Source organism: Tursiops truncatus, chromosome 15 (assembly GCF_011762595.2).
Source record: "Tursiops truncatus isolate mTurTru1 chromosome 15, mTurTru1.mat.Y, whole genome shotgun sequence".
Lineage (NCBI taxonomy): Eukaryota > Metazoa > Chordata > Mammalia > Artiodactyla > Delphinidae > Tursiops > Tursiops truncatus.
This window is the reverse complement of record NC_047048.1, coordinates 65,817,443-65,961,621: the sequence shown is the minus strand read 5'-3', so window position 1 is coordinate 65,961,621 and position 144,179 is coordinate 65,817,443. Positions and strand designations below refer to the sequence as shown.

At 46.0% G+C, this 144,179-nt stretch overlaps 2 protein-coding genes and 1 non-coding gene across 5 annotated transcripts in view; all 3 read right to left on the bottom strand.

Annotated features, from left to right (window-relative positions):
- Nucleotides 1-43,370: 43,370 nt before the first annotated feature.
- On the bottom strand, nt 43,371-120,819 carry DHX35 (DEAH-box helicase 35). Of its 3 annotated transcripts, none has more exons than XM_073792996.1 (22): nt 120,706-120,819; nt 113,920-114,053; nt 109,121-109,213; nt 104,886-104,963; nt 99,242-99,346; nt 95,745-95,806; nt 94,854-94,923; nt 92,890-92,949; nt 85,195-85,307; nt 84,144-84,240; nt 83,100-83,258; nt 80,140-80,350; nt 74,882-75,006; nt 71,340-71,394; nt 68,247-68,342; nt 66,118-66,212; nt 64,397-64,474; nt 62,749-62,878; nt 58,574-58,655; nt 56,506-56,577; nt 55,220-55,331; nt 43,371-43,697 (listed from the first exon to the last, which is right to left on the bottom strand). In XM_073792996.1, exons 1-22 carry the CDS (start codon nt 120,743-120,745, stop codon nt 43,677-43,679), a joined length of 2,088 nt encoding a protein of 695 aa, XP_073649097.1. In that variant the 5' UTR covers nt 120,746-120,819; the 3' UTR covers nt 43,371-43,676. The 3 variants fall into 3 exon arrangements, with proteins under 3 accessions (XP_073649097.1, XP_033695297.1, XP_033695298.1); XM_033839406.2 differs by lacking the exon at nt 43,371-43,697 and adding an exon at nt 50,055-51,257; XM_033839407.2 differs by lacking the exons at nt 43,371-43,697; nt 68,247-68,342 and adding an exon at nt 50,055-51,257.
- Nucleotides 120,820-126,710: 5,891 nt separating this feature from the next.
- LOC117308382 (small nucleolar RNA U109) lies at nt 126,711-126,845 on the bottom strand. The gene has a single exon (XR_004522364.1). It is a non-coding gene; the product is annotated as a small nucleolar RNA U109 (small nucleolar RNA).
- A 2,292-nt stretch (nt 126,846-129,137) lies between these two features.
- Nucleotides 129,138-144,179, bottom strand: part of FAM83D (family with sequence similarity 83 member D) — a 22,255-nt gene continuing 7,213 nt past the window's right edge. Inside the window, exons 2-4 of the mRNA XM_004312684.4 lie at nt 137,342-137,509; nt 133,351-133,475; nt 129,138-130,522 (exon numbers count right to left, since the gene is read on the bottom strand). Of these exons, the coding sequence (XP_004312732.3) occupies nt 129,610-130,522; nt 133,351-133,475; nt 137,342-137,509 (1,206 nt within the window). The 3' untranslated portion in view covers nt 129,138-129,609. The remainder of the gene's footprint in view (nt 130,523-133,350; nt 133,476-137,341; nt 137,510-144,179) is intronic.

Here is a 144,179-nt window from a genome sequence, read left to right as displayed (position 1 = left end):
TGCTGCCTAACAAACAGCCCCAGTTGCTCAGTGCACACAGGTAGCTCACAGGTCTGTGGTCAGCAGGGCTAGTTTTGCTCCTGACCTCAGGATGCCTCCAGGTCTGCTGCACGTGGCTCACATTCTGGGACCAGTGACGAACTGAATTAGCTTCTTTTCACGGTGAATGGAAGATGCACAGATGCACAGCTGAGCAGGATAATACAATTACCACAGTCCTGAACCCCAACTCTACCTCTAACTGGTCCACTCTGCTCCTTCCTCTCGGCCACCCAATTCCTCCTATAATATGCCCAGCGTCCCAGGAAATGTGTCCTCTGCCCTCGACACAGATCATCCTTCCTTGCCCCTTCCCTTGGACCTTGCCCTTCTTCCTAAACTAAAATCCTGCCTCACAGGCCACCTCGGGAGAAAGCAAAGCCCAATAGGCTGGCTCTGCTATGTGAAACACGTGGGTCCAGGTGACAGAAATGAGAAAACACAGTTTTACTTACTCCCCTAAAACTCAATAACGTCTCAAGCGTGCCTGAGCTCTGAAGGGGAGGGGGGCCCCCACCCACAGATCCTGACCCTGGTCCCCAAGCCCCATGAACCAGTCCTTCTCAGAATTAGGGCTCCAGGACAGGGCAAGGGATGCACAGAGCTGAAAGCCACACTCAAGAAATTATCAAGCCGGGAATCTTCTTCTCGATCTGGGTACAATGCGGGGAGGGGAGGAGGAGGGAGGGCTCTGCTGGCTTCCCGGGTCCTTAATTTGAGGCTCCAAAAGAAAGAAATAATAACAACAATAACCATCCGTGCTGCAGCCACAGCACTTCCCGCCCAGGAAGGCGTCCGAGAAAGTGCTGACAGGGACGGCTGACAAGCCGTGTGCATTGTAATTCACACCATAACAGCATCTCCAGGGCTCATGGATTTCTCATTGAAAAATTATGTGATGTCTTTTTGGAAACCCAATACTGAGTTATTGATATCGTGAAGGCAGCCGGCTCACCACTTCCCGCTTATTAGCTATATACTTTCTGAAGGACTTTTTTCCCCTCTAATTTTCAACTTGTTTTTCCCTTTTCAGCTTAAATTGGATCATTGTGCTTGAGTGAGTGTCTTGAGTGTGTAACTGGGGAGTGGGTGTTCTGTACCCGTGGGAGTGGGTGCCCTTATAAGCATGTCAAGATGTGTGTGTCTAAGTGTGGTATTCCGCTAGGGTGTAAGTGAGAGTGTGTAGCTGGGTGTGTATGCATCTCTATATGTTTAGCTGTGTAAGGGGTGAGGGGTGAGGGAACTTCCAACTCTGCACATCTGTGGGCATACGCATGTGCAAATGTGTGCATGTGTGTGTACCTTCATGAGTGGTAGCCATGTGTCTGTTGTGTATCTACATGTAGAGTTGTCGGTGTACCATATAGGCGTGTGTGTAGGTGTGTGTGTAAGTACGGATGTGGTGTATGTGTAGGTATATGTATGTGGGTGTGTGTCGATATATCTTTGTATCTGAGTAGCCACGTGTATATCGGTGTATGTGTCTGTATAGCTGCAGGTGTATGGGTAGGTATGTGTCTAAGGACATATATAGGGGGTGGATGTACGTGTAGGTGTGTCTATCTACATAGCCATGTGAATGGGGGTGTGTCTGTATTCTGTCCACATGTCCAGGTGGATCTCTGTGTTTTGATATGCATGTTCATATATGTATACCTATGTGACTTCACATCTCTACGTGTCTTTGGGTCTGTACACGCACGTCTGTGAGAGGCAGAATTGCCGTGTGTTCTAGGGTCACACAGCCTGGGGACAAATACTAGTTTTGCCTCTTGCTTTGTATGATCTTGGGCAGTTTTCTTAACCTCTCAGGAACTCAGTTCCTCATCAAAGGGAGGATGATTGTAGCCTTGCCAAACAGAATTGTTGTGAGGACTAAGAGAGTTATTATATATAAAGCATCCAGCACAGAGCCCAGCAGTGCTCAAATAACAATTCATCACATCAGCATATGTGTCAGAGGGGGCAGCCCTACACTGAGAAATGGAAACTTCTCTTACCAGCTCTTACCTGCTCGAGCTCCAGGGTGTGATTGAAATCAGTTTTGTGCCTAGCAGCCCCATGCAGAGCCTTTGCAAAGAGGCCTCTGTGGAACTGACAGCCTCTGTTGACTTTGAATCACACTGCTGGGTGTTGGACACACACCTGGCCCGGCAGAGGGCTACAGAGGTGAGTCAGGTAGCGTGTGGCCGCCCAGGAGCTTAAGCTAAGAAGGGTATAGTAGGCCAGAGGTCTAGAATGAACTATACAGGGTACAGAAAGTGCTCTGAGATCCCACGGAAGAAGACTTCCACCCCAATTTTAGGAGGGGAGTAACTTCATACAAGTGCTAGCTCTCCAGCTGGGCCTTGGGAGATGAGAATGATTTCTGCAAAAATCCTGGGAGCCTAGGAAGAGGGAGGCGCTTGTATGTTTCCCCTGAAAGCTCCTCTCTTGAGTACTCAGAGGTGGGCAGGATCTGGGTACTCAAGGGCAGGCGGTCAGAATCCCAACTTTGGGAGTTTGGTGGGGCTGTATCTGAGTTTAAAGATTTATTGACTCAGAGAGGGGAAAGGATGATCCTACCTGACTGACGATGGATTTCCCATCAGCCTGGTGGGGAGCTGCTCCAATTAAATCCGGAAAAATGAAGAGGTGTGGCATTCAGCTGCTTGCACCCAAGGGCACCACGTCTCCAAAATTTGGTGTATATTTTATACCAGCAGCGCATCTCAATTCGCATTTCATGTGTTCAACAGCCACGTGTGGCTACCGGCCACCATACTGGACACAACAGTTCTAGACTTCCAAAAACACAGAGGCCTGGCAACGTCTCTACACAGCCCCCAAATGCCAAATTCCAGTGCTGGGGGTTGGTACAGCAGACGGGTGGGCACCCAAAGGGCTGAGCTGCTTTCCTGGGAGATAACTTTCCTTTCCTCTCGCCAAGGCTGCTGCAGCCGGGCACAACCCAAGTTTAGGTCTCAGTGATGAGGCCCATGGGTGAAGTAGCAGAACAGAAAGGGCTGCTGAGCAGCGGCTGCGGCCAGATGCAGGCCTGGAGGGGAGGGGGAGGGGAAGGGAGGGCAGGAGGAGAGAGCTGACGGCCTGAACCGGACAGCAGCATGGTCAAGTGCTTGAAATGGTGTTCAGAGCAGATTTGCGGGGCTGGAGGAAGGAGAAGGGAGATGGCAAAGTAAGGTGTGAAATATCTACTGTGTGCCAGGCTGTTGAAAGTTTCTTCGTATGGGTCATCTCATTTTGTCCTCCCAACATCCCTGTGAATCTGTTATTTTCCGTTGAAGGTGGGTGTTTGGGAGAGTTTGGGGATCACCATGGGCATGGAGGGTATGGAAGCATCCCTGCTGGACAAAAGAATAAAACAGATTGTCCCACTTAGGACACCAAAAATGCACCCTGTTGAGAAACACTTTGAGGGACTAACCTCATTTTGTAGGTGAGGAAACTGAGACTCAAACAGGTCAGGTGAGTTCTAGGCACACGGCAGATGTTCCATAAGTAAGTGTAGGACGAAAAAATAAAAATGACTCGAACACTTACTTGATCCCTGGGACAGCTCTGTACTCCATCCCTGGTCATCTCCACAGGAACCCTCAGGATCCAGAGGACACATGAGCCTGTGTGTCCCTTGGCCCCCTCTACACTAATCATCTCCTCCCCACCCCACGATCACAACTGAACCCCAAACTCCCTTCTCTGTCTACAGCCATCTTACTCCTGCTGAGGGTTGCTTGAGTGGAGGAAAGAGGTTCTCAATTTGGAATCAGAAAACCTGGGTTCAAAGCCCAGCTCTTTAGTCAACTGGCCTTGGGAAAAGCCATCCATCTTTCATTCATGCTTTCATTCATTCATTCACTGCAAACTTGGGTGTGGTTAAGAGCCAGTGCTCTGGACTGAGAGAGTACTGCTCTGCCACTTACTAGCTGGAGGGTGAACTTGACAAAGTTGCCCGACTTTTCTGAGCCAAATGTGTTGTCTTTCAGAAAACAGGGTAATAACATGACCTACTGCTCACTGCACTGGACCAAGGGTCAGCCTGCAGGTCAGACGTTATCCAGTGAAGGCTGCGATGTACTGTGGGCTGGGATGCAGCATGAACCCACCCTCAAGGAGCCATCACTCTAGTATGTGGCAGGGCAGTGAAACAGCCACCACAGTGCCCAACTCATGGTAGAAATGTCACTGCCCACCTGCCCCCTCCCTCCTTCCTCTCGTCCTTTCCCGTTTATCTCCCAGGAAGCCTGTGCATTACGGAGGGACCTCCATTGCCTTAACCCCTAATGGGACCAATGGCAAGTGGAAATCAGGCTCTTTGACACGAATGTGGGGGAGATGTGTTGGAGCCAGGAGGCCAACAGGACCCAGAATTCCCAAGTGCGGTCAATCCTTTAGGATGGACACCCAGACCACACTCTGCCCACAACCTGCTCAGAACCCAGGAGGGAAGGACCCCGACACAGCTCCGGGCCGTTTTCTTCTCCCCACTCGCCAGGGTCTTAGCATCAGGGCTTACTTAGCAAGCTGGGGCAGCCAACACCCCACACGTTCCAGAATCAGCAACTGATCTTATACTCAGATAACACAACACAAACACCAAGTTGAAAAAAACAGTCCTTACTTTGGGTTCCCACTGATACCCCAGATGGGAGCGCACACACACACACACACACACACACACACACACACACACACGCACACACCATTTTTCTTTTTGCATCTTACAGAGAAAGGGAAAGGCCCCAAGCATTCCATTCCAACTCCTTTCCATGGGAAAGGTGTTCCGTGCTGTGCCCCAGTGGGTCTGTGCGACTGAGTTAAAATGTGTTGTTGTTTTTTTATTATTAGATGAATTGCATCATTAAATTACATTATAAAAGCTAAAAATGCACCATTAATTTTCAAAAACAATAGTAAATACATCTCATTTCTAATACATGATTCTGCATTTAATTTTTGCCCGGGGCCTTGCCTTTTTTTTTTCCCCAGCCTCACTGTCTCCCTTTATGTAGACGATATAAATGGAGCTAAATCGCCAAAGAAATTTTTGCCAAATGTCTGTAATGTGAAAATAAATGAATTTCTAATTGGCTGTTGCAAAAAGAAAAATTACTTTTTGATCTCAGCTCAGCCAAGCAAAAATCTACCTATAGCTGGAGTAATAAGATGCGGGCACATTGCAGGCAGTGAACAGAGAGACAAAAGGCCAGCAAAGTGACTCTCAGAATGAAATTTCTTCTCTCTCCTCCCTGTCTCCCTCCAGCGTGCCAGGAAGTTTGCTCATGGCAGGGGATCCAGCCCCCCAGGAGGCCAGCTCTCTTCTGCATCAGGGACCCTGGGACTCCACTGTAGCCACTCAGTACCCTCTGCTGGCTCTGCAACCCTAAGCAAGTTACTTGACCTCTCTCAATCCCCAATTCCCCATCTGTAAATAATAGTCCTTTCTACCTTTTGTGGGCTTGTCAGGAGGTGTGATGGGTTGAATTGTGTTCCTCCCAAAATTCATATGTTGAAGTCCTAGCCCCAGTATCTTAGAATGTGACCTTGTTTGGAGTTAGGATCTTTACAGAGGTCATCCAGTTACAGTGAGGTCATTAGGGTGGGGCCCTAATCCAATATGACTGGGTCCTTATAAGAAGAGTAAATTTAGACACAGAGACGCACACAGAGGGAAGACGGTATGAAGAGACGCAGGGAGAACACAGCCATCTACACACCAAGGAGGGAGTCCCGGAACAGATCCTTCCCTCATGGCCTCTAGAAGGAACCAACCCTGCCACCACCTTGATTTTGAATTCCAGAATTGCGAGAAAATACATTTCTGTTACTTAAGCCACTAGTCTTTGGCACTTTGCTACAGCAGCCCTAGCAGATTAATCCTGTTTTCTCCACATCTGAATTTCTGCTGCAAGCTTCAAAACAACCTGTTCCTCTAGGGCCACCCCCTAATTTCTTGTCCACCGAGCACACAGTTAGTTCTTTCCCTCCTACTTTGTACAGACTGTTCTCTCTGCCTGGAATAATATCCTTCTCCTTGGCTCCATTTGAAGGACTCTTATTCTGCCATGAAGCCCCATCTCCAATGTCCTCCTTTCTGTGAATGCTTCTCTAGCTGCCCCAGGCTGAGTCAGCCACTCTCCAGACATCCCAAGGAGCTTCTAGAAGGAAGGGCTGAGTTCCAGTGACCCAGTTATCCTGCCTTTCCACTAAGGCTTTGAGGATCAGCAAGGCTCCCCACTTCTACTCCCTCACCCTTCCCTTCATCTTCCTGGGCACAGTCAGAAACTTTACCTCATTTACATTTGGAGAGGAAAGAAAAAGACAGGCAATCTGGACACTGCTGTCAGACTTATTTTACAGAGGAAAAACATCAAGGCTCAGAGCAGTGAAAGGATTTGGCCAGGATTGCACAGCCAGGAAGTGATGAGTTAGGGTTCAAACCCACGCAGTGTGGCTCCCGTTCCCAAGTTCGCAGCTGATACACTTTCACTGCCTCTCGGGAACATACCATGATCCAATCTGTGTTTGGACAGACGGCTCCACTGCTTTCCCACAAAGACCCAGCGAGGATCCCCCTGGAGCCTCATCTTGCCCAGACCAGCGAGGGGAGGGGAGGGAGGAGACTAGAGACCAGACAGGACCTAAATGGGCAGAGGCAACCAGAACAGAACTTGTTCCCAACCAAAATCCCAGGGTCCAAACTCCCCTCCCGGGAAGCTCCCACCTGGGACTATGGCTCAGATCACAAGATTTGGGGGGAACCTTGTTGGGAGCAATAATACAGGGAATGGCTTGAGTTGTAGGCTCAGAGTTCCTAGGATCTGACCGGGGCTGGGCAGGGGTCCCAGACAGTGGCTCTCCAGCTGAAAAAAGTCTGTAAGCAGAAAGCAGGTCATCTAGGCACAGAGGCAAAATGGTTAGCAGTGGCGTCAGACAGGTCCGTGCAAGATGGAAAACATTCCTGGACGTCTGCAGACCTCTTCTGGCCAGGATGGGCTTAAGGTGGGGTTTCGAAAGACAAGCCCCCCAAGAAACCTCAGGAATAACTATCACCCCCTCCACTGCTACACGGGAGCTATTGAGGGGAAAGCAAGTGGAGTCCACACATTGCTCTTCCATTTATGAGGACTTTGGCTTCTTCCGGAGAGGGATCTTAGCAGGACCAGCTCTAAAGGAGCAGACAGGAGCGGGGCTGAGAGGCAAACAGAGACAGAAAGAAATGATGATCCCGAGTCTCCATCCCAATCCCTAGAGCTGCATTCCTGCAGCATCTCCTTCAGTCCCGCCAGCTCTGTTGTCTTGTTTCTGTCACTTGCAACCAATGAGTTCTGTCCATTTCTCCTACACGTGAGTTTCATATGCGTCCTGCTCACCCTCTTGCCCTTATAACTGCCCCCACATTACTCAGGCTGCCTGGAGGGGCTCTGTTGCCTGCAACACAGAGCATCAGGTCAGACCCCAGACTGCCCACTGTCTCCAGCCCCTTCCCGACAGCTCCCACCCAGCCCGCAGACTTGAAACAGGCTGGCCGCTGACCTGAGGACGCCACAATGGCCGAATCCTGAGCCACAAGCCAGGCAGTCTGTAAAAACAACCTCTTTTCCCTTTTGTGTGTATATTAATTACCCTGAAACAGGTGCAAAACCAACCTCATTTATTATGATTTCTTTGAGTCCGTAATGGCAGTTGCTGCGAATAAATCCCGTTAACCCAGGAAAAGGATTTATGGCCCCAAATTTACACCAGCCGTTTAATCATAGCACCTTTGCCGCAGACAGACTTTCTCGAGAACAATTTGCCCCACGATTTGTCAGTGGGAAAATGGCCTCATATAAATGTTTGGAGGAAATAAATGCTAATCCCTAGCTCACTCTTTCATTCTCCTAATTGCCCGGGGAATTTTAAGGAGACAAACTTATTTACTCACAGCAGGAAGTGAGCTGTAATAAACCATCGCCATTGTGGGCTGCAATCGGTCCCGACAGGGAACGGGGAGGAGGCCTGAGGATTTTCACAGAGCGGGGTGGGTGGGCGAGGCCACTGCGCCAGGAGATGGCCTGGGGGCTCAGACTCCGGACGCGCAGGCTCAGCGGCCATGGCTCACGGGTCCAGCCGCTCCGCGGCATGTGGGATCTTCCCGGACCGGGGCACGTACCCGCGTCCCCTGCATCGGCAGGCGGACTCTCAACCACTGCGCCACCAGGGAAGCCCCTCTCCTGCATTTTAAAGAGTAAGTCCTTACGAAGTGGCAAGAGAGTGGCATGGACATATATACACTACCAAACGTAAAATAGAGAGCTAGTGGGAAGCAGCCGCATAGCACAGGGAGAAGATCAGCTCGGTGCTTTGTGACCACCTAGAGGGGTGGGGTAGGGAGGGTGGGAGGGAGACGCAAGAGGGAGGAGATATGGGGATATATGTATATGTATAGCTGATTCACTTTGTTATAAAGCAGAAACTAACACACCGTTGTAAAGCAGTTATACTCCAATAAAGATGTTAAAAAAAAAAAAAAGAGTAAGTCCTTAGAGCTGAGTCAGATAAATGGCTGGGCCGATACATCCCTCCCTCCCTCAACCCACCCCGGGCCTCCCTAAACCCCAAGTTGGCTACAGGAAGGGTTCCTGGGAAAGGGGTTCTCCCCCCAAGCTATGCTGAGGAAAGGAGGAAGGAAACCCAAAGCCAACCAGGAGAGCTTGCAGGGAGAGGGTTGGAGGCAAGGCAAGGAGGCCAAGCTCCCACTCCCATGGCTCTAAGACTGGGCATCTGGGAACCTCTGCCTCGTGCACTGGGCAGTGGAGGGTGAGACCACCAGGCGATTCCAAGCTGGCACCATGGGGAAGGAGAGACCCAGGACAGCTTGCTGGGGGAGACAGGGCTCACACCTCCACATCACTATTCCTAGGGGATTTAGTGGCCTGCTGTGGGCTGTCCCTCTCTGATCCCTCTCCTCTGCAGGGGCCCAGGGGCCCTATTCCAGGATGAGAAAGGCTCTCTCTGCCCCCATGGCATCAGAGCCAGAACTGCTGAGAAGTCTTCCTATAACATAGGCTGTGACCCACATATCCCTACATGGTGCAATTCTCACGAAGCCCAGTGTGAATGATGCCATCTAGAGTTGTACAGTGTGCAACCTGTGCAACCGCTCACAGTGGACTTGTCAGATACTGTCTAGGGACCGAAATATTCAAAAAGTTTCTTGTCAGTTCTCCTCTTCATCCCCTCCTGTCTTCTCCTGGGCATGAATGTAACTTGCCAAAGAACAGGGATGCCAGGGTCCCACCTCCAGACTTATACCCTTCCTACCCCGCCTCTCGACTTCTCTCCCTTGCTCTCACCTCATCCCCACTCTCCCCAGCTCTGATTCGATCATATTCCTGCAGATAATTCTCAGAAGGGCAGAGAGTGCCTGGGTTTGAATTCAAACACAGCCAGTAACCGGCTGTGTGGCCATGGGTGCTCTGATCAAACTTTCTCTCCCTCCTTTACCTCCTCTGTAAAAAGGGGATTATGATATCACCCAGGGTGGCTGTGAGATTAAAGGAGATGATACACAAAGTGCCCTGGCATGGCACGATGGTCCATGGATGGTTATTCTGTAGGCAAGGATGAGGGGTCCCTGCAACCTCTCTGCACCCTGGCTTAGTGAAGAAGATGAAAAATTCCTAGAGAGAATGGAGATAACGTCTCACCAAGAAAAGCAGACAGCCCAGGGCCAAGGGCAATAAAGGCTGGGATGAAGATTCGGGATCTTGGCTGCTCAGAGCAGCGGTGCTCTGACCCAGGGAGAGTGACCGTCTTCTGGGAGGTCACTCAGGACAATATAAAGGATGTCTGGGCGTTGATGGGCTAGGACCAGGGTGGTGGGCGTTAGCTCTCTACACGGGATCTAGTAGCAGTTTCACAAAGCCCAGACATGGTCAACGCAGTGGGTGATAGATTGTCGCCTCCCTACAGCACCAAGTGCTTTATTGCTTCATCTCCAAGTTCATGACAGTTATCTGCACGGTCATGTGTTTCATTTCTACCTTTCTCACTAGACAATCATCAGTATAAGACCATGGGCTTTGTCTGTCTTGCTCATCACTGTATCCCTAATACTTAGCACAGTGGCTGACCCATAGTAGGTCTCTGATAAATATTTGCTGACTGAATGAACGAACCCTCTAGGATAGGTATCATTATCACCATTGGGCAGGTATGGCTCAGAGGGGTAGCATGACTTTCCTAAAGTCACACAGCTGTGCAGGGATTCATAGCCAGGGCTGGAGTTAAGGGCTGAAAGGAGAAAATCCTTTTATAAGCACCTATACTGTGCCAGCCACTGCATGGGGTGCTTCACCTGCATGACCCCCAATGCTCTGCACAGCAGCCCTAGAAGCAAGACACTCCCGTCCCCATTTCATAAAAAGTGAGGTTTGCAGGGAGGGTTAAGTGGCTGTCCCAAGGCTACACAACTAGCCATGGAGCCTTGTGATGATCCAACCCCCATCATTCTGTTTCCCTCCCTAATGCTCTGGCTCCCCATCAAAACTCTCAGGATAAGACGATGCAGTGTTTTAGTGCTGTGAGGGCAAGAAGCTCCTGAGCAAGTGGGAGGCCTGGACCGGTGCAGACGGCATGCCAGTGATGGATGGCGGGAAGCACTGGCCCATCACAGCTTGGGAGCATCTGTGCCTCCTGTATCAGAGATGATCTTCCCACTGCAGAGTGGAAAAAGGACTTTATGGAGAGGGAAATGATAGCCAGGATGGCAAGCAGGGTGGATGATGACACCCAGGGTTATAGAAGAATCGCTCCAGGCTCAGGAGGAGCGCCTGTCTCCTAGAGGAAGTGAAGCTGTGGTTTCCACTAACCACAGGCTGGGGAGGATAGCGTCTATCTCGGGCCAGATTCTGCATTGGATTATTGGGGTTTTTTTCCCTTAGGTTTTAACTTTTTAAATTACACAAAGTATGAATATGTTCTCGCCATTAAAAACAAATACAGAGATACATCAAATAAAAAGATAAAGTTCTCTCTCACTCTACCCTCCACTGCCAATTTCTCTCCCCTCCCCAGAGTTAAACAGTTTGGTGTGTTTCTTACCAGACCTCTCTCTTTCCCTTTTGTTCAAATGATCTTATACACACATGAGTGCATTGGGTGGGCACAATCATACACACACACACACACACACACACACACACACACCCCTACCCATCTGTACATAGTCACAGGAAAATATATGATATTATTTTGTGTGCTTATATTTTAATACAAATGGTATCTTACTTCAAATTACCATTCACAAACTTGCTTCCGTAATCCAACATGTCCTGGAGATATTTCCATCTTGATAGAAATAGATCCATCCTATTGTTTTAACTGCTGTAAGGCATTCCACAATGTGGATATAACATTGTTTATTTAGCCAGTCCCCTAATGACAGCCATATGGGTTGTTTTTAACATTTCACCACACTCTAAAATTTGCCAACATCACTTCCACATTCTATTGGTCAAAACAAATCAGTTTGGATTCCCAGTCCGGGAAAATAGACTCTATTTCTTCCTGGGAGGGGCTACAAAATATTGTGGCCATAATTTTCAATTTGTTATAGTCTACTCTTCCCCACAGTTACTTCCATTCCTGCCATGTTCAAAATATGCTGAGTCTCTCCCCCAAAGAGTCTCATCCCATTATGGCTTCATGCTTCGATTTAATGTCCAGGATCTTGCCTTCTTGTTTTAATCAGCTTGAACTGCCATAACAAAATACCATAGACTGGGTGGGTGGCTTCCACAAAAGAAATGTGTTTTCCCACAGTTCTGGAGGCTGGAATTCTGAGATTAGGATGCCAGCACAGTCCGATTATGGTGAGGTCTCTCTTCCTAGCTTGCTGTGTCTTCACATGGCCTTCCCTTGGTCTGTGCACTGGGAGAGAGTGAGGATTTCTCTCTTCTTCTTATAAGGCCACCAATCCTATCATGTTAGGACTCCACCTTTGTGACCTCACAACCTTAATTACCTCCTAAAGGCCCCAACTCTAAATACAGTCATATTGAGGTTAGGACTTCAATACCTGAAGTTAGGGGAGGACACAACTCAGTTCCTAGCACTTCTGAATCAAGGCCAAATGCAGATGAGGTTCATGAGGTGCAGCTCCTACCACCCCACAAGACCCACCATATAAAGGTGAAAAAGGGATGAGATGTCCACAATAAATACTCCAAGCCAAAAAGGGGAGGAAAAGGCCCTGGTTCATAGCAATCTAAAATCTAGCCAGACACATGTTACTTCTGTTTCCACAGGCAGAGAACAGTCCCTGATTAGGGTACAGTTCTGCTCCCTAGGAGTGATTCCCCAGTCCATTGTTCTCCATGGCTCTTAGCTTTCCTATCTGGACTCTTGATTCTCTCCTCTTAATCATCCTTCTTTTTCCACAAGAAATGGCCAATATTTGCAGCTGAAGAGTTTTCTCAGCCTGCTTCCTGCTCATAAAAAGCTGGAGACTCAGAGGTCTATTTTCATTTTGAACAATGGCAGTCATTTTTAGGCCAAGTTTGCAGTGTTTTCACTGATACAACTCTCTTAAAAATTTTGTGGGTTTCCTATGCATCTGGTTGAAGTTCACTCCTGTTGAAACAGCCTTCTTTCTTCTCTCTTGCCTTCTCTCTCTCTTTTCCCCCCTTCCTCCTCCCCTCTCCTTTGGACCCTTAAGAGTCTTAAAAGCAGTTTTGTCTGGCTGGGAGGGTCTATTAGTACCCCTTAAATCTTTAAGAAGTCTTAACAAGGGATCTTACAGCCAAGTCATTGATTTGATCTTTAGCCTCAGGTCTCATCTCATTTTAAGAATTTTTAACTTGCTGGGGAGATGAGAAACGGTTTTGTTTCCTGACCCCTGCAAGTCTTGGACCTTCTCTACTTGTCTAAAATCTGTTTACAAACCAAATCTCTCCTTATTTAGCTCATATTTCGCTTCTCACATCTTATCATATGCAGCTAGGAGAAGGCAATTAACCTTCTGTGGTTTTGACATCCTGTCTAAATATCTTCTTGATAGATCCACGTTTATAAGTACACTTTCTACCTTCCAAGCTACCACAGGCCACGGATTTGCCAATTGCTCCGCCCCTACATAACACAAGTCGCTGTTTCTCTAGCCTCTAACAATCTCTCACCATTTCCACAGCTTTTGCCTACCACCCAGCCCCTAAGCCAGTGCCAAATGTTTAGGGTTTTTGTTACAACAGCATCCTATTCCCTGTACCAAGTTCTGTATGAATTATCCAATGTTGTGTAAGAAATCATCTCAAAATGGAGTGGTCTAAAATAATAATGACTTATTATTTCTCACAATGCTACAGTTTTACAGGTTCTTTTGCCAGTGCTCTTGTCTGGGATGATAGACTCTGACTCCATAATAACCCTAACGGTTTGGAGCTCTAAGCTTCATCATCAGTCTACCAGCATGGGCTGAGTACATGAGAAGCTCTGCCTTTGGGACCAAATATAACACAGCAAAAAAAGAAGATCAGTGCCGTAAGCTTCCTCTTTAATGCAGTAGGAACCACTGAAGGTAATGGAATCTGACGTTGGGAGATTCATTAACAGAGGCATTCATCAACAGAGGTGTGAAGCAAGGAGGTGACACTCTAGCTCTGCGTTACCCTTGACCCACCTTGAACATAGACTCCACACTTGAAGAGGGGCTTGGCCAGACCCAAAGAGGCTGAAGATTCAGTCATTTTGGTGAGAGAAAAGAAAAATCATCAGAAAAGATCAAATGGCAGAGATTGGTTAGAAACAGTTCAACCAGCAGAGAGAAAGAGTGAGGGGGAAAGATCTCATTGCTCTGGACCTTAGCTGCCTTTGTTTTGGGAATCTGTGAGTTAGTTATTTTGCTTTAAGCTTTGTACACAAGCCAGGCTCTGTGCTTTGTGCCCACATCTTTTCATAACAAGCTGCATTAGTCAGGGTTCTCCAGAGAAGCTACCAATGGGATATGTATATATACAGAGGTTTATTATGAGGGATTGGCTCACACAATTATGGAGGCTGAGAAGTCCCACAATCTGTTGTCCACAAACTAGAGGCAGTGGTGTCATTCAATCTGAACTGGAAGGTCTGAGAAATAGGGGAATGAATGGTGTAAATCCCAATTCAAGGTCAGGAGAAAATGAGGTAAGATGTCCCAGGTGAGACAGTGAGGCAGGAGAAAAGAGGAAATTCCTCTTTCCTCCACTTTTTGTTTCATTCAGGCTCTCAGCGGATTGAATGATGCCCACTTACATTGGAGAGGGCCAGGTACAAGTCCACCAATCCAAGTGCTAATCTCATCAAGGAACAACCTCACAGACACACCCAGAAATCATGTTTAATCTGGGTACTCCAAAGCCAGTCAAGTTGACACATAAAATTAACCATCACACAAGCCTAGGAAGTTGGAACTCTATTATCCTCATTTTAAGGGTGAGGGAGCTGCGGTATTTATCCACCAACTGTCTGCCATCAGTTGAGGGCTGCTTCCAGGAACATTAAGTCTCCAGTACTTCTGGCTCCCCCTATACCCTGAAAATGTCTCCAGGGCCAGAAATGTGCCCAGGCAATGTCAGGTGTTTGCAGAAAGTAGCCTTTGGCCTCTTGAGGTGGATCTTATTAAGAGGTTATGGGCAAGGAACCAATAACGTCCACTGCGCTCAGGGAAGTGACTTGTACATATCACTCGGCTAGGATGCAACTGAGAAGTATCGGAATACAGTTCTTCCAGACTCCAAAGTCCTCCATCCCGACCAAACTGTCAGGATGTGGAGGTTTCCAGACTGGGGGTGAGGCAATGAGAGCCACCAGGACCAAGGCCAACCCTCAGCGGAGGCTGTGATTTGAGGCATGAGGTCAGAGCATCTCCTTCGGAGCTGGTTCAGGGAGCAAAGGAGGCCAGCTTTCTGGGGGGATCTGAAGTGAGGGCAGAGACTTGGGATGGACAGACAGAGGGGATGACCTCATGATCAGAGTTCATGGAAGATGCTGGTAAAAACAGCTCCAGATTATGGGCGCTGGCCATTACCAGGCCCTACGTGGATGCAACTGCCTTGTGGAATCTTCACAGGGGCTCTGGAATAAGGACGGTCACATCTTCTCGCAGCTGAGAACCCTGAGGCTCAAGAGATGGTCCCAGCTCACAAAGTCAGCAAGTGTCAGAGCTGGAGTTTGGACCCTTCCGTTCGTACTGGCAAGAAATATTCGTGGAGCCCCTTCTGAGTGCTATTCTAAGCATCAGGAACACAGCAGCAAACAAGAGTCCAGAGTCTGGTGCAGAAGACAGACCCGAGAAGTAAACAAATAAACAGTGTGTCAGATGATGACTGGTACTACTAATAATAATAAGCCTGGGTAAGGGTGATCGTGTGTACCAGGCAGAGGCAGGGGCCTGGCACGCAGAACCACTGCTGCGTCATGAGGAGTGCCCAGGGAAGGCCTCTCTGACATCTGACCACAGGAAGTGAGAGCGCCAGGAAGATGTCTGGGGAAAGGGCATTTGGGGTGGGTGTACGGCTGGGGCAAAGGCCCAGAGGCCTTTGAGGAAGAACAAGCCTCAGTGAATTGCCCAGAGTGTGTGATGAGCTGGGGACAGCAGTAGGAGGTGAGGAAGACCGTATGGGCCCTTAAAGGAAAGTCCGTCGTGCAGGGATTTGACTTACCCTGAATGAGAGAGAGGCAAGGGCACGGTCTGGCGACCGTTTTCACAGGATTCCTCTGGATCTTCCACACTGCCTGGCAGGGTCCCCTGAGCCAAGGCTGGGCGCTCTGGTTGAAGGCAGGAAACCTTCCTCTCTGCCCCACCCCCACCTTGGGCACCCTTGCCCCCAGCTCCCCAGCCCGCTGGGCTCCCAGCTCTCTCCCCACTCACTTAGCCCATTGGCCACCCTCCCTTCCCTTCCTCCCTGGAGTCACTCACTTCCCCAAGACAAATGGCAGTTTCTTCCTGCCCATCTATCACTGCTCCCGGGCCCATCCATTAGCGGCCGCTCCCCCATCCTGCCCCCAGCCCCGCCGTCCTTGCTCGGGGACGGAATCCATTGATCAGAGGCCCATCTGCCGCTTGTCACATCCAGGCAGCCCTGACAGCGGGAGACAGAGCTGTTGCTGGCCAGGCCAGCCTGAGGCTAAGGGAGAGATGAAACTGCCCTGCCCAGGACTGGGACCAAGGCCAGGACCCCGACTGGGAGCGGGGGGCTGGAGGGGTCAGGGTAAGCCCTCCCCTGTCAGAGGCTGCACCCTGGGGTCCTCCAGGGCAAAGTGGAAAGCAAGCTTCACAGGACAGGCTTGCAAAGGCTCCCACACCCCCTCCACGTCCAGGCCTGCTCCAATCTGGATGTGCAAGGCTGGGCAGGGCACTGATCAAAATGTTGAGGGTCCTCCCCTCCTGAATCCAGCTCTCCCCAGACTTCTCCATCGGCCTCAAATCCCAGGCCAGACTGAACTTGGCCCATTCCCTCACCTTGACCCTCCTCTGGGTTTCTCACCAGTAACCCCCTGGCCTGGATGTATCCACTGACCTCCCCCACCAAGGTCCTCTCGCCAGCTTCCTCCCCGGCCAGTGACCGAGGAGGCTGCCCTCTGTCTTCTGGCTGGATTCAGACGATGGGAGGCCCTGAAGGAGATCTGGAGGACAGAGGAGAGAGGTTGGGGCATTTATTCCCTGGCTCCTGCCCTGCAGGGTCCCCGCAGGTAACAGTGGGCTGGACATGTCCTTCAACCCAAGGCCCCAGCTCTGCCAAGGAGCCCTCTCCACACAGCTCCACCTTTGGGCAATCACCCTCCGTGGCCATTTGCCTACAGGTTGTAAAGGCTGCCCACGGTGGCCATCCTGGGGCTCTGAACCATCCTGCTTACATAAGAGTAAACAGTCCTTCCATTAAACTGCTCTCAATGAGCTGGTTTGGAAGTGCATCGTTTTTTTGCTCAGACCGGGATTTGTACACCTGCCCTCCACTCCATTCCTAAATCAAAATCCCAGGCTGTGTCCTGGACACTCCCCACCCCTCACCTCGACTCCGCAGACCTGCCTAGATGCCTCCCTAATGCCCCATCATCCGCCGCTCCCTCCCCATCATCCATCGCTTCCTCCCCAAGTTTAGGCATCTCTCCGCGCGTTACACCCACAGCCTCCACCTCCAGTGGGAGGTGAAGAGGCAGTGGGAGACAGGTCTGGGTGTGAGCAGAGGCCCCAAGCCCCCAGTACACATTCAATTGTCCCATCACACTTCACTTACAAAACACAAATCCGAAAACAAAATTATGAAGAATTTCAAGAGAGCAACAACAGAGCATGGGGCCACTCTTAGCTCAGAGCCCTGTGTGAGACCATGCACAGCCAGCCCTGCCCATCACCCTTCTCTTCTGTGGGCCAATCTCTGCCCTCCTGGCCACGTCCCCTTACATCATGAAGACTTTGGCCCTGGTTCAGGCTCCTGTTCCCTCAAGCTCTGTCATCATCCCCAGAGAGTCACTTCCCACCTGGACAACCCATCCATCAATCACCCTGTCCACCAAGCCTCTCAACCACTTCATTCCCAGTGACCGACACCATCATCCCACTCCCTCCCATGGTCAAATCCCTGCACAGCTCAGCCCAGAGCTGGACAGGGAGGCTTTGCAGAAATCTCTGCTTGATGACTCGCTAATATCTGCCTCATGTAAGTTCCTCGGATTTTCTCAGCAAAGCTCTCCAGGCTCCAGGGAACAGGTTGGCTCCCTCAGACACCTGGCCCTACACAGGATGTGACTACAGAAGCAGAGGTTGGAGTGATGCTCTTTGAAGTTGGAGGAAGGAGCCACGGGTCAAGGAATGTTCTAGATGCCAAACAAGATAAGGAAACATTCTCCCCTAGAGCCTCCTGAAGAAACAAAATCCTATGGACACCTTGAGTTTAGCCCATAAGAGCCATCTCAGACTTCTGACCTCCAGAATTGTAAATAGATACATTTGTGCTGTTTGAAACCACTAACATTATGGTGATGTGTTATAGCAGCAAGAGGAAACTAATATAGGTGGCAGTCTTCAGACACCCTCTTCTCCAGACTAAACTCACTCAACTGCTATAAACCAGGGAGTGTGATCCCAGGAAAGGTGCTGGAAATACTAAGCTCTCAAAAACTGTTAGCAGATATTATTATTACTGTTGTTGTTTGCTGTTTCCAACCTGGGTTGATGCTGCCCCTAGAAAGACATTTGGCAAAGTCTGGAAACATTTTTGGTTGTCACACCTGCAGGGACACTACCTAGTGGGTAGAGGCTATGAATGCTGCTAAACATCCTACTTTTAAAAATACAACTCCCCCCCACAAAGAATGATGCTGCCCAACGTGTCAGTAGTGCAGAGATTGAAAAGCTACTGGAGTTGATACTGTTTAAGCCAATCTATTCATCTGTCCAAAAAAGCTTTCAGCTCCTACTCCTGCAACTCTCATTTCTACCACAAGGTGGCGCTTGGGCTAACGCGTCTCTTTCCTGTACCCGTGGATAATTCAGAGCCTAGGTTAACAAATTACTCTTCCGTTACGCTTTTCTATCAAAAGCCATGCACTGTAAAATAGCAAACCGTGTTCAAAGAGATATATGTAGCCTCCTCTTTTTACAGACTATCATAGAGCACATCTTCCCACAATCTCCTCCTTTGTTCCTCAAAACATTTCTAAGGCACCGGTATTGTTCTTCCCATTTTATAGAGGAGGAAACTGAGGCTCACAGAAGCAGTTCTCCTCTCAAACGAAAGGCCCTCTCATGGTGGTATCACCTGGTTGTTGTCTGGGGCCTTCCTGGACTTGGGGTTCTGGCTCACTTGATTTAAAGCCCTGATTTCACAAACTCCGAGAATCCAGAGCCCTCACTGCGTTTGGGGAATCCCCCAGAACTGACCCACACTGGCTTCTGTGTGCCCTGCATTCAACCCCCTGAGCTGCTAGCGGCTCAATACCTGAACCCAGTGGTTCCCAAACATGTCTGTGTGTTAAAATCCTGTGGTGAGCTTCAGAACCTTCTGGTGCCTGTGTCCCACCCCGATGGTGAATTAATCTGGAATGCTTTCAAGATTCCCCAAGTGATCCCACTGTGCAGATAAGCCTGGGAACCACTGCCTTCACTGGCATACTCTGAAATAAATGCCATTCTTTTCGAGCATCCCACTCCTTAGTAACTGTTCTAGAGAGCTGAGGGGAAGGAAGAGGAGGTCTTCCTCCATCTCTGGGACCCACGCGCTCACACCTGTTTCTGCCCCCCTCCTTGGGCAGGCAATGGCCCCATCTCTGCCTTTTAAGGTTTGTCACAGTCACACTTGTCAAGGAAGTTTCTGCTTCTGTAAAAATGCCATGCTTTTCCCGAAAAGAATTACGATGAATCAAATTTCTATACTTTGTCGCAATTATTTATAAGGTAAAACACCATCCAGAACAGAGGTCCTCAAACCAGGTTGTATGTGAGCATCACTTGGTTTTAAGAAAACCCCAATGCCCAGGCCACGCCCCAGACCAATTACATCAGCATCTCTAGGTATTGATAAAGCCGCCCCAGGTGGTTCAATATGCGACCAGGCTTGGGAACCAGTGGTCAAGACCCTGATACTTTGAGTGTGATCCTGGGGCCCCCAGCATCAGCATTGCCTGGGAGCTGGTTAGAAAAGCTGAATCTCAGGCCCTACCCCAGACCTACTGCGTTTTAACAAGATGATTCCTGTGCAAATTACAGTTCCAAAAGCGTCACTGTACAAACAAAAGGAAGTCGATAGACACACCTGGGTACAGCCTTCAGCCCCTGGCCATCCCTGCCGGTTGAAGTTCACCTCCAGTGGTCCCCTCCTGGAAACAGTGCTGTTTGAGGACTGCTTGTTCATGAGAGCCCAAGAGCGGGGGTGGGGGGGAGGTAGGGGGGTGCTTTTCATCAACAACTGTGTTTTCCACCCATTTTATCTCATTCATTTATTCTCGGTCAGTTTGTCGAGAAATTTGTATTCCGTGTTTTCTGCGTACCAAGCACCGTGGACGTTCCACAGGGAACAGGAGAGATGTTCCTGTCCTTGTGAACTTTACCTTCTGATGGACACAAGTAAACCACCAAATGGACTCTAAAAATTTCAAGTTGTGCTGAGTCTGAAGAGGAAACCAACAAAGACCGGCATAGAGAGTAAATAGGGGCGCTCACAGCCCCTTAGGCAGTGGCTGGGCAGCCGCTCTGACAAGGTGAAGGCAATCTGGAACCCAGGCATGGGAGGGAACCAGCCGTCCGAAGCACAGGGAATTGGGCAGTAGAAGCAGAAGTCCTGACATGGCAAGCGATGGCTGTTCTGGAAACATAAATGAGGCCAATGTGGCTGAACCAGAGTGATCCAGGGGACAAGGTGGCACAGAGAGATTGGAGAGATGGGCAAGAAGCAAAAAAGACCTGGCAAGGGGTCAGAATTTTATCACATATGCACACGGAAGCCTTTGAAGTCTTCTAAGTAGAGGGTGTGATGGGATTAGTAATGGCTTAGAAAGCTCCTTTGGGCTGAGGGTAGAGAACAGGCTGGAGGCCACCAGTGTCCAAGGGAGAAATGACAAACTTTGAAGCCAGGCGACCAGGGTTCGAATGGCAGGGCATGACCTTCCCGCGCACCCGATGCTGTGATGTGCACATCAGCCGAGGTGAGCCACAGGGGAGGGGAGGACCGGAAATATGTGTTCACACCTTCAAAGGGTTACCTGAATGTCTGCTATGGTTTTTAAATGCAAAGTTAAACAAACCAAAATGAAAAGGCTGATTCCCTGGAGCCTCTGTTTCCAACCTGAGACAGCCAGCCAGAAATTGCCTTTTGGAAGACACAGACCCATATACCTGCAAACAGTGGGACAAAAATGCCAGTTAAAAGCTAGTTGAAGGGTCTTTGTCTCAGGCCTTCTTCTCTCCTCTCTATAGAACCTCCCCCTCCCCTGCCTCTAGACAAAGGCGCCTGAAAGCTCTAATAAAGAGAGGACTGCAAGTTCCCACACGTTTCTAGCAGGGTGCCTGCCTTAAACATCAGGGCATCATTCACATGGAAGTCCATGAGGATGGCGCACCCCGGAGTTGTGTTACTCTACACAGAGATACGGGCTAGGACATGGGGTCCTAGTGGAAGAAGGGAGGCAGGGGAGCTTAAAGGGTTTGCTGATTGGATGGCAAAGAAGAGATGATGCACATCTCGAGGGCAGACTAAAGAAACTGGACTGTCAGAGGGACAAGAGAGGCTAGTGGTTTGAGAGAGAGCTGTGAGACTAGGGAGAGACTTTCGGTAAGTTGGGAGAGTCTTGGTGGGAAGGACCCAAGAGAAGCCTCAAGAAATCAGGAAGGGGCTTCCCTGGTGGCGCAGTGGTTGGGGGTCCGCCTGCCGATGCGGGGGACGCGGGTTCGTGCCCCCGTCCGGGGGGATCCCGCGTGCCGCGGAGCGGCTGTGCCCGTGGGCCATGGCCGCTGGGCCTGCGCGTCCGGAGCCTGTTGCTCCGCAGCAGGAGAGGCCGCAGCGGTGAGAGGCCCGCGTACCGCAAAAAAAAAAAAAAAAGAAATCAGGAAGCATGAGAGAAACTAGAATCTCATCAAGATTTTATAATTTGTTAATGACTATTTTATGAGTCAAGGTTCTCTAGAGAAACAGAGCCAATAGGTTCTATCTAAGAAGATACAGATATATATAAAACAAGATTTATTATAAGGAATTGGCTCACATGATTATGGGGGCTGACAAATCCCAAGATCTGCTAGTTGGAGACCCAAGAGAGCCAATTGTATAGTTCCAGCCTGAAAACCAGGCTCAAGCCTCAAGAAGAGCCAATATTTCAGTTCAAGTCCAAAAGCAGAGGGAAAAATTATGTCCCAGTTCAAAGGCAAACAGAAGGAGTTTTCCCCTACTTGCTGGAAGGGCAAACTTTTATTCCATTCAGACTTTCAACTGATTGGATGAGGCCCACCCACACTGAGGAGGGCAATCTGCTTCACTCAGTCTACCAATTCATCTATTAATCTCATCCAGAAACACCCTCACAGACACACCCAGAATAATCTTTGACCATGTCTGGACGCCCCATGGCCCAGTCAAGTTGACACATAAAATTAACCACCACAGTTACTATGGTTGGAAATGTTTTCCTGTGCTTCAGAGATATTTATATTCATTCTTTGATGAATTATAGGGTTTTAGCCTTTGGCCATTCTATTAAGCGCCAGTGATTTTCTTTATCAACTTATAGACATTAACCTTTTGCCAGGATGGATGTCAAAAAGGTTTTTTCAGTTTGACCTTCGACTTTTGCTTGGTTGATACGTCTTAAAATTCAGGCATGTAAACATTTTGCAAACTAAATCTGTCCATTGTTTTCCTTGGGGGTTCTATCCAAGGTCATGGATAAAACCCTCCTGTTCCAGAGATCAAATAACTCTCTTTTTATTCTTTCTCCTAGCCTTTTATTGTTTTATTTTTTTAACTTTCAACTGTTTCACCCATCTCTTTTTTATTTGTTGGACTCTAGAATGAGATGAAGATCTAAATTGACTGTTTTCCAAATAACCAGATTTACAGACAGCTTTACTGAATAATCCATCCCTCTTCTATTGATATGTGACCCTTCATTTCCCATGAGTTCTTATTCAGGCTATCTATTTCACTCCATCGATTTGTCCGCCCAGTCTTATGCCAGTAACATACTGGTTTTATTATTGTAGCTTTATAATGCATTTTAATACTTGGTAAGGCAAGCCTTCTCCAAATCGATTTAGGTCTTCTCGTCTTGGGTTTTTTTCTCACATGCACTTTAGAATCCATTTTTACCCTTTTTTCACTTGTCATCACAGGGATTTGACTTTGACATCCATGGGGGGTGGTGTTTGTGAGGACACCCCAACAAGCTCAGCTTCCTGAGGTCCCTAACTTAGGGGCTGTCCTCCCCAATGAGAGCAGATGGCCTGTGGCTCACAGACTCATAGGGAAATATGGGCTATTGTGGCCAAGAAAGCAGGGGTAGACCTGTGTGTTCCTTCCCCCAACTACTTTAGTGTTTCTCCTAAATAAAAGTCCATTTTTATTCTTATAGGAGCTGAGCTGGGAGATGTTTTACACCCCAGTTCTCACCCGCCATGATCTATGTCCCTTTTACAAACTTATCTCTGGGTTTTTGCTCAGTTTATAAGCAAGGGGCGATCTTTCTTCCCTAAAGCCTCCTTCCACCACAGTCTGGAGGAACCTTGAGATTTCCTGCCGATGATTTAAAGGGCTATAACACTCGCAGGCTAGATTTGTTTTAGTGTCCATAAAACTCAAAAATTTCATAAAACAATTGGTGAAAATAAAATTACCAAAAAATGATATAGTGCCAGCAGACTGTATAATAGTTACGGGAGAAATGGAGACTGTGATTCACTGGGGGATAAAAATGACAATGTATTTATTGCAGTGCACTGACAAGAAACTAATTTGTCCCTTTTACTTTTGAGACAGGGCAAGAATTCCAATTTTTCTCTTCTTGGCTCTGACTCTGACAGGGGAGCAGAAGATGGTAGCAAATGGTTCTCGGCTTCTGGGTGTGTGTGTGTGTGTGTGTGTGTGTGTGGACTAACATGAAGGGCTTCAATAAAAACAAAACTGTGTTTCTTGCCTTACCTTGGCCTATGTCTTTCTGAGCCTCAAGACTATTTCCTTGGGACTTCCCTGGTGGTGCAGTGGTTAAGAATCCTCCTGCCAATGCAGGGGACACAGGTTCAATCCCTGGTCCGGGAAGATCCCACATGTCACGGAGCAACAAAGCCCGTGCACCACAACTACTGAGCCTGCGCTCTAGAGCCTGCTAGCCACAACTACTGAGCCCACGTGCCACAACTACTGAAGCCCACACACCTAGAGCCCATGCTCCGCAACAAGAGAAGCCACTGCAATGAGAAGTCCATGCACCACAACGAAGAGTAGCCCCTGCTCGCCACAACTAGAGAAAGCCCACGCGCAGCAGCGAAGACCCAATGCAACCAAATAAATTAAATAAATAAATAAATAAATGTATTAAAAAATAAAATAAAATAAATCCTATAAGAAAAAAGTTTCCTTAACCTAAAATATATGTGTGTGTAAGTTTGTGTATTGCATGTATGTGTGTGAGTGTATTGTGTATGTGTGAATACGTGGGTGCATGTGTTTGTGTGCACATGTTGTATCGGGCCATTATCTGCAATGGTTGAAGAAGGTAGGCAGTAGAAAAATGAATATTGTTTTACCAAGGAGGTGTGTGCTCTAAAGAAAAAGGGAAAAAAGAAATGTGCCAGCAAAAATAAAATAAATGAAAACTTAGGCTGAGGGCAAAGGATAGAAATCAGACCAATGGCTGTTTAATGGTGAGGGGGTGTGTGGGAAGTTTATCACAAGGGAGCTTGAGGGAGCCTTCCAGAGTCAATGGAAATGTTCTGTGTCTTAATTGGGGTGGGGTTTCATAGGTGTATACATTTGTCAAAAGTCATTGACCCATAAACCTAAAATGTATGGATTTTTTTTTTAAGTCCTTAGACTAGAAGACAGGAGTAAAGGGAAGGAAGTTGCTTCTAACCTGATGGATAATGATCACACACAGTCTGGCACATTGTGGAGCCCAGAAGGCAGTCCCTGAGTGAAAGAGTGAATGAGTGAATGAATGAATGAAGGGCCAAACTTAATTCTCCCCAAAGACAGAGTCCCCTGTTCAGGATGAAGTAATCTATGGACCGTGGCCTCTGGGAAGGTCTTATTACACCCACTTTACAGATGAGGCAATTGAGGCTTAGGAAGGTCACCTGACTTGCCAGGTCACACAACTGAGAGGCAGCAGAGAAAGTGACCCAGCTCAGCTCGGCCCAAATTCCTCATCCCAGTGAAGAGAGGTGGGGTTAGCTTAGGGTGACCCCTGCCAGGCCGATTGAAGCCTTCTCAGATCACAAAGTGTTGCTCACACCTGCTGGTGCCTGGGGGGTGGGGGACAGTCCACCTAGACTCTCAGGACTGGGCTCCCTTCTTGCCTACCACCCCCCAGTTGGCTGTCTACAGGAAGCCCTTTCAGCACACTCCCCTGGGATTCTGAGGAGACATAATGAGAGGACTGTAGGCAGAGTTGTGGACAGGACAGAGGTGAGGGCACTGGGCGGGAGGGGGCGTTGCTGCAACTATACACCTGAGCTAACCCCAATCTCTGCACCTGAGGGGTGAGAGAAGGTAGGAACAGTGCACTGGAATGCGTCCCCCCAGGAGGGCTGCCTCCATAGAAGAGGAGCATGGCTGCAGGGAGGAGCAGGGGGCAGGAGGATGGACCCCAGCTCTCTCTCCTCCACCCCTCCAATCCTGCTGGGGCTCCTTTAACACACACACCCCATTTTGGAAGCAAGAGCACAAGTAGCCTAAGAGACACAGTTCATGGGGGCAGCCTCCCAGGGACCAGAAGAGGATGGAGCTGGATGGGTGGGGGCAGAGCCCTGACGGAGCTGGGGTCTATGCAGGGAATCTGGGAACAGGCCTTCCCTGGATCCCCCAGCTCTTCACTTAAGCCCTGATGAAAAAATAAAAGACAATCTTTTGGGGTGAGATACAGGCAGGCGAGCCACATAACCTACTCAGAGGTAGGCATAAAGGTCATTCAGGGCACAGAGAGGATGTCCAGTCAGGGTTCTGACTCAGCCCAGCATGCTCACCTGATAGAGGGTCAGAGCTGACCTGCTTGGTACCTGCAGAACTTAATTTTATGTGTCAACTTGACTGAGACCCAGAGTGCCCAGATATTTGGCCAAACATTTTTCTGGGCATTTCTGTGAAGGCTGTTTCTGGATGAGATGAACATTTAAATCACTAGACTGGGGCTTCCCTGGTGGCGCAGTGGTTGAGAGTCCGCCTGCCGATGCAGGGGACACGGGTTCGTGCCCTGGTCTGGGAAGATCCCACAGGCCACAGAGTGGCTAGGCCCGTGAGCCATGGCTGCTGGGCCTGCGCGTCTGGAGCCTGTGCTCCGCAATGGGAGAGGCTACAACAGTGAGAGGCCCACGTACCGAAAAAAAAAAAAAATCAGTAGACTGAGTAGGGCAGATTGCCCTCCCTAATGTGGTGGGCCTTGTCCAATCAGGTGAAGACTTGAATAGGACAAAAACGCTGAGCTTCCCCCAAGTAAGAGAGAATTCCTTCTGTCCGATGACCTTTGGATTGAACATGAGCTTGTTTCCTGCCTCAGACTCAAACTGAAATACTGGTTCTTCCTGGATCTTCAGACTGGAAAAACACCACTGTCTCTCCTGGGTCCCCAGTTTACAGACTCACTCTGTGGATCTTGGGACTTGTCACCTCCATAATAGTGTGAGCTGGTTCTTTTTAATAATTCTCTTCATATATTATATGCTTACAACATATGTCAATTTTACATGCACACGCACACACATCCCGTTTCTGTTTTTCTGGAGAACCCTAATACAGTGCTCCTTGGTGATGAGGATGGGAAAAGAGCTGGATAAGGTTAGGGCAAAATCTTCTACTCCAGGCCACCAAAAAAAAGGTGTCAGGGCCAAACCTGAGGCTGGATTAGTGAGCAAGCTCCCGATATTAGAAGTCAAAAAGTCAGTGAGGAGGCAGAGATGAGATGGGATCTGTGGTCCATATCTATGGGTCCTGCCCGCCCCACTTCCATTGCTCTTTACTCTGGTTCCAGCACCCGATTTTATTCTGAGCACCAGCCCTCTCTCACTGCCAGGTCATGTGGTTTGTGTGACTCAAAGCTCAGCATGAGCATGGATACATGCCAGTGAGAGACAGTCTTGGGATAGTTTCTGGAACTACCATGAAAATTTTAAAGTCTTCTTAGCTCTGGGTTGTTAAACGGTGAAGGTGTAAGTCTCGGACTGGAGTAGGCATTTTGGCTGAGCGTCAAGAACACAGAAAGGAAAGCAGCACGGAAAGGTAAAGCAGAGCAGATTCCTGACGCCACCGGATCCAGCCCTTCCTGAAGGCAGACATATTTCTAGGCGTCTCAATTATACAAGTCAATAAAGTCCTGGCAAACACAGAATTCAGAGCTCGAACAGCACAAGCAGAAACAGCACTAAAGCAAAGGGTAGAGGTGAGAAGCCAGGAGGAGGATGAGGGATGGTCCTGAGAGATGATCTTGAATGGGGAGGGATTTGGAGGGAAGGAGCAGCGGCTGTCCTCCAGAGTCCCAGGAGGTCAACATCCAACTTCCCAGAGAAAGAGAGCATGCAGGGGACGTACTCTGCCCCTTTTCCTGGAAGCTGCCTGTCTGTAGCTAAGGTTCTGCTTGTCCTTCTGGAAGATCATCAGTGTGCAGGTATCAGTAGCGCCTTGGAGCCAGCCTCCCAACCCCAGACCGGGGATTAAAGCCACTGCATTCGTTAGTCACATGCCAGGGGCGCTCATTATCTTCCGTGAACCTTGCAGAAAAGATGCAGGTCTCATTTTCCCTCATTCACTCCCCCTCTTACTTCCTCCTGCCCAGGCTCCCCATCCAGCCCCCAGATTTAATTCCTCTAACCTCTGTCAACTCAGCTTCCTAAGTGTTCCTCAAATCTACCTGCACTTCCCTCGGTCCCCACTGTCTCCCCTGAACCTAAGCCTCCATCATCTCTCCCTGGACCATGTCAAGAATGTCCTAACCCATCTCCCAACTACCACTCTTCCACCTGGCATCCTTTCTCAGCCCCAGCTCCAGGACAAGCTTTCCTAAATGAAAGTCTAAATATGGTATTCGCCTGCGTATAACCTCTTGAGACCCTCCACTGGCTCACGGGAGAAAGTTCAGCATCTTCAATACGGCTTGTCAGTCCCCATGTGGTCTGGTCCCTGCTAATGCGCCAGCTCTATCTGTCACCTTTCTCCTCTCCCTGCGTGAGCCCCGGGCATCCTGCCATCTGATTTTCTCTACTGTCTTTTCGTTCAGTTCATTTTTTTTTACTCAAGAACAGTGTACACAGGGCTTCCCCGGTGGTGCAGTGGTTGAGAATCCACCTGCCAATGCAGGAGACACAGGTTCAAGCCCTGGTCGAGGAAGATCCCACATGCTGCAGAGCAACTAAGTCCGTGCGCCACAACAACTGAGCCTGCACTTTAGAGCCCGCGAGCCACAACTACTGAGCCCGCATGCCACAACTACTGAAGCCTGTGTGCCTAGAGCCCGTGCTCTGCAACAAGAGAAGCCACCGCAATGAGAAGCCCGCGCACCGCAGCAAAGAGTAGCCCCCGCTCACCGCAACTAGAGAAAGCCCGCACGCAGCAACAAAACCCAACGCAGCCATAAATAAATAAATAAATAAATAAATAAATAAATAAATATATATATATATATATATATATATATATGATACAAACACATTTGCTAGCTATGTAGTCAATGTGCACACATGCAGACAGGCAGACACACACAGGTATTCCTCGCTTTGTTTGCAATTGTACACCCAAGGTTATCACACGAATGCACGCAAGCAGACACACCTAAGTTAGATTGCTCGGTAGAAAAGGTGCCCACACAGGCAGACATACACAGACGTGGGCTCAGGCTTTGGGATCTGTATACAGTGAGCACACAGTAACCACTCACACACACACAGGTGTCCTGGCTGGCAGAGGTCTGCTTGCTGGACACGCATTGTACACTCATTCCCACACCATGAGTCCACACGCACAGACGTTCAAGGTAGGTCACTCCCTACCAGTGTGTGAACACCCAAACAGATCCACAGGGGAACGGTGGAATCGTCTCCACTGGGCGGCTTTCTGCTTCCAGAAAGATGAATGTCATCCTCTCATAGATGAGTTGCCGACCCCACAAATCACTGCTCCTCGGCTGCGGTGCCCTCCCACCCCCCGACCCTCCCCCATTACTCATCCAAAGAGGAAATGCAAAGAGTAATAATAATGAGACAAGGATAAATCACTGGGCTGGGTCGGGGATGGCTCCACTCAATAAAGGGCCGTTTCCTTGGCAACCAGGGCAGGTCCTGGGAGGCAGGGGGCTCTGAGGGCCGCCGCAATGGGTGAGTGAGGGGAGCTGCAGGCCAGGACTCCATCCCTGCACCACGTCCAGCAGAAGTTTAGGGAGCCCTGGATCTAGGGGAGCAGGCAAGTCCAACCTCAATCCCAGGCACACTCATGAATTCAGCTTTCAAAGCACACATGCAGTGAAACGGAGATTGATGACCGTCTGTCCCATCCTGTATTCTACATTAAATGGTGCAAATCTTATCTTTTTTTTTTTTTCCAAAGCTTATGTTTTGCTTCTAAAGAGTTAACATTTCTAAGAAAAATATTTTAAGATATTATTACATGTGCTAGATGCTTGTTTTTCAAAATTTAAATAATATGAAAGTATACAAAATAAAAAGTGAAAGTCCCTCTCTTGCAAGCCCAGCTCTACTCCCCAGGTAGCACTATTACTCTAGAACTTTCTATGGGCACATACAAATATAGATACGCCCAGCAGGGTAATAATAGACCTACCCCTTTCATAGCACGGACTATGTGCCAGGCACTGTGTAAGCACTTTATGTCCATTAGCTCTTTTAAGACTCCTAATAACCCCATAAAGTAGATACTATTATATCCCATTTCCAGATAAGAGAGCTGCAGCACAGGGTCCAGTGAGTAGCAGAACCAGGATTCAAACCCAGGCTCTCTGGCCTGGAATCCAAACTCTTATCTACTGTGCTCTACCGCCTCTTGTAACCCCTAAGATGCTAATTTCCATCTGGGCTTTTTGACTTTCTGTGTAGATGCCTGGAGATGATAAAGCTGGAGGGTCTGGAGGGGGTAGGGTTCCAAGGTTTGTAGCAGAGAAGGGAGGCAGGGGAAGAGGGACGGGGAGCTACAACCTGGGAGGGAGGCCTGGAGGATGCCCAGGGATGCTGGCATTGACTGCCACAACCTCAAAACCTCACGAAGAGACCCGTGCCCCGGCCTGGCACAGAGGAAGTGGAGCTGCCCATCTCCAGATAAGTGTATGGTTCAGGAACACCAGCAGAGACCATCTGGATGGAAAAGCAGCCTTCCTTCCCATTTTGCTGGGCCACGTCAGCCTTGGGGGCTCTCATCCATTTCCAGCGGAGGAAGGACACCCCCCTGCAGTACCAGCAGGGGCTTTGAGCCAAGCGTGTCTGTGAGCTGCTGGCTGTCCGTGTGGAGCCACCCCCATCCATTCTCTGCCCGGCTCTGCCCCAGGAGCCGACGTCAATGGACAGCACCCGCGCCCACTGGTTTCTGGAGGAGAGATGTGAAAGGCATCCATCCCCAGCTCCTTCTCTGCCGACACTCAGTCTGTCTGTCCCCTCTAGTCTGTACAGTCTCAACGGGAGCGATTTTTCCCCCAAGGGGGTGACGACTGGTTCTCAAGGAGTGAAAGCCTCACGTATTACGATGGCTTGTGACCTTCCAAAGAGCCTCAGCACAAAACCAGATATCCAGGACATCCATGATATTGACATTTTATGGGGCAAGGAGGGAAAAAGTCTCCAAAGGCTACTCCCTGGGAGGGGTGTATTTGTTTCCCAGGGTTGCCGTAACAAAGTAGCACAAACTGATGGCTTGGAACCACTACATTTGTTCCCTTGCAGTTCTGGAGGCAAGAAGTCTGGAATCAAGGTGTCAGTGGGACCGTGCTTCCTCTGAAGCCTCTAGGGAAGAACCCGTTCCTGCCTCTTCCAGTTTCACGTGGTTGCTGAGATCCCTGGTGTACCTTGGCTTGTGGCCGCAACACCCCAATCTCTGCTCCCTTCTTCAGGTGGCCCCCTTCCCTGTGTCTCTGTATCCAAATTCCCCTCTTCTTATAATGACCAGTCACTGGGTGAGGCCCCACGCTAATCCAGCATGATCTTGCTGTGGACTGAATGTTTGTGTCCCCTCCACTCTCTGCCAAAATTCATATGTTGAAGCCTAACCTTCAATGTGATGGTATTAAGAGGTGGGGCCTTTGGGAGGTAATTAGGTCTAGATTAGGTCATGCAGGTAGGACCCTCATGATGGGAGTAGTGTCCTTATTGGGAGAAAACAGAGCAATCTCTCTCACTCTTCATGAGGAAAGGTCATATGAATGCACATCGAGAAGGCAGCCGTCTGCAAGCTAGGAAGAGAGTCTTCACCAGACACCAACCCTGCCAGCACCTTGATCTTGGTCTTCCCAGCCCCCAGAACTGTGAGAAATAAATGTCTGCTGTTTAAACCCCCTAGTCTATGGTATTTTGTTAGAGCAGCCTGAGCTACCTAAGATAAAACTCACCTTAACTTGATTACCCCTGCAAAGACCCTACTTCTAAATAAAGTCACATTCCTAATCATGGGGGGTTAGGACTTAGGCATATCCTGGGCGGGAAACAAATCAACCTACAATGGGACAATGATGAATAGTGGTTGAGAAGCACGGTTCTGTGCCTACAGCTCCTTTGAGGAGCCCCACTTCCTGTCCTCTCTGCTCACCTCTCCCTGCTGTTGCTAGTGCCTGGATGCCGCCACAGCCCTTCCGGGCTCCTTTAATCCTGCCCACCCTCTCTAAATAGTCTCTCCTTTATATTCTCTTAAATTAAACCCTAGCACTGTTCTAAGCCCTTTATATACATCACTTTCTTGCCAGGACCTTGACTGATACAATTCAATTTCCAAAAATGGTGATGTGGCACTTTGGAAACTCTCAGACACGGCAAGTGGGGCTGTTCATTGGTGCAACCACTTTGGAAAGTAGACTGGCAGTATCTGGTCCAGCTGAAGATATACACGCACTGTGACCCAGACCTGCTTTCCTGGAAATTTGCCCTAGAGAAAAGGAGCCCATGGACTTCAGGAAACATGGAATAAAAGTGCACCTGGCAGCATTGTTTGCAACAGCCCCAAACTGGAAATAATCCAAAAGTCTGTCAAATGGAAAATGGTTCAATCATAGCCATTGTCCTGTTATTATTATAATACAGTAGAGCCATACAATGGAATAATACTCAGCCAGGAAATGAACTGCAACAACACACAAAAACACAGATGAATCCCAAAAAAACATAACGTTAAATTTTAAAAAGTAATATGCAAAAGAATATATATGATATTATTCCACTTATATAAAATTCAAAACAGGCAAAATTAAACTATATTATTCAGGGATACATACTTAGGAGAGGAAAATTATAAAGAAAAGCAAGGATAATGCAAAATTTCTCATCAGGACTCTTCAAAAGTTTCAAGGTGATGAAAAACAAGGAAAGATTTCCTTGTCGCAGACCCAAGGAAACTAAGGTGACGTGACAACTAAATGCAATGTGGGATTCTAGACTGGCTCCTGGAACAATAACAAAAAAAAGAACTTGAGTAGAAAAACTAGTAAAATCCAGATAAAGTCTGTAGTTTGGTTCACAGTATTGTACCGATATGACTTTCTTTGTTTGATAAACATACCACAGTTATGGAAGATGTTTTTATTAGAGGAAGCTGGGTGAGACATACACAGTAACCCTTGGTATTTTTTTGTAGTTATTTTATCCAACTAAAATTGTTTAAAAATGAAAAGATTTTTTAAAGCAATAATGATTCTTGTAAAATTAAGGATAATAGTTACCTCTTGGAGGGGTTGACTGGGAAGGAGAATATGGAGGCCAGGCGCTCTTCATTTCCTTGACCTGGATGGTAGGTGCACACGTGTTTGATTTAAACTAGACATTTATGTTTTATGTACTTTTCTATATATTAGTTATTTCTCACAACATTTTAATGTTAAAAAAAGACAAAAGAATGATATCACTTCTATGTGGAATCTAAAATATGACACAAATGAACTTATCTACGAAACAGAAACAGACTCACAGACATAGAGAACAGACTTGTGGTTGCCAAGGGGGAGGGAGTGGGAGAGGGAAGGATTGGGGGTTTGGGATTAGCAGATGCAAACTATTATATAGAGAATGAATAAACAACAAGGTGCTACTGCATAGCACAGGGAACTATATTCAATAGCCTGTGATAAACCATAATGGAAAAGAATATGAAAAAGAATGCATATATACGTATAACTGAATCACTTTGCTATACTGCAGAAACTAACACAACCTTGTAAATCAACTATACTTCAATAAGATATAATTTTTTAAAAAGAAAAGAAAGTTTTTAAAAACTACTATTAAAAAAAAGAGAGAGAGAGATTATCACTCACAGCAGAGATGTGGATTAGAAACCCACAGCTAGCGAAAGAGGAAAGAATGGTGATGAAGGCAAATAAAAACCTCTCTCTGGTAAAGAGACAGGGAAGGGGACTTCCCTGGTGGCGCAGTGGATTAGACTCCGCACTCCCAATGCAGGAGGCCCGGGTTCAATCCCTCGTCAGGGAACTAGATCCCACATGCATGCTGCAACTAAGAGTTCGCGTGCTCCAACTAAGGAACTCACCTGCTGCAACTAAGGAGCCCACCTGCTGCAACTAAGACTCAGTGCAACCAAATAAATAAATATTTAAAAAAAGAGAGAGAGAGGGAAGGAGGGAGAGCGGGAGGGAGGCAACATTGCCTTTACCGCAAAAGTCCAGCGAATTCACACCCACTCTATACATACAGGTGTTTTTACACGAACAGCGCAACCACGCATTATTCTGCTCCCAAGACAATACCTCATCAATATCCTCCAAGTCAGCGCATGCTCGGAACAGGGCTCATTCTTAATCCCACCCCACCCCCCATCCCCAGATGGATATTCAGGTTGTCCCTGGTGTCTCTCTGAGGCACACCAGGCTGCTATCCACCTCCGCGTACACAACCCTGTACACCTTGGCGAGGCTTTCTAGAGACTCAGTTTCCCCAGGTGGAGGGTCTGTTCACGGTCGGAAAGCTGTTGTCAAGAATTCATCACTATGGGACTCTTCTGCCCTGTTGCTTTTTTTTTTTTTTTTTTTTGCGGTACGCGGGCCTCTCACTGTCGTGGTCTCTCCCGTTGCAGAGCACAGGCTCCGGACGCGCAGACTCAGCGGCCATGGCTCACGGGCCGCGGCATGTGGGATCTTCCCGGACCGGGGCACGAACCCGTGTCCACTGCATCAGCAGGCGGACTCTCAACCACTGCGCCACCAGGGAAGCCCCTGTTGCTTTTTTTTAAACTATTTTTAATTGGGGTGAACTATATATAACATTTGCCATCTTGACCGTTTTTACGTGTACAACTCAGTGGCATTGATAACATCCACAATGTTGTGCAGCCATCGCCACTTTCCATCTCCAAAGCTTTATCCCCCCAGAACTAAACTCCCATCAGCAGTAGCTCCTCCTTTCCCCCTCTCCCCAGCCCTGCTCACCTCTAGTCCACCTTCTGTCTCTAGGAATCTGCCTGTTGTAGATATTTCCTAAGAGTGAAACACAAAGGGCAAATATTATGTGAACCCTGTTGCTTTTTATCTTCCCCTCCCCAGACACTCTCCCCATCCAGGCACCAGCCTGCCAGAGGGGACTGAGCGGAGGAAAACCAAGAGGGGAAATTCTGGCTTTTAGTTTCAAGAGGGAAGATGCAGAAGAGTGTCTATTGAAGGAGTATTTCTTCCTGCACCCAGGGAATTACAACAAGGAAAATGGTCTAAACTAGGAGGAGGGGAGGGGTCAGAGAGTGGAAGGGAAAGTTCGAAGTGGATGAAAGCCTCCAGGAAAGGACACACGTGTTGCAGACCGCTCGGGGTTAGCGCTAAGTATGGGAACGCCGGTGAGATTTGGGATCTGAAAGCAAAGGCGACCTGGGCCGCATTTCCGGTCTGCAATCCTCAGTCGCGCTAGCAGAGTTGGCAGAAGGCGACATACAGCAGCCTGTATATCACTATAAGGCCACAACTTTTCATGGCTCTGGAGTAGCGTGGAGGACAGTCCACTCCTTCTGTGCTTCTGAGAACAGAGCAGTGAGCTGTCAGACAGAGCGGGGGTCTCATTGCCGCAGACAAATCCATCACTGGCCTCAGACACCGTCACAGACACCATCCTGAGGGGAGGGGTGACGACCCAGCCGAAACAGACTACATAAGCACCCATCAACCCCAAATACAGTGCCTCCCAAGGAAGAAGGGGGTTAGAGAATAAATTTTAATTGGCTGAGGACTCCCTTGAGTAGTGAATTTATCATGAATTAACTGGAAATAATTTTCTGCCCAACTGGTTAATTTTCTGCATAATTGGGAGGGAGGGGGCGGTATTGGGACAGAAACCAGATTCAGTTACAGAATAACAAAAACTTGCATTTCTTGCCCAGCTGAGTTCTGAGGGCTAAGAAACCCAAAGCCATCGCTCAGATTTTAAATCTCAATGGCATTTCTGAATTTTTCTCCATAAGCATTGTAACGATTTGTGCTCCCCTAACGGACATGCAAGTATGACATTTCCCTACACCCACGCCAACACACCCATTGCCAATCTGAAAGGTACATATCAAAAAAAAAAAGTTCACTTCTTTCTGCCCGAACAATCAGTTACATGCACCTGTCCATGGCACGATGAATTCTGTCCACACCAGCTCTTGGTGCAGAAGTGGGAAGAGAATATCAAACCAATGTTGATGGATTTGGAGCGGCAAGTTTCTGGTTGGGAAAATACCGTGGTTCTGGGAGAGGTGTTCTTCCTTCGGGGGTTGTGAAGATCATGTCCAAGGCAACAACCACATGGAGGTGACTTTACTGGAAGGAGCTGGGATGCTCTAGGACAGAGCCCAGGAGATGCTCCACCCACCCAGCAGCCAAGCTCTCAGCATCCTCCTCTCCTGCAGACCCATTTTTCTACCAAGGATCATCACCATCGATCAGGATACCTACCTGGGCACCCACTCTAGGCCCTCTGCCATCAGTCGAGACCTTTACCTCTTTCTTTGCACCAGTGCACAGACTCTCAAGGTTGGAGGAGGCTCAAGTTCAACTATGTAGCAGATGCTTAAACTCCTCTGTGGCCGTATCAGCGATGGAATGCGCCTTCCTTCCCAACACAGCCTATCCCAGCCCTGAAGCCCTGACTGTAGAAAGTCCTCGTCACTAAGAGCTGGAGGCTGGGTGTCTGTAGGTTCCACATTCCTCCAGGGACACAGAGTGAGTGGAAGCTCCTTTCACATGTCAATTCTCATTTCTTCGAGAACGGTATTCTACCCACATATATGTTATAAGTTTCCTAGGGCTGGCATAGCAAAGTACCACACACTTGATGGTTTAAAACAACAAGAAAGTATTGTCTCACAGTTCTGGAGGCCAGTCCAAAATCAAGGTGTCAGGAGGATTGGTTCCTTCTGGAGGATCTGAGGGAGAATTTGTCCCACGCCTCTCTTTGAGCTTCTGGGGGCCACTGGCAATACTTAGCGTCCCTTGGCATGAAGATATGTCACCCCAATCTCTGCCTCTGTCTTCACATCCCCTTCTCCTCTGTGTTTCTCCTCCTTTTCTTATAAGGTCACAAGTAATTGGATTTAGGGCTCACCCAGGTAATCCAGAATGATCTCATCCTGAGATCCTTAATTACATCTGCAAAGGCCCTTTTTCCAAATAAGTTTATATATTAGTCTGTTTGGGCTGCTATAAGGAAATGCTACAGATAGGGTAGCTTATAAACAACAGAAATTTCTTTCTCACAGTTCTGGAGGGTGGAAGTCTGAGATCAGAGTGCCAGCATGGTTGTGTGTGGGTCCTCTTCCTGATTCATAGCCATCACCTTTTCCCATGTCCTCACATGGTAGAAGGGGCTAAGGAGCTCTGTGGGATCTCTTTTACAAGGGCATTAATCCCATTCATAAGGGCTCCATCCTCATGACCTAATCACCTCCCAAAGGCTCCACCTCCAAATACCATCAATATTGGGGGTTAGGATTTCAGCGTGAATTTGGGTGGGGGGACACAAACATTCAGACCATAGTAAGTCACATTCACAAGTTCCTGGTAGACATATCATTTGGGGCTCCATCATTCAACCCAGTACACACTCCAAGCTCTTTATTCTGCCAACAGAGCAGCCTCTGTCTTCCTGCTGTTCCTCAAGTTGCAAAATGTCAAGTCCATTCTAATCCCGTTGGTACTGGTATGGTCCACCTAATTGTGCCATATACCAGTAGACTTTTTCTCTTCACTTTTTCTCTCCCTCCTCCTTGCTTTCCACATCTACATTTTTTCTCTCTGTTGTACATCTGGGCTTTTAGATACAGTTTTCCGTCTCCATTTCTCTTTCCACTCCCCCCATAATAATCAGAACTGTCATTACAAATGTTGCATCTTTGGGGCTATAGGCAGAAGAAGTGGTGACATTAGTGAAAAATGCAGAAGAAAGAGTTTAACCCACAAACACACATGCTCCTCCCTCAAATGCACACAGCGTGTGCTATTGCAGGTGCACATACATGTAGCAGGTGTATGGCCACATGTGTGCACACATCAGTGCTGTAATATGCATACGTGTGCATGCATGCCACGTGGCCATGATACATGCTTGGCCCTTGCACATGCATGCACAGACATGCAGGATGCCTGTGTATGTATATGTGCAGCAACATGTCTGTGCATGCATGTTGTGTGGACGTTATACATGCTATAGTGTTGCACAAACATGCCCAGGCACATTTGTACACGTATGTGCTGTAGTGCGTGCATGTCTGTGCACACACATGCCATGTGTAGACGGTGTGGGCCATAGCCAGCACGTGCGCTCACACACACACAGGCTATGTGGGCCCCGGGGTTCCATGGTCCAGGCCCACATCAAGCCAAGAGATGTGGGTCAAACAGCAGCCAAGCCAGGCCTCCCCCCGGCCAGTCCTCCCTCCCACTGGTCTCCAGAAACAAAGACAGTTTAGCAAGAACTCCCCAGCTAAGCGGTTTTTTTAAGACCTTCAGCCAGCAGCTGCCTGGCTGAGCTGAACGTCTCACTTTATTAGTGAGTTTGGCCTTGGGTGTCTGGCTGTTTGATCAATCCTGCCGGGGGTCAGTGATATTTCCTCCGGGCCCCCCGCCCCCGCCTCCGCATCCCTGCGCACCCGATGAACAGCGGTGCCCCTGGACCGCTGATCACCTATTGATTTTCCAGCTGGAGGCTGCATCCGCCGCCAGCTGCCATCTCCAGCCCTGTCACCGGGACCCCTTGGTGACTAACGGATCCCCTGGGCCCCTCCCCAACCCCCCCTCACTTCAGACCCAGCTCCCCTCCCCGCAGGCCCACCCTGCCCAGCTCGCTTTGTCTGTGTTCAGGCTCTGCCCTGTCTCTCAGGGCTGAGTACTAGGGCCACAGACACCAAAGTCAAGGTCTTTTCCCAGTGACTCCCCCTGACCAACTCAAGCAACCTGGTTTTGAATCCCAACTGTGTGACCTTGGGAAAGTCACTTCAAGCCCTCTGTGCCTCAGTTTCCTCATCTGTAAAGCTGGGGCATATTAGGACCTACCCATCATGTGTATAAGCCAGCAGTTTCTAAAGTTTGTCCTGTGGACCTCTGGGGGTCCCCTCCCAGAATGTCCCTAATAGTTAAAACTATGTTCATAATAATACTAAGATGCTACTTATTTTTTTTTTGCTCTCAATTAAAGATTTTTTTTTTTACTCTCAGTGTAGTGTTCCAGCGACTACATGAAATGTGATATCACAAACCTTGAAGGCAGAAGCAGGTATGAAAACCCAGCTGTTTTCTATTAAGCCTGACATTATCGAGATTTGCAAAAATGTAAAACAATGCCATTGCTTCCTTCTCCCTAAAATGTTTGTGTTGGAAAATATAGTTATTTTTCATAAAATATTTATGTTAATATGAAATGTGTTTATTATGGTGATTTTAAATAAATAATGAACAGATATTATTACAACTTCTCAGTTTAACTCCTCGAACGGTAAACAGTGACAGATACAGCCCACATTAACAAAAGCTCTGAGATCCTCAATAATTTGTAAGAGTGTAAAGAGTTCTTCAGGTCAGAAAGTTTGAGAACTGCTGATACAAGATGCCAGCACAGCACCTGGTCACTGCAGTATTATTATGATTATGACTGAGTAATTATCATTGGGGATAAATATCAAGGGGTGATTTCCCCCCCCCCTGAACTGGGGGTTCTCAGGGGTATGGGATGGGGAGAGGGGTTTGCTGGAGACTCTGATTAGGGATTTAGTCTCTGTAGCCAAATGGCAAACGTGGGTGCCCTCTTCTGGCTCCGAGAGTTCTCCATCCTCACCTGGCACTCACTGTCAACTTGGGGTGCTCGGCCCTACTGCCACGGGAAGGGAACACCTGGCTGACCTGTGACCAGGCACCTGGTGCTGCCTGCACCACGTGCTGTAGCCGTGCTCAGAGGGTTGAAGTTGGTGCCAACAGGGCAGAGGAGGGTAATAATAATAGCTCCTCCTTGCTTAGCATCCAGGTGTGTCAGACACTGTCGTAAGCATTTTAGAAAATTTAAGTCATTTGATCCCTGCAACAATCTTATGCGGTTGTTTTAAAATGTGCCTGGGATTTTGTTGTAATCAGGTATGCTAGCTTGACAGACAAGGAGGCAACGTCTTAAAAGAAGAGTTTACTAATCCCAGTTTCCAAGAGGAGGGGCCATGTCCCACCATGCAGGGCCACATGGAAGCAGAGGAGGGAGGGGAAAGCATGGGCCAGAGCCTTTATTGTGGTTTGCACAGGAAGGAATGGGCGAGACAAGGTAAGCAGTTCAGGGTTGGCTGGCTTGAATAACTTAGTGGGGTCCAGGCTACAGGGGCTGTCACTAGCTGTCTGACGCCTGTACCTGGCCCTGGGGTGATGGAGGGCAGGGAGAATATCAGCTTGGTGTGTAAGATAAAGGAGATGATTGGGGTGTGGGCTCTGGATTGATGTACTTGCAGGTGAAAAGTGTGCTCCGGCTAGCTGTTTACTAGGAATTACCTAGACCTGGGAGAGGCTGTCCCTCCGTGGGCTGCAAGATGCCAAAGCATCATAAGACACACACACACAAAAGCATGAATAATACAGAGATGTACTATTATTATCTTCTTTTCAAAGCAAGGGGCTAAGTGTCCTGCCCAAGACCCACAGCTGGGAGGTGGTGACAGCAGGTCTTGAACACTTGAACTGTGGCTCAAAGGCCAGCACTGCTCACTGGCTGGTCTCCAACAGACCGGGACCTGGACTGGGCTGGAGCCAGGCCCCAAGAGCCCTTGGCTGTGGCCATGGCCTCAACCTCCTGGCCCTGGCACAGATGGGCACCGTTCTGTGGTCAAGCTGTAGATCTGAGCACCATGCCCTTGGGCAATGCCCCCTGGTGGGTGCTATTCCTCCTGTACTTGGGCTACTACACAGGCACTTTGACCAGGCTGCAGGAAGGATGGCCACAATGAACAAAAATGCAGACAAGGGGTGCCCTGGGATGCTTTGCACATCCCACTGGCCCCTCAGATTTACTACTGCCCACCTGCTCCCCATACCACGTCCCCAGGTCTGCAAGGACACTGACGGTGGGGCAGGGGGCTCTGAGGGTGGCCACCTCCCAGAGGCGGGCCTTACACCCTTCCTCTGCCTGCCCCAACTCCGACTCTGAAGGATCCTGGCAGGCCCCGTCAATAATTAGAACTCCATAAAGGTTAGCTGGTACTATTTGATTTCTGTTGTTGTTTGTAGCATCATGAACTGTAAACTGGGGAGTCATGTCTTGACTACCGGGAGGTGGTCAAGATTCAAGGACCTGCGCAGGGCAAGTCCAGCTCTGAGCAGAGTGGGCAGAACAGGGGACTCAGTCGTGGGCGGTGCCGGGGGTGCTCCTTCCTTTCCGAGGCGCTCAGGCCGGGACCAGGGCAGCGGGAAGCGGGCCCGGTGGGCAGGTGGCCAGAGTGGGCCGGGCAAGGACAGGGGTCTGCCCCGCTCTGGGCACTCCCCCGCCTCAGGACCCAGAACAGGACTGGGGAGTCCCGGCCGCGGAAACGCGGGGCGCCAGCGACCCCTGCCGGCGACAGCGTGCAGCACCGGCCCGAGCGTCCCGCCGCCTCCGCCTGCGCTGGGGGCGCGCGAGGTGCCCTAGGCTCAGCAACCGGGGCCGGGACTCGGGGCGGGCACTAGCCTCGCCCTGAGCAGGGACCGTGGCTCTGCAGGCTGGCACACCGCCGAGAGCACGGGCAAGCCCCGGGGGGTGGGGACCCAGCGCGATATGCATCCGCCTTGGCCAAGGCCCCTGGCCCTTGAGCCTCAATTCTTCCTTACAAGGAACAAAGGAGCGGGGGATTATCTTCCCCCAAGGCAGTGTCCTTGCAACCTTGTCCTTGACGGTGTCCCTGCCTTCCCTCCTGTCCAGTCCCGACCCTGCCGATCCCCTACCCCACGTGCGTGACACTTTCTGTAATTCCAAATCTCAGTATGTCATTCCTCCACTTAAGACCCTTCAGACGGAATGGTTGTCACATAAAACCTTGCTTTCCTGTTAGAATAAACACGGGTCAAACAGACCCAGTTTGGCAGAAAATGGAGCTGACCAGCTCAGGGCCACCAACCCCTTAGGAATCACGGGGGCTGGAGGCCCCCAGAGCTTCAGACTGCTTGGCCAGAAGGGGACCCATTCTCCCAAGGAAATAGCCTTACCAAGGTGGGTTCCATTTCCAGACCAGGCTTCAGAAGCCCATTTAGCCCGTCGTGGCCTGGACCTAATATGGAAGACTGTCTTGTTCTGGGGGCTGCATAAGCATCACCCCATAACTTGGTGGCACAAAACTACCACTTTATTATGCCCACAGGTTCTGTGGGTTGGGAATCCGGACAGGGCACAGTGGGGATGTCTTGTCTCTGCTATCTGGGGCCTCCTTCACAGTCCTTCACACTGCCCTGCCCCTCCATGTTTGCTCTGCCAGGGTGAGGGAAGCAAGGTACGAAAGCACATCCCTTTCCCGTCCGCCCACCGCAAGGCTGGGACCGCCAGGTCTGGGGAGCCACTGCCTCCATGTGGCCAGCAGAGGGCAGCACAGCCCCACTCTGCAGCGACAGACGCTGAGCAGATTGACAGGACCAACCGCGGGATGGAACTGAGGGCCACACTGAGGACCCTCCACATCTCTGGCTAAGGATGGGGTGCAGCCTGAATGTGCAATCATCTTCCAGCATGTGAGCTCCAGGGAGCAGAGACTTGGATGTGTGCACTGCCGTATCTCCCAGGGCCCCATCTGAAGAAGACGATCAATACCTGTTAGAATGTAGGGGTGAGTGGAGTGAGTGTGTGTGCAGGTCTGGATGGGTCTGTCCCTGATGCCACCACTCACCTGAAGGGTCCAGCAGCCCCACACAGCTCTTGCTCACACTGGCTCCCCCCTGGGAAGACCCAGGGTCCCGAGCCCCAAGGTCAGGGAGGCTCCACTCCAGGCCTCCGTGGACGCCTCACACCCACATCCCTCCCCTCTGCTCAGACTGGCCACCTCTGCCCATCTGGGCAGCCCTCATCACTGCATCCCCTCCTTTCCTGGGGTGTCTTTGCACCTCTCTTATTTAATGAAATGAGGCCTCCTTGACGAGGGTGTGGGAACCTGCAGATCATGGCAGACTGGGGAGGCTAGGATAGGTATGCAGGGAGGGGGCAGCTGAAAGCCTTCTGGGACAGAGTCTCCCTGAGAAGAGCAGAGGCCCCAGGTCGCTGAGCAGCTCCTGGCCCGGGACCTTTCTAGAGCCCCACAATGGCGCTCACCCCAGCAGCACCACACACTTGACTGACTGATGTTCTAAGTTATTATCCTCATTGGACAGATAAGGAGACTGGGATGAAGACGGAAACTGTATCTTACCAAGGGTCACAGAGTTGTCTGATTGTGAGACTGGGAGTCTTCTCCAGACACAAATGAGTATATTTTGAATTATTCCATTTGCATGAAATTCTAGAAAAGGCAAAGCTAATTGATAGTGGCAGAAAGCAGACTAGCGATGCTTGAGGCCAGGGGGGTGGGGGTGGGGAATTACCTAGAAAAGATCGGGGGAAGTCTTTGGAAAGAAGTGTTTATACTTGCTTTGGGTGGTCATCTGGGGTTTGTATATTTGTCAAAACTCATTGAACTATCCAAATAAAATGAGTGCCTTTATTATATGTAAATTATACTTCAGTAAAAGTTCTTCGCTTTTTGTTTTTTGGGTTTTTAAAAATTTTTTAACTTATTTTTTTATTGAAGTATAGTTGATTTACAATGTGTTAATTTCTGCTGTACAGCAAAGTGACTCAGTTATACAAATACATATTCTTTTTAATATGCTTTTCCATTATGGTTTATCCCAGGATATTGAATATATAGTTCCCCGTGCTATACAGTAGGACCTTGTTGTTTATCCCTTCTATATGTAATAGTTGTTTATTCTATATGTAATAGTTTGCATCTACAAACTCCCAATCCACCCCTCCCCCACCCCTCCTCCCCCTTGGCAACCACAAGTCTGTTCTCTGTGTCTGTGAGTCTGTTTCTGTTTCATAGGTAGGTTCATTTGTGCCATATTTTAGATTCCACACATAAGTGACATCACACAGTATTTGACTTTCTCTGTCTGACTTACGTCACCTAGAATGATAATCCTTAGTTGCATCCACGTCACTGCACATGGTGTTGTTTCGTTCTTTTCTGTGGCTGAGTTGTTTTCTGTTTTTAATCCAGGTCTTCTGACTCAGCTTTCAGTCCACTTGCCCCCCACCACTCAGGAGACATCCAGTCGTGCTATCACAGATGTGTCGTCGTGGCCTGCAAGAGTTATTCATGGGTGTCAGAATGCCATCTGGGCACAAACCAGGGGAGCAGTCAGCAGAGAGTCAGGATGAAAGCAGGACCCTCTCATCCTAATTCTGGCTGGAACAGACTAATCAACTGGCAAAGATCAAATGTCAACATTTTACACCATCTGTGTCCCCTCAGAACTGGGATAGGCATTGTCATAGTTCAGGATGGCTGACCTTGGTTTGTAAAGCTGGGAACAGGAAACCTGCCCTGTTTCCTTGGCAGATGGGTTTCCATGACCCGACCCTCCCCCCTCGCCCCCAATTCCCCACCCCGTGCCTCCACCCACCTTCCCCCTCCACCCACCCCTGCCCTGTCGCCACCGGGACAGGTAACTGTTCCAGAATCTCAGTAATTGGGGTGAGTAACGGTTCTTCCTTCTGAGTCTGCAGCCCAAGTCAGGAACACCCAGGATGATTGATAACATCCTTTCTCCAAGCAATGAAAAGTTTAGAGTAAGACTTACATTTAACAAGTTCCCTGGTGGCCTCTTCGAATTTGCATGTTGCCTCGTTAACCTGGCCCAGATTTCTCCCCCTACAAGGCAATTCTTAGAAAACCAGGCATTAAACTGCTCATTAAACTGGTTCTAAATGTCCAGCAAGCCAAGGAGAGAGGGAGCCCCACCTCGGGGCAGCAAACACAGCTGAAGCTCACAAGCTCCTCAGATGATCAAAGATCATCAAAGGGTTTTCAAAGCCTTGGCCTATCCTGTTACTTTGGCCTCCAGGCTAACTCGGGCAAGAAGGCTCCAGGAGCACAGTGCCAAGAGCTGAAATGGAGGATAACAGTCCCTGTGGGCTGAGGGCATCAATTCCATCTTAAGGATGCTGATCAAAAGGAAGGACTCACAAGGATATAATCTGTCCTGGAAATATGGCTAAGCTTTGCCCAGATACATCCCATGAGCTACCATCCACTCTGGCGTCTGTCTATTCATAAATTTGGGGAGGGTTTTTCCAGTGAATTCATTTGCCTCTCCTGAGAGGGACCACAGGGGCTGCATGCCTCTCCTTCCTTGGTGGTCATCCAAGGCCCACTGCTGTGGCAGGTTTTCAGATGGCCAGTGAAAACGAACTCCACAGTGGGGGTATGTAGAGTTTTCGTTAAAAGGGTGTCACAACGAGAACAACAGCTGAGCAGGAAATCGCTGTGATGGAGAATGCAAGCATTAAGGCAGGTCATGGTGGTCCCTGGAGCATCACATCCAGGATAGAAGAGGTTCCAGCACAGATCTGAGCTGGAAGGCCAGCAGCAGGCCCACTGAGGTCAACACTGGTAAGGGTGGCCAACTCTGCATACCCGCCATCTGCCTGGGCCCTTGAACAAGAAAGGATACATGTCAGGACTTCCCTGGTGGTGCAGTGGTTAAGAATCCACCTGCCAATGCAGGGGACATGGGCTCGAGCCCTGGTCTGGGAAGATCCCACATGCCACAGAGAAACTAAGCCCGTGTGCCACAACAACTGAGCCTGCGCTCTAGAGCCCTCGAGACACAACTACTGAGCCTGCATGCCGCTACTGAAGCCCACGCGCCTAGAGCCCATGCTCTGCAACAAGAAGCCACTATAATGAGAAGCCCGTGCACCGCAACAAAGAGCAGCCCCCCTCACCACAACTAGAGAAAGCCCGTGTGGAGCAACGAAGACCCAACATAGCCATAAATAAATGAAAGAAAAGAAAAGAAAAGGAAAGAAAGGAAGAAAGAAAGGAAAGAAAGAGAAAGGAAGGAAGAGACGGAGGGAGGGAGGGAGGAAGAAAGGAAGGAAGGAAGGAAGGAAGGAAGGAAGGAAGGAAGGAAGGAAGGAAGGAAGGAAGTGATGGGTACATGGCCTAAAACCCAGGTCTCTTGCAGATGAACACATGAGGTGACTTCTTCCATCCTATCCTGCTTCATTTTGCTTTTCATTTTCTTTTGTCCCCATTCCTCACTCCCATCCTCCCCTCACCCCCCCAAAGGCAACCCTTCTAATGTGCCTCTTTTTGTTTGTACAGGTTTTTGCAAACGCTGTATTGTTTGTGTGCATGTATTTTCAGCATCTGTACGTGGTACTACAGCATCTGTTTCTTACTTTTCTCACTCAGCTGCTTTGAAGGTCTGTGCTATATGCTGTCTGTGGCTTGAAACCACCCCGTATACTCCAAGACTCCATGCTGTCATCCACCGAGTTTTCCTGCACATTCTCCCGGCGATGGGCATTCCTCCACCCCACCCCACCCCTGCCATCTCCACCGCTACCACCCTCCCACCACAACTGCCCTGGGCGAGCCTGCTTACACACGTCTCCTCATGGACCCAGGCGAGGATTCTGTTGGGAACATTTACCTGGACATGGGATTTCTGGATTGGGCGACAGGCACACACTTCATCTGATGAGTTGTGCCAGATGGTTCTCCATCGGTCCTCACATCCCTGCCAACACCTGGCATTACCCACCTTTGCAAGTTTTGCTAAACTGATGGGTGCAAAGTGATACTGGATTGTTGCTTTAGTTTTGTGTTTCTCTGACGATTAATTTGAACAGCTTTTCATAGGCTTGGTAGACTTTGGGGTCTGCTTCTATAAATTGTTCATTCCCTTTTGCCCATTTTTTCCTGTTGGGCTGTCTTTTTCTTATTGTATATTCCTTGTACATTCTTGACAGTGAATCTTTTGCTGGTTTCAACCATTGCAAACATCCTCTCTCCCACTCTCACACCTACTGTTAGGCCTTTTGCCAACTACAGACACAAATTAAGCAAACTAAGATATAAAGGAAGAAAGTAACTGAAGTAAAATGAAATGGGAAGTAAATTGTTAAGGTGAGTTTAAAACTGATAAGTTAAAATGAAAATAGTTGAAGATAATATTTATAGAACAAAAACAAAAAAGTGAATGAGATTTTTTTAACCTAGAAGTACAAAATAAAACTGAGAAACAAATAAGTAGAGTGTAAAGAAGACCAAGAAGTTAAAATAAATGTGAAGGTAAAAATGCTTTTTAAAACAGTGTAAACATGAAGCAAATCACATACATCTATATTCTTTTTTAAACTTCATGGCAAAAAGGGAAATAATGAGGAAGCCAGAGAAATAAAGGTTAAAGGGACAAAGCATACACACACATGAAAACAAAAAACAAAGAGCTAAGAGTAAACAGTGTCAGGGCAGGTACTAAGAAAACCCAACTGTACTTCAGAACTGAAAACAAAGCAAGTGGAAATGGAGAGAATAAGGCTCAAAGGAACCAACTGAAGGCAGACTGGTAATTCCTTACCAGCCAAGTCCTGCCCCTGGGGGCCCAGGGCGCCAGGTGCAGTGGGCCGGAAGCAGGGTCCTGGGCTGCCTTTGGATCATGTAATGGTTCTCCCCATCAGTCTGGGGCCAGGGAAAATACTGGCCAGGACCTTTGTATTCAAAGCCATGGCCTAGACCATGGTCCATGGACAAGCCGTGGGCAGCAGCCCATGCTGGGCCTTTGCCTGGCCTTGGAGATTCCGGGGCATCCTCCCCAGCGAGCCCCTCACCACCACACCAACTGCTTCGTGAATCTCCCAGCCTCTCTGGCTTACTCCCTGCCTTCAGCTGAGCCCATAGGTGAGGCTGAGGCCACACACGCCATAGGGCCAGGGAAAATGACGCCCTGGAATCTCTTTGGCAGGCAAGAAGACAGCCTGTTTGAACAAGTTCAATACCACCCAAGAACACAGACGGCGACATCCCTGTGATTCACCAGAGGTGCCAGGACATCCCCCTGGCTCGCCAGACAGCGCAGCGGCCGTGAGGATCAGGGACAAGCCCTTCCAGGACACCTCCACCCAGACTAGCTACTCGCCCCGAAGTGGCCGGCTTGAGTGTGAAATGATTTGATTGGCTATTTCCAGTTCCAATGACAGGAAAAAAACAGATTAAACAGATAGGAAATCCAGAGTTCCATCATCCTGTTTCAGCACAAGTTGGAAGGCTGAGGAAACGTCCAGGTGATTCACTGCAGAGTGGGAAGTATCTGATCTTATGTAAAGGTGAAGTAAGGGATCTGCGGGCTGGTGCTGCTGCCTTGAATCCTTCCAATTATGTAAAGACAGGCAGTCCTCCTACTGCTCCAGAAGTTCACTTGCGATTCAGTTGCTTGGCAAGGCAGCCCATTTCCCCAGAGCTGTGATGCTTGCTGCTGATGCTGCCAGCTGGCCCACACAGTCCGCTTAGCCCACAGTCCAGCGGTTCCTGGACTTGGGGATTTCATCAACCAGTTTTTATTTGGAATTGGTTTTTAATTGGGAGACTGATGTAAGATTGTTGATGTTTTATTTTTCCAAGGAAAACATCTTTTTAAACTATCATCTAATATCACCATCATTTTCTAAAAGAAAGAACATTTTCTAAAAGAAAGAACATTTTGGCGCACACACACACAAAAACTAAAGGATGGGACGATCTTTTATATAGAAAAACTTTAAGCTTTACGAAATGCTTATTATTACATTTGTCACTTGGAGAGGGCAGTCGGGAAAACTCATCGTGGGCCGACATTGGTGCCCACCATCACAACCTGCCTGGAGTTGAATTCCAACCCCACTGATCAGAGCTTTAGGGGAACAGGCCAGTGGTCTTGGGGTGGATCCTGGTATAGGTTAGGGTACCACCTGTATAAAAACTGTCACTCAGGTCTGATGCTCCTCCTGACTGCCCAGCTGGTGGCTCACCTCCCTCCCTGGGTTGATGTCCTCATGACATCTGTCTCCTTTATCAGTGGCCCCGAATCCACCACATGACTAGAATCATCTGGACTGGAGCTTTTCCAACTGCATACTCCCAGGTCCCATAGTCAGAGATCTGGTTCAATAGCTCCAGGATGGCGTCTCTCGGTCATCCGAATTTAGGCACCTCAGACCTGTGCCGCACCACTCAACCCCATGAAATGAGTGACCAGAAGCCGTCAGCACTGCGTCCTGAAAAACAGAGCTGGGAACAGGGACAGAAGGCAAGGGAACCCAGACTGGATGGAAGCACGTGGGCCACCAAGGGAAAACAGCGCTGGTCGCAGGCTGTGCTGATGCCAGCACGTGGAGCTGGGGGACGGGGGGACTCTCCACGTTCACAGCCAAAGTGAAAGGCTCAACGGGGAGGTGACAGACGGGGCAGCAGGACGTGAGCACGATCTGTACGTTCACAAGGAAAGGGTCTTGTGGGGAAGCTTCTTTTGGATGCTGCCTGGCTTCTAACTACCGCCGTGGCCTCTGCAATCTCTCAACGCTGTCATCCTCGACCCCTGCCTCCGTGCTGGTCCCCTCACTCAGTCACTCGTCATCCCTGTGCCACGCACGCAGCCCAGGTGCTCAGCCAGCATCTGACGACTGTACTGAGCTGGGCAGGAGCACGGGCTGGACCAGGGCTTCCTGTGGCGGCTCCATCCAGCCCTCAGGGAGACCGGCTGCAAGAGAGAGCCAGCGGAGTGTGAACAAGCACAGAGCGCGCCCATCCGCGCCTCCAGGATGCCACTCCCCTCCACGCCTCACCCGAGCAGCTGGCTTCAGGAGGAGGACACTGCAGTACTGTGGAAATGTCACTAACAATATCTGAAAACCCATGTGGGGCTCGAGGGGACTCATTCTTGTCGAGTGACTTGGGGACAAGGTCTTGTGAGCTTGCTAGGCCATCGGGCCCTGCTGGCCTCTCTCAGCCAGGCGGGGTCATGGCTCTCTGATGAGGTCACGTGGTCCTGCAGATACGCGTAAAGAAGGCCGCAGGCCAAGGCCATGATTTCGTGGTTGCAAGCCTCTGACGGTGATGGTTCCTCTCCACACACAAGGCTGCGACGTGAAACAGGGTACAAAGCTCAGAGGCGTGCCCTGGTGTGGGTACAGGGGCACAGATGTGCTTGGGCTCAGGGATGCACAGGCAGAGGCGGCCAGTGACGCCGTGCTGGCTCCGGCCTGCACCCAGGACTGTCGTATTTGATCTCCTGTTTTGATCTGTGGTCTCACCCACCGGAGGATGTGGATTCTGCACCTTTCCCTCCTTCCACCCCAACAGAAGCTCTTTAGGATCAGCCCTGGTCCTAAATTCAGACTTTATAAAAGTATTTGACCTTTCTCCACAAGGATCCCAATCGGAAACTGGGAGGAATTAGCGCTTCCTTGGGACTTCATCTAAACAACATCCCATGTTTGCTCTAACAAGCTCTGGAGGGCATTTGGTCACATGATCTTGCTTTATGGGGCTTCCTGTGGCCATGTGACCCCCCAAAGCTGCTGTGTGCCAAGCATCTGGTTTCTTAGCTAATGTCAAGCCCTCACTGGGAAGAATTAATTGGACCATCTTAAAATACAGACCACGAGAACCATGCATGGGAGGGAATACATTTACTTTAAGTATAAAGGTTTACTATTATTAACGAGTTATCACTATTATTTACATGTTTATAAAACAGAAATAAAAATGACATACACATTTGAGCCAAAAGTGGCTCATCCAAACTAACATCAGTACAAAAATAAACTTTGGAGCTACGTGTTTTTAAAAGAAATGTCACTGAAACAGTAAGGGGAAAACAATCTGTATCGGTCATGGGTTGAAATGCAAACATCATCACAGCAAAGCAGCCCGGGGGACAATGACACCAGTGCCTGCTGGAAGAGCCCTTGCCCCCGTCTGGCATTCTCGCAAGAACCCAAGGAAACAAAAGGCAAACGTACAAGTTATGTTCCTGAGCTACAGAAGCTTAGAGCCTCTAAACTGTGGTGAATTTCGGCTACAGAGGATCCGGGATGGGGTTTGAGCTGATGAGCCTTCGCTGATGGCACAGGACATGGCACCGTGCATGGAGGGGAAGCTTAAGCCCGCTTGTGAAGCAGAGAAAGCCTGTGTTCACAAAGCACAGCACGCACGGGTCCTCTGTCCATCGCCGAGCCTCGCAGGTCTCCTGACCGCTGACAAACAGTGACGCGGGCAGAGGGAAAACCCCTGTGCCTACCAGACACGCCCCTGGGTGATTCTGACAGAAATCCACCACGCTTCCAGGGTCTCAGGCCTTCACAGACACACGCTTGTTCACACCTGGCCGCGGACCTCAGTGGTCAATGGAGCCGGGACCCCAGCAGGGAAAGCAAAGCCAGCCCAGCAAACCCTCTGCCCACCTCCACGTGGTGCTTCAGCCTGCGGCAGCCTGTCTTCCTCATTCCCCACAAGGCTGGGCCAGGACTGCATGCCTGGTGGCAGTGGCACGCTGGGCCAGGGAGGGTGCTGGGTGAGCAAAGAGCGCAGGCCTTCCAGCCCCCGAGAGGCAGGATGCCCTCCCAGGCACAAACTCCTCTGGGATCCCAGCGAGGAATGCAGATGCTGAGGGGTGGGAAGGGGCTGTGAACGGGCTGCAGCCCACTTAAGAGCCGATGAAGGGTCCACAGGAGCTGACACCAGCTCCCCAACCCTGGGGCGGTGTGGGGGGGGTCAGCAGAGTGGAGGAGGGGGCACCAAGCAGCCCCTGCAGCGGCAGCCCAGCTCTGCTCACTGGTCCTGGACCTTGGCCCTCTTGGCTTTTAGGGACAGGTGCTACAAGAGAAGAGAAAACGTCATTGCTGGGGTCAGTCAGACAAAGAAAGCAGACTTCAACATGGTTCCCACGGAAGTGACCAGATCAAAGCTTCCATCTGGCCCACACCCTCTCAGTAAATGGCCTGCCCCTCAGGCAATAGAGGAAAAAAGCCCAAGTGACCAACAAAGGAAACAGGCCTTCAGTAAGCCACACAGCCTGAGGTCAGGCCACCCTGGCTCAACCTGGGCCCCTGGGGCTCTGCGGGCAGCTGTCAGTGAGACGCGTCTCTCCCTCCACCCCAGGCCCCCCCCCCGGCCAGCACTGCAGCCCAATATCCGTGCTGCTCTGGGACCTGGGCTCGGGCCACAGATCACCTCGCGTTTCCTAGAATTTCTTGAGAACGGTCACGGGAAGGTCTTCTCCCCTTAGCAACAAAGAGGTCAGCCAACTAAAGTCAGGTACCTCAGCTAGAGGCCCTACTCTCATCGAGCCCTGCGCAAGAGTGGGGAAGACACACAGGAAAAGGACACTTCCTGGTGACACGTTTTTCTTTTAGAAATGTCACTCTCTACCAGTACAGATAACCCAGGAAGCATAACATTATAATCACGGGCATCAGATAATAGGACTGGGGGAGACAAGCATTCTTTACACTCTAAAGTAAAGCCAAAAGTGCTAGAAATCCTAAAATATGCATTTGAGGCAGGGAGTATAAACGGAAGATTTCAATAAAGGTCCACTGTTCACCAACTGAGGTATCCCTGATAACCCCTTAATAATCATAAACCAACAACCAGGAGATATCCCAGATGTGCTGCCCTGACGTGCAGCAGGATCATCACACGAGGAATCCCCAACCCGCCGACTGCCAGCAGAGCAGGCCCGCCAACCCCAGCACACTCGCACTCCGTGCCCAAACCCCATTTCTCAGTGCACCTACAATGGCCTCAAGACAGCCATCCCCCTCGCTGACAGAGAACTGCAGGCCCTGAAAGAATGCAGGTGCAAAAGAAGATGAAGCACCCCACCAAGCACAACAGGATGCGTGGCCAAGTGAACAGGACACAGGGGTAAAGGAGCTGCAAGAAGCCACACTTTCTAACCACTGATGCCCAAGAAAGGACCAGTATGGATTCTTGCAAAGGCCCTGGTGAAGAGGGATTTCCCTAGATTCCAAAGGTATCTCAGAATCAGGAGAAAAAATTTAAGGTCTTGAAAGGCAAATCTCTGAAAAGGTCGCCCTGTCCTTCCCCTCTCCAGCTGTGGCTCTTCCTGAATTTCTCCAAATTCCCTCCTCTGTGCACTTCACCTGACGTGACCCCTCCCACTAATGGTAGACACCCACAGCCTTAGCTTGAGAATGGGGGGTGAGGTCATCATGCCTGTGGGACCATTTCTGGTGCTCATTTCTGAGAAGAATGTTGAGTATAAACAAAGCTGACTCTGGACCATTTCAGGCCTCTTTACAGGGTGAGGGCAACACTCTGAAAAACAGTGGTAATGGAAAGTCACCGAAGATGCCAGGAACAGAGCCGGGGAGGATCTGTGGGCTGTGCCTGGTTGCGAGGTGCTACACTACACCTACGCTACAAAGGACCATCCACCATACATGGGTGGCCACTGGCGAGCAGCAGGGCTCTGGGAGAAATCAATCCATTTTGGACAAGTTAGTAACAGAAGTGCCTTTGGACTGTTTAGTTAGGGAGGGACCAAGTTTCTTGGGGTGTGGGAAGGGTTAGGGCCCTCGCCTGTGAAATGAGGTTGTCGACCTAGGTGATTTCTGAGGTCCCGGCCTCTCTAAAAATACTCTGATCACAGGCAGTCATCAGAGTGGAGCGGAGGAGCTGAAAAACGGGCATTTGGAGAAAAAAGACAAGCTTGGCATTGTCATTTTCTCCAAAATTCTGAGGCAATCTGCTCTTTAACTTTGTGTTCGAGCGAGAGAAACTGTGATTTTGACTCCGCTTCTAGGTTAATTCTGTTCTCCAAGAGTCTAACTGAGGCCACTTCAGAATCACCCTTCTCTAAGTGCCTGATTCCTGCTACTCTAACTAGCACCCTCACGGTGCACCCTTCTCCTTAGTCTCTCGTCTGCATTTCCAATGGCTGCTCTTGGACTTCTGAAGTCTGCTGCTTTCCACCTGAGTGGTTTGCAGGAAAAAGATTTTCTTTCACTTCAGGTTTCTTCTTATCAGCCCAGTACAGCAGAGACAACACACCGTGTTATTCTCAGTCCCTGCAGTTGATCTCATTTCTAGCTGAAATATCTGGATGAGGATACATGAAGAACGATGCAGGTTTTGGAAGGTTTTTCTGTCATATTGTTTAAGATTTAAATATCGTAAGATTTTAAAAGGACAATTTCCCTTAACATTGCTGGAGGGAGAGGGATGTGAAGATCCTTCCATTTATAGGATCACAACTCAAATGTTTTGAAGAGCTGAGCAAGTGAAATAAACAAGTGAGGCAGGACCTGGAGAGAGTCACTCACCCACTGCAGGCAGCCAGCCATTCCTCAGCCCCTGTTGATTGCTGCCAGGCAGTAACTCAGGCTCAGAAACTCAGCAAATTTAACATTTCCTTCAAGAGAATCTTGAAATCCATATTTAATGTGAAATCTGCCAATTTTAAAATATACCAATCAAGCCAAATTTTGGTTTGAAAACACGGTAGTCTGGTTACAGCCTTGATGAAGTAACAGGTTTTGGTTTCCCTTCTGTGGTAAACAATGGTGAAACTGGACAAAATATCTGAAGCAATCATTTTCAGGCACTGGGTAACAGCACAGGGCTGTAATCCTTGAGAGAAAGGAAACACTCGAGGTGAGCTTTATAGTCATCCCAGGTCTCTGCATGGCCCTCCAAACCTTGTCATAGGGAAGTGAACCCTAAATAGAGAACAGTGTAGCTGGGCAGAGGGAACACAGATCAGAGTTCAGAGCTGCTGAGCTAGCTGGAATCTGCAGGACAGGGCATCAGAAAGGAGGAGTTCCAGAACCCTACACAGAGCTACCACCCTTAAGTCTTTGGCTGAAAGCTAAGCTGCACATGTGAAGGCCAAGGTTCCATAAGGCTGGCAGAGACTAGTTACTGGGGAGTTGTGACCTCATATGGAGATCTGGAGGTTTGTACAGTGCTTAGACACTGGAGCTCTGACCAGCCAGAGTGCAAAGGCCTCAATGAACATCCTAGGCATTCAGTTGAGGCATCAAAAAGCCCATGTCTTAGGAGCAGGGCTACTCTAGACCTGCCTGAAAAACACTAAAATCAGGCCTTGGTGGAATTAAACTGATCTGCCAGTACTGTCTACTAGGAAAAAACTCAATATTCTATAAAAACAACAAAACCAACTTTTCACAACAAAGCACCTATAACGTCCAGCATACAACAACAAATTACTAGACAAGAGAAGCAGGAAAATGTGACCCATAACGAGGTAGAAAAACAGTCTAAAAGCAAAATAGATCAGAGATGACAAAGATGCTGAATTAATGCACATGTCTGCCGTGGAAGAAGAGCACACACTATATACACAGCGATGCCGGCACTCAGCATCTCCCACCATGTGTTTAAACCACCTTGGGTTTAAGCTTGCACATGTGTTTACCATCCTGGCGAGGCGATCCTCATCAGAAAATATTTGTGCTGCTTCCTGTGAACATGGTCCAGTGTGACAGAACTTCTTTGGAAATGGTTTAGAAGAGCAGAGGGAGAGAGCTGAAGATACATTCTCTTTTTTCATCGTGTAAGTTAGAGGGATTTATGTTTAAATGCACTTCACCACGAGCAATGGTACGGTGCTTTCACCCAGAACGGTCTGGGACCATGCATGGTAATGGCCTTTCACCCTATGTACCATTGTGGGGTGGGGGGACGGGACAGCAAGTTTAGGACATTAAACTGGAAAATAAATGTGTATTTAAAAATACAAAGAGGCAGGTAACAGGTGGTTCTGGGGGACAGGCTCAGTTCATTCCTACCGTTCCTTGTTGATAAAAGTGAGGAGCCAGCTCCAATAACCAAGCAGATTCAATGGCGGTCACATCTCTCATGTAATACTTGGAGGTCTGGATAACTTCATTGTAGATAACCCTGAAACAAGAAGAAAACATGAGCTAATTTCCTGTATCTTATGATGAGAGTCAGAAGCACAACAATTAGAGATGGCGAGTTTTCTCCCCTGACCTTTAACGCGTTTCTATCTATTCTGTGCGCCAGGCACTACATTAAACAAATGCATTCATGCTGCTCACTTAAGCCTCATGACCTGAGTGGTGGGCACCAGTGTGTCCATTTTACAGAGGAGACTCCAAGTCCTACGTGATTTCCAGGACATCTCAGTTATCAGCACAGGACCCTCTGGATCCTTATGCTTTTATTTACAGAACTCTGAACAGAGCCTGATGTATTAGAAAATGCAGAAATAGAAGCAAAGGCTCACTGATTCTGAAAGGAGCTGGGAATTAACTGTAAAGAGACACAAGGGAACTTTCTAGAGAGATGAAAGTATTCTATATCTTACTAGGAGTATGGGTTACGTGGGCAACACAATTGTCAATACTCTTCCAATCTATATAAATTATACTTCTATTAAAAAAGGTTTGCCTGAGGCTGAGGTAACAGACACCAAAGAGCCAAGAAGGTAATTTAAATCCCCAGATTTCAGGAGTGCATATATTAATACAGATATCAGTTTCCAGGGACTCCCCTGGCGGTCCAGTAGTTAAAGACTCCGCACTTCCACTGCAGGGGGCATGGGTTCAGTCCCTGGTCGGGGAACTAAGATCCTGCATGCCACACCGTATGGCCAAAAAAAAAAAGATATCAGTTTCCAGAGCAAGTTTATCTCCTCCCTGAAGCAGCCAGCCCTGACTCTCTGGCACATGAAGTACCAACCTCAGCCACCTATCGAATACACCTCTATCAAAGCCTTTCTCCCCAGGCACTGGAACCCACCTGTGTCTGTCAGGCTGTGGGCTGGGACCTGAACTGCTCTCTGCACAGCTGTGCCCAGCACAAGGACAGAGCACCTAGTCCGTGGGTGAACATGAATGTTTGCTGAGTGGATGAGTGAGCAGAGGAATAAGACCACTGGCTTAAAGGGATCCTTGATAGAGCAGAAATTCTATAGCCGATCACGGTAGAACAAAGTCAGCAAACGTGTACTGGGCGCCTGTACTCCAGGCGCTGGGGACCCAGAGACGAACCCAGAACTAGGCCTTGCCTTCAATACGCTTACGAGGCAGAGGAGCAGAAGGGGGCTTACCAGCGGGGCGGCTTCTCTGCGTAGAGGACCGATGCAGGATGGATGTGCAATTCATGATCGTCACGGATGGTCCTTGGGAAGCAGAACAATTTTGTCTCAAGTACATTTTCAACACTTACAGCAAGACCTTCCCACAGACACGTTTAACGTCATCAAAAATGCATGCAGGTTGTACTTCACACAAACAAAACTATTCTCTCCATCTTCTCTTGTGCCCTTTATGATCCCTCCCCTGCTGTCACTCTAGAAATCAAGAATAAATCACATAAAAAAGGGAAAAGAAAAGCAACACATGGGCATTATAAAAACTAACCGAGAAATACATTGCTCTGCCTATGTTTATCTTCTGTAGGTTCTCTTTCAAAAACTTCCTTGAGGACAGAAATAATATATACGATTACGTCTATAAACTTTTCTATTAAACAAGGTTAAATAGTAAAGATAAATAGTAAAGACTGTCTAATGGGGGAGACTATAATAGGAGAAAAAAAGAAAGTTCAATATTGGACTATCCACTTCTCTGAGATAATATTTCAAATTCCAACTCAGACTTGATTCAATTTAATTCAAAAACTATTTACCACGCACACAACTACTGGTAAGATGAGCTCACAGGAGAACCTTAGGATGCTGCTGCCCAAACCATAATTACAGAGCGCTTCTGTGGGTGCCAGGGACCTATGTGCCCGGCAAGTGCCTCAGGCCATGACCCAGCTCATCTCTGGCGCTGAAATAAAGCCAGCGCCTGGGGTCCTGGCTGTCCTATCAGATGACTGCCACGGAACTCTGTCTCAAAGGGACCAACCACCACGAAGCCTATTATGTAGCCTGTATTTTTGTTGAGGACACTGGCGAAAGAATTCTGTAAATGCTAGTAGAAATTGCTAATTAATACTCTTGAGGAGAGCGGGGCAATCAAATGACAACAAAATAACGGCACTCACTGCAGAAGATCACAGGCCTCTCCAGAGCTGCCTCAAACAGGGACCACTCACCATTGGGAGGGGGAGCTCATACAATGGGCAACAGAATCATGATACTGATAGGCTAGACTACTTGGCCTGGAGTAACAAACAGAACACACTAGAGACAAATGTAAAGTGCTGTACTGAGGATCAAACAGTCAGCTACTAGGATACTAGATGGAGGAGACCTGGCTGCCAAAAAAAAAAAGAAGCCCAGCGCAACACTGGGCTCATTAACAAAGCCCAGTGTCCGGGACGGGACATCATGGTGACTGCAGGATCACAGGACTGTCATATGTTCTGAGGGGAAAAAGCTAATGACAATATATGGAGGAAATCCAAAGACAAGCTGGGGAGAAAGCCTTGTGACTGCTCCCTTATTAAAGAAGAGATCGTCATGATCACTGCGCTTTAAACCGGCTACAATGAAGTTATGAGACTAAAAGGAGCTCAGAAAAGACAGACTAAAAATAACAATTCAAAGAACTGGAACGATTCAGTTAGAGAAAAGAGGCCTAAACTGTGTGTTAGCTTTTACCACATTGGAATATACTAGAGGTTATCGGAGGGCATTAATGCTCAGTGATTTTTCTATGCCTAGAAAATGGAACTGGAAGAGACAGGCTGAAGTCTGTAGCAGTGGGAGGGGTGGCCAGCACATGAAGAAACACTTGCCAACATTCAAATGTGGCCACTATCTATCTGGGTAGCTGCAGTTCTGCAGATCTCTAAAAACATCAGGAACTGCCCAAGGGCAAAAGTAACTTCTCTAGGAAAGATCATCTTCAATGGTTCCCTCTGGTCCTATTATTCTCTGATTAGAATGGAAATATTACCAGCTTGCAGACTGGTGACTGTCATGCTCCTACAACATGTAGATGGGCTGAGTATTTGAGAATCATTTCCATAAAGTTAAGACATTTCACTTAAAGCTATACAGCTAACCTCAATGCATCTTTAGAAAGAGGCATGATACAAATAAAGAAAAATGATTTCATTTCTCTACTTTCCCTGCATGTCACCTTGCTATGGGGTTTGGATTATTTTTAAGATTTCAATGCCTTAAGTGACTTCCCAAATGACTTTACAAAATATCATGTTACCTATAAGCTCCAGTAGAATGAAACCTCGCGGCATTTGCAAAGAATCCGGAAACAATGCACCTCAGAACCGGATCTGGATCACCTACACAAGGTAGCAAACAGAGCAATGGATGAGACTTCTTCTGCCCTATGCTCTGTGTGCCCAGGCCTGTGCCGTGAGGCCCATCCCAGGCTGCTTCGAGCTACCTCGCAACCATCTCCTGGACAGGTCCCAGCCCCACGCTTCCCAGTGCTGGACACCTGCCCTGGCACCATCTATGGAGGTCCCCACCCTCCCACAATGGCTGCTGAGGGAAATACGCTGGACTGTTCCCTTAACCTGGGGCCCCCAACCCCTCCCCGGGCCACAGACGACAAGACCAAGGCTGAGCACCAGAACCTACAGAGCACTCCACAGGCTGGCCAGTGACCTCGGAACTCCCTTTTAGGAGAGCATTTTGCAGGAATGATGTTCCTTCCATAAGACACAACCTGGGACACTAACACTACAATATTATTTCTGTGATTATAGCTACAGTTTGTAATTCTTCAAAATTTTCAAACATCTCATTTTAATTGGTGGCTGTGTTGCTACAGTAAACATCTTCCAAGGATAAAGCCTGCCCATTTATTAGATGATTTCCACAGGATATATCCATATTATTGTGCAAAATGATAATGTCATCTATATGGCTTATGATATATATTTCATCAATTCTAAGACCCACTCTTTTTTACACTTTAACTCACTGAAATCAGGACAGCAATTGTATTATAATTGGCAGCATTTTTTTCTTTCTTTATGATACATAAAATAATGGTGTGTCTTACAAATGATGGTGTCTTGGATCCAATAAAACATAGTACGTTGGTAAACAGGTTCCCAAAAGGTGGTATAATTTACAAAGCCATCAACAATGTATGAGAATGTCGGTTTCACTGCATTCTTACCAGCAATGTTCTAGCAAAAAGGTACCCCTTCTTTTATTGTACATTTATTTGATTACTGTCTATATTTCTTCTTTTGTGAATTTTCCATTCCATTCCTTTGCCCATTTATCAACTTGGAAACTAGTGGGTTTTGTTTTGTTTTTTTTCTTAATATGTTAAACAGGGAATTCCCTGGCGGTCCAGTGGTTAGGACTCTGTGCTTTCACTGCCAAGGGTGCGGGTTCAATCCCTGGTTGGGGAACTAAGATCCCGCAAGCCATGCAGCACAGCCAAAAAAAAAAAACTAGAACGTTATTTAAAAATATGTTAAATAGGGGCTTCCCTGGTGGCGCAGTGGTTGAGAGTCCGCCTGCTGATGCAGGGGACACGGGTTCGTGCCCCGGTCTGGGAAGATCCCACATGCCGCAGAGCGGCTGGGCCCGTGAGCCATGGCCACTGAGCCTGCACGTCTGGAGCCTGTGCTTCACAACGGGAGAGGCCACAACAGTAAGAGGCCTGCGTACCGACCGCAAAAAAAAAAAAAAAAAAAAAGTTAAATAAACTCATTCTGTCAAAAAGTTTTCAATTTTTTATCTCATATATGCTGAAAATATTTTTCACTGTTTGCTTTCTTTAACATCTAGAAGTTTTAAATTTGCATGTAATTTATTGAATTTCCATGATTTTCTCTATTGTTCTTCAGCACAGAACTGATAAATCTCAAATCTACATTTCTAACCACAATTTGATCCTAGATTCAGTCCCTTCTCTCCAATTGCCCAAAAGAAATTTCTATGTAGAACGTGCATTGTTATCAGGACGATACCACTTCCAAGGGGTGAAAATGGGCTCCTGAGGGCAGGGCAGTAGGGATCGTAGACATTACAATGACTGTGGCCCTCCAGAGCTCAACCTCACCTTACAAAATCTTATCCCTTAGTATTTAATTTCTCTCTTTAGGAAGAGTTCAAATTCAATGTAACTTTTCTCCTGGGTGAGGGGTTCGATAGGGACAGAGTAAAGGGACAAAGGAGGTGATTAAATAGTTAATCCTACTAGGGGATTGTAAGTAGAGAAAAAGTATGTAAGTTAAAGATCACTCAAGAAGGCAGGTTTGCTTAACCACAAAACCAAGCCGGCTTGCTTAGCAACAAAACCGTGCAAGAGAAGCATGAGACACGCCCCGAAACAATAAAACAATTGTGGAAGGAGACCCACATCCTGTCCAGAGAGCTCAGTACGATAGTGAGTCCTAGGACATGCTTCTCTGCGCACACTAAAAACAAAAATGTAAGCACCGGTGACATTATACTGAAACTTGAGATGATTTACCCTATTTTAGTATATGTTACCGCCTTTTTGCTCATTTCCACTGCGCCATGACAGTCCCAGTTCCACCATGTAGGGACAAAATTCCCTCACCCGACGTGGAGGAGGAGCTGGTGATGGAAGCCTGACGTCTACTCAAGAATGGTCTTCTCCCCCTCCCCACTTTTCCTTTGATTATAATACTGTAGCCCACTAAGTTCTCGGCGTGGCAGCCTCTCGCCCGCCTGCCTGTAAGCCTCACAAGAGTCCTATTCTAATAAACCACTTCTTATCATGTTGCCTCTCACTGAATTCTTTCTGCGCTGGGACATAAAGAACTGGAGCTCCTCAGAGCCCGCCAAGACACATTTCTGCTGTTTCAGGTTGACAATGAAAAACAGGTTAAGAAACAAAGATGCAGATGCACGTTGTCCTCTATCTGCTGGGTGACAGGTGCTTGACCGGCTTCTCCCCAGTTAGTTGCCCCTGTGAGCTTCCTGTTTCTATTGATGACACCAACTCTACCCAACCACCCAGGTTTCAACTCTTCCCTCTCTTGTGAGCTTGGTCATCCATCAATACTCTCTGAGCATCTTATATGCTCCCCTCTCCCAGCACTTGTCTCCACAGTCCTCCCTACCTAGCAAGCCCTTTGCCACTGGTTTCTAATTCAACCAGTAAACTCAACTGGACTTCCGCCACCACTCGTGGCCCACTGTGAGGCCTCCCAGGCCAGAGCCCCAACCTGGATTCCTTCTTCCCTGCATTCCTACTAGAGCCCCCATTGCTGTCCGCCATGATCACTCAAACGCCAACTCCTGTAGCTTCTAAGACGACTGATAATCTCATACTGAAGTAGTGGGTCTCTGTAGGAATCTCTCCCTTCACTGCACTGTTTCCTGAGAGTAAGAACCATGTCTTCCTCATCATGTAATTAGTCACTCTTAATATAAAGGCAAAATAAAGCTCTGGAATAAAACTGCCTGAGTTCTGACTCCACTGTACACTCACTGCGTGAGACCTTTGTGCAGCAAGTCGCTCGTCTCCTGAGCCCACTCTTCTCATCTGTCGAATGGGGTAACAGCAGCGCGTGTTTCACTGGAATGCTGTGAGCACTAAATGAATTCACGTATGAAAACACTCACAACACTGCCAGGCCTATTACAGGCGCTTCATAAATGTTAGTGAGCGCTAGTGGTGCTGAGAGTGCGGTTGAGGGCCTGGCGCCCAGGAGGGGCTCGAAAGACAATTGCTGAATGGCTGAGCAGACACATCACCCCCTCAGAAGTCTGAGCCACACAGACCTGGCTTCGCTGGTTACCAGCTGTGTTGTCCTGAACTTAAATTAACTTCTTCCTGGGGCCTAACAACTCCTCTATAAAATCAGGATAACATCACCCACACCTCAGAGTAGGAGATTAAGTAGAGAATATTAAGTAGAACCCCTGCCATGGTGTAACCTAGTGTGTCCTCAGTAGTCACTGTCGCAACTAGAGGCCAGAAACTGTGTCTTACACAACTTCCATCACCCCAGTGCCTGCCTAGGCTAAACGCACGGCACTTGCTTTAGTAACACCTGTAACTGAAAATAAAATGCAGTTTATGTGGAATGGCCATAAATGTTGTCCACTTACAAGTCATTTTTCTTGCAAAGCCTACATGGGATAATTAACCATGGAATGTACAATGATGTGACTGTTAATGATTCTTAAGTGTTGTCAGGGCTTGTTAAATTTTTTCCCAAGAATGGCCCTCAGAAATAAAAATGGACCTCCTTGGGGGGAAATATGCTACTTTCACATGCAGCTTTTCACCAGCACGGGCAATTCAAAACATGAACCCGGTGTGGGTCCCGAGTACACTGTGCTGCCTCACACCAGCCCAGCCTAACAACTCCAAGAATGCAGCTACACGGAGCAGAGAAAGGGGCGCCACTGGTGGTGGCAGCGTATTCTTACCTTCACTGGATATCTTGGGCACTTGAAACTTGACAAGAAGCTTTTTCAATTGCTCCCTCACTGTCACGGCTCTGACGAGACCCTTGTAATTCAGGAAATGCTCCTGACACCACTGGGAGTTCTTATTGTGCTACAGGACAACCCAGATAGAAGGAGAGTGAGAAGAGCACAGGAAAGTTCTCAACTGAGGCTACGTGGTGGAGGTCATTCATCTCTCTGCCCCCGTTTGCTTACTCAATGGGACAAGATCTTCAGATCATAACGGGCCCTTGTTTGCCCCATCTCTCTAAACAGACGTTGACCACCGTGCTCACCACCTGACTGCTCTCCGATCTCACTCTCTGTGCTAAAGGGCAAGTGAGAACTTAGTGACAAGCAGAATTGTTTTTAATCTTAAATACCCATGGGAGTGGCCAACTCTCAGACAGAACCCCTTCCCTGCAGTTCTTTGCAAATCAACGTTCCCTCTCTGGCAGGCTTGAATTTATCACTTTGACAACAGGCAAGTAATACGACACTTGCCAATTTAGAAATAATTTGCAAATTACTATTATTTAATCCCCAAAGTATGATTTTTCTATCAACAGTACTTAGTTTTGTTCTATATTCTGAAGTATGATCATTATATCCTAAATTATTGCTGTGGGAATGTACCTCTGAAATTACAAGCCAGGGAGGAAGGTGTTTTTACGTAAGAAAATATAATTCAAAGAGCTCTTTCCCAGAAGGCAACTATAGACTAATGCACTGTAGCCCTGGACCCGCTTTCTACTGGTAGAGGAAGCTGGAAATGGTGCACTGTTTTTGCACAAACGAATTTTAAGCGACTTAATCCACAATTAATAATCTCAATAAGAGATTCGGTTTTCTGAAAACTGTTCATTAACTAAATAATCTCGCTTCAAATCTCTGGGAAAACAAACACTTAGTATTTCTCCCCTTCTAAAAGAAATTATTTAAGAAGTAAAGACGAGATACTGAATATCTGAAATGTCTCATTTCCCCCTTAACATCCTCTCCTTTATATAAGAAGTTTATATATTGTTTTCTTTTCTCATTGCTTTCATCATCATTAGATCTCTCTTTTTAGCATTTTTTAGTGAGGACTTTAAGCTGTATTATTTGCTCCTAGTTTTACAGACTATTAAGAACAACAAAAATTACCATCACCATGGCTAAATCTGGGTAGGGTATGTAAGTATATGTGGATCCCCGACTAAATGTCTTCTCACAGCTTGTCTGGCAGCTGGAGGAGTGGTGGCTGTGTGAAATCTCAAATTCACGTAGACAGCTTTGAAGATTCAAAACCACAAGTTACTCTCAGCCTCATTTATTTGCAGAAAATATATCAGAACTTCCTATTCAAATGTTGGACAGTGTTGTCCAGGAACATGGGGTGGGTGTGAGACGGAGTGAGGAAAGGGTGAGCCAAGGAAGGCCGAGCCTCTGACCCACTGCTGGGGGCCAGATCGCTATGCAGGGGAAGCAAGAAGCCATCACGGATTAGAAGTTCTGGCAATAATCTAATAGGAAAATAGAGGCCTGTTGGCCATCCTTTTATAAACTACACTTCCGGAATCCTCGCCCCTAGATCACTTCCAGTGGACGGGTGCACGGAGGGGGCCTTCTGAGTGGCAGCTGTGCTTACCTTGATGAATGCTTCGTACACATTGAGCATGGTAAGATGATCACCCTCTTCCACAGCAAATTTTCGGTGCACTCGAATCTGGAGAGAATAAATGCAATGTTCAGAAGCTGACTCTTCTGAGCCTCTCTTCCTGGAGGCAACATTACACGATGAATAGCTCATGGCTTGTAGAGTCAGAAAGACCTAGTTTGCACCCATCCTGACTCTGCCGTTTCCTCAAAGACCTCAGATTGGTCACTTAACCTTTCTCAGCCTCCATTTCCTTATCTAGAAAATTGGAATATTAAACTTGTGTATCAAGACTGCTATGGGATTAAGATAATCCACCATAAAGTACCTGGCACAGGTGTTAGATAAATATTAGTGCTCTTGTCCCTCTCCTCCTCTATCCAGTCAATATTTTCTCTTTCAGAAGAACTCTTCCCAGCCCCTGAGAGAAAGTAAGCGAAGGGCAAGGGGCCGGCTGTCTGGAGCATGGAAGACACTCTATATTCCTAAGCCACCACGAGCTACGCAATCCTTTCAGACCCAGTCCCTAAGTTTTTCTTTTTGTGAGATCCTGGGCAATGCCATCTGCTCCCATGGGTTCAAGGAACAGCGTATCCAATATATATACAAGTACACAAATACACTTACTGACTTCAGAATTTGCTCCTTGTATCAAATACCACATAATTCACCTTCCTTCCATTCATTCAGTAACAGATATTTCCTGAGCACCTACTATAGGCCAGGCACTGTTCTATGCATTTGGGATACAACAGTGAATACGACAGTGGTGGGAGAAAAACAACAAACAGGATAAATAAGCAAAATATATAGTATGGTAGGTGGTAAGAACAGCTAGAGGAGAGAAATAAAGCAGGGGCAGGGGATGGAGACGGGAGGGGTATATGTTGCAATTTTAGACACAGTGCTTAGAACTTCACTTTCCTTGTCTTGAAAATGAATTTGCCTGTCCTGCGGTTGGATTGTTAAAAAGGCTAATAGAAAAGCAAACAAACAACAGAACCATCCAGGCACGAAAACTTCGTAACCTGCAGCTATGCAACTGTCAGGGAAGATGGTAACGGTCCATAAGGAAGTTTCTCTCCTCCCTGCTACATTCAGCCCTCTGCTTCTGCTTCTTGACTCTTCCAGCAGGAACTGGCGCTGAGCTCATCTTGGGCCTCCCTCCATCAGGACACCTCACTTCCCCGGTGCTCTTCAACAGTGTAATTTCTCCTTCACTGTCTTTCCAGCATTCACCCTTCCAGTTGTCACAGATGCCTGGGCCTTTGGGAGGACCCTGTCAGCAGCCTGACTTGCCCAGCCTGCTGTGCCCTGGCACTGACTCCTTATATCACTAACGTGCCCACCAAGGTTGCTCTCAGAGCAGCCTTTAAAGAAAAAAAAACTTCCCTTAGGAAGTCAGTAGGACAATGGTTAAGATTTGGGGCTTTGGACTGTGAAAGGCAACTTCCATCAATTCTGGCTGTGCAACCATGCATAAGTTACCTAAATTTTCTGTGCCTCCGTCTCTAAAACTGATGATAGTAGTACCTCCCCCCCCAGGTCCACGGTGAAGATAAAATGACATGACGCACGTAAAATGTTTGGCACAATGTCAGGCACACAGTTAACCCTCAAAACATAAGCTGCTCTGTCACCGGCAGTTCCTGGGAAGTTTTAACAAAAGAAAGCCCAAAGTGAGCAAGACTCGAATGAACAGTCGGACTTACAGCCTGAGACTTCTGGTTTGAGGGGACCACAAAGACATTCTGGATCTGCATCATGGCGGCAATGCTTAGAATTTCCTGAGAACAGCCAAAATTTCCTATAAACCAAAAAGCATGTCTGATTTCAAACATACAATATGTCAGAGAGAAGATGTTTTCTGACATTTTCTTTACACCACATTGTAAACTAAGATCATCTATTTACACGTAGCTTGATTTTTAAAGCTTGTAACATATAAACACTTCACCCTGCCAAATGGGATGTCCTGTACACGGTCCAGATGGAAGGAGGCCTGGAAGGACCCCACTCCGCGGTGGCCACACCGAGGGACTCTGCTGTGAGGCTCAATGGGGGCCAGCTTGGCCCTATCACTAGGGCGGGTCAGCTCCACACCTGCTCCCTACTCAGTGTGGACACCTAGAATCCTGGCAGAAAGCCTGAGAGGGAGAGGGGGCCGGGAATACGGGGCCTGTGTCCCTCGTGCTGTCCCTCTGCTCCTGGACCCTTTTAAGAGGTGGCCTCCCTCTCGGTAGGGCTCATTTCAGCCGGCAAGCCCGAGGCATAACTAGACCAGGGAAGCACGCTGTGGGCTGCAGCTGCTGCCACCTGGACACGGAGTCTGCGGCAATCAGCCCCCCGGGGCATCAGACAGAGAGCGCGAACGGTGCCGCATGCTCCCCACAGCTTCTGGCCTCGTGAGTGACCTACTTCCCCAGCCCCAAGCTTAGAATCCTGCTTCTCAGTGTAAGCCTGATTGCTCCAAAACACAATTACAGCTAACTTTCACCATGCTTAGTCTGACATGCAGCTTTGTCTGTTGCCAGTGAATATAAAGTTAGACAAAAGCAAGAAACAATGAGGATTTCCCTTCTCTAGGCTACTGAGGAGGGGGGAGCACAGGGGAGTGTGTGCCAAACCACAGTCTCTAGAGCAGCGGTCCCCAACCTTTTTGGCACCAGGGACAAGTTTCATGGAAGACAATTTTCCACAGACTGGGGAGGGGCATGGGACGGCTCAATGCAAGCGATGGGCTGCGGCAGATGAAGCTTCGCTCGCTCTCCCGCGCTCACCTCCTGCTGTGTGGCGCCGTTCCTAACTGGCCTCAGACGGGTACCAGTCCGTGGCCCGGAGGTTGGGGACCCCTGCTCTAGATGATTTTGACTTCTAAGTATTAGAAGATCTCCAGGTTATACACTTTTATCCCTTAACTCATATTCTCACAAAAATTTGAAGGTGTCGGAGAAGCTGGGACCCTTGTGCCTTGGTGGTGGGAATACAAAATGGTGCAGCCACTGTGGAAGACGATGCAGTGGTTCCTCAAAAAATTAAACATAGAATTATCAGATGATCCAGCAATTCCACTCTAAGTATACACCTCAAAGAAGTGAAAGCAGGGACTCAAACCCATACTTGCACACCCATGTTCATAGCAGCATTATTCACAATAGTCAAAAGGTGGCGGCTCCCTGGGTGTCCACCAACAGATGAATGGTCTATCCATACAATGGAATATTATTCAGCCTTTAAAAAGAAATTTTGACACATGCTACAACATAAATGAACCTTGAAGACATCATTATATCAAGTGAAAAAGTCAGTCACAAAAGGACAAATACTGTATGATTCTACTTCTATGAGGTTCCTAGAATAGTCAAATTTCATAGAGACAGAAGGCAGAACGGTGGCTGCTGGGGCTGGGGGACGACAGAATGGGGAGTTAGTGCTCAATGGGTACAGAGTTCCAGTTTGAAGAAAATGAAGAAGTTCCAGAGACAGACGGTGGTGGTGGCTGAACAATAACGTGAGTGTACTTAATGCTACAGAACCGCACACTCAAAAATGATTAACATGGTAAATTTTATGTTCTGTATGTTATACCACAAATTTTTTTTAAATCCCTGTTAAAAAAAAAATCAGGTGTCAGTACTAGACCCGCAGGAAACAAACAAAAGTGTTTACTGAATTAATGACGACTGACCTTGAATCACGAGTTAGCCACATGCCCCAAACCTTAGCTGAAAGCTCCTTCACTGCTCAAAATGTATTGTGCTCTCTTCCCCAGGGTGCACAGAATTTGGGAAACAACTCCCAGACAAAATAAAATCATTGAGGACTGTTGGTCTCCACCTACCTGATTCAAGCAGCATTTTTGCAAACATGGGATTCAAAGGAAACTCTGCTATCCTCATGCCAAGCGGCTCAGTTAGGCGACAGTCTTTGTCCAGCCCTGCCGTAAGAACAGCAACAAAAAGCAGAAGGCATGTACCATGGTGCTGGAAGATGCACAGTTGTTGGGAGAATAAAAGATGATGTATGCTAAACAAAGGTATCCAACCTCAACCTGACCCAGAGTGCTGTTACAATAAAAGAAGAAAAGAGTTCCTCAGCGCTCTTGAATGCTCAATTTTGAAAAACTGATCCTTCTGATGGTCTCTATGCAAGGACTTAATTATAAGGAAATGGCCTCACAGCCTCCTCCTGCCCCCACCCTCCCCTGGTCCCACTCCTCCCCAGAGACTGCTCTTTCCAAGGGACCGACAACCAGACAGTGCCAAACACAAAGGGCACTTTCCTTAGGGTCCCAGCAGCCTTTGACTCTGCTGACCACAGCTCCTTAGAAACACTCCTCCCCAGCTTCCATGATTCCCCACTCCCCTGCTTCTCTGCCACCTCTCCTGCTGTTCTCTCTGCATCACCTCTGGACCTTTTTCCATGGCCAGTTTCTGAGAGGCCACAGATGTCCCAGGCCTCTCAGAAATTTGTGAGCAATTACAAAGCTGATGACTGAGTCTAAACACACGCCCGGCTCTCTCTTTGGTGCCAACACCAGAGCTGTTTATCCAACTGCCTCCGGGGCTGTTTGCTGAACTGGGCTGCCTCCTTCAATTCCTCACATCCCTCCTTGCCTCTTTACCAATAGCCAATTTTGAGGTAGTGGATTCCCAAGATAGAGACTCTCGTTTTACTATGGTTTAGACTATTCCCAAGATGGAGCATTAAAACACCTGCTGCAGACCTCAGGGCAAGATAGAAAAGGTCATTTCTCTTCTGTTCCCATATAATCATCTCTTTGAAGGTGATAATTCAGCTTATAAATAAATTTAAGTTGGGTGTTCCCCTCTACCTTTTCCAGCTTAGTTAGATCAGTGAAGACATTTTAAATATTTTAAATTTCATTCTGTTTGGAGGAAAATCAGTCCAAATGAAAAACTTCTAAATAGTGGATATTCTCTCATACACATTTCAGATTATCCCAGGAGACTTTGCTTTCAAGTTCCTATCACATGCTTGAGAACAGAGGATGGAAACCTTTTCTGGCATATGCTCACTCAGGGCTGATGTGATATAGACCCTAAAGGCCTTTTAAATCATTGGAGATTTTTTTTTAATCAATAGTTGGCTATTCCTTCACAGGAAGGTATCATAAATATAATGAAGATGGACCCCTACCTCACCCTATACAAAATATTAACTCAAAATGGATCACAGACCTACTAAACATAAGAACTGAAACTATAAAAACTCTTCAAAGAAAACCTAGGAGAGATCTTCATGCCCAAGGATTAGGAAATGATTTCTTAGGTAAGACACCAAAAGCACAAGCAATGAAAGAAAAAATACATAAACTGAACCACATAAAAACTTAAAACTTTTGTATTACCAACAATACCATCAAGAAAGTGAAAAGCCAACCCACAGAATGGGAGGAATATTTACAATCACAGATCTGATAAGAAACGTGTATCCAGTATATATAAAGAACTCCTCCAACTCGATAATAAAAAGACAACACCCCAAGTAAAAATGAACAAAGGATTTGAATAGACATTTCTCCAAAAAAGATATACAAATAGCCAATAAGCATACGAAAAAGTACTCAGCATCATCAGTCATTAGGGAAATACAAACCAAAATGGCGAGACACCACTTCATACCCACCAGGATGGCTACAGTACATAAAACAGATAATAACAAGCATGGGCAACCCGTCATTACGTGGAGAAACTGGAACCCTCACACACTGCTGGTAGAAGGTCCACCAAAAACTTGTACGTGGATACTTACAGCAGCATTATTTATATTAGTCAAAAAGGGGAAACAATCTAAATGTTCATCAACTGATAAATGAATAAGAATAATAAGTGGTATATCGATACAATGGAATATTATTCGGCAATAAAAAGAAATGAAGTATCAATACTGCTACAACATAGATAAATCTTGAAAACATCATGCTGAATGAAAAAAGCCAATCACAAAAGACCACATACTATGTGATTCCATTTATATGAAATGTCCAGAATAGGCAAATCTATAGAGATAGGAAGTATATTAGCGGTTGCCTAGGCTGGGATGGGGGAGAGGGCTATTGGGGAGGGAATGGGGAGGGAGGGCTATTGGGTTCAGGGTTTCTTTTTTGGGTGATGAAAATGTTCTAAATGTTCTAAACTTGTAGTGATGGTTGCACAACCCTGTAAATATACTAAAAAGCACTGAACTGTACATTTTAAATGGGTAAATTTTACAGCATATGAATTATACTTCAATAAAGATGTTGAGAACAAAAAAAAAAAAGAGAGAAAGAAAGAATCTCAAAGAACAAAACCTCCACTGAAATTTAATACTGAACTGGATATTATATTCACCTGAGGCAACATTCACAGAAAAGACACAAACTTCCTGAAGAGGTAAATTCAGGCCACAGTTTTCTCTATCTTAAGGTAAATACCACATTTTCAAACAAGAGAATAGAAGTTCCTCCATAACATGGTGTTTCCTCACCCAAACAATACCACAGCCTGGTATTCTACCCAATTCTCCACAGGGAACTCCAGGAGTGGAAGGAAGGGGAGTTAGGGAGAGAACACAGGGCCAGATTTCAGAATGGGGTCGAGGGACAGAGGAAAAGGCGCAGAGAGGTAACATGTGAAATACTGGTAGAGAATCTTCCAGATGTCTCTTGGAAGTGTAGCTGTGGCGATGGTTATTAATAGCTTCTGACGTACTGACACAGGCTTTATAAATTCATTGTCACGACTGGACTTCATTAATCACCATCCCACCTTCTTATTTGGATGAGCTGACGTGTCACTAAGAGGACCATACATATAGGGAGAATCAATCCCAGCCTTGAAGATACTAAGAACCCTAGCGTGAATACAACCTAACTAATATCACATATTAATAAACAGATAAGAAAACACAGAACAAGAGACAGGCATACCTCCCAGAGCATAGAGTAACTCCAACGCCTGAACCATCGACTGTGCTGGAGGGGGCTGTAAAAAACATAAAAACCCTCCTAAGTTAACTTCATCAGGTAACAGCCATAATAATGTGACTTTCCTGCTCAATCCACTCTTCTCTCTAACATGCCCGAGACTTCCCAACCTCCACGCTTCTACTCTTGAAATGTCCTTCCTCTCCCTCTCAGCACCCTTAGTACTATTTGGTCTTTAATCTCAGCTTGGCTAAACATTTCCTTTGAAGCTTTCCCTCATGCTCCCCTCCATCAGAAGCGATGGGTTCTTACCTTGAACTACCTCTTTGCTTTCCCTAAGCTTTCATCAAACATCTCTAGTTTTTACTTCGTGTCTCAGCCTTCTAAGAAGCCCCATGATACTGCAGTAGTGGTGGATGATTCATCTTTGCATCACCCACAGCCCTGCCCCAGGCCCTGCCTATAGGGGGCAACTGACATCGGTTAAATTTGAATTCCTGAAAAGAGAATGCCAGACAATTTGGAGCTAAGCAAAGCTGATATTGTGACCTTCAGTCTGAGTCTCTGGATCCTTACTATGTTCTTTCCTTCCACGCGCCTTTACTGGCATCTACTGAGTACCAAGCATCATTACTATCGTCCTCTAAATTATTTCATCTATAAGCCACATAATGAAATTATAGTCCTTTTGCAAACTGCATAGTTTTTTTTTCTCAAATGCATTCACAACAAATGTATTTTAAGTATCACGCTGTTTTAGTTCAATTTTACAGATGAGGAAAGTGAATAACAAAAAGTAAAAGACATTTGAACAAGATCCTAGAGGCAGTTGGTGGCAAAGTCAGAGACTGAATTCAGGTCTCATTCTTTCCACTCTACCCCACCCACTGACTGCCAAGGAACAGAGCTGTACTTCTCAAAGCTGTGCTGACTGCATGCACACACAGATGAGGGTAGGAACGAGACCTGATTCACTATACACTGGGGATTCAACAAATCGCTGTTGACTAAATCATATAATTGATTCACTAGCCTTTCCTCAGTGCCCACAACATCCTACTTTACAAACAGGCAACATACACACAGCACCTCAATAGAGGAGCTGAACCCCTCTGGGATCTTTTATTACACTGAGATTACATGAATAATGGATAGCTCAAGCACTGAATGTGGTTCTGAATAATTACAGAACAAAACAGGCTCTCTTCGACTCCTTTCAATCTTTGGCCCTGTTTCCAGTCAATCACCAAGCCCAATGAATTCTGCTCTTTGAATTCATCATCAATCAAAACAACCCACACCTTTACCCACCCCCTTCTCCAATCACATCCAGAGTATTCTCACCTCAACACACATTTACTAGTATTTCTCTATGGCCTCATCTGATTCGGGACCATATGCAAACGCTGTTTTAATGTAGTTGGAAGGACTGTGTGTGTATAATTTTAACTTGTTTTTCTCACTGCCTGCTTTCCTGTTCCCTCTGTTTCTTGTACCCATGGACACTTCACAGCAAATACCCTGGGACAACTGCATACTATTCTGACAAGGTCATACACTGTGAAATAAGCAACTTTCTTACTACTGGGCAGTTGAGTTCTTTTAGTTCTTTGCTACTGTAATCATCACTGCTAAATATACAAAATTATATGTATCCTGTGATTTCAACTGTGAAAAAAACACAATTTCAGGAGGAAATAACCAGAAGGCAATATATGAAGATGAGTTTATATGTATTTTCCTCATTTTTCAGTTGTCTGAAAGTTTATGATTTCCGTTATTATATTTTTAATTTAATGTAAAATGATACTATAAACATTATCCTACATGTAAGTTCTTTGTTTCTTTTGAATTATTTTTTTCAGGAGAAAATTCCCTGAGAATAAATACCAGGCATTTCTACAGCTCATAAAATAATGTCAGAAAGTCCTCCATGAGGACTGAAACAGAATATAAAACCACTTTCCCCAAACTGTGTCAGCTTTGGATTTTACCATTTTTCCTTATGTTTGATCATTCAATTAATGTACAGTGGTACAGCTATTTCAACTTGCATTTATCTCTCCTAGAGAAGCCAAACATGTTCTAACGTTAGTTACTATTTGTGCTGTTCCCTTTCCTTTAGCTTTTTCTTTAGTGAGTATTCGATGTATTCACAAGGACGTTTGAAAACTCTATAGTTTTTGAGACACTGATCTGTCCTTTTTGCCCTTATGTTTTCCTTTAATCTGAGATGTGGAGCTTTTCATAAGCTTTTGATTTGCATATACTGTTCACTTTTCTGTATAATTTCTTGTACTATATACCAACATTCAAAGCGTATATTTTCTCCATACTTATGAGAAATAAGTATGTTTTCTTTGGGAGAGCAGATGATATTGTTATATTCTCTTCTTTCATTTGCCTAGTTTATCATGACATGGCACATTAGGGACTTTAGCACCCAGGAATCTAGCCTTGTTACACATCATATACCAACAGAGTTGGGATATAATAAGGAGTTAAAAATGCAAGCTTTCAAATCATAAAAATTCAAGAAGAAAACATGAGTGAATATTTATTAACTGACCTAGATATGGGGAAATGCTTCATAAGCACAAGAGTAACAGAAGAAATCACAGAGGTAAAGATGGAAAGATATTACTATCTTTGCTTAAATGGCTGCACATAAACAAACAATAAAATACAATACAATCAGAAGAACTTTGCAAGAAATACTATAGACAAAGGTTAATGTGTTTAATAGTTAACGGACTCTTAATCACTAATAAACACTAATTCTAACAGATAAATGGATTATCTGTTAGATAAGATTATGTAGATTTCTTCTTATATTTCAGAAGAAATATAAAGTGGCCAATAATTTTTTTTAATCTTATGAGAAATCAAAAAAGATACAGATAATATTTTTCCTCCTTCCCCCCACCAAATCAAATTAGCAAAACTCTAAAAGAAAATAACATGACATGATAGGGGTACAGTGAGTCAGGCATTCATGCACTGCTGGAGTTTATACCTGTAAAGGAATTCAGCCTTGTATCAAGGATCTATGAAATGACCATGGCCCTCTGACCCAATAATCATACTCCTGGAAACTGACCTTGGGAAATAATCAGAAATGCAATCAGCCATAGGGACTTTCCCTGCAGCTCTACCAGAGCCCTCTTGGCTCCCCCAATCACGACATTTGGGCACCTAGGCCTACACACACACTCCTGCCCTGGATAACTCCACCTCTCCCGACCTGCTGAGATCCCACTTGGGTTTCAGGTCTCACCTCAGACATGACTAACTGGGCTGCGGGCCTTTCCTTTGTCTCTCAGAGTACAGGGCCCAGGCACTGTCATTACCCACTTACTTGTCTCTCTCCCCCAACAGACAAGAACAGAATTGTGTCAGCCTTGTCTGGCTGTATTCCCTTGAACCCTGCACACAACACACGAGCTAAGTGAAAAAACCCAGAAAGGCAGCACGCTCTGTATCAATGTCCTGACACTCCCCTGGGAGCACTCTGGCCTCCCAGACAGACAGAAGGCAGGACTTACCGACATGAAGTGGAACCTGAGGACGTTGTCGATCCCCAGTGCTTTCAGCTGCAGGATGACAGGGGCCAGATTGCTCCGCTGCATCTCAGGAACGGTGGATTGAGGCAGCTGGTCAAAGGCTTCCTCTAAGGATAAGAAAAGAGAACTGTTTGAGATCAAATGTCACAATCAAATGCAATCATTATGCCAAAGGAACAGTTCTCCTTCTCTAACTTTAATGAGAGGCTCTAGGAGTCTAGGCTCAGATGCATATGATATTGTGATATAAAGTTGTTTCCTATTTAGGAAAGATCCTTCTATTTTTTTAAATACCTTAGATAAATACATTTGAACAATATATCTTTATAAAAGTTTCTCCTTTTACTTTAGAATGCTTTTTAAAATGTGCTTCTTGGACTTCCCTGGTGGCACAGTGGTTAAGAATCTGCCTGCCTATGCAGGGGACACGGGTTCGAGCTCTGGTCCGGGAAGATCCCACATGCCGCGGAGCAACTAAGCCCATGCACCACAACTACTGAGCCTGCGCTCTAGAGCCCACGAGCCACAACTACTGAGCCCGCATGCCACAACTATGGAAGCTGGCGTGCCTAGAGCCCATGCTCCGCAAAAGATAAGCCACCACAACGAGAAGCCCGTGCACCACAAAGAAGAGTAGCCCCCGCTCGCCACAACTAGAGAAAGTCTGGACGCAGCAACGAAGACCCCATGCAGCCAAAAATTAATTAATTAATTAATTAATTAAAATAAAATGTGCTTCTTGTTAGCAAAACATTAAATCAAAGCAACAAGTATTTGCTGAATCACTATGGGTGGCCAATTGCCATTCCCTCTGCTTGGGATGGAGTACGTCAAGCAGGCCAGAACTACACATAAAAGCAAAGAACTATTTCAAGATAAATCACCAAATATAACTAGAACATAACCAAAGTATCTCCAAAATATAAAAAAAATGACCAAACCTTATAAACAGCAAAATTTGTCCAAATCTAACTTTCTAAATTGAGCCAGGCACACACGTCACTCCCAGAATCTGATGCTGCCCCAAACAGATTAATGAATGCTTACATGCACCATCAGGAACAAAAGGTGTCCTCAAACACCTTTTGAGGAAAAAGCACCATCAGGTTCAGAGGTGCCAAGATGGGAGGGGCAGGAGAGGGCAGAGGAAGGAAAGAGAATCTGGGAAGCCTTTTTATAAAAGCTAGATAAAAAGGGTGGGGAGGGCTTCCCTGGCGGCGCACTGCTTGAGAGTCCGCCTGCCGATGCAGGGGACACGGGTTCGTGCCCTGGTCCGGGAAGATCCCACATGCCGTGGAGCGGCTGGGCCCGTGAGCCATGGCCACTGAGCCTGCGCGTCCGGAGCCTGTGCTCCGCAACGGGAGAGGCCCACGTACCGCAAAAAAAAAAAAAAAAAAAGCATGGGGAAAAGACAGGTAGGAAGAGATTAAATCCTTTTTGTGTATATTCAGAAAGCTTCAGGATCACATAGAGGAGGATTATATACACAGTCCTCCCACATCAGTCAACACTTTAACTGTGCACACCCTCTTTCACACAAAGGTGGCTCAACTTCCATTCAGATCATAAATCCTTAGTTAACTAGAGAAAAAAAATCAGAACAAAACAAAAGGTGTCGTGAAGAACTAGCACCACCACTGAAGGACTTCAGAAAGCTTTAATTTGAGAAAACAGACAATAAATACTCTGTGAACTGACTGATACAAATTGCCAAATGCTTGGGTCTACTTGGAAGGTTCTGGGTAACAGGCAACAGCAGGAAGTTCCAAATGGGATATTCCATTCAAGTTGCAAGAGTGTTTGGGGGATAGCCTTTTGGTAGGATAACCGCATTTTCCAAGCACACTGCTGACCAAGGCAGAAACAAAGTTACCAGATAAGAGGACGGTCCTGCTGAGAAGACGCTCACAGGAAGTAGGTGCTTCCTAAGAGTTCATTGACACTCAGTTGAACTCTACTGAGAACTCAAGTACACAAGGCATTGGGCCAAGAGCTGCAGGAGCTGTAGGCCAATGGCTCTTAAGAAGTTTCAGTGATTCAAAGGGGCCTGGGACCAAGAGGAGGAACAGGCTAGGTCCCAGTGAGGGGTCCTCCCAAAGAGAAATGGAGGCAGAGGGAAGAAGGAAGGACAGCTGGTGGGAGAAGGCATTTGAGGGCACTGACATGTGAGGGAGGATTTCAAGGATAAGGAGGATCTGTTGGGCAGAGGAAACAGCCCATGGAAAGGTACCAAAGGTTTGAGAGGTGGATGTGGGAAAACAGAAGGTATGTCCAAGAAGAGTGCAGCTCAGCAGGGATGCAGTGTAGGGTAGGTGCTGGTGTACAACAGGAGAAGACAAGCTAGAAATAGTCCCGTAAGGCCCTGGGAAACTGTTAAGGGTCTGAGCAGGTAGCACCCTGCTCAGAGCTGCGTTTTCTGGAAGCAGGCTAGCGGAGAAAGCCTAGAGGCTGGATCTAACGTAGCCCATTACGTGGCCTCTCCTCAACCTCACCTCCACTAAAACTGCTCATGCTAAGGACTCCAGTGACCTTTTAACCAAAGCCACTTGCCAATCTTTAGTCCACAGTCTACTGTTTGATTTCTTTGGAGCATGAGATGATGCTGGCCATTTCCTCTTTAAAAGTAACCTGAGTTCCTCAAGTTAAACGAAGAATTACCATATGACCCTGCAATTCCACTCCTAGGTGTATACCCAAAGGAATTAAAAACAGGTACTCAAACAAGTACACATACATGCTTGTTCACAGCAGCACTACCCACAATAGCCAAAAGGTGGAAGCAACCATCAACTAATGAATAAACAAATTGTGGTACATCCATACAACAGAATATTATTCAGCCCAAAAAGGAATGAAGTCCTAATACAATGTAAATGAACCTGGAAAACATTACACTGAATGAAAGAAACCAGACACAAAACATCACATTATATGATTTAATTTATATGAAATATCCAAAACAGACACAGTCTTCCCTTGGTATCCACAGGAGATTGGTACCAGGACATCCCTCTCCCCCACTGCAGATACCAAAATCTGGGGATGCTCAAGTCCCTTATATAAAATGGCATGGTATTTGCATATAACCTACACACATCCCCTGAATACTTTAAATCATCTCTAGATTACTTATAGGACCTAACACAATGTAAACCCCATGTAAACAGTTGCTGGTGTGCGGGCAAATTCAAGTTTTGCTTTCTGGAACTTTCTGGGATTTTCTTCCCAAATATTTTCAGTCTGTAGTTGGTTGAATCTGCAGATACGGAGGGCCAACTGTCAATCCAGAAAGAAAGAACAAAGACTGTTGGTTGGTGGTTGTCAGCGGCTGGGGGCAGGGAGAAATGGAGGAAAAACTGCTTAATGGGTTAGGAGTTTTGCTTTGGAGTGATGAAAATGTTTTGAAACTAGATAAAGGTGGTGGTTGCACACTGTGAACCATAATAAATGCCACTGAACTGTTCAAGTTAAAATGGTTAATTTCGTGTATGTAAATTTCACCTTAATAAATTTTTTGTTTGTTTGTTTTCTTAAAACTTCCTCCTCCCCTTATTTCAGTTCCTCTTTTAGCCCTGGTTCTCCTCTTTGCACTTCCGTCATTCCTTCTTAGCACCTTCAGTAGAAGACCCTCACCTCTCTGGTTTCAGGCTCTGCCTTCCCCCTCCCTCCCATGAATCCTTCTTACCCCGTTCCTCCCCTCCAAGTACTGGTACATTCCACTCCCTCTGCCTGGTGCGCTGGAATCTATTCTCCACTGCTATCCCTTCACCTGGATTAACTACTGGGCTGCCAATAAGACTGGGCTCAATTACCGACTGTGGAGCCCTCTCCAACAGGATAACTCCCTGCTCTCTGCTTCCAAGGCTCATTCCATTAAGGTGACCCTATCACACCATAATATGCTGATCTGTTCATGAGACTGTCTCCACCACCAAGCTGTCAGCCACGTGGCCACAGACCGTGTCTCACCTGGCCCTAGATTTCCAAGCCTTGTCTCCATGCATGGCACAGAGCAGGTGCTCTGTAAACATTCGCTAAAAGAATAAATGATGTCAAGGACTGAACAAGGATGACGGTAACCGGAAAGCAAAGAAGAGCTAAGTGGTAAAACCCCCCGGATCTGGTACATGACTGCAGATGGATATTGGACAGAAGAGAGAGTTAAAAACAATTTGAGGGCTTCCCTGGTGGTGCAGTGGTTGAGAGTCTGCCTGCCGATGCAGGGGACACGGGTTCGTGCCCCGGTCCGGGAGGATCCCACATGCCGCAGAGCGGCTGGGCCCATGAGCCATGGCTGCTGAGCCTGTGCGTCAGGAACCTCTGCTCTGCAGCGGGAGAGGCCACAATGGTGAGAGGCCTGCGTACCGCAAAAAAAAAAAAAAAAAAAAAAAAAAACAATTTGAAAATTAAGTCTGGACAATTGAGAGAAACCTTGATACCATTGCCCACAAAAGAGGAGTACGAAGAAGGAAAGAGCAGCTTTGGGGACATCATTTTCTGCAGGTAAGGCTGTCATCTAGCTGGAGAGAAAGCTCCTTATGAGCTGGGACAGTCTTTATTGTCATTTCATTTTGCTCCCACAGAGCCTAGCATGGTGCATGGCACAGAGCAGGAGTTGACCAACTAATTGCTTTCTATCAATGAGCCTCAGGAGAGATCCTGCCAGTTTAGCTCTGCAAAGATGCTCTGAACCAGAGGTAAAGATGGAGCCCAGCGGCAGGGGGTGGTGGTGGTGGGATGAACTGGGAGATTGGGACTGACATGTATACAGTGATGTGTATAAAATGGATGACTAATAAGAAAGTAAATAAATAAACATAAAAAAAAAAAAAAGATGGCACCCAGTGTGAGGACCCACAGGATTCCGGGATCCCAGAACAAGAAAATGGCACACGAAGCTAAGGGAGAGGTAAGAAAGACAGGACCTGAGCCGCAGGACCCAAGCTACACGTCACATGGCCACAGAGAGGCTGAGGCGCAGACATTAGGTTAGAAAGGAGATGTCAAATAACTGGTGATTCGTGGTCCAGCTTTGGCCAGCAGGGAGCAGTAGCAAAGAAGCGCCACATTTGGAGTGAGGAAGGCGGTGGAGGCCAGATCACCGAGGGCCTTGTGAGGGAAGTCTGGATCTTATGTTAAGTTTTGCCTATTATGGTAGATATCTGTAATATTCTCTGATGCCCAGGCTGAGTATTAGAAAGTCAAAACCCTTTAAAAAAAAAAAAAAAAGCCAAACTTACCCGTATAAAGGCGGTAACATTTTCCTGAGCGGCTGCGGCCACCACGTCCTGCTCGCTGGCTGGCTGATGCCTGGGACACTGGGACCACCACCAAGCACTCAATAGCTGTCCTGGGGTTGTAGGCTCGGAGTTTCACAAAGCCACAGTCAATCACATACACAATCCCGCTGATTGTGATGGACGTTTCTGCTACATTGGTGGCCACTATCACCTAGGCTCCCCACAGGAAGGAGAGTAAGGGTAAAAGTTATTTGGTTCTTTTCACTCAGAATAAACTAATCGAAATCCTAAAAGATTTTAAGATATTTCTGACAGTGCAGAACCTGTGAGAGGCAGTTTGGTATCCTGGATAGAGCATGATGAGTTTTAGGGTCAGGGTACCCTGGGTTTGAATTCTCCCTGAGTGTGGGACCTTGAACAAATTACTTCACCTCCTGAGCATGTTTCCTTGTCTCCATAATAATATTTACCCTCTCCCAGGGTCCTTAAGGGGATTAAATGTGAAATATACATGAAGTGATTACAGCCTGGTACCTGGAGTACTTGGCCCAGAGTAACATTCAACAAATGTTAGTTTCTACCTTTTGTACAACTTAAGTAAATCACATGTCTAGTCATGTACATGTCTAGTCATGTACATGTCTAGTCATTTGCTCACTCACATTCTAACTGCTTTCTGAGGGTCTGCACATTGCCAGGCACTCTCCAAGCTGCCAGGAATGTATGATGGACAAGAGTCTACATTCCAGTATGAGGGTTTGGGTAGAGAAATAATGAACATAAACAAGAGAGTGACTGGGAAGAAAATGCAACAGGGTAATACTCTAATATTATGTAGCATTCAATGTATACATCATATATTATAATAATGGAGTGCTACTTCAGGTTAGATGGCCAGGGAAAACCTCTCTAAAAGAAGACTTTGGGCTAAGACCTGAGTAATAAGCAGCAGCCAGCCCTACAGGGATCCAGGCAGAGGAAGCAGAAACAGCCTATGCAGCCAGAGACCAGAGTAAATAAATACAAGACGAACTCAGGAGGGAGGCAGGGACCAGATCATGCACAGTCCCTGGGCCACGTGAGGGGTTTGCATTTTATTCTAAGGGCACTGGGCGCTGCCCCTGGAAGGTACGAAGCAGCAGGAGACATGCACAGATAGCACTTAGAACGTTTTTCGGGCACTTTTACATCGATCGTTTTATAAAACATCTTCCTACCATTTTTTTTTTTTTTTTGCTGTACGCGGGCCTCTCACTGTTGTGGCCTCTCCCTTTGCGGAGCACAGGCTCCGGACACGCAGGCTCAGCGGCCATGGCTCACGGGCCCAGCCGCTCCGCGGCATGTGGGATCTTCCCGGACCGGGGCACGAACCCGTGTCCCCTGCATCGGCAGGCGGACTCTCAACCACTGCGCCACCAGGGAAGCCCCTTCCTACCATTTTTACATACTAGAGTCAGGATTTTATGCTATAAAACCATCTATCTAAAAGTTACTGCTATTCATGCTTTACAGCTGAGAAAACTGGGCCTCAGGGTTGAGTAACTCATCCCACGGCACACGGTAACCCAGACCTCCTGACTAGTTGGCTGCAGGTCACGTTTGACTGGACAGACTTGAGCTGCTCCATCCCAATGGCCAGGAGGCAGGGTGCCCTCTTGCAAGTGGCCTGAAGTTGGGAGGGGATCCTCAGACCTGTCATCCCTCACTTACTGTGTTCTCTGCCACCTGCTGATAAATAGCTACTCTAAGCTGACTTCGGGCCAGTTCTGTACCTTCCTCATCTGACGGAAGGGAAAACAGAGCAAGGCCCAGGGCAGCGATGAACAGGAGGCAGACTGGCTGCCTACTGGCTCCTTTAAACCCATGCTTCTCACCACACCCTTCCCCACCCCAATTTCAAGGCCAAGCATGTTTAAGCCACACCTTGAATTAACTGACTCAAACTTGGCTCTACAGGGAAACTGATGCTTCTAACAAATGGTTTAGAAACCATTCTGCAGAAACTAATCTAGTGTTCTTGACTGACCAGGATCCACCAAGACAGTCCTTTAAACCAGACGGGGAAAGACTAGGCAGGAAGAAAAGAAGCAAAGAGAAGTCACCTACTCTGATAATTACTAAACCTTCTGTGGGGCAGGTTTAGAAATCTTTGCAACATGTTATTTACTGTGCACTTTTAGATCTCCTGCACAGAAACATGGACTTTAAGTTCTTAAAGAGACCTTCCTATTTAGCAAATTTTACTTCAATTTAAAATAAATCTTTCCATATACCCGGACAAAACTGTAATTCAAAAAGACACATGCACCCCTATGTTCACAGCAGCACTGTTCACAACAGCCAAAACATGGAAACAACCTAAATGTCCATCGACAGATGTATGAATAAAGAAGATGTGGTACATATATACAATGGAATACTATTCAGCCATAAAAAAGAGTGAAATAATGCCATCTGCAGCAACATGGATGCAACTTGAGATTATCATACTAAGTGAAGTCAGTCAGAAAGACAAATACCGTATGATATCACTTATATGTGGAATCTAAAATATGGCACAAATGAACCTACCTACAAAACAGAAACAGACTCACAGACAGAGAGAACAGACTTGTGGTTGCCAAGGGGGTGGGGGGAGGGAGAGGGATGGACTGGGAGTTTGGGGTTGGTAGATACAAACTATTACATTTAGAAGGGATAAACAACAAGGTCCTAATGCATAGCACAGGGAACTGTATCCAGTCTCCTGGGATAAACCATAATGGAAAAGAATGTAAAAAAGAATGTAAGTATGTGTGTGGCTGAGTCACTTCGCTGTTACAGCAGAGACGGGCACAACATTGTAAATCAACTCTACTTCAATAAAAAAAATTTTTTTAATAAAATAAAATAAATCTTTCTAGTGGATAGCAAAGGAGCACCAACGTGATTATACTCCTTGGTCCTCAGGTTAGTCTCACCTTTCTGACAGTGCGTGACACCCTTTCAAACACTTTCATTTGCTCAAAGGAAGGCAGTCCCGCATACATGGGGAGAACCCGGAGGTGTCTCTTCATCCCAGTCCGACCCAGTGCTCGAGCCTGCTCAATCAGCATAGACACAACAGTTTCTACCTCTTCCTAAAATCGTCGAACCAGGAACCAAAGAAAATGAGATCAATTTGAAGCATGTCATTTTATCATACTGCAAGAAAATGAAAATTGGGATGAGGATTTTAAATGTGGTCAGATTCATGACTGTCAGAGCCATCAAGTTCCACGCTGGGGTGGTATTTAATCAAATGCTACCGAACAGTGGTGCCGATGGGGGTGAAAATTTGCAACTGTCAGGTTAATCACTGAGACCTACACTATCTGCAGTCAATAGAAGAATTCCTGATATACCAAAACTATGACTTTTACTGAGTTTTTTTTTTATGCTCTGTGGCAAACAGCGTGGCATACGTATGGACAGGCTGTGGCATACAAAATCACTATAAGCTTTCCCTAGAAAAGATTACTGAGCCATGGAAAACGTTTGACAGTGGAAATGATTACAACTAGAAGGTAGTTCTGAACAGAGCTACAACCTTGAGTGAGCATTTGGGCTTGTTCAGTTGTTTTTCCAGTGATGTGCCTACTTGACCCCTCCAGGATGAGCTGCAAAGGTATCACTGGGAAAAGGGGCTGCAGCAACAACAAGGATGCACAAAATGTACCGCATATAGTATTCAATTCTGGTATCAAAACGGCCCATTGAACGCTCTAATTTACTCTGGAATTAGCTAATAAATTTAAAATACATTTAACCCTCTGCAGACAGAAGAGGCAGGAAGTAATGACTCTCTGGCAATTGAGTTAATAGATAAATGACATCAAACTATACAATTATTTATGCAATCAAGTAACCACAAAATACAATAAAACACGAAATCAGGGGCTACGTAAAGTAACAGGCCTCCGTATAAATTCTGGTGCTGCCTTAACGTGTCTGTTCACCACAGAGAAAAGGTCCGATGGAATTACCTGGCCAGTGAGAAATGCTAATATGTCTCCATCTCCCTCTGTCTGGTGAATTTTCATCACAGTTTCTACAGTTGATTTGATATAATCTGGAACAGGACTGAAAAGATGTGTGAGATAAATTCATCACTAGAATATGCTCATTAATTATAGATCAATTACCCTAGTAATCTGGCAGCGAAGCCTCGTGAAAGTTAGTTTGGGCCTGCCCAGCAGGTAATCAATATATGAATAATTATTGATAAAATAAACATTCATTCTTTTTTTTTCTTTTTTTAAATGCGACATTCAAAAACAATCCGTAATTACATGTAAACTATGATTTTTGGCTTTATTTGCAGAGACATAAAAGCAATAAACCCATGCAAATAGATGTCTTATCTTTAGCATGCAAGGATGCCTGGCCAGGGAAACTGGATCTATGGTCCCAGTGCTGAATCCCACACTCTATTTCCCCTCCTGACCACTGGCAGCATGTCTGAAAGGAGCTAATGGGTGTCCTGTCCCTCTAGAATCACTCAGAAGTCAAGCCCACAACTCTCTGGATTCATCTGCCACTGGCCCAGGCTCCTGGTCTTTGACTGTCCAATGACTAGGGGCAGGAATTAGGATGACTCCTTCCTATCCAAGGAGGCTCCTCCCGAAAATGGCAACCAGGCCTTCTTGCTAAGATGTAAAGAGCTGAGAACCAAATGATTCAAATCACTAATACTGCCCAAGCTGACAGACAGTCTTGTAAAGCCCAGTTCTGACAACTATAGAACCCTCCTCCCTGAGACACTGTTACCATTTTGCTCTTTCCAGCTGAGCCCAAGGACCACAGAGTCAGAGAAACCTGCACATCAGTATGGAGAGTTTAAACTAAATCCAGCAGTGATACTGAGCAGGGTTCCAGAACACCCTATCAATGATGGGAGGTGCAAAACACGCCCGCCCCTCCTCAGCAGTCTGGCACCTCGCCCTCAGAGCCTCAAGCAGATGCAATTGCTTCTCCTCCCACAGAACAGGCCTAGTTTTCTAATCGCCCTCATTAAAAATGCAAGGATCATCAAACCTTTGTAGATAAAAGATATCCACTGGAAATGTTCGCCCTTCCACCGTAAGGATCACGCACGTATCCCTGGTTGGGTCACTGGTGTCATTTTGATTAAAGAAATCCCAAAATTTCTAAAAGAAAAAAAAAAAATCAATTCTTCACTCCTCTCAAAAAAAAAATGGTTCATAGTAACTCATGGAAAGAAAGAAAACAATATAAAACTGGCAGAGCAGGGGGTGGGGAGTAGGGATTGGATATATATAATACAGACTAGGGGTTACAAAATAATTATTAAAAATCATATTTTTATTATTGCAATTTTGGAGAATCACATTTCAATGAACAGACTCTTTACCGAAGACTTGATAGAAATGATAGAAGTTAGGTTTCCAAACTGCATTCAGCAGTGCATCTGAGTCAACATGCAGCTGTGCTATTGATCTTAACCCACCCACATCCACCCCCCCCAACCCCCATATTTTATTTAACAGAAAATTAGGTCAGAAGGTGTAACTCAAGTTAAATAAGGATTAAATCAGGTTGATGTGTAGCTCTGATCTGGAAAGCACAGCTCTGATCACACAAGTTATCAGTGTATAAAGGAAGCGTATACGTCTATGAACAGTAGATGTCTCCCTGGTAGCACAGTTACAGATCTGCATGTACTCTACATGTACAGGGACAGAGTCCTCTCCGTCTTTATACGCCCCACAGGAAGAAGCACAACACTTTGTATGGGGCAGGTTGGCAAGCATTCACTTCTCCGATGCTCCCACAGGACCCTGTTGAGAAGAGTGGCTCTTGGCAATTCCTCCTGAATAGGTGGCCACGTCCTCTTCAATGGCACTTGACCACCAGACCTGCAGTCTATAGGGAGGCCTGACGTGAGAGCACTGGCCAACGATGGGGGAGGGAGACTCCACCAAAGATGCCCTCTTGGGGCATGTGACCCAAGACACACAGAGAAGTTGAGACCGAGAAGAACCGAGTGACCAAGCCGGCAGGACACAGAGTGCTGGAGGGGGGCTGCTATCTAGCTGCAGAGGCACAGACATCCTGTAAGGTGGGGCACACCATTATCTGACTCTCAGTGACCTTCCCGATCCCCTGAGGCCTGGCCCAGCATCACTTTCTCTTCTCCTAGGAGGCCTGGCCATGTGATCACAAGGCCTGTCTTCTTTAGTTCCCAGGTATCTTCCCTAAATACACCCACGCCCGCTCCTGGAAACTGGGAGCCCAGGGGTGCCCTGAGGACCTGCATCAAGCGCAATGTGAAAGGGCTTGGAGGAGCACTTCTAGAAGAGTCCACTGGATTGAACTACATGTAGCTGGATGCTACATGTTAACCTCAAAGTCGTGTTTGCACAGGCATAAGAAAACAAGCCTCAGGCCAACAAAAGAACTGCGCTGTGCTACAAAGAACCACACGGCACCACTCTCCACGCTTCTTTCGGGTAAATTCTCTGCAAGCGACTTCAGCCTTCCTGTGTCCTGTGGTGTGCAGAGCATGGGCACACTACAAGTGATGCACAAACAAGGGAGAAGAGACTCCATCCCACTCCCCCAAAGAGTGAATAAGCCAGGGAGGAAGGCGTGCAAAGGACCAATCATAACATAAACCGAGGCCCAATGACTGGATGACCAGAAAAGAGCTGCGAGTTACAATTTGGGGAGAAAGAAAGACCAATAATGACTGGCTGTAGGGAGGGCTTCCTGGAGGCAGCAGTCTCCCCTGGAGGCAGCAGTATCCCCGGGCTAAGCCTGAGGACGATTATTACTAGCTAGGAAGGAGAAGAGGTACCCCCTTCCTAGGATGACAGCAGAGTGTAGACTAAGATGTAAAGGGGCCCCTGATGGAGGAGACAGCTCAAGGTCTAGGGCAGGCCCGTCTCATGTCTGAGTTGGTTGTCTCATTGACAAAATGGATGAACTGCTCTCTACACCCTGCAAGGCTGTTGCTCCTATAAAGTGTGTCTGACTGTACTTGGCACAGGTCTGGCCTCGAACAGTACTCAGTAAGTGATCGTAGTGATCATTCTGCAGTGGTCCAAATGTCATACTGCACAGGTACTTTATTAGATGGGCAAGACAAGGGCAGCAAAGATGGGTGTGAGGTGATCAGACCTGTTCTGCATCCCTGGCTCTGGAGGCCATTCTGGAGAAGGGCAGGGGTGATCAGAGGTTAGAGCCCAGCCGACTAGTTAAGGAAGCTATTACAACAGCTCAGAGGACAAAGAATGAAAGCATGAACGGGGGCAGTGTGAAAGCAATGCATTCCAGAAGTGTGACAGATGGGACCTGGCCATTGTGAGTGTGAGGGCACACGTGCATGCCGGGGACGATGGAATTACTTCTTACTCAATGAGGGGTAAAAACTTCCTAAAGCTAAAAAAAAAAAAAACAACACACACACACACAAAAAAAACACAGAAGAAGCAACTTCCTAAAGCAATGAATGTCCTGAGCCAAAATGACTACGACAGCGAGAAAGGGACTGCCGGAGAGCTGCTGAGAGCCACAAGTTTGTAGGAGTCGTGGGTCCATGAGTTTCATGGTCTGTGGCTAGCCTGCTGCTGGCAGCCCAGGCTGGAGCGAAGGAGCCCAGTTAAGAGGCCAGAAGTGGGAGCATCCACTGAACTAGGGGCCATGAAGATGAACAGCCTGGCGAAGGAAGAGCAGCCAGCAAAGGAGCCTGGGGAAGTCATCTAGGAGGCGGAGCGAGGGGAGAAGGTGGAGCCCCAGAGGCTGCAGGCGGAGGAGGAAGATTTTAAAAACGGCTTGGCAGACAGGCTTTCTGGGCCAAAAAGGCAAGCAGAACAGGGAAGAGGCTGAAGGCTTAACACTGGTGTGAGAGTGCAGATGGCCACACCTTCTGTTAAGGAGTCTGTGGTGCTGAGGGGTAAAGACAGGGAGCTGCTCTTTCAAGAAATCAAACTCAGCATTAAGTGAGAAGGCATGAGACTTTTATCCTTAAGATCTTTATCTTTTATCTCTATTTGGAAATATAAAATATGGATTAGAAAGCAAATAAATATAGTATCAACAGTGTACGCATCTTGAGGCAGAATGAAGGACCCGGAGGAGTGAAGTGGGTTCAACCACCTAGAAAACAAGAGTTTAAGTCAAGTTTCAAAGACACGGATCACACTGACACACACACATGGTGAGAAACATAAAATGACATAGAGGAAGAGGCTCGTCTATGAAATGGAACATAAACGGTGTGGACGTCTGGTGCACTGCCTTCCCAGCTCACCAGCTTCCTCCTGGCAGCGGCTCTGATCTGACCCACAGGACTGGACCCCAACAGCCACGCCGACATGACCTGCCCACCCCTGGCCCATGCAGAATGGTCCCAAGTGGATTCCTGACCCCAGCAGACCCCAGATTCCTTCTTCAGGAATCTGGAAAGAGAAATTATTCTCTCTTCAAGCTGGACCTGTGACAAGAAACTGTGGGAGCTGTCAGTGATCATATTTTCTGCCGTGTGAATGGAAGCCAATAAAAGAAAAACAACACCATGTGATACAATGGTCAATAAATAGTTCGTAATTATACCTGGTCATATTCTGTAATTGCTGACTTAATTAGGCTTACAAACAGCTAAACCAATCAAGGCGACTATTTGATCAGCTCCCGTCAAACTCCGCTTGCCTCCTCTGCCTCCCAGCCACCATCACTGGTGTCCTCACCTGCAGGCTGGGCCACCCCAGACCCTGAGCGAAACCAGAGCGGGTGGTATCTACCCCTCCAGGCAGTGGAGTTTGGAATGAGTCTGTCGCCCACAGATCCAGCAGCTGGGGGACCGGGGATGAGTTCTGGTCCCCCTGGGCCTCTAGGGCAAAATGTTACCTGAGCCACGCCCTACCCCACTCTCACGCCCACACACTCTTCCTCTCTCATCCACTTCAGCCCATTCCTTCCTCTTCCTCGCTCTCTCACCTGGGAACACATTCCACACCCCACGTGTACTCACACCCACCTGGGTCCCCCCTCACTCACACACAGACCTCACTCCCCTTCGCTGGCCGAGCCAGGAAGGGATGAAGAAAAGGACGGCCTAAGCCCACCCAAGGCCCCCGTGAATGCTGCTGACATCCCAGCAACCCCTGCATGCTAGCGCACTCAAGGTGTGACACAACTCCTACACTCCACTTTCCCACCTAAAAAAATCACTTCCAGGAAGTCCGTCTCTATCAACTATAGTAGGCAGAAAAGAAAGAAGCTATGTTTTTAAATCTCCATGCCACACCAAAGACAATGAAAGGCGAAAAACAAGTAAGCAAGAAATAAGTATTAACAGTAATTCTAAGAAAAGGCTTGGATGTTATAGATTTCGAGCACAATAAAAACTATTGGGGGCTTCCCTGGTGGCGCAGTGGTTGAGAGTCTGCCTGCCGATGCAGGGGACACGGGTTTGTGCCCTGGTCCGGGAAGATCCCACATGCCGTGGAGCGGCTGGGCCCGTGAGCCATGGCCACTGGGCCTGCGCATCCGGAGCCTGTGCTCCGCGACGGGAGAGGCCACAACAGTGAGAGGCCCATGTACCGCAAAAAAAAAAAAAAAAAAAAAAAAAAAACTATTGGGAATAATTTTTAAAGGGGGGTGGTGACGAACGTAAAATAGAGAAGATGTTCTGGGCAACGTGGTCATGGAGGAGATAACAGGAGATGAGGTCAGGTGCAGCCTTCAAAATAGCATTCCAGCCAGTATCATGGGTAAAGGGCGTAAGAATTATTAAAGAGGGCAACAGAGAGCTTTAACCCAAGAGTTATGGTGGGCAGACCGAAGACAACAGACTCCTACAGCCCGTGAGAAGGTCCGAGAAACCAGCCAGGGCACATGCAGGCATCTCTGTCAGCCATGCTGAGTTTCTTCTCCAAGTTGTTCTGCATCCCAGAAGCCACAGGGATACCAAGAGCCAGGCCCTTTTCATCTCAGCTGCATTACAGAACTGCCCTCCTGACTGGGATCTCCACATCTGTTCTTATCTCTTCTCCACAGCACCCAGAGTGATCTTTCTAGAACCCAAATGCGATCAAGTCACTGCTATGCCTCACACTCTGCTGGGGCTCCTGACCAGCAGGGCGAGTCCTTCCTCCTTCACGTGGCCTGTAAGGCCTCCCATCATCTGACCCCTACCAGCCTCTCCATTTGAATCTCCCATCGCTTTCCATTCAACTAAGATTCATTCAACCCCAAGTCCCTGCTCTGTTGTGCCAGACACTGTTTTAGATGAAAGGGATAACACAGAGTAAGACAGTCAGAGTCCCAGTCTTCATGGTGCTTACGTTTTAGTGATGGGAGACATACAATAAACAAACACCCAGATATGCATATGTTAGCTAGTGAGAAGCGCTAAACAGAAAAAATGAGGAGAGTAAGAGAATGGAGAGTGACAGGGACACCGTTTTAGACAGTGGTCAAGAAAGGCTCTCTGGGAGCTAATATCTGATCAAGACTGGAATGAAATGAGTGCAAAGCCATGAGAACGTCTGGGGTCAGAGTGGTCTAGAAAGAGGGCTCCCCCCCACCAAGAACAGAAGCATGCTTAGGTTTTTCTGGAACAGCAAGGGGAGGCAGGAGTATTAGGAGCACTGAAGAAGCTGGAAGGAGACAGAGAGGCCACGGGGGGCACCTCACCCCCCGCAGGGGACCACGGGCGAGGTATGGCTCCCACCTATACTTGACTCACAGCCGCTTGAACACATGCTTTCATGCCCCTGTGGTTTCTGTGCATGTTCAGGATGCACTTCCCCACTTCCCCACCCCTGCCCATCTGGTGAACTTCTGTGCATCTTTCCAACCCAGGTGGGATGTCCCTCCTCCGCGAAAGCTTCTGGACATCCCCCAGATGACTAGAGAGTGAGCACCCCCTCCTTGGCTGTCTCAGCACCTTGAACAAACTGAACTGCAAATATCTATTTATGTGTCTGCTTCCCGGAGAAGTCAGGGAGTGTATGAATCACCTGTAGCCAGAACTGTGCTTCTGTGTGTGTGTGTGTGCGTGTGTGTGTGTAGCAAGTGGTCAAAATTATGTGTTGAACTGAACTGCTGTTTGGACTAAAATATTAGTCATTAAGAGAAAAATAAGTGGGGGTGGTGGTTTGAGGAGGATGGAGTGGGAGGTTGGGGTTAGCAGATATACATTTTTATATATAGAATGGATAAACACCGCCTGCCAATGCAGGACACATGGGTTCGAGCCCTGGTCCAGGAAGATCCCACATGTTGCAGAGCAACTAAGCCTGTGCACCACAACTACTGAGCCTGTGCTCTAGAGCCTGCAAGCCACAACTACTGAGCCCATGTGCCACAACTACTGAAGTCCACGCGCCTAGAGCCCGTGCTCCACAACAAGAGAAGCCACCGCAATGAGAAGCCCGTGCATTGCAAGGAAGAGTAGCCCCTGCTTGCCGCAACTAGAGAAAGTCTGCACGCAGCAATGAAGACCCAATGCAGCCAAAAATAAATAAATATATAAATACCTTTATTAAAAAAAAAAGAATGGATAAACAACAAGGACCTACTGCATAGCACAGAGAACTATATTCAATATCCCATGATAAACCATAATGGGAAATAATATTAAAAAGAATATATATATATTTTTATGTATAACTGAATCACTTTGCTGTACAGCAGAAATTAACACAACAGGGGCTTCCCTGGTGGCGCAGTGGTTGGGAATCTGCTGGCCAATGCTGGGGACACAGGTTCGAGCCCTGGTCCAGGAGGATCCCACGTGCCGTGGAGCAACTAGGCCCGTGGACCACAATTGCTGAGCCTGTGCTCTGAAGCCCGTGAGCCGCAACTATCGAGCCCGCCTGCCACAACTACTGAAACCTGCGCGCCTGGAGCCTTTGCTCTGCAACGGAAGAGGCCACCGCGGTGAGGGGCCCACGCGCCACAGCGAGAAGTGGCCCCTGCTCACCATGGCTAGACGTGCAGCGGCGAGGACCCAATGCAGCCAAAAACAAATACATAAATAATTTATTTTTTAAAAATCCTTAAAAAAGAGAAATTAACACAACATTGTAAATCAATTATACTTCAATTAAAATTTTTTTAAAAAAAGAAAAATAATGTAAACTTAGCCATAAAAAAGTTATAGCACGGAAATTATTATATGTATAGGGAAAACTTCAACTGTACCCCCAATATAAATGCTAAAGTCATAAATTCAAGAAATATAGGGCTTCCCTGGTGGCGCAGTGGTTGAGAGTCCACCTGCCGATGCAGGGGACACGGGTTCGTGCCCCGATCCGGGAAGATCCCACATGCCGCGGAGCGGCTAGGCCTGTGAGCCATGGCCGCTGAGCCTGCGCGTCCGGAGCCTGTGCTCCGCAATGGGAGAGGCCACAACAGTGAGAGGCCCGCGTACCGCCAAAAAAAAAAAAAAAGAAAAAAAAAGAAATATAGCCTCCAACTAGAGTAATAAAAAGAAATTGCCTGTGTAGGGGAAAACATAGTATGTAGAGAAACAAGGCAAATAGGTAATTGTGAACTCAATTAACTACAGGCTAGTTTCCACCCACAAGCTGAAAAGGAGTTTCCTCTGATCACATGGAATCTAGGACATCGGATGGCCCCATAAGGAAGGTAGGCCATCCTGCCAAAGGTAAGCTCTTGCTGCAGGTAGCTTCCCAAGGACATGTCCAACAATCCCAGTGCTAACCAGGGCCAGAGGGCCAGAGGGGGAAATGCTCATACCTCTGCATCCAAGGTGGCTGAAGCCACAATCAATCGAAGATCCCCTCGCTTTTTCTGAATCTAAAAAAGAAGACATAAAAAAAGACAATGATAATAGTGTGATACTTACAGATGAGATAATCTGATATCTGAAATTTATTACAAAATAATCCAGTGTGTGTACTTTTTTGCGGGGTGGAGGGGGAAGCTTAAAGATGAAACAAGACCAACCACAAATTGATAACTGTTAAGTCATAGGTGAACAGGTGGCTCATTAGACTATCCTTTCTAACTGCGTAAGTGACAAAATTTTCCAAGATAAAAAGCTAAAAAAAAAATGGATAGAGAGTATAAAGGAACTTTAAAACCTAAATATGAATTTACCAGAAGTAAAACCATTTTTTCCTGACACCTGGATAGTCAGAATCTATGTATATACAGTTAAAGTATGAAAAAATACATCAAAAGCAAACAAACAATAAATGATAACACCAAGGTAGAAATATGGACAAAAGATACTAACAGTTATTCAAAGAAACAGATGATCAAGAGGCATAGGAGAAATGATCAAATAAATTATAGCAAAAACGTGTAACAACAATGAGATTATTTTTTCATCCATCACATTGGCAAAGATTTATTTTCAGTGTTAGCAAAGATTCAGTGAAATAGGCCCCCTTGTTATACCATTCCTCAGAAGGCAATAACCTGGTGGGATAATTCCTCATAAGTATCAAAAAGTCTAAATCTTTGGCCAAGGAATAAATTAATAATGAAAATAACAATAACAACAGCAACTAGCATATACTAAATTATGTGCTATTCCAGGGTCTCTGAGTACAGTTGTATAGTATATACACTGCACAAAGAGGCTAGGGGCCTCTGAAATCCAGCCCACCTTCCCCTCACCCAGCTGTGGACATCCTCCCAATGGGAAAGTTACCTCATAGTCTATTTATGGCCCTGTGTCAGGCACCATCCTAATAATTTTACATTTTCTAAGTTTAGCCTGACAACAAATTATGTCATAGGGCAGCTCTAAGAGAACACTCTTCAAAGACAGAGAGGTTCTGCCCAATGCAGTAGCCACTAGCTGCATGTGGCTACAGAGCCCTTGGAAGATAGCCAGTGTGACTAAAGAATTGAATTTTTTATTTTATTCTATTTCAACTGATTAAAACCTAAGGTGGCTAGTGGCTATCAGATAGGAAAGTAAACCAGCAGAGAGAGAAACTTGTATCTGTCCCATTTTAGAGATGAGTAAACTCAGCAGAGTCAGGTTTGAAGCCAGAGTCCATGCTCTATCACCTCTTTCTAGACTCCTGTGATTGGGAATTTGTCCAAAGAAAACAACCAGAAAATACAGGAAGGGAGGAGAGGATGCAGGTAAGGTTGAAACAAAATTGGCTGTGGGCTATAACTGCTGAAGCCAGATGATGGGCACATGGGGGTCATTAAATCCTTCTCTCTACCCTGGGGTATGCCTGAAATCTTTTATAATAGTGAAAGAATGAAAAGAAACAGAAATGCAACATATCTAACTACAAGGGTGCTCTTTGCAACATTATTTAAAATAACTTCAAACCTGGGAGCCATATAAATGCCTAACAGTAACGGATGAGTCAAATACTTCATGATAGAGACGTGATTATGTAGCCACTAAAAATAATGTCTTCACAGAATATTTAATCACACAGGAAAATGATCTTGATGTAACGTTAAGAAAAATATGCAAGAGACAACTTAGAACATACAATCCAATCCCCACTTTGCCAAAACAGACACATGTATACACACAAAAAGATGCACAAAGAAAAAAGAAGAGAAGGAAACATACCAACATCCTACCGGTGACTATCTCTGAATGAACAGGATGACAGATGATTTTCATTGTTTTCCTCCGTATTTTGTTGGATTTTCTAAATTGCTACAGTGACTTTCCTAATCAAACAACAAACAAAACAAAAACAAAAGCAAAGCTATACCTTTTTCAGCAGGCCAATGGCAATGTCGGTGTACAAGGTCCTCTCGTGGGCTTCATCCAGCATGATGGCACTAGAATCAGAGGGACAATCTCAGTAAGCATCAAACCAACCACTGCACAAGCCCATCCAGACCATCAAAGGGACTGCTGGGTATTTAGCCCCCATGCGATCACCTTGTAGCAAAAGTAACGCTAAGTAACTCCTCTTTGACAAGGAGGTAACTCTTAAACTCTTAAAAATGGTGACATCAACATATCTTGGTGAAGAAAATGGTGTATTTTTTGCTACTTCTAAAGAGTATTACCACCCACGCTGGATTCCAACAGGATCTAATACATGATTTTAAATTCCAATATAACATGTAACCCCACAGAGCACATAAAAATCGGGACACAGCCCACCCACCCAAAGGCTGTTAAACTGCAGAAAACAGCAGGAAGAGGCACATGGTCTCAGCTGTGCCACGTGTGTACCAGTGGGTCAAATGTGATATCCTTTCCCAGAATACCACAGAGCCTGAGTGGGACCACTTTAACCCCATGAGCAATGGACAGACACACAAGGAAAGGGAACGTATAAATAATTATTTGGACTCTGCATATTACATTCAACAAAATGCTGCCAGGTTCTGTGCTGTGCCTCTGCAGTCACCCTCCAGCAGGATCAAAACAAGTCAACAGACTGTTCAAATAACGACAGGGATTTTAATGAGCCCAGTTTTGACTGTAAATTCTGAAAAGAACATCAAAGGTGGTAACAGCCAAAATAAGGAGAAAAGCTTTGGGAAAGCTGAGCATGGTCGCGAATCCCATCTATTAACACAAATGCTTCTCAATCTACTTGTGTACTTTTGAAACTTTAGGAAACTTATCACAGGAAAAACACATTTACCTGTATTTTGTTAACAATGGATCAACCATCATTTCCCTGACCAGCATTCCATCGGTCAGAAACTAAAACACAGAAACACAAACGTTTAGAAATAATTCAAAAAGTTCAAGTACAACTAAAACACGTACAACCTCATCACCAGTGTGTGTACAAGACAATTCCCACCAAGGACTGTGAGAAAATGCCCCAACATTTTGGTTATCAAGCAATGGAATGGTTCACAAACAAGATTTCGAAGATGGGATCCTCAGCTGGGGCTTGCAAATCTTTTAGCAGAATTTCATGCTCTGAGCCTGTACCACTGGCACTGCTGCTGATGAACAGGCAGTGAAGACAAACCTGTGTCTGCCCAGGGGGATGCTGTGAGTCTGAGATCACCGTTCCTACAACATCCCCAAAGACCACAGACTTGCAGCTCTTGAGGTTATCAACCTCAACTTCATCTGATATTATTTTAGGGAGGCTGGATGGGGTTGTGGTTAGGAACACAAGCTATCATGTCAGGCTGCTGGGAGTTCCAATCTCGGCTCTACATCTTATTAGCTGTGTGAACCTTGGGCATGTTACTTACCCTCTCTGAGCCTGATTCCTCATTTGTAAAATGGAGAGAATAAAGAATCCACCTCACAGGGTTACTGTGAGAATTGAGTGAGATAGTACATGTACAGTGCTTAGCACAGGCCCTAGCACACAGAGAGAGCTCAAGAATGGCAGCTATTATCATTTAAGCTTAATGAATGTTTATAAAATGCTTCAGAAAAATGCAGTAACAACTAGATGCTGTTATTCTCACCCCAAAACAGTTCAGTACTTTAACAAAGTTAAACATTTCCCTCACACACTGTATCTTAGTATTTTTACTTTTTGTTTTGTTTTTCAAAGCAGGGTGCATTTCCATCATACTCTTCTTGGACCTGATACGAGCTGTCACATACACACATAGGAGTGAAAGAGAACTTGCCACCAATGACAGACCACCAGTCAAGAACTGGGTGCCCTGAAATTACTACCCAATGGAATACAAAACTTTTCATGAAAGACCCTCTAGAGAGAATCATTTGGTTATGCAGTCCACTGAAACTTATCTAAAAATTAGCTCGTGTAAATATATTTGATGGTATAGAAGAATAACCCCTTTACCTAGCAAAATGAATGTCAAAGGTAACAAAATACAGAAACTTAGAAAACAAGGCCCACATTTTTACAAATCACTACATTTAGATCATCTATTTTCAGCTTTCCTCTGCTGCAAGCTGAGGTAACTGAGTTTCTAACAACCAATATTCATTTCAATATTCATTTTCATTCATTGTTTACAGTACTGGGGGGACTCTGATTCGCACAGTGGTATACACAGTGGACACTGCTGAGTTGATTTACACTGATTACTACTGGTGCTAATTATTTTACTAGTAGCAACGAGGTCAAAGAACACACATATAAAATCCATTATCATGTGAAAATGGGAAAGTTCTAATTAGTGCAAATAACATGTGTGAATTCTACACTTTATCAATTTATACTATTGGGTGGGCCAAAAAGTGCCTTCGGTTTTTTAGTAAAAATAAAAGACATATTTTTCATTTTCACCAAGAACTTTATTGAACAATGTATTCACTGTTTTGTTCCACTACCTTCTGCCATTTTTCAGGCAACTTCATAATTCCATCTTCCCAAAACTTTTTATCTTTTCGAGCAAAGAACTATTCCAGGTACCTTTTACAGTCTTTCAGGGAATTAAAATGTTTTCCATTAAGAGAATTTTGTAGGGACTTCCCTAGTGGCGCAGTGGTTGAGTCCACCTGCCAATACAGGGGACACAGGTTCTAGCCCTGGTCAGGGGAGATCCCACATGCCGCGGAGCAACTAAGCCTACAAGCCACAACTACTGAAGCCTGCATGCCTAGAGCCCGTGCTCTGCAATGAGAAGCCCGCGCGTCGCAAAAGAGTAGTCCCCGCTCGCTACTAGAGAAAGCCTGCGCCTAGTAACCAAGACCCAATGCAGCCAAAAATAAAATAAATAAATAAATAAATTTATTAAAAAAGAAAGAATACTGTAAAGACCGAAATAAATGGAAATCCAAAGGTGCAATGCCTGGTGAATATGGCGGATGAATCAGAACTTCCCAGCCACGCTGTAACAGTTTTTGCCTGGTCATCAAAGAAACATGCAGTCTTGCAGTATCCTGATGGAAGATTATGTATTTTCTGTTGATTAATTCCAGATGCTTTTCATCGGGTGCCGCTTTCAGTTGGTCTAACTGGGAGCAGTACTTGTTGGAATTAATCGTTTGGTTTTCCGGAAGGAGCTCATAACAGAGGACTCCCTTCCAGTCCCACCATATACACAACATCACCTTCTTTGGATGAAGACCGGCCTTTGTTGTGGTTGGTGGTGGTTCATTTTGCTTGCCCATCATCTCTTCCGTTCCACACTGTTGTACAATATCCACTTTTCATTGTCTGTCACAATTTGTTTTAAAAATGCAACATTTTCATTACATTTAGGTAGAGAATCACATGCGGAAATATGGTCAAGAAGGTTTTTTTGCTTAACGTATGTGGAACCCAAACATCAAAGCCATTCACATAACCAAGCTGGTGCAAATGATTTTCAGCGCTTGATTTGGATATTTTGGGTATGTCGGCTGTCTCCTGCATGGTATAACGTTGATTGTTCTCAATTATTGTTTCAATTTAATCGCTATCAACTTCAACCGGTCTACCCAACTGTGGAGCATCGTCCAGCAAGAAATCTCCAGCACGAAACTTCACAAACCACTTTTGACACGTTCGATCAGTCACAGCACCTTCTCCATACACTGCACAAATCTTTTTTTTACGTTTTTACCTTTCTTGAAATAATAAAGCATAAAACGCCGAAAGTGCTGCTTTTTTTCTTCCATCTTCAATATTAAAATGGCTACACAAAAATTCACCAATTTTGATGTCTTTTTAATGCACGCTGATTATGACAGCTGTCACATACAATTTATCAAAATTGTCTCGAATGAAGTTAAAGACAACTAAGTGCTACTAGAGCCATCTTACGGGAAAAAACGAACAAACCTTTCGGTCCACCCAATATTTGTTCCTGTTTTTAAGTCTTTTATGGGTAAGTTTCTATATTTAGTGAGCTATGTGGATTGGTGGGAAAACAATAAAACAAACATGAGAAAGGTCAGTTTTGAGTTCTGGTTCCATCACCAATGCACACGTAATGTCAGGTAGGTCATTCAACCTCCCAGGTCCTCAACCTCTTCATCTGGAGAACCAAGGGCTTAGCTCTACTTCCAAGGTCCTTTCTGGGCTAAAATGCAAGGACTCGGAAAGTGCTCTGCACCTCCCAGCAGACTAACTTCCCTGAGGGCCAGGATGCTCTCATACACTTTCTGCCACAGTATCAGTGCCTCAGTCAGCACCGATGGCTGCATGTTTTTATCTCCCCGCAAAGAATCTTCCTTATTCACAATAGGAAAAGCAGCTCTGCACCTCACCTTAATTCTTGTAGCCAGTGGGTTGGTGCAGTCATCAAAGCGGATACAATAGCCCACCTCGTGGCCCAGCACCGCACCCCTTTCCTCAGCCACTCTCCCTGCAACCTTTGGGAAGAAAGATCATGCTGAAAATAGAGACACAGAAATTACTGCCCAGAGCACATACTACGGAAAATCTAAAGGTCACTTATTTTTTAAATAATATGTTGAACACAGTGGGAAATGAGAAGAGAAGGGGCAGGTTATTAGAAAACTAGTGTGATAATCTTTGCAGCTATCAACTTTATGTATCTCACCTCATTCTATAACTGACTTGAGGCAACTTATAAGAATAAAAATGGAATCATGTAAATATGTTACAGATCAGGATCAAAGAAATTACAGACAAAATTCAAAAGATCAAAGTCAATGAGAAAATTTTTAAAACACAGATATGCCTAAGTTATTTAAGTTGAGCCACAAATTCAGCTCTAGATTTCCTGGTGGGTGAAGCAAAAAGGGAAAAAGAAATTTCAAGATTCACCCTATTCCTAAAGCTTTCTTTAGCACACCAACTAGGGACAAGTTTCCATGTCTTTACGCCCTGAAATAAAACAACTTTCACTGGACCATGAAGGCAAGGGAACAAGAACGATCAAATTCAATACTTGGCCATGTTCATTTCTCTTTGGGAGCGAAAGAATAACGTTTCCAGAGCAAGATCATCTAAAACAATCTGCAACAGTGTCCCAGCTACCAAAACTATTACAAGGGGAAATAGAGACAAGAATGCAGGTTGAAAACTTTTCAAAAGGCAGATGAGAAGATTAACAAAGGATCCAAGTTAATGTAATAAAGTAAAGTAGAAAACAAAATACATAATGTATTATGAAGACCATAAACTACAGATATATTTTTCACCTACCAATAGATGACAAATAAAAGGTGAGGGTAGGAAAGAGAAAAAAGAATCCAACCGCAAGATCTCCTACTACTCCAGAAGGCCATTCAAAGGCTACTAGCTTATTAACAGAAAATATCCGAAATACTGAATAAACATAAAAGTGGAAGAACAATAATGCTTATAACTTAGTTTACCTTGAAAGAAAAGAGAGTTTAATGCTCATTATGTAAACTATCTAACTAACAAAGAACCAAAGGGAAACAAAATTACGGAAGTTTCCTGGGGTCCCCACCCACCAACCAACCCCCATGCATGTCGTCTCCTCCTTTCACAGGCAAGGCAACCTCCCACGTAGTCCCTGCATCCTGAGTTTGGAACATGAGCTGACACAGGAGGTGTCCTGAGGCAGAGCTTTCAGCTACAGCCATAGGGCCGCAGCAGCCCCAGGCTCAGGAGCCCAGAGGCTCCCTGCACGCAGCTCTGCGAGCCTAGCACACTGGGCGTTATCTGACCATTGGTGTTTAAGAAACTGAAGAGCAGATAAGGATCAGAAGTGGTTCTGCCAGATGACTTGAAATTACAGATCTAAGAGGCCAAGACAGAATCAGTCATCCAGCAGCTGATGTACACCATGTAGTCTTTCAAAACATCTTATGAAACCAGAAATTCAGCCTACACTGCTCTACCTCTGGAGGTTATAGCTCCCAATAACCAGGGTTTCACAGGGACAGTTTTGTTATTGTTTCAATTTCAACCCTACAGAACATTAAACTATAAATCTTGAAAAATGGTACAAACAGCAAATGTGTGCATAGAGATACTGGAGCTTATGGGCAAAACCAGCTCATAAGAATGAGCATAGGGTCATCCCTGGTGGCGCAGTGGTTGAGAGTCCGCCTGCCAATGCAGCGGACACAGGTTCGTGCCCCAGTCCGGGAAGATCCCACATGGCGTGGAGCGGCTAGGCCCGTGAGCCATGGCCGCTGAGCGTGCGCCTCCAGAGCCTGTGCTCTGCAACGGGAGAGGCCACAACAGTGAGAGGCCCACGTACCACAAAAAAAAAAGAAAAAAGAAAAAGAATGAGCATAAATGAACCAACCTCTCCATAAAAATATAATCATTTTATGAAGCCAAACATATTTATTCTTATTATTTCACTATTTGTGTACATTTGCTACAAAATGGATTTTAACTTCAAATTCCTTTTCAGAAATTTTATCATGTATGATCACACCACTGGACATTTGCAAGGCCATATTCTGTTGGCTCTTTAATAGATTTTTACCTCTACTGTTTAATTTCTAGTCCCAATAACCTCATCAATTAGACTGGATAAACATATCTTTTTAATAGAAACAGATATAGGAAAAGGAGGTCAAAAGGAAAACCAGTCACCAATCACTGAGCACCTCGTAGGTGCAGGTGCTGTGCTCCAAGCTTTCACAAATTTTATCTCATTAAACATGTACACAGTCCGTGAGGCGGGCAATAGACCCTCTTTTTTACAAAGAAAGAAACTGAAATAAGACAGGCTTAGAGCTTGTCCTGAATCATAGATCAAGGCAGGGCCTGGTCGTGAAGTCAAACCCAGACTATGTGAGTCCAATGAACATACTCATTAAGGAACTGCCTCTCGCAGAGATCAGGCAATGGCTTGTGTAATCTGTTTTTAGGCTCTGAGACTGTTTTCAGATTTTAGTCTGCACACAAAGTACTTTCTGAGATGCAGCATAAACTGGCCAGCTCTATTAATACTACACAGCTAATTTATATACTCTTTGTTCTTTAAGAGAAAGCATGTGGTTTCATGGAAATTATCCATGGCTACAAATTTGGAGGAAAAATGCAAATTGATTAAGAGCTGGGATTCCAAACCACAAACAGAAAGAATTGTTCAAATGTTTTAAGTAAGTGAATCATCTTTCATGACATAAAAGGTTATGTCTAACATTGCAATCTAGTTGCTGAACCGTTATCTCCATTTTTACACACACACAGAAGACTTGGGAAATGTTTATCAATAATGTCTAACTTTGAAGACAATTAAAATGAACTTTGGGGAAAAAGAATTACACAATAATTAAAACTCAATAAGGAGTAAAAATATCTCAAGGAAATAGAATTAATTTCTTGTCCAGGTAGAGATGGCAAAATAAAGGCATCTTTGCCCCCATCTCCCTCTCAGAGCTAATTTAAAACAAAAAAATAAATAAATAAAACATATTATCAACCAAAACCTGCATCTCCAATGAAAGAAGGAAACTGGCACAAGCCCAAACAATAAACTAGGAAACACAGTTGCCAAATACTGTGAGGTCTGAATCTAGAAGAGAGGCCCAGGCCTCCGCACAACCAGAGCAGGCTGCTGGCTTCCTTAATGTGTCACCTCCTTAAAAGGCAGGGCTGACAAGCCTTGTATTAGGAAGACAAGAAGCAGTAGTGTGTTCAGACCCAGGAGACACAGGAAATGTCTCAGTGGAGACCCACTCTGACAGCAAAGAATCACAAAGGAGGGGGAGTTGAAGGAGAAGGCAGGCAATCCAATAGCGAGTATCAATCCCAAATCAGAGAGCCCAAAGAATCTTATCATGAGCTGCAACAGACCTCTCAAATCACTAAGGAGTGCACATTCCCCACCAGCAAAGGACAACAAGAGATTTGGTGAGAGGCCAGACCAGAACAACCTCACAATTCTGCAGCTAGCAAATGAGCCCACTCAAAGATAAGTACTTATCATAAAAATACCAACACAGCCCACTGCATTAAAGCCAACTAAGAAAGAAGGAAAGAAGGGAACATGAGCAAAAAAGCAGTTTAAAAAGGAAATTGCAAAAGTATTACCCAAAGAAACAGAAGTAGAATTCAGCCAAAGAAATCTAGTTTCAAAGAAATCACAAGCTTAAGCTAAAACAACTTAAAGAAGAGACAAAGTCAAAGCACAGTTGAGGAGAAACAAGGTCTCAAATGTACAGGTCAGAAACCAATCTGTGGACATCCCCCAAATCTCACAGCCTGAACATGCAAGAAGTTACAGAGAGGCTTTTCCCCAATATGCGAATAGTCCCCCAAATTTACACAATGCTACAAATGCTACAAAGCCAAAGGAGGTTCTCCACAGTACCAATAATAAAGAGCAAATCTAAATCACCCATGCTAGAGAAACATTAAAATACTGCCCTACTCTCTCTGAAGGAAGATAATAGGAAATCGCTGTCAAGTGAAGAGGTGGTCGGTGGGGACAGAGCCAAAAATTGCAGGAAAAAAGATTTACAGAAATGTGTCAGCTAATTAATAAAAATACTATGTTATGTTCTGGATTTTTAAAAAATGTTTGTGGTATTATCAGCTTTTAAAATTTGTAATGTATTGTAATATCTCCACCCATTCTAAATATTCACTTCTCTAGCTAGTAAAGAAACAAAAAAGCATTCAAAGAAGTGATTATGAGACCCAGATAAAGATACAAAGGAATCAAATAGAATAAATTTGACTAAAAACAATCATGAACATTGTGGACAGGCTTGAAGAAATATCACAAAACAAACTGGAAAACAGATGATTCCAGAGAGGGTGCTAAATACTAAAAAGAGACAAAGGGGATCTAATATACACTTAATTGGTGCTCTTAGAAAAGAGGAAAAAAATAAATGGAACAGAAAAGTGTGCCAAGAAATAATGGATGAAAACCTGCCTGATATAATGAGATTGAGCCTGAAGATTAAAAGTTCTTCCACATTTAATAAAAAATGAGACAGAACAATCAGCATCAAGACATATCCTGGTACAAAAACAAGCATGTTACAAGCATTCAAGCAGAAAAAGCAGGCCAGGAAGGGAGGGAGTGGAAAAACTCCACTGGACCTCAGACTATTTCTATACAGTGATCCTCCAGGCCAAAAGACAGTGGAGCAGTGTCTGCACAGCTCCTAGAGAGGATGAATCAAGAATTTTATATCAACAAAGACCACAATCAAACATTCTCAGGCATGTAAAATTCAGCCAATCAAGAAATAAAGTGAAATGAGCAATTCAAAGTTGGCAAAACCTTGGAAAATTATTAGTGATTATTAAACTAAAGTTAAATACCTGTGGGAGTTATGATTACAGAAAAGAGTATTTATAAATCTTGAAATAAAAATTATAGCACTGCATTTATCACAAATGGAGGGAGGAACGGTAGAATCAGTGTGCTAATTTACTCTTGTGATAGGCAACTACCTATAACGTAGTTCCAAAAATAAGTAACACCCTAAAGCTTTTTGTAATCCTTTTTCTTAGTTTTCAAGCTTTAATAAATTCTCTTGTAGTGAAAAATTATTTATCCAAAGTTCAGTAATTACTCCTATTTCACTGCAGTTTCCTCTTTTGTTAAATTCAACAAAAGCAAATATATGGCTATGAACCCATTTTTATAAAATCATTTCTATCCATCCAGCCAACCATTCATTTTTATGTGAACATAAAAGAGAAACTTGAAATGATGTTCACAAATGTTCAAACTGTTTTTGCTGGGTGGTGAGATTTGGGTTTTGGTTGTTTTTTTTTAATCACTTTTTTTGTTTTGACTTCTGTACTTTATTATTACATAAAAATTCATAATGTACAGGTATCAATTTTACAAAAATAATCATAGTTCTTTTTCAAGTGAAGAATTAAATTCTTGAGGAGCTGCAAATCACATTCATTTGCAGCTTTTAGGAAACAAGGAAAAAGTCACTGAAATAGAAGACACAGAGTCTTTACAACAAAAGAGAAACTCACTGTAACAGCAGCCACTCTTCGGGGCTGGGTCACTCCCACCACTCTTCCTTCGGCTGTCCAGCCAGCTTCTGCGAGGTACTACAAATAAAATCACATTTCAGTATACACCTGACACCACTTCTCCAGAAACAATCTCCCCCAAGATGACCCTGGATTATGTTAAAATCACTGAGAAAAGAATTAACAGATGGTTCTTCTCCCAGCAGAGATTTAAAAAACTATTTTGCAAATGAGGCATCTGAGGTTTTGAAATGTTAGGTCATGTGCTTAATTAAGTTCACAACAGAAGTGATAATCAGAAGAACTAAGGCATAAATTCAACACTCTGACTCCCCAGTCGTACAAAATTTCCCCGTACTGCAGCTGTCTCAAGGAATAAAAAAAACATCCATGGGTCACTCAGAACAGTGCTAAATCTGTAGAACAAAGAATTCTAAAGTGCACACAGAGACATGCAATAAATATCAACCACACAAAATATTGTAGTCAGAGTAAATAAAAATAATTAGATTCTTTAAACAAGACCAATAAAACAACATTGGTTATTGCAAAAAAAAAAATCAGACTTTATATACATGTATATATCCCATTAGATTTTATTAGTATACATTAAATTTGATTATATTATCTGATTTATTTCTGTATTTATTTTCCACATATACTAATTTCTTATGTATTTATTTGATTATATGCTTTTTAAAATCCAAAATGGATAACAGGGGTTATCAGAGTTACCTGTTTTCATAATGTCTAAATTGTTTTACAATCAATATATATTACTTCTATAACAGAAAAAGATTTAAAATGCTGTTACATACATGTATCTGCTCATTTGTTCAAAAGAAATAAAGGAAGGACAAACTAGAAACTAAAGAGAATGGTTGACTACGGAGGATTGGTAGGAAAGGGGTGGAAAAAGGGAGGAATGAAAACATGGCAGCAGGGATGAAGAGGGAGGGGCAATGCTTTGAGTAGAGTTTTTTGTGTAGCTCTGACTCTCAGAACCACAATCATGTTGCACGTACTCTTCAAGTACCCAAATAAATACACAAAACCAACCAGGATGTGGAGGGAAACCAAAAGAAATGAAAACACTATCAAATGACCCTTTCTGTATTACAAATGAATAACTGATCACAGTGAAGGGGGTGGAGAAGAAAAGAACCAACCTAAGTAACTGAAAACAGTATCTTGACTGAAGGCCAGAGATGGAAAGAACTGTACCTAAGTGCTGTAATCTACTTAGTAAATGTTAGGGGTATGGGTTAGGAATTCTGAAGCTATTTTATGGGTCCTTTAGATGAGCCCTATGATGTGGGATTGGAATCAATGAAGTATCAGCATAAATTCATGATTTTTAATATATATACAGATTGATACAGATATATAAGTGGGATTATGTAGGGATTTAGTATTCGTATATATTTCCTAAATCTGCCCACTGAGACTTGTAGCAATGACACCTCAGTAACAATGAGCACCCTAGCACCCAAATCTTGATTTTTAAACACCATTCTCCAATAAAAGGAACCAGGGCTCCTTGGAGAAGCGGTTGATCCCAAGGCTAGTGCAGGAAAAACATAAGACAAGCCTGACACTGTCTGTGTTATTAGAAAGTAAGGAAGTGTTCAAAAAAAATGAATGGAGGCTTTTAGAAAGAACACAGGACCCAAACTGAAGGAGCTCCTAATGACCAAATCTGGACCATTCTGACCAACAAAATAATGGTAGTATTGGATTTTAACCCATAGAATAAAATAAATATCCATGAATCCATACCGATACACATAAATAATTGAATAAATAAATAAGTGAGGGAGAAAGAACAGTTCATCCTTACAGAAGATTCCATTTAATAAATGTAAAAGGAAATAGGAATAGAGAAAACCATTCATTAGAGAAACACCTGAGTAACTGCTGCAGATAAGATCTAGGGAGGGATGCTAAAATTAGTAGGTGACAGTTTGAAAAGCAGATTATTTGCAGTCTAAAAATATCTCCTCCAAGATATTTATCAACTACAAAGGGAAAGACAGTAACTTTACAGATGAAACCTGGCACCTTAACAAAGTGATCAAATTATCCTCACCAGTGGTAAGACCACCATGTCAACCCTCTTGATACAATGCACTAAGAAGGACACATCATTTCTATGGGATTCTTGCCAAAAATGCATCAGCTCATTCTAGTCATGAGAAAACGTCACACGAACCCAAACTGAGGGACATTCTATAAAATAAATGCCTGGTACTCTTCAAAAATGTCAAGGTCATAAAAGATGAAGAAAGAATGGGGAACTTTCATAGACTGGAGGAGACCAGGGAGAAGGATCCTGGATCTTCTGAGAAGGAACTTTGGTGGGGAAACTGATGAGCTTTGAATAAGATCTGTAGTCTGATTACTGGTATTGTTATTGTCCTGCTTTTGATTACTGTAGTAAGGGAAGTGGGGTAAGGGGTCTAAGGGAATTCTGTATTATTTTTGCAACTTTCCTGTTAGTCGAAAATTAGCTAAAAATAATAATTTAAAAAATGCCTGTAAGGAACAGAGTGTTTTAGATAATGTAGGTTTTTGCTATCAAATCTGTGAAATTTCTCTCTTGCACTGAATACATACACAAAATACTACCAACCACCCCAATCAACACAAATTCAGAAACAGAACTACAAGAATAATGGCTAAGATTCACCAAGTACATCACTAAGTGCCAGGAACTGTCTGGTATGCATAACCCCATTTAATCCTCACAACAAATCCAATGCGGAAGGTAATGGCATCATCAGCAATTTAGAGATAAGGAAACAAAGAGGTCATATGCTTTGTCCGAGGACACAGGTAAAAATCCAAGAGCTAGGATTCAAGCTCAGCAAACCAAAGCCATATAACCAGGACACAGTTCTACCATCCAAAATAAAACACACACACTCTCGTAGTCAATCTCTTAGTACTAGTGTTAGGGGAAAGAAAAACAATTTGCATAATAATAAATCTGTCCATGAAGCCAGTCTCTCAATACATCTGGGATTTAGACTTCTGCCTGCTTATGGTTGCTTACAGGTGAAAATTTAAAGATGCTGCAAAAGAGGTATAGTGTTGACATCAAGAGTCAGTGGATGTGGCTCCCCTGGTGGCACAGTGGTTAAGAATCTGCCTGCCAATGCCGGGGACACGGGTTCGATCCCTGGTCCGGGAAGATCCTACATGCCACGGAGCAACTAAGCCCGTGCACCACAACTACCAAGCCTGCGCTCTAGAGCCTGTGAGCCACAACTACTGAGCCTGTGCTCTAGAGCCTGCGAGCCACAACTACTGAGCCCGCGTGCTACAACTACTGCAGCCCGCGCGCGCCAAGAGCCTGTGCTCCGCAACAAGAGAAGCCACCGCAATGAGAAGCCCGCGCACCACAACGAAGAGTAGCCCCTGCTCGCCGCAACTAGAGAAAGCCCACGTGCAGCAGTGAAGACCCAACGTAGCCAAAAATAAATAAATAAAATAAATTTTTTTAAAAAAAATCTGTATTAAAAAAGGAAAGAAAAACCTACAAGGACTCTTATCCCTGACCACTTAAATATCATTCTTCACTTAAGAGCTTCAAGTTGAAGCTCTTAAGACACACTTTGACTTCACCCTATCTTTCCACTCTTGATCTTACCTGTCCACTCTGTTGAGCCCCAAGCACTTCTCCACCCCAGTATCTCTAACCACAATATTCACTGGATGAGGACATCTTCCCAGCCAACTCCCACTGATCATTCAAGTTCTATTTCTTTGTCTTTTTTTTCTTTTTAATATTTTTTCCCCAATTTCAAATGTCATTTCTTTTATGAGGCCTTTCCTGATCCTTCTTTCCACTTCTATCCACACCAGATAAAATTTTGTCCTGTAAGAGAGGTTTCTTCCATAGCACTGCGTAATTCTGTAACAGTCAATCTTTATTCACAACTACAGCAGCATCCATCCTCTTCAAATGAGTTCCCATTGTTCCTTTCAGAGTATGGCTATTCTATTATTATTTTAGAATTATAATAAATTGAAGATGATCGTTACTTCTTCTAATCAAAGAAATTAAAAGTTTAATAAAAGTTCAAAAGTTTAATAAAAAACATCTAGTTGGGTTGACTATTTCCTCTCTGAGAGGAGATCTTAAAAATGCAAAAAAATGGTAAAGAGAGTTCTCAAGTTACAAAATCCTTCCAATCAAATCTAAGTATAAAGACACATTTAAATGTACTCACTTGTGGAATCTGCGTGCTTTTCCCACATCCTGTTTCTCCAACAATCACCACTGTTTGATAGTTTTCTATCAAGTACAGTATATGATTCCTAAGCTGAAAAAATATAACCAAACATTGTAAATAGACATACATTTTCTCAAAAGACCTAAACAAAGATATTTAAACATTATGAAATGAGCTGTTTGCCAAAGGGAAGGAAATTTTAAAAAGAACTATCAAAATTTATTTCTAATATACATCAAAATACATTGCAGGTACTGTTGGTGTCAGTACAAGGTGATACAACTGCAACTGAGTGTAATAACTTATCAAAATATATAACGCACATACCCTTTGATTCAAGATTTCCACTTATAAGAAGTTAGACTACAGACATGCTAATACATGTGAACAAAGATGTATGTACAAGCATACTCACTGCGTATTGTTTATAAGAGCCAAAAATTCAAACAGCCTAAATGTTCATCAACAGGGGAGTGGTTACACAGCTGTGAAACACTTCAATAATGGAATAATACACAGTTGTTAAAAAGAACAAATGTCTATTTGTACTGATGTGGAATGGTCAATGAGGTCTGCTACGGTAAGAAAGCAAAGTGCAGGACAGTGTGAATGATACACTACTATTTGTGTTTTTAAAGAAACGGTAGGGACTTGCCTCGTGGTGCAATGGTTAAGAATCCGCCTGCTGGTTCAGGGGCCACAGGTTCAAGCCCTGGTCTGGGAAGATCCCATGCTGCGGGGCAACTGGGCCCGTGCGTCACAACTACTGAGCCTGCGCTCTAGAGCCTGCAAGCCACAACTACTGAGCCAGCATGCCACAGCTACTGAAGCCTGCCAGCCTGGAGCCCGTGCTCCGCAACAAGAGAAGCCACCACAATGAGGAGCACGCGCACTGCAATGAAGAGTAGCCCCTGCTCGCTGCAACTAGAAAAAGCCCACGCGCAGCAACTAAGACCCAATGCAGCCAAAAATAAATAAATTTTAAAAAAAAAGAAGAAGAAAGGGTAAATACATATATGCTTCTTTATGTACAAGCTACTTTGAGGAAAAACAAAACAAGAAACTGGTAACTAAACTGTCTCCAGTGAGCAGAAGAAAGTGGCCAGGGAGCAGGGATATGAAGGAGACCTTTGAATTTTGTTCAACATGCATGTATTACTTAATTTAATTTTTTTTCATTTATTAACTTGTGAAAACAAAAAGAATATGCTTTCGTCTCTACCTCTAAGGCCAAGTTCACAATAAAGCAAGCATAGGTTACATCTATATTTCTACTGGGCCTTCCTTAATCCATTCAGTAGGAGCAGAAACACTGATTTGGCCACTGAAAAGTCACAGATAATTCCAAGATCCCATGTACTTAGCTTCAGAATGTATTTCTGTACCCACATTTGATTACAGACACACCTGATGATCTGGAAAGTCATAAAGGTGTTACATAAATTCCTGGTTTGGAATGAAGTAAAAACCTGCCAAATTCTCCCACTCTGATCACTGCTCAGCTCATCTGACTCCACACCAACAATGTGTTTGGTGAAGACTGGGAGAGATAGATGCTGCCTTCCTGGCTAAATAAGGTATTGACTGTTTGGGGTTTTGAATTTAGCATTATTTAGGGTCTAAATATGTAGTTCTCAAATCTCAGTGTAAAAATTTTTTAGGATATTTGCTAAAAATGAAGATTCCTAGCCCTACCCTCAGGGTTTTTGATTCAGTAGGGCTAGGGTGAAGCCCAGGAATCTGCATTTCTACAAACACCCAAAGGAGATTCTGCTGCAGGTACTCTGGGACTCGTCTAGATGCTTTCCTGTCGATTGCTTGGACTCTGTGCTTTCTCTTGTTTTGGGCAGAGAAAGCGGAAAGGTTTGGGTTCTTCACAGATATTTTGTAAATGATATTTTGTAAATCCAACTGCTGGATGGATGGTTGAATGGATGGATGGATGGGTGGGTGTTCAAGGAAAACTTGACAGAAAATTTGCATACAGAGAGAGACACACATGGTATTCCAGGAAAGGGAAATGACATAAGTAAAGGAAAGAAGATGGAAATAGGCAAACTATATGAACTCTATTCGAGGTGTGCTAGAAAAAGCCCACGAAAGGCTCCAGGTTTCACTTGGAAATGAATTACAATAGGTGTAGTTAGGGCCGCACTGTGAAAGCCTTGAACGTAGAGCTAGCGTCTGGACTTTAGCCAGGAGGCAGCACATGCTATAAGTGTTCCGAGAAAACTGGGCAGCAATATACAAGATTGATATAAGCATGAAGAAACTGAAGGCATTAACTCATACTTCATGTGCTAAATACAAAGCATTGCAAGTGGAGAGTCCAACGTGTGACATGCAAGAGAGAGATGACAAAACTATTTCCAGTTTAGAGACTGGAAGAATGACGGTACCACCGACAGGCACAGGCAGGGAAATCAAGGAGAGCTGGTGCAGAGGACCAGACTGAGCTTCAGCGAGGTTGAGTTTAAGGAAGTAAGAGGACAACCTTGCACAGCAGTGTTCAGGGCCCAAAGAGAACGCCAGCCTACAGGAGGTAGCCAAGGGGAAGGCTGCCTTGAAATGGCACTGGGGTAAAGGGGGGCGAGCCTTTGATTTACTGCTGCTTTAGTTTCAACTTCTATTTTTAAAGCTATTTTCACTGGGACTTCCCTGGCGGTCCAGTGGTTAAGACTTCGCCTTCCGATGCAGGGGGTGCAGGTTCGATCCCTGGTCAGGGAGCTAAGATCCCACATGCCTCAAAACATAAAACAGAAGCAATATTGTAACAAATTCAATAAAGACTTTAAAAATGGTCCACATCAAATAAAATCTTTTAAAAAATTAAAAAAAGGAATTTTCACTTTTAGTTTTAATGGGGGCAGCAGTGGTGAACGGGTAACTTTTTATCCTTTTGGTCTCCTAGCTTTATCTTTAACATTTTATGAGATTGTAACTACGCTTAAGCTCTGCTTTGATTTTTATCAATAACTTACACGCATTTTCTTACCATTTTAATTTCAATATGTTATTAATACCTTCTTGCTTTCTTTTTTTTAATGTTATTTCATTTATTATAAGTACAGTTGGAGGATGAAGAAGAGTCAAGAAAATTAAATACTCAGTAAACAATAATTATCCTTGTACTTCCAACGTTTACTACATGTCAAATATCTTACTAAATGCTCTATGTGGCTTATCTCATCTGGTCCTCATAACAATCCTATGAGGAAGGTACCATTAGTCCCATATGACAGGTAAGTAAACAGAAGCTCAGGCAGTGAAGCAAGTCCACACAGCACACAAATGATGAAGCCTGGGTTTGAACTCTAAAGTCTAGCTCGAGTCCAGACACTTCATCACAGCTCAAACTGTGCCCCTCAATGGTGAACCTATAATCTTATCTCCTGAGGGTCAAACTGGTTTACACTCACACATAATGGATGAGGTTAATCACCTGCAGAAGAAACCCAGCAACTATCAGTACAGGAGTAACTAAAACATTTGGGGCCACAGAAAAGTCTGATCGAGGTGACCTGGCGAAATTCAGAAGGCGGCTGTTTCATATCCATTTGGAGAAAGAACGTATTAATAGAAGAGACATTATTAGCACAGTCTAGACAAAAAAACACCCTAAGTGCAAGGACTTGGGCAGCTTTCCCCCAACAGTGTCCGGAAGAAAGAGAGACACAGGTGCTGGTGGCCCCACTTACTCGGGTCATTCCAGAGACATCATACAAGGCAGGGAGAGTTCATCACCCTTCATCAGAGACTACAGGAAATAAATATCCTTCAACTATATCTAAACCGTCTTTGGCTCTGAGCCCACTTCCTGATTACAATTTGGCTTCCCACGTGGACTTGGCAACGGGGAGAAAAGTATCTGTACTGGAGAACCACGGCTCACTGTAAACGAATATATTCTTAATTCTAGTTTACACTTTGGTCTCTTGTGAGTATATGTCCATTTCATGAGATTAATAAAATCACGTGTCTGGATGTGCACATGGTATGTAATAACCATACCAAAATCCCATCACTATCTCAGTGGGAGTTAATCTCTTCAACAGAAACAACCTCCTATTTCTAATTAATCTTGGGTAAAGAAATATGCCTTTAAAAAGAAAGCTAAAATTGGCCACATGTTGGTAATTTGTTGAAGATGGATGCATAAGAGTTCGCTGTGCTGTTTTCTCTACTTTTCTGTATGTTTGAACTTGTCCGTAACTGAAAGCAAAGAGGGGAAAAAAGAATGTCATTTCATTTCTTCCAGTTTTTCCAATATGTAAGATCTAACCAAAAAAAACTGTAAGGACTTTCCAGACTTATAAAGTTAACTAACACACATATTTTGAACAGACGATCTCTTCAGATAAGGGTATCTCTGAGCTCGCTGTGTTCTACAGGATCATTAAGAGTAAGAGGACATTATTCACTTCAGTGCCAAGTACAAAGCTACTGCAGGGGACTTCCCTGCTGGTGCAGTGGTTGCGAATCTGCCTGCCAATGCAGGGGACATGGGTTTGATCCCTGGTCCAGGAAGATCCCACATGCCATGGGGCAACTAAGCCCGTGCGCCACAATTACTGAAGCCTGTGCGCCTAGAGCCCATGCTCCACAACGAGAGAAGCCACCACAATGAGAAGCCCACGCGCCGCAATGAAGAGTAGCCCCCGCTTGCCACAACTAGAGAAAGCCCGCGCACAGCAACGAAGACCCAACCCAGCCAAAAAAATTAATTAATTAAAAAAAAAAAAAAAGCTAATGCAGGCTGCTTCAGGCCGACAACTGAACATACTTATTTAATGTACCTTGAACACTGGCAGCTTCTGCCTCTGCTGCTCTATAGAAAGGGCAGCATAAGGATTGTAAACAACAGTCGTTGCAGAGTTTTCAGCTAGACTTTGTCTCTCTTCAGAGATGCTGACACCTGGTCCCTCTGTACCTGCAACAGAAATGTTTTTTTCAGATTCTCTGATATAAGGAACAGAAAAATTGCGTGAAAGTTACAAATTCAAAGATGAAGATATACAACAGAAGCACTGCATTTTAATCTCAAACTACCAAAAGGTATTAAACTGTAATTTCAGGAAAGCATCTAGAAAGGCACCTACGAGACTACAGAAGAGCCTCACTGCGGTGTCAAGAACAAAGGAGATGGCAGACCTATTGGGCTCCAAATTGGCCACACGCAACTGTACATTATAGAGGACAATGTATTGAGTTCTGGCCACCATGCTGCTATTATTACCAAACTCTTAATAAAAGTGGCAGAAACCTAGTGGGAATTAGCTGAGGCAAACGATGAATCCTATCACCGTAGGATGGCAGCAAGGTTCAGGGCCAACAGGCACCGACCGGGGACTCAAATGCTGCCTGGCCTTTTTCCTTCTCTCTGCCCCTCTCGACAAGCTCCTTTCAGTCCCTGGGGCTGGCTTCTCTACAGGAGCTGGAATCAAGGCTGCTTCCAGGGCCAGAGCTCAGGCTCACAGTTCCTCCACCACTCACTCACTCACTCACCAGCAAGGATGGACGTGCCAGAGATACAGCAGCGAACACTACAGATGCCGGCCTTACCCTGGTGCAGCTTACTTGCTTCTCTTGTTCATCCTCCCAAAGAAACATAACTTAGTGCATAAAGTGGTAATGGAGAAAGACCCAGTGAGGGGAACCAGGAGTCCCAGGTGTGTGTTGTCTGTTTGGGAGATGAGGAAGGCTCTTTTTCTCCCAGCTTAGGGCCGCTGCCCAACCTGATCCAATCAACTACGGCCCTGGAGTGGGGTACAATAAGTGGCAGCGCCTATCTGAATCACAGAATTGCAGTGGTTGGTTGGGAAGTGCTGGGCCAAGAAGCCACTGCTGAGCAGATTAAACACCAGATACCCACAGTGGCTTCTTGGTAAAAACGACGAAAAACTGGGCCTCAGGGTGGTGAAGATAGGGAAGCCAAATCCCCCCATGAAAAGTTGTTCAACGTACAACTTTTAGCCTGAAAAGAATTTTTAGCCTGAAAAGGAAAATGCCTTAGAAGGAACATGGCTTCAATTTTTATCATCAGCCTCTGTAACTCTTCACACCAAATTGTTCGTGCAGCCCAAGACAGAACTCAGAGTAATAAGTAAATGATACAGGGTTCAGAATTCAACTCAACATGAGGAAGTTATCTCTAAAAGTTAGACTTGTTCAGTACAGGGGTATGCCACCTTTATGAATCAATAACGACCCCTGCCAGAAGTTCACAGCCCTCTGTTAGGGGTGCTACAGGGATAATTACCCAATACTATCACCTCCCGGGTTTTCTGAACTCAGAATCTGTGATGCTATGTGAAAGTACAGAGGCTTTGTGATAAGAATATTTAGCCCAGTGATTTATTTTTACATTTTTGAGGGGTCCCAGATCCCTTCGACAATCTAATAAAGGCTGTGAACTCCATCTCCTGAAAAATACACCAGAATGTAATTTATCAGAACACAAAATGCTGGAGGTCCAGAGACGCCCTAGAGCTAAATTTAGAATCATTGCTGTAGATCTCTGATCCCTTTTCCTTTCGTTTCTAGGAACATAGCTGTGCTCCAGAGGTCCAAGGTTGCCAAAAATCAGGTAAGTGGGGCACTGCTCTATTGTTTTGCCAAAATGTTGACTTTCCTTTCAACAAGATAAAAGATAGAACAGGACCTGGAATAAAGCCTGTGCTCAAAGAGGTGAGTTTCCTTTCCTTTCTACCCTTATTATTACTACCTCTGATTAACGCCTTGTAATCTTCACCGAAGAAAACTAGAGCAAAGAAATAGCTTATCCTCATCAGCTCTGCTTTTGTCCTGAATTCCCTCCTTTTCCAAACATTTTAAACCTTTACAGCATGTCTAGAATCTTTTATTTATTTTTTTATAATTTTTTTTAAATTTATATTTATTTTTGGCTGCACTGGGTCTTGGTTGCTGCGCGCAGGCTTTCTCTAGTTGCGGCGAGCAGGGGCTACTCTTCATCACGGTGCGCGGGCTTCAGTAGTTGTGGCTCACAGGCTCTAGAGCGCAGGCTCAGTAGTTGTAGTGCGTGGGCTTAGTTGCTCCGCGGCATGTGGGATCTTCGCAGACCAGGGCTCGAACCCGTGTCCCCTGCATTGGCAGATGGATTCTTAACCACTGTGCCACCAGGGAAACCCCTACAGCATGTCTAGAATCTTTTCACATTGCTCCCGCAACGTCTCTTACTTCCTCCCACACCAAGGTTTAACCCACCCAGGTGTCTTCCTGACTACCCCATCCCTCCTGTCTCTAACCTACAGCCAAGTTCACCTCAGTACATTCAGTTATGAGGTCTTTTACGAGAACAGCTACTGTCAGTCAATGAGGAGCATGTCTCCTCCACACAAAAGACTTCATTCAACCAAACCAGGCCTGCTTCCCCACTATATATACATCCCACGGCCCATTCTGGCTGCCTATGGTTTGTTTTTTCCCTTGGGAACATTCTCAGTGCTTAAGCAAGTAACAAGTTTGTAATTCTTGTAAACCATTTCCCCATCTGTAAAACAAGGCTGATAAAAGCACCGCCCCCCCCAATCCAGCAGTCCCTCTAACCCAATTTTTCAGTTTGAGTGGTGACCCATTAATGGGTTAGGAAACTCATGTAGTGGGTCATGGCTAGCACTTTTTAAAGATGAACTAGAAATAGAATAGAAAGTATCAGAGGGCACCCCAAGAAGCAATATTGTTTTTGTACAACTCTTTTTAGTTACGTGTGTGTGCATGTGCACGCACATACACGTGCATGCGTGCTGAATCACAACACATACATTATGTGTACCCATGCTGGGTCACATTTCTCACTGTAGATCAGGCCAAAAAATCTTCAAAGCTCTTGCTATAAAGCGTTTGCCAGGCACACTGTCAAACATTGATTTTATCATTAAATATTTGTTGAATGAAGGAAGGAAAATGGCCAGGCCCTTCTGATCCACTTGTACTAGCAAATCAAGTCCAACTTTTTTCTACAAAAACCTCAGGCAGCTCATACAAAGATCTTAAGGCAGAGATCACAAACTGGTAGAGATCACAAACTAGTTACTCAAGGACCCCAAATATGTCACTGTTAAAATGTCTGAAATCATTCATTTAAAACACGTAAAAATTTCCCATTCTAACCTGGATATTTGAGCCCATATGACACCAATAGGGTGGAACCATCTACAGCTTCCTGCTTTAGATAGCATGTGTACCCTTCAGTGTAATCAATACTGTACACGTATCAGTGTACACACGCTCTAGTTTGCCACAGTTCCCACCACTCCCTATTATTTCCACCCAGCACCTTCACTTATTTCGATTGTCCCAGAGGCCCCCTGTAGCTACCTGAGCTTGTGACTCCCAGCCTATAGGACATATTCATCTAGCCTTATACCCAGTCTCACTCACTTCCCTGACCTTCACCGTGTATTTCCCACATCCTATTTTCATATTTTCAACTTCAGTTTCCTAATCTGTATAATGAGAGTAATACCTCCATCACAAGATATTGTGACCGGGACTTCCCTGGTGGCGCAGTGGTTAAGAATCTGCCTGCCAATGCAGGGGACACGGGTTCAATCCCTGGTCCGGGAAGATCCCACATGCCGTGGAGCAACTAAGCCCATGTGCCACTACTACTGAGCATGCACTCTAGGGCCCACGAGACACAGCTACTGAAGCCCACACACCTAGGGCCCGTGCTCCACAAGAGAAGCCACCACAATGAGAACCCATCCACCGCAACGAAAAGTAGCCCCCGCTCACTGCAACTAGAGAAAGCCCACACACAGCAACGAAGACCCAACGCAGCCAAAAATAAACAATAAAAAAAAAATTTTTTTTCAAGATATTGTTACCTCTTAATAAGATGACGTTAAGTAAAAGTGACTAGCACAAAGGGCCCAGTAAGTGTGCACTAAATCCATTCCCATCTCAGTGAATGACAACAGTTTACCTAGAACAGTCGTTCCCAAACTTTGATGCACACTTGAATTACCTGGGGATCTTTAAAAAATACTGACGCCTGATTCCTAGCCCCTCCGGAGTTCTGATTTATTACCATGGGGTATGACTGAACAGCAGGAGTTTTAAAAGCTTCCCAAGTGATTCAACTATACAGCAAAATTTGAGAACCACTTACCAAGATAGTCACTGAACCCAGAAATCTGAGTCATTACCGACTTTACCTTCCCCCACATCTGCCTCTCAAATCTCTCCCATAAGGTCCCTCCCTACTGCTCACATGCCAGAACTGAGGTTTTCAATATCCCTTCTCGATTTTAGTAGCACCTTCTCTTAAGGGTGTCCCTGACTCTAATTTCCTCCCCCAAGCATTCTGCTCACCAAGGCCAGAGTTACCTTCCAAAAATAAACCTCATTGTGTTACCTCCTGCTTAAGAACAGTGAAACCCAAATTCTTTAACTTGCATGGAGACTTCTCACAATGAGGCCCCTACTTACCTTTCTGGCTTCATCTCCTACTACGCCCTGCCACTAAACACCACGCTACTCAATTATTGTGGTGTGTTGGACACTGCTGAGGTTCCATCCCACTTTGCCTTTGTCCACGCTACACCCTTTAGAGCTCCATTCTCCTACCTCTCTGCAGAACAAAGCCTCATTTGTGCTTCAACGTTCACCTCAAAAATACCACTGTCTTGATGCAGTATTTCTTATCCACACATTCAAACTTTCCCCCTCTTCTATACTTCCAAGTAATTATAATAGTTAATATGTATCTAGTGCTAAGAGCTTGATGTGTATTCTCATTTAATCCTCAAAACAATCCTTTGGGTAGGTGTCATTCCCAATTTACAGATGGGGTAACCGTGATTTTCCCAAATCACCAAGTTAGTAAATGGTAGTCAATATGGTCTCTACAGTCTGACCCTAGCAGAGCTCATCTTCCTTACCACCGCCTTTTTCTGCCTCACTTTAAAATCTCTTAAAGAGGATATCCGAGCTTCCCTGGTGGCGCGGTGGTTGAGAGTCTGCCTGCTGATGCAGGGGACACGGGGTCGTGCCCCGGTCCGGGAAGATCCCACATGCCGCGGAACGCCTGGGTCCGTGAGCCATGGCCGCTGGGCCTGCGCGTCCGGAGCCTGTGCTCCACAACGGGAGAGGCCACAACAGTAAGAGGCCCATGTACCGCAAAAAAAAAAAAGAAAGAGGATATCCAATTTCATATTATAATTGAGAGAGAGAGAGTATAAATCTTGAGAGCAGAGCCCTAGTCATCCGTATTTGTATCCTAACCACAAGCCGAGGTGTTAGTAAGTATAACTTCAGTGAATGAACTAAATAATGGAATAGAACTCTTAGAATAATCCCATGTTCTTTAACCAAAAGAGTAGCTGATCTGATTTTCAACAATTTATTTAGGCCTTTATTGTACTTAACACTTTGACCTGTTATTAAAGGCTTGAATAAATAAAATAGAGGATATCTCATTATCTAATGGGATCTTAGCTTTGGCTGCAAATAAAACTCAGGATCGATAACTGGCTGATGACTTAAATGCTGAATCATAAAATTATCATTAGGGGACAAGCTACGGATTTTAAAAAAAAGAATTAACACAAACCTTGCTTAGGTTTATGTTCATCATCACTGATAGGCACGTTCAAAATTTCTGGGAACCACTCTAAATACCCTTTAAAATCTTCCCTTATATTACCTTCTCTGTCTTACTTCATTTTTGCTGCAATATACAATACTGTGCACATCCAGACCTGCGGAGGTGCAAGTGGTGGGAAAAAAACAAGCCGGTAACCCTTTAAGAAACTTTTGTTTTTCACAGGAAACTGATTGTAAGAGGAGGAAGGGTCTGGCACGTAAACATTCAATAAAATCCTGACTAATGAGTAAATTCAAACAAGACAAGCAAATCATTTTGCGGCTGAGAATGGTGTTAGCCTGCAAGAGGGGGAGTGGGTGACAGCCAATACCAAGGGGGGTGTTCAATTTCTGGCAGACACGTGGGGCGGACAGAAACCCAAAAACAGACTAAACTACTTTCCCTTTTAATGATCACATCAAACAATGCGTCGTGCTCGTTATTCCAGCCCACAGATGTCACTATTCTCCCCATCTCACAGGTAAGAAGGCTAAGGCTAAAAAGGGTTAAAAGACTTGCCCAAAGGAACTCTGCTACTCTACAGCAGAGCCGAGAATTAGAACCCAGGCAGTCTGATTTCCTAACATGAACTCCTAAACCCCGAGCAGCAGCCCCTGTCCGGCCCCAGCGTAGCCCCAGGGCGGTAACAGGACACGCGTGGGCGCTTTAGCGTTTCCCCATCGCACGGGTTGGGCAAGACAGGCATCAGGAGTGAGGAAAACGAGGCCTGTGGAGGCTGAGAGACTGGAACGAGGTCACACGGTGAACTTCTGCCCCGGCTGGGGGCGGATCCCTGAATCCCTCGGGACCACTGTGGCGCCTAAGCCGCGGAGCCCACCAGCTCGGAGGCAATGGTGGCCAGCTCGCTGAGGTCAGGCCTGCGAGCAGGGCCGCAGGCGCCAGGACGCCGGCCGCGGGGCCAAGACCGAAGTCCAGCTGCCGCATCTGCCCAGCGTTCCGCCAAGGGCCTTACCAGGTCTCCAGAACTTCACCGGTCCCACGGACGCAGCCATGCTGAGGTGAAAGGTCCCGAGGAAGGCTCCACCCCCTCCTTTGCGCACGAGGCCCCGAAGGGGCCGCGGGGCGTGGCCCGCGAGAAGCCCGGGCGCTGGAGGTTCCGCGGTGTTACCGCCACGCCCCCGTGACCACCGCCCCCTCCGAGCCACGTAACGTGCGTTTCAGATCTGCCGCGGGGCCCATGTGACTCGACCCGCCATATTGTACAAAAGGGCGCGCTTCTCCGCCTCTGTAGCGTGAGGGACCAGGGTTTTAAGTGGCCTCCCTAAGAGCATGGCCTTCCTTGGGTGGCGGCCGCACATCTCGGAAAGGGTGAGCTTTGGGAAGGGACCGCTGGCACGAGAGTTTGTCGCCGCCTGCGTCACTCTGTGGGCAAGGAGGCAGTGTATCCCAAATGAATGTTACGTTACAAGCTATCACGGCTGTACTATTTCTTTTTTTTTTTTTCCAAGAGTTGTCATATGCAATAAGTAACTAATATGCAAGAGTAACAGCACAGCCTTAAGGGGCAGAATTAGAACCAGAGGGTGGCAACATATTTCGGAGCTGTCTCCAGCAGTGAGTGTTCTAGCTCTGCAGGTGCGTGAGCGAGCATAGGCTGCAGACTACCTCTCAGGGCACTGGAGGCAGGATTCAAGCTATGTTTGCAGAGTTAGAATAAATGTTGTCATTTTCAAACTTGAGACACTTTTATACTTACTAAATTTATTTACTTTTGGCTGCGTTGGGTCTTTGTTTGCTGCGCGCGGGCTTTCTCTAGTTGTGGCGAGGGGGGGCTACTCTTCGTTGAGGTACGCGGGCTTCTCATTGTGGTGGCTTCTCGTTGCGGAGCACGGGCTCTAGGTGCGCAGGCTTCAGTAGTTGTGGGTCAGGGGCTTAGCTGCTCCGCGGCATGTGGGATCTTCCCGGACCAGGGCTCGAACCCATGTTACGTGCATTGGCAGGCGGATCCTTAAGCACTGCGCCACCAGCGAAGCCCTGTACTATTTCTTTTAGTCTCCAGATTTTCAGATTGGAGGATAATAATAGTAACTACCCTGAGGGTTTTCTAGTTCAGTAGATATTGGGCGCCTACTGTGCGCCCAGGTACTGCAGTTCCAGTCTCTTCTTTCATGGAGCTTCTGTCCAAGGCGGCGGGGTGTGGGGGGGGACGATGTCGTGGGAGTAAATGAGTAAATGCTCGATGAACAGTAGTGTTTATTATTAACAGTAAATAAAACAGTGGAAACAGTATGCAAGTCTTTAGGGACCTTGAGAGTAACGCTGAAAAGGGGAAGGGGGAATGGATTGAAATAAGAAAACTTAGAAATGGGTAGATTTGTTAGGCTAGGACACTAGCCCAATGTTTCCTCCAGTTTGACTACTCATGATTCAAATGCTTGTGAAAAATACAGATTCTAGACCCCAATCAATCCCGAATCAGAATTTCCAGGGGCATGGCCTGGGAACCTGCATTTCAAGCCACTCCACAGATGATTCCAGCAACCAGTTTGAGAAAGATTCTGCTAATCCAAATGAGAGCTAATAAGTTCAAGTAATAGGAAAGGTGTAATGGATAGGAATCTAATTGGAAGGAAGTGAGAGGCTTCAGAATCTATGCGTTTAGAGCTGTGAAGAAAATTCTGCATTCTTTTGAGAGAAATGGCATAGTCGTGGAAAGATCAAGGTCTTTGGAGACAAGTAGACATGATTTGGAATCCTAACTTTGCCATTTCCTAGCTCCAGGCTGTCATCCAATCTAAGTTGTAAAATGAGGTTTAAAAAGGTTGTATTAAATGAGAGAACATGTACAGCCTTACTGTGTAAGACACAACAGGCATTCAGTGTTAGCTCCTGATAACTCAAATAGAGCAAATCCACCAGGGGAAAAAATTAGACTTTACATACATACACCCATTTCCAAATATCCCTTTTGATTTCGTTCCATAATAATGAAAATAGGGTTCACTATTTTCAGTGATAATCACTGTGCCTAGAATTCTCCATCAATCCTTTAATATCCTTCTAAGAGTCAGCTCTAAGACTTCTCTAAATTCATGATCCAACTTAAGTATTCTCCCTCTGCAGACCTGAGTGCTCACTTTTATGATTTAACACTTATTTAGCTGAACTGTAGTTAATCTGCCTGCACTATTACACTGGGAGCTTCGTGAGAACAAGCATCATGTTATATTCTTATTAGAGCCCAATAATAAAGTGACTATTGAGTAATGTATACATGAACACCATGCTTTATACTTAATTTTAATTCTTAATGACATTGATTCTTCCTTGTTTTATTTTTGTCTGATTTTCACTAAGGACCCAAGTGTATGAAACAGGGTTTATACATAAACACAAGGGAAAATGAAATAAATGCCACTTTTTACGATTCCTGTATTTTATAAATTATGACTTATATGAAGACTTCCTGTTTACAAAGAGATAGTATAGTAGACATGCCCAAATTACTGGATCATAATCTTAAAGCTGGAGGAGACTTTGGCTAGTCTAAATTCTCTGTTTTATAGAAGAAAAAACTGAGGCCCATGGAGGTTAAAAGGACTTCATCAGAATCAATGAGCTAATTTAATATCAGAACTGAAACCAGAATTCAGGCTTTCAAATTCCCAGGCCAGTGGTTTTCAACCACGTGGACCATTTAAAACCGTTAGAGCTTAGCTCTTCTCAATGAGAATTAGTTCTCCCTCAGAAAGTTCTGAGCCCAGCGGTCTTGGATGGATTGTTTTGCTTTCAAAGACTTCTACTAGGGAAAGACACCTAAGTGATAACCTAGATGTTGATGCTGTGGTTTTATTGCCACAAACTAGGAATGGTCTCAGTGGACTATCTTACCTTTCCTAATTAAGTATTTTCGGAAAGAATGGCCTAAAATAACTACTCTAAAAATTAAAACCATTATTTCTTGAGATGGCATCCAGAATTTATTTAGCTCGTTGCCAACAATTACATGAAAGTTTGATCATTGTATTACATTTTGCAACTTCCAAATGATAGATTTTCCACAGATACCCCTCAAAATGTTCCATAGGTACATTTTAGAAATTTTTCTCCGCCTATGGTGGTTAACTGGTACTTTCTGCTTTGAAGTATTTCCCATCCAACCGTCTTGGCCATGTTTAGGAGGCATAGGATTTAGGAGTTTTCATCTTTGTACCAGTTAAGGCTTTTATGTAACAAGTAGTAAAAAACCCAATCCATTCTCTCATAGGCAAAAATAGCTCATGTAATCTAAAAAGTCCAAGTAGTTCTGATTTGAGACACAGCTGCATTGGGACACATAGGACATAATTAGGGCTTGCTTCTGATCATAACATTCTGCTGACCCAGGTGTCACATAGTAACTAGGTGGCCATGTCAACTCATGTCACATCCTCTCAGCATCGAGCCTCTTTCCAAAAATTCCCGGCAAAAGTATCTGGCTGGCCACATAGCCATCCCTGAATCAATCACTAGGGCCAGGGAATATGGCGTACTGACTAGCTTAAACCTGGGTCAGACACTCCTCCCCAAATCAGGTGTGCTCAGCTTCACCAGAACCACATGGACTCAGAGCTGGAAACAGAATGGTTCCTCAGAGGGATTTCTGAGAGTGAGATTATCAGAGGTCGAATGAATGAAGCAAAAATAATAGGTAGCCATCCATGTATTCATGTACAGTAAATCCCCTACATACGAACCTTCAAGTTGCAAACTTTCAAAGATGCGAACATGCGTTCACATATCCAATCTAAGTTAGTTCACGTGTCTGGCATACATTGTCAAGTGCATGCATCCTCTACAAGAGGTTGTGCTTTGGTGTACTTCACAGTACTGTTGCTGTGCAACCCGAGGAGCTTACTAATGAAGACCTGATGGAATTGGAGGCCCAGAGAAAAGGACGAAGAGAGACAAGAGGAAGAAGAAGTAACAAGAACCGAAGAGATTCACGACGCAGGAAATGGCAAGGGGATTTTCTTTATTTGAGAAGGCACTGTTAGTTTTTGAGGCACAGGACCCGAACATAGAACAGTACACAAAGGTTGCAGCAGCCGTTCAGAATACAATACAGTGCTACCGTGTCATCAATGACAAGAAAAAAAGAGCTACTACCGAGACATCACTGGATCGTTTTTTCAAGAGGGTAAATAGAACTGAATCCAGCAAGGAACAACCTGTGCCATCAGCGTCAGGCGTGAGTGAAATGGCAGCTCGCCCTCCGTCTCCTATTGCTGACGATCCTTCAGCTCTACCATCTCCCACCTCCTCTCCCTCCTCCAGTCAGTAACTCTTCTTGGCTGTTCACTGAATGCCAGCCCAGCGCCTATATGCCAGCTGTTGTACCATACTACCGTACTTTTCAAGGTGCTGTAATGTAAGATTAAAAATGTTTTTTTAATGTATTATTTCTGTGAAAAATATTATAAACCTATTACGGTATTGTACTATATAGCCGATTGTGTTAGTTGGGTACCTAGGCTAACTCTGTTGGACTTACAAATTGGACTTATGAACGCGCTCTAGGAATGGAACTCGTTCGTATGTAGGGGACTTACTCTTAACTCTAGAACTCTTGGCTTCCTAAGAAAAATCCTAACTGCCCTTGGGTCTCCTCCATGAAGCCAGATCAGAGAGCGCTAGCTATCCCCCAGCCTGAAAAGAGGTAGTTCTTTGCAGAATTGCCTTTCCTGAATTGTACTACACGGGGATTTTCCACCGCATCTAAGGTGTAGCCCTCAGCAACTTGTAACATATGTAAACCTGTCTGGTTTGTTCACTTGCTTACAAATGATCGGGTTCACACAAGTATTAGCATAAGCAAAAGTGTTTACTCAGCTCCAAGGATCTGGGTACAGAGGTGTGGAGAATCCACTAGAAGAGACTCAGCTAAATACCAGGGGAGTCTCTATGATGTTGCCTGAGGAATTTTGCGCATCTATGGAACTGGACAAGTTGTGGAGGGCAAGGTCAGCCAGGTGCTTCCTAGATAGGATGACTGTATGCTTGCTTTATTGTTCAAATTGGGATGCTTCAGAGAATGAAAGCAGGGAGTTCACGGGCATAAACTGGACCTCTGCCAGGCAAACTGGGGTATATTTCCAGGTCGTGTGGCACCAGGGAACCTAGAATAACAATGCCTCTGTGAGCATACTCAACATAAGGTATGTATTCCATGCTCACGGAATACACTCAACTCCTTTATAGCTTTAGACAACTGCCCTTGTGGGGTCTGGTGTTTGGGCACACCCCAGAACATGTCATTGTGTTTATTATCTGAACACTTCACAGTATCATTTTTATGAGAATCCTTGTGAGAAATTCTTACCTGATCGTAGAATTGTTCTTCCTGTACCTGGAGTTACTTTAGTCTTATGGACACTGTGGATGGTGGATCTGACCAGTTTTCTCTTTCTGCCTTGGCTACTGAGAAGCTTAAAGTGTGTGGCCTGCCCAAAGTGAGTGTGTTGGTCATGGTGGCATGCACTGATAGCCTCCTTCCTGATTCTTTTTTTCATCCCCGCCCTCTGGTTTCCTTCACCTAACTTTTCACTTATGTGATCTTGTACCTTAGTTTTTCTTGTTAGTTGCTTGAAGTCCCATAAGTAAAAAACAGATACTCCCCAACCCAAAGGCCCACAGAGGTGGGGTGGCCATCTTTTCAGTTGACTCCTTCAGTTTTTCAAGCATGTCGACCCTGCCATCTGATTGGGTTGAACTGCAAACTGTATGGCTCTCTAATTCAAACAACTCATCAGGGAGAAAATAATGAGACAGCAGAGTCTAAACACTGACTATTTGACAATACTGAGAAATTTTTATCAAAGTTGTTTAGGTGTGATGGAGGTATTGTGGTTATGTTTTTTTATCTTTCAGACGTACATACTGAAATATTTACAGCCAAGTCTGTAATGGCCAAGTCTGACATTAAACAGATATGGACATATAATTCTCTCCCAGGGAGGGGCAACAAATTTTTTTTTTTAATGTAGGAGAAATGTGTTACTACTCAACCTCTACTGTAAGATTGGCAGCCCTGAGAACTCCTTTTTTAACGTAGCATGTTATGGATGTATTCCTGCTTCCAAAGGAATGAGGAGCAGACATTTCCGCATGCAAGACAATAACATATTTTTGAACCAAACCGTCTGCATACTCACCCTCCCCTCCCCTGGAAGTAGGGCCAATAAATCAACATTTTAAACAAGGACCCCAGCTGACTGATGTAGGTGGTCCTCAGATCTCACCTTGAGAAATTCTACCCTGTAATGATATTCTTTCCACACTCAAGAGCCAGAAAAGCTTTGCTTACTCTGAGAGACCAGGCCATTTTCTTAGGATTCCATATACCTCTTTTTCTTATTTCTAATCACTGGCAACACTTTCAGAAAATAATGGCTTTGCATCCTATTCCACAAAAAGAGGGCTCTGTAGTCAAGTCAGTTTGTAATAGGCCATATACCTGCCCTCCTCTTGAGAAAGCCACGATGATAATTACCTCATTTCAAAGTCTGAGTAGTCCTGCAACAAAGAATCCTGTTTAAATTTATTTGATCCATTTCCCAAACTGAACGCAGAGACTTTTTTATGAATGCCTATTAAAAGCTCCACAGAACACACTGAGTGGAAATTTCAAACGTACCTATACTTGTTAATGAGCTTAAGTTTTAATGTTTTCAAGTCACCACTGCATTAACTGCCGTCTCTCCAGGTACACCCGCGAATCTCCTGGCGGTCCAGTGGTTACAACGCCATGCTTGCACCGCCGAGGGTGCAGGTTCAATCCCTAGTCGGGGAACTAAGATCCTACAAGCCACGTGGCATGGCCAAAAAAAGTTTTTTAATTAGAACAAAAAAAGGAACGCCCTCTAATGCCTCCATATTCCCTGTAGAGAAATAGTCACATCACAGAGCACTGAACTCAGAATCTGAAAACCTGTGGGTAAATGCTTGTGTCACCATTTACCAATCATGTGACCTTGAATATGCTACTTCATCTGAGCTTCAGTTCCTTCACCTGAAAACAGAGAATAACAGCTGTCCAATCACTGCATTGATGAGAGGGTCACCGCGATAGCACATAGGAAATTATCTAAATCTGTAAATGGTTTCAAATAACAATGTTTGTTTGAGGCTTGGGCCAGAATTGTTTACAACCAGACAGGAACCAGTTGTCCTGCCTGCTTCCCGGTCCAAATTATGGCACTAACCCAGCAAATAACCTGGTGACTGGAAGGGAATCCTGGTGCACACGTGGAAACCCGCAGGCGTGCTCAGGATCTGGATGCGTTAGCACGTGTCTGTGTGGCAGACAACACCCTCCCCTATTACAGACCTCTTCTGCTCCAGTCAAATCAGAAGGAGGAAGCCATCACCTAACTCTCTTCATTTCATCTGCACACACAAAGGAGACTAGACAAAAACAGGATTCCATAGGCATACCAATCCTGATTAGCAGGGTGTAGAAACCAGTCGCATTGCCTGCCACTGGACTAGGAATCTGGGATAACTGTCAGTGCCCTCTTTCGCCCCTACTCCAGGATATTAGATTGCTAAATCATTGTCAATACACCCATCTGATGAAATTAGGCTCATGGGGCCACTACAGTTAATATCAGGGTGAATCCAGGAATGAACACTGAGACCTCCTTCTCTGGCAGAGAAGAACAGAACTAAGGTCCTTGTCTAAATAGCTCAAGCTTTTTCTTTGAAAAAGACAAGCTAGAGCACATGAAGAAACCTGCGATTTCTGGCAATTTTCCTCATTCAAACTATAGAGCTGGTGACATCAACATTCATATCACTAAGGAAAGTATGACGCTGACGCTTGTTTTCTGTCATCTTTTTTTTTATTATTATTATTTTTAAATTTATGGCTGTGTTGGGTCTTCGTTGCTGTGCGCGGGCGTTCTTTAGTTGCGGTGAGAGGGGGCTACTCTTCGTGGCAGTGCGCAGGCTTCTCATTGTCGTGGTTTGTCTTGTTGTGGACCACGGGCTCTAGGCACTCGGGCTTCAGTAGTTGTGGCACATGGGCTCAGTAATTGTGGCTCACGGGCTCTAGAGCGCAGGCTCAGTAGTTGTAGCGCACGGGTTTAGTTGCTCTTAGATGTGGGATCTTCCCGGACCACGGCTCGAACCCGCGTCCCCTGCATTGGCAGGCGGATTCCTAACCACTGCGCCGCCAGGGAAGCCCCCATCTAACTTTTTTTTTTTCTTTTTTTTTTTCATCTAACTTTTAAACGGATATTTTCTCTTTTATAATTTGGATCATCTACTCCTCCACCTCAAGACTCTTTTTAAAAAAATAAAAACTGCACAGATAGATATTAGGTGCATATACTTGTAACACACTCCTATAGTTAAACAGAAAAGTGCCAGAGAGAAGAAAAAAACAAAAAAACGGACACGAGCAACCACCAAACATCTGTTTAATGCTAAGAACACAGACATCCTAAAGAAGAGATAAACACTTAAGAAACAGAGTTTTGAGTTTTTTCCTAAACAGGATTTTGATCATGAAAACTAGCGTTCCAAACCTCGAAAACAATAGGGCATACAAACCTAGAAAAATGCAACACATATTTTATCCCTTATCTGAATTACCTGAGAACGCTGAAACATTCTCTTGAAGAGAGATCAGTATTAAAATCGTGCAAAGAAACTGTACCCATAGTGTTGAAACCATAAAACCAAGACCTGGCTTATACATGATAAGAACAAAATAAAAATAAAGCATGTAAAATAATATGCGGTTTACAGAATTCAAAGAAAATCAGGGTGAAAGAAAGGCAGTTAGGACAGGAGACATTCTATAAAGTGGGATGCTCCGATGATGTCTACTGCAAGCCCGGGTGAAGCCAGGCGCCCTGAACATGTGGAGCGGTCACTGAGAGGAAGGATAAAGCGTGATTTCTCTAACAGCCAGCAAATTAGCTGATGACCTGGGAAAACTTCCAGAATTAAAGCTGAGGTAGTTTTCAGTAAGGAACGTTCTCCTTGAAAGCATGGCCAGCGCGTGGTTGAGCCGGGACCTGATTCCAGCAAAGTGAATCTGCCGCTCTTTATTCAACTTTCTCAATGAGTCCCTAGAGCACAGATCCAAGTGGGGGGTGCTCCAGTACTTGGGGTGTCCAGCTGTGACGACGTCATTGGCTCTGAGGGAAGTCTGGGAGCCGATGGAGCTGGCCACAGAGCCTTGGGAGGACAGAGAGGCGGAAGACCTCAAACTGGAGGATCGCGACACAGACGTCTTTGATACTGCTGACCCCTCTTTAGCCTGGGTTCCCAGAAAGGAGAGGACATTCTCGTCCATGTCAGTCTGGGTGCCAGTGCACGCCGTGGCCATGCTGGCTTGTGTCCCCACATCACTCATGCTCAAGGCGGGCGTCTCCTCTCCTGGCTCCGTCTGAGTGGTGGCATCGGTCGCCCTCCCGCCCTCCAGCCTGTCTCTGCGGCTGCTGAAGCAGCCCTCCTCACTGATGGTGGAGGCCTCAGAGTCCTCGCGCCCGGCCTCTGCCTGGCCCTCCTCACAGCCCGGCTCGGCCTTCCTGGGGCTGCTCGAGAGCCTGGCCAGCCGTAGCCGCAGCAGGTTGCCCAGCGTGAGCTCCTTGCACAGTGGTTTCTGGTTGATGAGATGGTCAAACCTACCGCTGATCCGGAAGCTGGACAGGCGTTTGGGGCTGATGGGCTTTGACTGTGCGTACAGTATCCGGAACTCCAGGTCAAAATGTTCAACCACCTGGCCGGACAGGATGACCAGGTTGCTGCTGTTTAATTTGCCATCCGTCCATGTAAAACTTGAGGATTAAAAACAGACAGAAGCTGGTAAGGATGAGCGATCCTCATTTACTTACTGTCAACCTGAATATAAAGCCCAGATATCCTGAGACATAAGTCACAACTCTGGTGACAGCACACCTACCATGTAGTGTGAATGCAAGTTGCCTTAACACAGTACATAACCTAGGAATGCGTTAACACAAGAGTAAAACGGCCAAAATTTACACTCCTCGGCCTCAGAGTTGCTAAAAACTAGAAAGGGCTCCTAAAGCACTTAGGCCAGCGCCCTCACCATGAGAAGCGAGGAAGGTGCCTAGCGACGACACAGGGGGAAGCTAGTGGCAGAGCCTAGACTGGGCCCCGGTCCCTCCTCCATGCTGCCCTTTTCACAAAGGGAGACAGGACTGTCATTCTAACGATGACACTGTTGCTCAGTGCACGTTTAGAGCTGACAAGTGGCCGTGCGCCCCTGCCTGTCCAGCGTACCTCCTCCTTCCCATGGTAACAGAACCCTGCCCCCTCCCAGCACAGACAGCTTCATGTATGCACCCTCTCCAGTCACAACAGGGGTGGGCAGGTGAGCCAGGCTGGCTGGAGTATCCTATCCCCTGGGATGCGGGGACCTATGCAGGGTGGGCATGTGAACTAGCGAGAGCCAGGGAATTTTGCAAGACTGATACCAGTGCAGAGAGAAAGAAAGTCTCCCTCTTTGAGAAACGGCTACTGAAGGCCACGTGAGGAAGCCTGGATCTTTGCCTGCAAATGGAGAGCCTGACAGAGAATAAAGATCAACTAGAGAAAAGCAGAACCAGGAGACTGTGTTCTGATGAATGCATGGCCCCTACGTCAAGGTGAGCTGAAAACAAAGGGTCCCTTTCTACACTTTCAAGTTATGTGAGCCAGTAAATTCCATTTTGCACACAGTAGTTTGAGTTAGCTTTCTGCACTTGAAGTCACCGCACTGATACAGAAATTCGTATCAGGAGTAGGGTGTTTTACATAAGAAATCATAAAACATAGTAGCAACTCTGTCTCTTGCAACCAAGAACCTAGGCTAATGCAAATTCACCTTGAGAGCTGCCTTCAGAGCCTGAGAAGAAAGAAACCCTCAGTGAAATCATGTAAACAGGACACCTAACACCAGGATTTTACAACGTCCTCAACAAACAGAAGCCATCCTCGTCCTCAATAGTAGCATATTTCATTTGTAGGGGGTAATTTTTATATTTTATATTTTTTTAGAACAGCCAAAAAACCATTTGGAGCTAAGTTTGGGTAATACAGATAAATCCTACTTCGGGTGAAAATCTAGTTTCCTCCTGTTATTTCCAAACATCTTATGAAAGAAAGTCTCCAAGAAGAGTTCAAGTTTTGTTCCAAGCAATGACAGTACTGTTTGAAAAGAAAGACACCAAGAGTTCCTTGATCTGCTGGCCTCATCTTGCACAAGCCTTTGCACACCCACCTTTACCCAGGGCTGACACATAGTTATCACTCAGGGATGCGTGCTTCTTCACAAATACGTTTTTCTGGGGCTTCCCTGGTGGCGCAGTGGTTGGGAGTCCGCCTGCCGATGCAGGGGACGCAGGTTCGTGCCCCGGTCCGGGAAGATCCCACATGCCGCGGAGCGGCTGGGCCCGTGAGCCATGGCCGCTGAGCATGCGCGTTCAGAGCCTGTGCTCCGCAACTGGAGAGGCCACAACAGTGAGAGCCCCGCGTACCGCAAAAAAAAAAAAAAAAAACACGTTTTTCTATCCCTCTTTTTTGGGGGGGCGGGGGGGGGCTGTGCAGCATGCAGGATCTTAGCTCCCCAACCAGGGATCAAACCCATGATCCCTGCAGGGGAACTGCGGAGTCTTAACCACTGGACCGCCAGGGAAGTCCCCGTTTTTCTTTTTTAAACTGTAGAGACACACTTCACGTATAACATCAGAGTCTAACACAGAGGTGGCAGAACACACCACCATCAGAGAGACCTAAGTAAAAATGGTGTATCTTGGGCTTCCCTGATGGCGCAGTGGTTGAGAGTCCGCCTGCCGATGCAGGGGACACGGGTTCGTGCCCTGGTCTGGGAAGATCCCACATGCCGCGGAGCAGCTGGGACCGTGAGCCGTGGCCACTGAGCCTGCGCTCCGGAGCCTGTGCTCCGCAACGGGAGAGGCCACAACAGTGAGAGGCCCGTATACAGCAAAAAAAAAAAAAAAAAAAAATGGTGTATCTTAACCTCTGGAGATTGGTGTTTACCACTCTTTGTCTCCACCCTCCATTCAACTTCCCTGCTCTCTTCCCTCAGATGCCGTGCCAACGTGAGACTTCAAAGGTGGAGCCAGAAGCATAGATCAGTACTTTCTAGACTAAAGCACCAAATCACAAGGCTTGAAGCAAGGTGAAGGATTAAAGTAAGGGGGCTGCTTCAGCTGTGCCCTCTGCACTGAGGCAGATGCCTGCAACTGCCCTTCCCTTAAAGTAGGCAGGGACGTGGGGGGGTCAAAGGCCCCAAGGAACAGGAGTTGAGACTGTTCCTGTCTCTGTTAACCCCCAATTCATCCACTGCAGTCCTGGCTGAGCCTTGAATCTAGGACTCCCTCACTATCGGGTCTCCAGGCAAGTTTCAGCCTCTGTACTTTAGGTTTGTGGACCACGAGGCAGGGGAGGGGATCCCAGCCCGACCACCTTCCAGAGGAGGAGGCTTTGATTAACAGGCTCACACACACACAGATGCACACATAGCAGAAGGCTTGCCCATAAAGGCTCACACTGAGAGGAAAAAGCAGCTTTTACCTTTATATAGCACACTTCCTCTGAAAAGTTTAGATTAATAAGCATGGACGAGTCAGAAACTCACCTGTAGGAGCCTGTAGCCACACGAATGCCATCAATCAGTGTGAACTTTTCATGAACCTTCCCAACAATTTTAGTTCCTGACCTTGCATAGTAAATATTTCCTGTAATCGTCCGAACTGTCATCAGCTGTTGGTGGGAGAAGTGGGAGAAGAAGAAATGAATGATCCAGTGAGCACATGATAAAAGAAGCCTTAGTTTACAATTTCCAAACAGACAAGCTTACTAGCAGGTCAGTGGTTCACGGTCACCATTCGGTAACAACACCCACAGCACGCAAGCCAGATGATTCTCAGGACTCAAGTAACGCTACTTAGCATTTAGTTCATTTTCTTGCATGCTTTTTTATGCATGCATACTTATTTTTGAGACCTTCGGTTCATGTGGACACATGCTCTAGAAGATTCACTTTTTGGAGACACTAAACAATAGAATCCAAGAAATGACTTTGCAACAAAATGTGGGGGGATAAAATCATCAAAGAAAACATGCCAGTGACAGATAACATTTTAACAAAGGTTTAAAGAAGCTAAGCTGATGTTTCTCCTTCTCTTTAGTTTAATAACATTGCTAATAAATAATAGCTCAGGACTCCCCTGGTGGCTCAGTGGTTAAGAATCCGCCTGTCAATGCAGGGTACACGGGTTCGGTCCCTGGTCTGGGAAGATCCCACATGCTGTGGAGCAACTTAGCCCGTGCGCCACAACTACTGAGCCCCCGTGCCACAACTACTGAAGCCCGCACACCTAGAGCTGGTGCTCCGCAACAAGAGAAGCCACCACGGTGAGAAGCCCACACACCGCCACAAAGAGCAGCCCTCACTTTCTGCAACTAGAGAAAGCCCATGCGCAGCAACAAAGACCCAATGTGGCCAAAAATAAATAAATAAATTTATTTTTTAAAAAAGTAATGATTAAACACTATAGCAAGACATAACATCCAAAGAAGTGAAAACCTACATCTACACAAAAACCTGTACACAAATATTCATAGCAACTTTATTCATAACAGTAAAAAACTGGAAACTACCCTAATGTCCTTCAACGGGTGAATGGTTAAACTATGGTTCAACCATACCATATGATACAGTTCAGCAATGAAAAGGAACAATCTATTGATACACACAACAATTTGGACAGATCTCAAGGGCGTGAAAAAAAGCCAGCCTCAAAAGGTCACACACTGTATAATTCCATTTACATAACATTCTCTAAATGACAAAATTACAGAGATGGGGAACAAATTAGTGGTTGCCAGGGGTGAAAGATGCAGGGGAGGGCACGAGGAGGGGAGTGGATGTGACTATAAAGATGTAGCATGAGGGAGGTCTTTGTGGTGATTGAATAGCTCTGTATTCTGCTGGCAGTGGTGGGTACACATATGTATACATGTGATAAAATGGCACGAAATAGACACACATGGTACCCATGTCAATTTCCAGGTTCTGATATTGTGCTGTAAGTTACATAAGGTATAACTATTGGGGGAAACTGGGTGAAGGATACATGGAAACCTCTATGTACTATCTTTGCAACTTCTGTGAATCTATCGCTACTTCAAAATAAAAACAAAAGACAAAACAAAAAAATTAGGGCATAGCATAACATTGTTTCTGCAATATTCTTACCAAAATGCGTAATATGAATTTAACCATGGGGAAACATCAGATAAACCCATATTCTACAGAAAACTGGCTAGTATTCTTCAAAAGCATCAAGACTCTAAAAGACAAAGAAAGAGAGGAACAGCTCCAGATGAGAGGAAGCTAAGGAGAAATGACAACTAAATGCAAGATATGGTCCCAGATTGGATCCTGGATAAGAAAACCAGCATTCATGGAATGATGAGTGAAATTTATCATGTCTACAGAGTAGATAATAGTACTATATCAAGTTTATTTCCTGATTTTGAAATTTGTGCTGAGGTTTGTAAAATGTAAACATTTAGAAAATTTGGGCAAAGAGTATCCAGGGATGCCTTATATTATTTTTCTAACTCCTTTGTAAATCAAATTATTTCAAAATGAAAATTAAAACAAACAGACAAAAAACCTAGAACCTTCCATAGAGGTGCACATGAAGCTGGCAGGGGAGGGCTTCCCGGGCGATCCCTGAGCAGAGCTTCAAAGGGTCAACATATAATAACAAGCATAAAGAATATCACTGTGGGCAGATTTCAGTGTGGTTTTGTGCATCTTTCCCTTTGGAACTTACCTGAATGCTATGTAGGCCTCTGTGATTGTGGTCAAAGCACTTTTTTTTTTTTTTAATTTTTATTTTACATTGGAGTATAGTTGATTTACAATCAAAGCACTTTTGAGTGCCGGCACACAAACGTGTGACCAAGCTCCTGCAGGCAGGACACCCAACATTCTGGACCAGCCGCAGCACCAGGGCAGAAGAAGTCACCCCCACTTCTTCTGGTGAGGGGCAGGTTCACCAGCACACACAGGCCCTGGTGAGAGAAGCCTCCATGGCAAATGGTGCTTCCCGAAGAAGAAGTTAAGACATGATGAACATGGGTGAAGCCAAAAAGACAGATCTCCTTTTGACCCTTCCTAGAGGATCCAGACACCCACAAAGGCAGCAACCAACTCAGCAGGCAACTGAGTCAGCAAATACTCCTAGATTTCTGCTGAGTGGATGAATCAGAGCCAGTCACTCGATCAAAGTCGTGGCCGGGCTATTCTGTGATCTTCCTGCTGCCCACACACAGCCTCAATTACAGCAAGAGCACCTTGAAATTAAACATCAACACCTTCAATTTCTTCACCAGGCTCTGCGGCAGAGCAGGTATGGACTAAACATCTAGTTAGATGACGATGCACTTTCCAGGCCTGACTTGCATTTCCCTTGGGTCCACCTGACACATTTTTAAATTGACTGTCAGGTCACAGGGCTGACTGTTTCATTCCATCTCCAAGCTCCAAGCCTTACCTCCATCATGGATTTGCTTTGAAGCACTAGTGACAAGTTAGTAGCTACCTAATTAAACCCAATCCTGTTTCCTCTTGAGGGAGAACAACCAACAAGAGCTCTCAAGAGAAGTTAAACAGTCAAAATTGTGTAAACCAAATTGCTTGATAATAGCAAGGCGGTAAGTTCATGTCCCCTACGCGGTAGCCTACAGAACCAAAGTCCAACCTCTTCATTCACTTTGCTCATTGCTTTGTTTCCAGTACCTGGAACAATGAGTAGCTCAGAGTAGGTGCTCACATAGGTGAGAAACTAAGTTGATGAATTAAGGTGATGAACCAAGTTGCTGAATTAAGTTCTGAAGCTCTTAAGTTGCTTAATTTTTAAGAAGTGAATGGTGTAATAAATGACTATTTTTCTTGCCTTTCTACTAAAGAGAACAAGCTTGCTAAGTTACATAACCTTACATTTAAATACTTAAGCTCAAATTACTTTCATGCTCAGAGCAAAGGACATAAAAAGTCTAATTTTATAATAATGAGAAACGAGAGGCAGCATGTGACAGTGATTTAAGAACACTGGGGCTGCAGGCAGGCCGACAGATGGGGAAACTCCATCCCACTACTTTCTAGTTGTAGACACTGGGCTCTTGGTGTCACCACTTCCCAATATGAAACACAGGTATAACGCCACTCACCTGATGGGGCTGCTGTGAGGATTGAAGTTGCGTAACATTGTCAAGAGCCTAGGACAGTGCCAAGGACACAGCAGGACTCCGTAAACGGTGGTCCTTACAATTAAAATTGGAGCCTACCAGTGCTGCAGTCAAAAGCAGCAGCTTCCAAGGCAGCATCTTGCCATCAACAGACAAGCTCCCCATTAAGAGGCATCGTGACGTGAGGGAGAGGCCAAGGTCTGAACCTGACTCTGTCTTTCTTTCCTGTGAGACTTCAGGCAAACGACTTTTCTCACGGCCTCAGGTCCCGCCCTTACAACGGGGAGACCACCACCAACGGGGAGGTCACGGATGCTCAGTCATTATTTGCTGACTGGTGAAACTAGAAAGAGTGTAACACAAACCTTTTCCTCTTCAGGATGAACTTTCATATCCATGCACATATCCAAAAACTGAGAGAGCAGGGCCTGGTCCAGAAGGATGTAGACAGCAACTCCCTGTTTCCGACAGATTTCCTGCAGGTCCCGGAAGATGTCAATGTCCGTGAAAACATCCATAACCACTGCAATCACCTAGGGCGTGGGGCAGAGAGAAGAGCCAGCGGTCAACCCACAAGGACACCACCTTACAGCTCGTTGTCCGGACTCTGGACCCCGTCTCAGAGCTGGGAAAGGATTCCTGTCCTACAATACTCTCCCTTCCTTCTCCTTCTGCGGTATCAGTTTTCCTCTCACCGTGGACTCTTGTCTGTCTCCAAAGACACTCAGGCCACTGTATGCTACAAATCTGGACTTGACCCAGCCACTCTCCTCCACACTGCAAATTTCTCAAAACTATAGATTCATCCACTACTTTGACCTCCTATGAACTTGTTCCATTCAACTCTCTTCCTTTACTAAAACCCCTGTCTCACAAGCTCAGCTCAGACCGGCAAGATATCTAGGTTCTGCAGCTAACCCACCATCATTTTAGACACGTGGCTTGTTGCCCATGTCTGTAAAACAGGTATGTAAAAACTTAAGAGTCTCTCTGAGGCCCCCCCTTCTGGGTATACCAGTCTCCAAGTCTGATTTTATTGTCTGGTTTTGGATCATAATATGGTTTTCTATTATAATCTAGAAAGGGCCACCTCATCCACCACCAACTCATGGCTTGAAACTGACTGAGCCAGGCAAGTAGATTCTCCCACCTCCTGCCTCTGTCGCTGCACATCACCTCTTCATGACGTCTGCTCCCTCCACCTGTCAGGATCTAACCAAATGGCTTCCAGAGCACCAGCCCCTCCTCTGTAAAAGGTGGTCTCTGAAGTTCTCTGGTATCTGTCCGCAGCACAAGCCCGCAACAAGAGCATGGAAATATGTCCTAAGGATGCTGCCCTGCGGCTTGGACCAGTCCTTTCTGCTCCCCAACGACCCGGCTCCATTTGTGCCTCCTAATCAATTGTCCCCACTCAGCACACAGTACAGTTAAGGGCCACCTCAGCCACGTGGCCTTGGGTAGATTACAGCTGCTTCGAAAGTCTGTTTCCTTCGTTGCAAAATAGATTTGTCGTGAGCATTAAATGACTAGGCCATATCAAGTGCCCATACAAGAGATCCCTCTGCTATCTGTTCATTGATTCGCTTGACCAGTCCAGAGCTTCAGCCGTCCAGACAGTTCAGCGCAGGGAAACATCTCCCAGCTCCTGGCTTTCCTGCTTAAAGAGAGGCCGCTCCAGCAGCAAAGCCTCTAATCACACCCTCTGCAGGTTTGAAAGCATGGCCGTCAGCTAATTCCTGGCAGGTCTGCGGGGGAACCAAAACATGCGGGTCTCGTACAAGCCCCTGCATCGGGTCAGAGCCAGGACTGTCACCTTAGGAAACCACTCCCTGAAGCCAAGGTTTGGAGCTCTTCTGCAGGCTGGAGCTGCAATGTACCACCCTCCTCATAACCTCATCAGTAAAAACATGAGTCTCTTCCAATCACATTAAATCCTTTCCTGAACGTTAAGGTGACTGACTTACAGGTCTGTGAGAGCAGAGGCCCCTCAATGGGACTGATTCATCTCTGGGGGCCCAGAGGACTCAGGCCAGTACCCGAGAGTCATTATCCCTTAAGTATTTGGGTATCAAAGAAGTGCAGAGGGGCTTCCCTGGTGGCGCAGTGGTTAAGAATCCGCCTGCCAGTGCAGGGGACACAGGTTCGAGCCCTGGTCCGGAAAGATCCCACATGCCGCAGAGCACCTGGGCCCGTGCGCCACAACTATGGAGCCTGCGCTCCACAACTACTGAGCCCGCATGCCACAACTACTGAGGTCCGCGTACCTAGAGCCCGTGCTCCACAAGAGAAGCCACCGCAATGAGAAGCCCGCGCACTGCAACAAAGAGTAGCCTCTGCTCGCCGCAACTAGAGAAATCCCGCGTGCAGCAACGAAGACCCAAAGCAGCCCCCCCAAAATAAATAAATAAATTTATTTATTTTTTAAAAAAGAAGTGCAGAGACAGACGATTTTACTGTCCATCTCTAACACCTCAGAGTCTTGTTCACCAGGAGAAGGGACGCAGAAATGCGAGCTCCCAGGAAGTCATTGCTGTGAGGGAGTCTGGGAAAGACAATTTATCTCTCTGGTTCCCTTTCTCTAATGTTGCCAAAGCCCCAGCTGTGAGCTATTCTTGGCAAAGGGTACAGCTAAACCCCACTGGAGACAATGATTTAGAAAATAAAAAGTGTTCCTTCTAAATTGGTGGCATCTTCAAAAGTTTATGTCCTCCAATGCATTTTTATACATCCTATCTGGAGATGTATCTATCCCACTAATTCAGGCCAAACAACTTACTGGTTAAAAGGCAGAAAGGTGTGGGCACAGTTCCCAGCTCTGTGGCTTACTGCTGTGTGACTCTGGGCAAGTTGCTTAATCTCTCTGAGTCTCAGTTTCCTCCTCTGGAAGATACGGATAATATCATCTAGCATCCACATCACAGGGCTGTTGTGAGGATTAAATGAGACAAAGCATGGAAAGGGCTTTGCTCAGGCATGAACTAGGTGTTCAAATGCAGCCAGCACCTCAGAGTCTACTGTGGGCTGAACGCTGTGCTAGGTGGAAAGATGGCTATAAAGGATTCGACATGCACCTGACTTACCCACAAAGAGAGGACACGGGCTGCAGAGAAGGAAAATGATACTTACTGTAACAGGCAAGGAAATCAGGGGAACGCTTTGGGGGACGGGGAGACAGTAAAGCATCTCCCTTGCAGGCGTAGACCCAACACAGGCCCTCAAATGTTTACCAAAGGAGAGAAAAGGAGGATTCCTGGAGGAGATGGCCTTTGAGTTGAATCACAAATCAGGACGATTTGGACAGGGGAGAAGCAAAGGGGAGGGCATCCGGCAGGAAGCCACATGATGACAGAGGAAGATGTAGGAAATGATGGGGTATGTCCCAGTCTGGCTGGAACGCAGAGTATGCATGAGAAGGAGCGACAGGACGTGACTGAGAGACAGGTGAGTGTGCAGGAGCATGGAAGGCCTTGGATGCCAACCAAGGTGTCAGGATCATACAGGCCATGGAGGGGAGGAGGTATAGGATGAGTGATGAGTTTAGTGATGAACCCAACAGGACAGAAGAAGCTGATGCTGGAAGTGTTGGTTGGAGATGTGGCCCCCCTCCTGCAACATAGGGCCACACACCTAAGTACCTGAAACACAGCAGGCACTTAGGTAGCTTTTTAGGTTCAGCAAATGTTTAGGAGGACTAAAGACTGAAAGAATAAAAATCAGTGATAGAGGTTTTGACGGTGGGCCAGGCAGGAAGCCATGAGGGTCACAGAGAAGGGAAAGGGGCCCGTGGGAAAGGTAAGCAATGTTCTCCCTGGGATGAGGGAGGAGAGATGGGGGTGGAGGGAGGCTGATTCAGGTCCACACAAACAGCAAACAGAAACAGAAACAATCTTGAGAGAGAGAGAGGTTTTGAAACTGATTTTGAGGTGGCAGTAAAACTTCATAAAGGGGTTCTGAATACACACATGTGAGAATGAGTCGAGCTCATAAGAGAAAGTGAGAGAAAATCAATCCGGGGTCAGTCCCCGTCCTCAGGAGAGACAGGAGGTGAGCGCAACGGGGCCGATGGATGTGCACCCAGGTGCCACCGGGACAGAGCCGAGGAAGCGGGCCCAGCTGGCCGGGCTAGAGAGGGCTGGAGGGTTGCTGGAAGCAGGGCCCCAGGAGCGGGGCCCACAGCATAAGGCGCCTGCCAAACTGAATTTTGATTTATCATTTAACAAAACAATTGTGCAAACAACCCCCTTTGTTAGGTAGTGAGTCAGTATCTAATTTGCTGTTAGTTTCATTGCTTGGTTTTGAAGCTTCAACCTTTCCTGTGTGCTGAAAATAGTTGGGTTTGAACGCCCACGGGGTACTTAGAGGGTAGATGGAGATGCTTCTCCCTCTGACTCCCCCTGCATCCAACATCCCCTCCTCTTTCTAGAGCAGGACCTTTAAAAGACTTCTGGAGGAAGAACAGTCCTATGGGTGGAAGCAGTCAGCAGGAAGGCCCGCCTTCCTTCCAGACCCCATCCCCGCTCCCCCTTACTCTCTGCCCTCAGCCCCACCCCACCCCCGCCCCCATGCAACCAAGCCCGGCGCAGCTGAACTAGACCTGGGGCTTCTCAAGTCTGTGAAGGGACAGACTCCTCTGAACTGAGCAATGACCTGGGCTCATTTGCTAGCCAGCTGAGTGTCTGCTTTGCAGAGCTGGCCACATCTCCTAGGTGTTGGCGTCCACGCTGCAGGCTGCTGGGCCCTAGGAGAGCACCTGGACTTGAAAGCGGTCATCACTCCCACTCCCTGAGTCATACCGCAGGATGGACAAAAGAGAGACACATGGGCAGGCGGGCATCCCATGCTCATCAAGTGCCCACATGGTCACGGTGGGTATTGCCCTGTCCCAGCCTATGCTACAAAGAGCCTACCCGCTCTCCTAGAGGTGGAAAGCTCTGCAAGTGGTGGCTTGTGAGTGTCCGATCCAGGGTCAAAAGCCCATCTGCAACTCAGCGCACGTTGGTCCTAACATGACACCTAAAGAGGAAACACCCAGCTGTCGGAGCCTGGATGGTTGGTCTGCTGCCAGTCCCCATGCTGTTCCTGCTCTTCTCCAGCCACATCTACAGCAGCCACTCCTGCATCAAGTCCCATGGCATCATCGCAGGTGACAAAACCTCAAGCCTTTCCTCCCTCAGCCACTCCTACCCGTCCCTCGATGATTTATACCATGGGACCCGGTGATCCACGTGGTTACAGGTAGCAGTCCCCGGGGTATTCTGCACAGGCCCTGTGCATGTTACTTTTCACACAGAACTGAAATCTTTTCTGTTTGCCAGAAGCTCTAAAGAGGTATCCCAAGATTTGAAAACCCCGTTAATTGTTATCTCCAATTTACTGATAAGAAAAATAAAGCGTGCAGAGGTTCGGTGACTTGTTCAAGGTGACACACTCAGGCAAACGCAGGAGCTGGAATTTCAGCCCAGCTGACCCCAGAGCTACCTATTAAAAAGTGTTAGATTGGGACTTCCCTGGCAGTCCAGTGGCTAAGACTCCGTGCTTCCAATGCAGGGGGCACAGGTTCGATCCCTGGTCAGGGAGCTAAGATCCCACATGCTGCACGGTGCGGCCAAAAAAGAAAAAAAAAGTGTTAGATTAAACATTATTGCAAACAAATCTAATGTTCCGTCTTCAAATGATTGAAAGCTTAGACTAAATCCTGGAAGGATCAGTAGAGTATTCCGTGAAGTATATGAGATTGAGCCCATCACAAAGGAGGATCACTAAGAACACAAAACAACTTGCCGAGTGAACGTCAGGCACCTTGAAATGCCCTAGGACAGCAGGCACTTCTTTCTGCGGGCAGTTCTGCTAACTCCGAACTGACTAAATCAGGAAACCTTGGGAGGCACAGATGCTACATGAACAGGCTACAGAGCTAGACCTGGACGTGGATGCAGGCTCCTCCACTTCTCGTCACCGTGTTCCCTCTAGCAAGTTACTTCCATTCTGTTGGCTTCTGCAACATGCAAATAATGCTACCCACCTTGTAGTGTTTGCAGTGGGTTTGGTCAAGAGAGAACACTTGACAGTTCCTGGCACCACAGAAAGCCCTTATATGGCAGCTGTCATAGTCTTAGTCCTAATTCTGCCACCGACCCTGGCCAAGTCATTCTACCTGAGCTCGGCATCCTCAAACCCGGCTCCTCCGAGCTCTATCATCTGATTCACACACCCTCGATGGGCGGGGCAGGGCTCTGAGCAGGCACTTGAGCAGCCTCGAGGGGCTACTCAGGGTTGGTCGTTCCTGTTCTCATTCCAGCTCTTCCTCTGCCTGGAGCAGGAAGTCTGTGTCACTCACCCCTTCTCACTGCACCTCAGTTTCTCTCCCTTCCCACCCATGGTCATAAAGCAAGGACACATGTGAGAGATGCTTGGAATTCTACCAAAGGTCTACGCACGTGCAAAGATGCGTCAGCCTGTTGGTGGTCAACAAGAGCCTGCCTGCTGAATTCCTCACGTTGACTGAGGGACACCCGACTCGACTTCCTTCAAGTCCCCAGGGCTCCTGCCTCTTCTGGAGACCTTCTTGCCAAAAAAAAAAAAAAAAAAGACCTATATTTTCACCCCATGTATTACAGATTTTAACAGAACAGAAATTTTCTCCTGGAAATTTCTTTTAACATCTTTAAATAATGGGGCTTCCCTGGTAGCACAGTGGTTAAGAATCTGCCTGCCAATGCAGGGGACACAGGTTACAGCCCTGGTCGGGGGAAGATCCCACATGCCACGGAGCAACTAAGCCCGTGCACCACAACTACTGAGCCTGCTCTCTAGAGCCCGCGAGCCACAACTACTGACCCCACGTGCCACAACTACTGAAGCCCAGGTGCCTAGAGCCCGTGCTCCACAACAAGAGAAGCCACCGCAATGAGAAGCCCGCGCACTGCAGCCAAGAGTAGTCCCCGCTCACCGCAACTAGAGAGAGCCCGCGTGCAGCAACGAAGACCCAACGCAGCCAAATATAAATAAATAAATAAATTTATTTAAAAAATTAAAATAAAATAAAATCTTTCAATAGTGATCTTGATATCAACTTCAGGGTTTAAAGACAAAAAGAACGTCAATTTCCACAGCAAAACCTAAATTCATTCGTGCGTGTTGTTTTCTCTAAGTTTCATGGGCTCTTACAAAATTAGCAATTTAAGTATCAGATTAAATTGCCGA

Bases quoted from the DNA above. Each gene is read 5' to 3' on its own strand.
- DHX35 (XM_033839406.2), bottom strand. From the start codon at position 120,745: ATGGCTGCGTCCGTGGGACCGGTGAAGTTCTGGAGACCTG. The intron at 94,924-95,744 runs GTAAATGTGTTT...CTCTGATTCTAG, and splicing joins CCATTGTTAACAAAATACAG to TGCCATCATGCTGGATGAAG. The intron at 51,258-55,219 runs GTAGGAATGAAC...CTTCTCTTGTAG, and splicing joins ACTTTTATCAACAAGGAACG to CACCTGTCCCTAAAAGCCAA.